This window comes from Gouania willdenowi, chromosome 3, assembly GCF_900634775.1.
Source record: "Gouania willdenowi chromosome 3, fGouWil2.1, whole genome shotgun sequence".
Classification (NCBI taxonomy): Eukaryota; Metazoa; Chordata; class Actinopteri; order Blenniiformes; family Gobiesocidae; genus Gouania; species Gouania willdenowi.
In genome coordinates this window covers 12,211,312-12,355,490 of record NC_041046.1, presented here as the reverse complement: position 1 = coordinate 12,355,490, position 144,179 = coordinate 12,211,312, and the positions used below count along the sequence as shown (strand labels likewise).

Sequence of the window (144,179 nt, the reverse complement as noted above, 5' to 3'; positions counted from 1 at the left end):
TCCAGATTGGAGAATAGAGCCTTATATTCTTAACTTCCTTTAAATATCCATTGGCATTCTATATTATGCATTTGTATGTACTAATTCATTTATTTATTGACTTGGAGTATATTTTATTTATACAGATTGATGAAACTGTCATTTTGTTAATGACAGACAGTGACCTGGCAAAGTACATCCCAAAGTTGAAGATAGAGTCTCCACTGTGGCCTTTTGCAGACAAAAATCACCATCCTGGAAAGAATTCATACTTTCAAAGCTACGACAAAGACTGGAGCAGAGGGGATGCCTCCAAAAACAAAATCATCTCAGTGGGCAGGAAATACAAATGCCAAACAGAAATTGAGATGAATTTAGGTTGGCTGGATGGATTTTGATGAGGAAGAGGAAAGGTTCAAACAGGTGAAGGCTGTAAGTGGTGGAGGAACGAGGCATCTTTCTATTGACAAAGACGACACAGTGGCAAATATCAAAGATAAGGCTGAAAATCTTTTCTTCTCCAAAGGTCTTTCAAAAACAAACAAAAGTCTTTCACACTATTCAACTCATATTGAGAACTCACAGATACATGTTGATTTGTTCAATACAGTAGACGAGTTGTATAGCCAAAGCAAAGTCAGAATGCTGCGACTTTATCTGTGCACCAAAAAAACAACAGGACTGCAGCCCTCAGGAGTAGAGGCGGGTGATCACAAAATAAGCCAACCCTCAGTGGTAGATCTCACTGACAATGAACAGAGTCAGACCATTGAGGATCTGTTCAGATATTCAGAATCACCAAACCACTACGGAATTAATGATGGAGCTTCCACAAGTGAATATTTGGAATTGAACGACACATTACCATGGGATGGTCTGCTAATTCTGGGCGAAAGCAAAGATTCTGATGCAGTTATTATTATAAGTGGGGATTTAAGTTATGTAACAGTGGATTAATCAAACCTCGAAACACTTTTTTCAGAAAAAGAGGATGATGCACCTCATCAAACAGTGGCTCTGTCACCGGTGCTTGCAGGGGAGGCCAGTGTTCCAGCTCAAGCACTTCCTGAAACACAATCTTTTCTGTAACGCTTATCGTAAGAAGAGGTCACTGTCTCACTCACTTGATCAGTACCTTCAAGGACCCATAAATGATTGCATCTGAGGTCAACATCAAAATGCGTTGACCAAATGGAGAGCTTGAACAGGGGCAAGGAAATGGTGTTTTGCGAGACTGCCTGACAGAATTTTGGATGGATTTCTATGACAGCTGCACACTGGGAGTTGAGGTGAAAGTCCCCTTCATCAGACATGACTTTCAGTGTGAAGAATGGCAGGCTGTAGCTAGCGTATTTGTAGTAGGGTGGAAACAAGCCGGTTACTTCCCAGTACAACTTGCAATACCATTTCTCGAAGAAGTGCTGTATGGCTCGACAACCAGTAGTTTTAAGGATTCCTTATTGCTGTACATATCACAAGAAGGAAGATCTGTCCTTCTGAAGGCTTTGGAGGACTTTAATTCAGTGGACACAAAACATATTTTAGTCACCAAAAGTCCCACCTCAAAAGAGTACACCAGGTTACCTGTACACTATATTTGATTATTTTCATTGCTTCACCTGGTGGGAAAACAGCTGTTTCTTTTGACACTAAACTCCCGTACTCCTACACCTAAAGTACATCTGTGCCTGTTGCACCCTGTATTACACTGGTTAGTGCCACATGAAACGACTACTTTATGAGCAGGTGAAGAGCTGAAAATATTCTAAATATAGCGTACAGTTACAGTTCTACAAACTGGGAGAACGCTGAGCGCTGTCTACGGCAGGTACACTGACTAGGCATATGTACAGCTCCACTTCAAATACCAAAACCCAATTGATTAAGCATGTTTTATATTATTATTACAGTTTTTTGTAGCAACCCCAGTAGAAAAAAGGAAGTGAGCCTTGACTGATGATTTCATGGTATTTAAAAATAAGTTTGTTGTTTACATTAGTGGTTTACACTTACAAATAATAATTCTTATCCTGTACAAAATACAACCTGTTCTGTTTTTCAATGTGGTGTATTTTGAAAACAGACCAATGAAAAAACCATTCAAGTTTGTACAAAATGTTGATATTCTCTCGGTTACATTCAATACATCTTTACACTTGAACAATTCCAATGACACCACCCATAGTTATTTTACACATAACTTTCTAGCGTTATAAATGTGCTGTGACTGATAATGGAAGGCACAATTCCATTATGTTATGATAACACTCCGGATGTCATTTAATAACTCCTGTTGAAGAAACAATAATGATTAAGTCACAGCTGGTATAGTGTATTTTTAAACAGTGATTAGGGACTACAATAAGTGAAATATAGTGCTCTTTATTCTCTACATGCCTTTGCAGTAGGTAAGAAAATGTTTGTTAAGAAAATAAAAGTACCCTAAATTGCATTGTGATACAAACAGTATGAACATTAACACTGTGTTTAAATATAGGAAAATACAACACTTTTTTTTTTTGCATTTTTATTTAATAAGTGATTATTTGGCATGCCACTAGATGGAGCCTGCTGTGGTACGCATACCACAGTTTGAGAATTAGTGGTCTAAAGAATCAGTACATCACACATATTAAATAAACATAAACTCACAGTGGCTTAAATCTCTAAGATTACATAAGGGTAATGCAGAGTTGATGAGTTTCTGGGTTTCTTGCTGTGATCACAATATTGGCTATTTACCTGAATGAATGGCATGAAGCAGAACTGTGACAAAGCTTTGTCAACAAAATCCCCAGCGAAGAATCCCTCATCCTTCAGTACTGCTAGAAGCGTGATCCAGGGTTCGATTACTTCTTTTCTCATTACTCCCCACCAGCTCTCAATTCTCTGGTTCGCAGTACTTGCCCCTGTGATGTAGCTTCTCTCCGCTGCTCTGTCATCCACGTCATTTCTCCATAAATACTGCTGAATGTCTCTGACCACTACGTTCTCAGTGCCCATGTCAGTTTATACGAGCCTGGGGCAGCCCCCACATCGCTCCACTGCTTCCACAAATACCCCCCGATAACTTTTGGGTCACTGTTAGTGAGGGTGGCCCGCAGCCAAATGATGTTGCGCGAGAACCCGTCAATGCAGCCATTATGCATATCACAGATGGCTTCAGTTTGTCGTATGAGTCTATGTGGCACACAAAGTTAGGTCCCTGAGCAAATTATTGCCTCCCTCTGAAACGTCTGGTCCGGCGAACGTGAGAACTGATGGGGTCCAGTAGGGTGAGGAGGATCCTCATGTCTTCTTTTCTGATAGAAATGACCAAATTAACAAACATTGACAAAATACAGCATTAAAATACATTTTAATAACTGTGTTGCACTGTTAAGAGTGTACTGTGAAGTGCAGCTCGTACACCTGCCATGACTGCGGGCTCGATCTCTGCCGCCGGGAGAGAACCAGCCATACATATCACCCAGGCAGGCATCGGTGAAGGGGCGTGTGGGAGCGGCTGTGTGCGTCTCTGCTTGTGTATTGGTTGAGGTTACAAGGGGCGGGGTCAATTACCATATGTGCGAAACATCAACACTTAGATTTAGATTTAACATTTAGATTTAAACATTTAGATATAATATTTAGATTTAACATTTATCATTTAGATATAAGATTAAGCATTTAGATATGATATGTAACATTTAGATTTAACATATAATATTTACATTTAGATTTAGGTTTAATATTTAGATATAATATTAAGCATTTAGATATATGTAACATTTAGATTTAGGTTTAATATTTAGATTTAGATATAATATTTAGCATTTAGATATGTTATATAACATTTAGATTTAACATTTAGATATAAGATTAAACATTTAGATATGCTATATAACATTTAGATTTAAACATTTAGATTTAGATTTAATATTTAGATTTAGATATGATATATAACATTTAGATTTAAACATTTAGATTTAGATTTAAATTTAGATTTAGATTTAAAATTTAGATTTAGATATGATATATAACATTTACAATAAACATTTAGATTTAACATTTATCATTTAGATATAAGATTAAACATTTAAATATGATATATAACATTTATATTTAACATATAATATTTACATTTAGAATTAAACATTTAGATTTAGATTTGATATTTAGATTTACATTTAAAATTTAGATTTAGATTAAATATTTAGATATAGATTCAACATTTAGATATAACATATGTCGCGTCTTCTACTCTTTGGAGGAACGCAAACAAGAGTCGGACAGCGTGTCATCACTTTGATACTTTATTTTTACACTTCCCACACCGTCACTCGGCTGCGACCCAACATGTGACTCAACACACACACTCCATTGGCTGATCCCAACAACAGCTCTAGGTAACGTTCAATATCAACAACTGTAAAACAATTACAGCACATCGCCCTTTTTTTCAAACAAAGACAAAGCATTTCGTTTTCACACAATAAAGAAGATCTTAGTCCTGAAAATGTAAACAAGGTTAGACACTTATTATACTTATCATCCAATCCTTATAACTGGATCCCATAAGCATACATTATTCAAACTTTTGAACAAACAATTTACCCAAGAACAAAACATCTGCATACACATTTTTTTTTCTTTTTTCTTCTCCCTTCAACCTTTTGAGGTTCACAGGTTAAGCCTGGTAGGTCTTACTACAGCCCTCCCACATCTTGTTGTGAGAGTTGGGGTGTTTCCAGGTGAAACCTGAACTAGCGATTCCCCAGCAGGTGTCACCAGCGGCTCATCTGGCTATGGATCTGGGACCAGTTGCTGTGGGGCACTTTTGTCCTGCAGAGGTATGAGATGCAATCTGTTCTGCCTCACAGTCCCTTGAGGTAGACCAACGAGATAGGATCTCGGAGTGGAGTGGTTCTGAATCATGGTACCAGATGCTTTTACATCAGTGACATCAGTGAGTAATGACATCATCAGATTTAGTGTGACATAAATGAGCGATGAACCTGGAAAAATAATCCACAACCAAAAGATATGTATTCCCCTTAAGCTCAAAGAGATCTGTGGCCATTTTTGCCATGGCCTTTCTGGACATTCTGAAGGTAAGAGAGGGTCGTTGTGATTTTGGTGTTCATCCAGATATGCTCTGCACTTTAGAACCATCTCAGAAATTTGCTGACTGAGTCCAGGCCACCATACACTGTGTCGAACTCGTGCCTTGCATTTAACAACCCCCTGGTGTCCTTCGTGGATTTTAACAAGGACATCATTGCGCATTGACGCAGGGATCACAAGTCGAGTGTCTTCAAGCAGCAAATCTTCTTTTACTGTGAGCGTAGCTCGCTCTACCCAGTAATGTTTCAGCCAAGGTTCTTGTTTCACATATGTCGGCCATCCTTCAGTACACAGCCTCATTACCTTAGAACAAATGCTGTCTGCTTTCAGCTGCTCTTTCAGAGTTTCTATGTATGTAGCACTGACTGGTAAGGTTTCCATTATACAGGCTACATATATGTTTGTACTCTCCAACAGTTCTTGGTCTTCTGAGGTTATGCCTGCTTTTAAAGGTGCACGGGACAAAGTGTCTGCTGTCCAGAGTAGTTTTCCTGGCACATGCACTATGTCATACAAGTACCCCATAAGCCTCATCCTGAAATGCTGGATTCTCGGTGGTAAAGTATCCAAATGTTGTGCTCCCAATAGCGAAACAAGAGGCTTATGGTCTGTCTCCAGGCAAAATCTTTTGCCAATGAGGAAATCTCTGACGCGCTCACAGGCTTCAGCCAGGGACTCCTTTTCGATTTGCGAATAACGCTGTTCAGTTGGAGAGAGTGACCGCGATGCATAGGCTACAGGCCGCCATCCTCCCCCTTCTCTTTGGAGAAGAACACCACCTAAGCTATATGATGATGCATCCGCCGAAACCTTAGTGTCTCTGCTGGGATCGTACATGGCCAAAACAGGTGAAGAGGATAGAGCTTCTTTCAGCACTTTAAATGCCCTCTCCTGGTCTGCACCCCTCACCCAATAGTTCTTTTTGGAGAGGAAATCATGGAGTGCTTTATCATTTTCTGCCAGTTGAGGAATGAATTTACCAACTTGGTTTACCATACCCAGGAAACTCCTCAATTCACTAACATTTGTAGGCTCCTGCATCTCTGTAATGGCCTCCGTTTTCCTCGGGTCGGGGCTGATGCCAGAGTCAGAGAGGATGTGACCCAGGAAAGCCACCTTATTAGTTGTGACCTCACACTTCTCTACATTCTGGGTAATGCCTGCCTTTTCCAAACAACGTAGCACATCATGTAGACGTATGTCATGCTCAGCTTGGTCCTGACCCCATATCAGCAGGTCGTCAATGTGGCACACAACACCCTCAAGCCCCTCGATAATTTCAGCCATGGTGCTGGTGTTCAGGTGTTGAATTTATGCCGAAGGGTAGACGATTAAAATAAAATTGTCCAAAAGGTGTGATAAATGTAGTAAATTTTGCAGACTTTCTTGTCAGGGGAACCTGCCAGAACCCCATGTTAGTGTCCAGCTTGCTTAACACCTTTGCCCCCGTTAACATTCCAAGAGTCTGTTCGACTGAGGGTAAAATGTATTTCTCTCTGCATACATACTCATTTAACCCTGTGAAGTCCACACACACCCGCAGCTTTTCGCTGTCTTTCTTTGGCACGACCACCATGCCGGCACACCAGTCAGTCGGCCCTTTCACCCGGCTGATGACACCAAGCTTTTCCATCTGCTGGAGCTCCTCCTTAATTTTAATATTAGCCGTCCATGCAGTGTTATCATTTGTCACAGCGCCCAGGAAATATCCCATTTCCTGTTCTTCTTCTATTCTTTGAACCGCATTCACTGTGCAACAAACACAGTGGCATTTTTTTCCACATCATCTACATTTTGCATCATTCGCAGGACACTCTTCTTTGGAATGTCGTGGACCCCTGCATTTGTAACACTGAGAGCTTTGTGAACTTTTGCTTTTGTTGTAGAGAGGTGATTTCACTCCCATATGTTTATGCTTGTTATGTACATTTTCAGGCTGCTGCTTCCCTTTTAAAACTCTGTCCAAGGAGTTTGCATCCACCTGCATCAGAGTAGTAGCATCACTCCTCAACATGCTTTGTTGTTTCTTTATTTCTTCTGAATGTCTTGCCATATTTATAGCTTTCTCAAGGTCCAAATCCTTCTCCATTTGCATACGTTCTGAAAGTCTCTTAGCCAGCCCAACGACTATCCTGTCTCGGATCAGCTCCTCATGCAATTGTCCATAATTACAATGTTCTGCTAGTGCATGCAGGGCAGTGACAAATGCATCTACAGTCTCATTTGCCTCATGTTTCCTCATGTTGAAGCGTAACTACAAAAAAGTTTTGAAAGCCCTCCTTCACTTTAGCGTATACATGTTGATCGGCATCGTTTAGCTTCAACCCTCTTAAGATGTAATCTGCTTCGTCTCCCATGCAGTAAATTAAGGTATTTACCTGGTTTTCTTGTGAGCTTTGTAGGAGGTCATGTCTATGACAGATACCACGGCACACTTCTTGACCACTTTGGTCAGAGAACAGTTTCCTCCTTTTTCCCTTTCAAACAGAGACAAAGGGGCTGAGTACAGGAATTTCTTTCTTCCCCCACTGCTCCTTGAAGCACATGGCAGAATCTTTTTCCTTTGTGCTCTACTTTTTCCAAGAATTAACAATGAAACATCCTAAATCAAGGACATCCTTAGAATAAGATTATAGAATTGTTTTTACAGTAAAAGTGTTCCTACTTTGCATAAAGTATATCATGTTTGGTGCCAGAATAACCGGGAAAATATTATCTCTGCTTTCGTCTCATTTTGGAAGTTATAATCTAACTGGTTTCTGAGTTATATTCATATTTCTTGTCCCAAAATGTTTCTCATTCATTCTTCTCATCACACATACATGATAGCCACAACCCACAAAACATCCAAAGCAATCTAATTGGCTCCCGAAAACACGTCGACCAATAGAATCGCTTAGACCGTGATAAAATCGAAGCGCAAAATTCAAATCATTGGATTTTGATGCTGGCCGCTAAGATTCCCACTGCAGTGTTATTTACGTCTTCTTTAATCTTTTATTTTCTTTGTAACAAAGTGTTTTCTTTCATTAGACCTTTTAAACAAGCTTGAGCGTCCAGAGATAAAACCTCCTGTTCCAACTGAAGATCCTGAACACTGAACCAAGAACTTAGAACCTAGCCTGAAGGAGCTGAACACTGAACCACAAGAACAAAGCCTGCACACACTGAACAAATGCCAGACAGGTCTAACACAACTCAGAACCAGTGGAAACCTGCTGACTGAAAGAGCTGTGAAACGTGCTGAACAAGGAACAGAACCGACCAGCTTAACACAGGCCAGAACCAGGTCCAGAAAAGGACCCTTTCGGGGCAAAGCGGTCCAGAGCCACGCTTTGCTGCTTCAGACCCATCAGAACCGAGGTACTCTGGATCTCAAATTCTAATTGGGCCTAAAATAATTGCAGCCACATGATTCCAAACTGATCTTATCATAGCTCACACACACACACACACACACACACACACACACACACACACACACACACTGAATTCATGCTACTTTTCTTTTTTCTTTCCTTCTTTCTCTACTAAGCTTTTACCTTTAAAGTGTATATACATTTATCCTTAGTTTAGTGAGCGTAGCACTCTTTTATCTTTATTGTGTTAGTATGTTTTAACTTGTTTTGATTAATAAATGTTTATACTTTGAGAAGTTGTCTGTGGTTTATGAAAATATTACAATCATAAGGTTTGTTATATGGAGAGTAGACAGTCTTGACAAGAGTTCACAACCCTGGATGACAAGGTATTAATAACGAAGTAAGTGATCTGAAACACTTTAACTCATTTTCAGATGGCACCTCTTGGCAAATTACTGTAATATTAATAATAATTAATATTATAATTTTTATCACTCCTTGTCCAAGGTCATCCTCCTACAGCTTGAAGACAGATTGCTTGCTTGCCTGAACCTTTCAAACCTCCGGATCCACGAATCCACCGGATTCATCCACTGGTTGGATGCTAAATGTAGCACTGGGTGCGCTAGCCCTCCTGCTAACTCTGACCTGGCCCTGCTCGTCCTCACTGTCACTTGCCATAGCAATGCTTTCCCCTCTCTATCCGCGGAAGACCATGATGGAACCTCGGTTTAGGTGCATCCCACTTCTGACACGCGTCATCACTTTGATAGTTTATTTTTACATTTCCCACACCGTCACTCGGCTGCGACCCAACACGTGACTCAACACACACTCCATTGGCTGATCCCAACAACAGCTCTAGGTAACGTTCAATATCAACAACTGTAAAACAGTTACAGCACAACATATACCATTTAGATTTAATGCTTTTTTTTACCTCTATATATGTTGTTAAATGTTGTGTTAAATGTAGGAAAATGTGCTAAATATGAGAAAAATGAGATAAATAATGAAAATGTGTTAGCTACAGCTTTTATACTATAGTGTTGGTGTTGGACAGCTGTACTTTATTAACTACCTGCACTGTAAACATAAACCTCGCTACCTGTCACGGTCACCGTAATGGACTGAACCCAGGTCTTAACACATACACACACTGCTCCACTGACACGCAATCACGCGCATGCACCCGCTCCCTCACTCAAAATGAAGTAAGTAAGTAAGTAATGTTTATTTCTATAGCACCTTTCACAGACAGAGGTCACAAAGTGCTTTACATATCTACCCATTCACACACCACAGGAACAGAGCTGCCATACATTCAAGCCAGACACATCTCACTGCACTTTTCTTGCTTTATTTCTTTTTCATTATTAATAATACTTTTATTTATATTCCCTCCCATTGCTACCACTGTGTCGGTCAAAAAACGGCCGTGACCAATGTCCAGGAAAACGAATCGATCTTAAACGATCAAGTCGAGGTCCAACCCACTAGCTTTGATTGACATTCTGCTGAAAAATGACATTATGAAATGAAAAGGTCATTGTGAAAAAGGACATTATGAAATAAAAAAGACCATTGTGGAAATATCTATTTCCACAATGGTCATTGGCCATTCTATCCGTACGCAGTGCCCCTATTTGGCCAGTCTAGGTAGCGCGACTAAGACTAAACCTAAACCTAACCCTAACCCTAAAAATTGTTGCGATATTGGGTTATAACCTAAATCTAATCCTAAACCTAACCTAAATCTGGTCTATTATATTTGAGTGGTTTATTGAATATATATATATATATATATATATATATATATAAAAACTCTTCCTCTTTTTTCCTCCAAGCTCGGGTCCTCTACCAGAGGCCTGGGAGCTTGAGGGTTCTGCGCAGTATCTTTGCTGTTCCTAGAACTGCACTTTTCTGGACCGAAATGTCTGATGTATTTCCTGGGATCTGCTGGAGCCACTCCTCCAGTTTGGGGGTCACTGCCCCGAGTGCCCCAATGACCACGGGCACCACTGATGCCTTCACCCTCCAGGTTTTCTCCAAATCTTCTCTGAGCCCCTGGTATTTCTCTAGTTTCTCGTGTTCCTTTTTCCTGATGTTGAAGTCGCTTGGTATTGCTATGTCAACCACAACAGCTTTCCTCTGCTCTTTGTCCACCACCACAATGTCTGGTTGGTTCGCCATTACCATTCTGTCCGTCTGTATCTGGAAGTCCCACAGGATCTTGGCTTGGTCATTCTCTACCACCTTTGGAGGTGTTTCCCACTTTGACCTTGGGGTTTCCAGCCCATACTCTGCACAGATGTTCCTGTACACTATACCAGTGACTTGGTTATGGCGCTCCATGTAAGCTTTCCCTGCCAGCATCTTACACCCTGCAGTTATGTGCTGGATTGTCTCATTGGCCTCCAGCACCTCCAGCACCTCATCTTCTGTTCCCCATTGTCTGAGACATTCACTGAGCAAGTCATCTGTCTCGCAGCCACGTCGAGGTTAGCTACAGTCCTGTGGACCTTACATTTCTGAATAACATGTTCAACTGCAGTCACAGGCAGGGCTAACCCACAGGGCCAACACGCCAATTGCGGGTAAAAATTAACTTTGGCGGGTAACATTGTTGCGTTACTAGCCATTTTGGCTGGTGAAGAACAAAACAAATTCCACTGAATCTGAAACAATGCGACAAGTCATTGTTGCCAGATTGGGCTGTTTTTCGCCAAGATGTTTGAGGGTTTTTCTGTGTCTTTGGATTTTAAAACGTAATGTATATCTGGCAACACCGCTGGTTGTACTAATCCTACATTTTTCATGAATACTACGTCATGATGTGTCATATAACAATTGGCTACATGCTTACTTTAGCGTGATTGTTATGGTTACGTGATTACATTGTACATCTTCACGTCACGCCGTCACGTGACAGAGCCATACCTGTCAAGTATCCCGTTTTGGCCGGGAAACTCGCGTATTTTACCACTCTTTCCCGCTATCTTTCCGTATTAGTATTTTCCCGTAAATATCCCGTATTTTAATGTAGCAATAATTAAAAGATGCCTCACTAAACTGAACGCCGTCACCAGCCTCGTGAGAACTTCCACCTGAAATGGCCTGGGTGGCAGTTCTTGCGAAATTAGTGCCGACAGCAGCAACAAACCCAGAAACAACTCAGAAAAGAGATGATGGATGAAGACGTTTCGGCGAAAAAACAAAGAACTCATGTAAATACGTTGTGAAATGTGACAGAGCGTTTACCTTCCGAAAGAGCAGCAGGATGTGACACAGTTACACGTTCTGTTAGATTAATAACTGAGATTTTAACGTCTCCCACAGCAGAAATAATGCAATTGAGATTTCCTGAAGTCAAACAGTTTATTAAAACAAATCAAACAACAGCACTAGGTATAAAACAAATGTGGGTCAATAAGGTGTCATGGGTTGTTGATCATTAATAACAGCACTAACACAAGTTGAACAGCATGATGAAGAGGACACAAACATATGTTTATTTAAATACAACAGCATCCCTTCAGTCACACACACAGTGAGTCCTTGGTACAAATATAGATAGATGGAATGACATCAGGACACATGTAAATTTGACACAAACTTGCGCTGATATTCTGGTCCTATTGACTCCCACCAGCAGCACGATCACGGATGTGCACAGAGAGTCAGCCTTAAGAACATCTATAATAATAATCAAAATCAACTTATTGCTATTATCTGCTGTACTTATGCAAGCGTAGTCGAAGCATAAGTAGCTTAGCAAAGGCTAAAACTAACACAGTCATTGTTGAGAAATAAAACGTCTTTGATAATTACCTGTCCAAACGTTGTCACAGATTCCTATGACTCCAATGAAGACGGGTAGAGGTGTTTAGGACAAACAGTCGTAAATTCCTGCTCTCAGCTCTTTGTTTGAAAGGGAAAAAGGAGGAAACTGTTCTCTGACCCAAGTGGTCAAGAAGTGTGCCGTGGTATCTGTCAGACATGACCTCCTCCACCTATCAGTATGATTTTTGTTAAAAGGCTATACATAATATGCCTATTTATATTACCTAATCCTACTGTAATAATAAATAAATGATCTTTCATTTAACTTTAAATCCTCTACATCCTAAACATTAAATCAAATCCCAGTAGTCTATTAAATCAGTCCAACCATGTTGTGTCTTACTGTATCATCCTCAGGAGATGATGGATGATTGTTCATATCTACAGTGTTGTTCTCCTGAGGCTGTTTGACCGTGTGACACTGAAAACTCTCTAAAATTGGACATGTTTAGGGTTAGAGCAGTGCTGGTGTGTGTCGTCTCTCTACTCTCCAACAGTCCCTGAAAGCACCACACACTCACATCCATGCACACACAGGACCCACCATGAAGAGCGGGGGTCCTACGTAGATCCCACCACAACGATGATACTGGCCTTGGCATTTTCTGCGTTTTTGTGTGTGACGGGCTGACGGACATGTCTAGTGTTCTCGTTATTTATGCAAATACAGAACAAACAGCGTTCCGTTTTCGCCAACGTCGCCGCCAGCGCCGGCTCCCCGCACCAGGCCGCCAATGTCAAGCTTTCCAGAGCCCTCTTCGCCTGGCTCGCCGGAGGTGTCACCGGCTGTCTCGCCTGTGCCCTCTCATGGGAGGCCGCTCGAATCCTGCTCCTCGGCCTCGTCCGCGCCACCTCATGGGAGGCCGCCGGACTCCTGCTCCTCGGCCTCGTCCGCGCCACCTCATGGGAGGCCGCCGGACTCCTGCTCCTCTGCCTCGCCCGGGCCTCCTCATGGGAGGCCGCCGGACTCCTGCTCCTCTGCCTCGCCCGCGCCGCCTCATGGGAGGCCGCCGGACTCCTGCTCCTCTGCCTCGCACGCGCCGCCTCATGGAAGGCCGCCGGACTCCTGCTCCTCTTCCTCACCCGTGCCGCCTCATGGGAGGCCGCCGGAACTGTTTCAACCCTCCTCCAGGTCCCCCACCACCCTCCCTGTCTTGGTGTTTTGATTTGGAGTGTTTAGAACCCGCTCCTTAAGGGGGGGGTTATGTCAGGTTCTGTTTATTTAGCCCTTGGGGTCCTTTTTAAGTTATTAGGTGTCTTTGTTTATTCGGTTTGAGTCTAATCATCTAGTCTTGTCTGTGTTTCAGGTGTTCCTACTTGTGGCTCCACCCTCAGTGATGTCTGTGTGCTTGGTTGGTGCCTGATTAGCTCCCTCATGTTTTCTCCCAGGTGTGGGCCATTCCCAATCAAGCTTCCCTAACTATTTAGCTGAGTGCTTGGACACAGTATGACTGGGGAATCATTGTGATTGTGTATGTTGTCTTCCCTCCTCGTGTCCTGCTGCGTCTGGTCTTTGCTCCCTGTACCTCCTGTCTTTTTGGATTTAAGTTTTGTTTTGATAATAAAAGGATGGACTGGTTCCAAGAACGCTATGCATTGATCCTGCCTCCTTTTTCTGCATTTGGGTCCACACCCACACCGGACCGTAACAAAAGGATCAGAGTTATCAATAAATAACTCAGATGACCCCCTCCTGAGACGCCGGATAGTGGTCCAGAATCTCTTCGAAGCCGTCCGGAAGTCGTTCTCCATGGCCTCACCAAACTCCTCCCATGTCCGGGCTTTTGCCTCGGCGACCGCCGTGGCTGCACTTCGCTTGGCCCGTCGGTACCTGTCTGCTGCCTCCGGAGTCCCACAGGCCAAAAAGGCCCGGTAGGACTCCTTCTTCAGCTTGACGGCATCCCTCACCCCCGGTGTCCACCAACGGGTTTGGGTATTGTCGCCACGACAGGCACCGACTACCTTGCGACCACAGCACTGATCAGCCGCCTCAGCAACAGAGGCACAGAACATGGCCCACTCGGACTCAATGTCCCCCGCCTCCTCCAAGACATGGTTGAAGTTTTCCCGGAGGTGGGAGTTGAAGCTCCTTCTGACGGGAGACTCTGCCAGGCGTTCCCAGCAGACCCTCACTATACGTTTGGGTCTGCCAGGTCTAACTGGCATCCTCCCCCGCCATCGGAGCCAACTCACCACCAGGTGGTGATTAGTTGACAGCTCCGCCCCTCTCTTTACCCGAGTGTCCAAGACATGCGGCCGCAAGTCCGATGACACGACTACGAAGTCGATCATTGAACTGCGGCCTAGGGTGTCCTGGTGCCAAGTGCACATATGGACACCCTTATGCTTGAACATGGTGTTTGTTATGGACAATCTGTGATGAGCACAGAAGTCCAACAACAAAACACCGCTCGGGTTCCGATCAGGGGGGCCGTTCCTCCCAATCAGGCCCCTCCAGGTCTCACTGTCGCTGCCAACGTGAGCGTTGAAGTCCCCCAGCAGAACGAGGGAATCCCCAGAAGGAGCACTCTCCAGTACTCCCTCTAAGGAATCCAAGAAAGGTGGATACTCTGAGCTGCTGTTTGGCCCATAGGCACAAACAACAGTCATGATCCGTCCCCCCACCCGAAGGCGGAGGGAGGCTACCCTCTCATCTACCGGGGTAAACTCCACTAAGTCGGGGGGCAAGAAGTATAGCCACCCCGGCCCGGCGCCTCTCACCATTGGCGACTCCAGAGTAGAAGAGAGTCCAACCCCTGTCGAGAAGGCTGGTTCCAGAGCCCTTGTTATGGGTCGAGGTGAGACCGACTATATCTAGTCCGAACTTCTCCACCTCGCACACAAGCTCAGGCTCCTTCCCCGCCAGAGAGGTGACATTCCACGTCCCTAACGCTAGCTTCTGTAGCCGGGGATCAGATCGCCAAGGCCCCCGCCCTGGACGACTGCCCGATCCACACTGCACCGGCCTCATATGATCCCTCCTGCGGGTGGTGGGCCTACGGGAGGGCGGGCCCACGTCGTCCTTTCGGGCTCTGCCCGGCCGGGGCCCGTGGGCAAAGCCCCGGCCACAAGGCGCTCGCACTCGAGCCCCAACCCCGGGCCTGGCTCCAAGGTGGGGCCCCGGTAGCGCCAATCCGGGCGACGTGAACTGCCTTTGTTTTTTAATATACATATATGGCTATTGAACCGCTCTTAGTCGGACCCGTCACCTGGGACCTGTTTGCCTTGGGAGACACTACCAGGGACATTAAGCCCCCGATAACATAGCTCCCAGGATCATTCGGGTACTCAAACCCCTCCACCACGTTAAGGTGGCGGTTCATGGAGGAGCAGCGTCAGAAGCAAAGTTATGACAAAGCTTCAAGGAGGAAGGTTTTCCGGGAAGGCCAAAAGGTTCTCCTTTTGCAACTGACATCCGAAAGTGGGCTTCTTGCAAAGTGGCAGGGGCCATATAAAATTAATAAAAAGATTGGCCCAGTCACGTACCAGATCGCCATAGAAAGCATGAAGTGTTTCATGTGAACCTTCTGAAAGAGTGGCTAGACCAACCAGAACAGGCAACCTCCTTGTGGGCATGCACAGTGGTTGATGAGGAAGACCCACAGGAGCAGTATTTTCCTTCTTCATCTGAGACTCTAGTGTTTCCAGATCTAAGTCACCTTACAGCAGGGAAAGATGAGGAGCTACAAATCTACATGGCGAAAGAGCTGTTTAGTCTGAAGCCAGGCCGTGCAGACCTCATTGAACATCAGATCCGTCTGTATTCACAAGAACAGCAACCGATCAGGGACACTACATGCCGAATTCCAGCCAAACTGGTTCCTGAACTGAAGAAAGCGGTTGAGGATATGCTGGCTACAGGAATCATCTCACAGTGAGTGGTGTAGTCCTGTTGTGTTGGTTCCAAAGAAAGATGACACTGCTTTGAGATTTTGTGTGAACTTTTCAAAACTGAATGCTGTGTTGGCCTTTGACCCCTATCCTATGCCCAGGGTTGATGATCTCATTGAATGCTTGGGAAATGCCAACTTTCTGACGACCCTTGACCTCTGCAAAGGGTACTGGCAAGTACCTTTAGCAGAAGCTTCAAAGGACTTGACAAAATTCAGAGTTCCCAGTGGCCTGTTCAGATTCAGAGTGATGCCCTTTGGTTTACATGGAGCCCCAGCAACGTTTCAGAGATTGGTGGATGCAGTATTGAGAGGAGCGGATGACTATGCAGCGACCTACATTGATGACATTGTTATCTTTAGCCAGACCTGGGAGGAGCATGTGCAACATCTCGCTGATGTCTTTCACCGTATCCAGGCTGCTGGTGTTGTCATCAATGCTAAGAAGTGTCACATTGCCAAGTCTGAGGTTCAGTACCTGGGTTATGTGATTGGGGGCGGAGGCATTCGCCCACAGGTAGGGAAAATTGCAACTTCACCACTGCCTAACACAAAGAGGAGGTTACGGTCATTCTTGGGGTTAGTTGGCTGGTATCGCCGGCTCATCCCCGACTTCTCTTCAAGATCTGCTGTACTAACGGACAGGATTCGCAAAACCAGCCTAGTAAGGGTTAAGTGGACACAAGAAAGTGAGAATGCGTTCAATGAGTTGAAAAACTGTCTGTGTCAAGACCCTGTTGTGCAATGTCCAGATTTCAATCTGCCCTTTACGGTACAAACAGATGCATCTGGAGTGGGTCTTGGAGCCGTTTTACTGCAAGAAAAGGATGGGACCCAGTTTCCTGTGCAGCCTAAAACTCTTCCCAAGGGAAATTAGGTACTCAACAGTGTAAAAGGAAGTTCTGGCCATTAAATGGACTTTAGACACCTTAAAGTATTATCTCATTGGCAAAGAGTTTGTACTTGAGACTGATCATAGAGCATTGCAGTGGATTTACACAATGAAAGACACTAATGCCAGAATTACCAGATGGTCTTTGTCTCTTCAGCCTTATCGGTTTCAGGTCCAGTATAGGCCGGGGAACAAGAATAACATTGCTGACTTCCTGTCCCGTGACTCCGAGGAGTCACGGCCGTAAGGGGGAGGGAGTGTGACAAAGTGGGTGAGAACACACCATTTGTACCATCATTTTCATATTGTGTACTAGTTTAGCATTACTGTTTAATTACTGAGTGTTCTTTGTTACTTACCTGCACCACCATGTGTTCCAGGGACAAAGGGAAAGTGGATACCACCATTTCCTGCATTTATACACTGGGTGACATCTCCAGTGATGTCACTGATGATGTCACTGGGTGAGACCAAGTGAGGTAAAATTATGTTTATTTGATTAAGTGATACATGTTATTTAAATAAGCGTTGTTATAGAGAAACAGTATTTGGCACTTCATGTAGCATTTATGTACGAAGTGGACGTTGGGAATGACCGTGTTCTTTACCTGATTTAAGGGGAAAGTACTTGGAGCTACCTATGTTGATGGAGCTGCCTTGATTGACTCCTGCTGACAGGAGTCTCTTTAAGCAGTTGGTCTTGGACTATTGGGGAGGTTGGATTTCAGTGTAGCTGGGTACACTACAGGCTAAGACAATGATTACATCTGGATTAAGTCTCCCTCGTCTGCCTCCTACCACATCCCAGCCGCTTTGGTACCACTTCCTAACAAGATTCTTCAATTATATCATTCAGTACATTTTAAAATGTAGTTGCTAAGCAGATAACATTTCGTAATCGTTATTAAGTAGGGTGATAGGACGCCAATTATCTAAAACTAAAGGTTTTGGAATTAAGGTGATTAATCCTTGACACATTGTATGAGGAAGCTGTTCTTTTTCAATACTCTCTAGAAACACTTTTAAAAGCTGAATAGGTTCCGTTTTTCGCAGTCCTCGGGCATCAGATCTTCCTTGAAGTGCAGGTTCTGTTGTTTCGGATAGTTGCAGTTTTTGGACATTTTCTAAATGGTATCTTTAAAATCAATCCTGACAAGGGCTCCAAAGTAGAGCACCATGAAAAGAAGAAAAGCAGTGAATGCGAAAGTCCTGACCATTATCAACCGCATTGCAGAGTTTGAATGGAGTACTTAATAGGTAAGTTGCTCATGATCACTTTGCATGTATTAAAGGTCCTGTGTGCAGACAAGTGTGTTCAGTGCAGTGTCTGCATCGTTGAAAGTCTTGGTTTTTATTTCAGCGCCAGTGTTGAGGTGAGAGCAGTCACACAAATGTGAGCAGAACATCAAGAGATTTTGAGTTTCACCTTTTTTCACAAGTGCACCATTCTCAGTGGACGTGGACAGTTCTACAGTTTCAGTATCTCCAAATATGCAGAATATATTATAATAAAAATGTGTTATAAATATGGAGCCCAATTTTCCCTGTTCTGCTGTTGCAGATGGTGTGTCTTCTGGAGAGCCATAAGAATCAGAATCAGAATCAGAAATGTTTTTAATGGCCATGTACAGTTTTAAGGACAGTACAAGGAATATGTCTTGGTAGTTGGTGCACAAAAACAAACAACAAAAAAAATAAAAAAAATAAATAAATAAAAAAACAAAGAACAACCCAGCAACAACAATAATAATAATGATAAATATAAAGGATGAGGGATAAATAAAGGATAGATAGAGAATAAAGAATAAATAGGATAAATATATATATATGTATATATATATATATATATATATATATACAGTGCAGCAGATAATGTCATCATGGAGGTGGTGATCGGGGGGGGTTCAGTGGGTGACTTGGGGTGTATTCATGTGGATGGTGGCAGAGGGAAAGAAGCTGTTTTTGTGTATGGAGGTTCTGGTCCTGATGGACCGAAACCTCCTTCCAGAAGGGAGAGATTGAAATAGTTTATGAACGGGGTGGGAGGGGTCGACCACAATCTTTCCTGCACGCCTCAAAATCCTGGAGGCGTACAGGTCCTGGAGGGAGGGCAGATTGCAGCCGATGACCTTCTCTGCAGAGTGGATGATACGCTGCAGTCTGACCTTGTCCTTGGCAGTAGCTGCAGCGTACCAAATGGTGATGGAGGAGCAGAAGATGGACTGGATGATGGAGCTGTAGAAGTTCACCATCATCTTTGTTGCCAGACTGAACTTCTTCAGCTGCTGCAGGAAGTACATCCTCTGCTGAGCTTTTTTGATAAGGGAGCTGAACATTGAGGTCCTGAGTGATGATGGTCCCCAGGAAGCAGAAGTACTCCACAGAGCTCACTGTAGAGTCTCCCAGGGTGAGGGGGGTGAGGTTAGAGTAGCTTCTCTTTGTTAGCAACATTAGATCTTGTGAAGTCTTCCTGACATAAGATTTCTTTTCAAGTGGGGAAGTTTTGCACATCTTGCAACAGTGAGTGGACATGAAAGACTGTCCAAATAGTTTTAGCCACAAGCTTGATAGCAGGCCTGCTCATATGGAAACACTGATGTCAGTTTGAATTAATGAATTAATTCAAGACATCTTTATTTTACTATATAAATGTTAACAAGTACTTGTAATTCTTTAAATTACTGCTAGTTACTGTTAATTTACACTTATTACATTGTCTAAAAGGAAATGGTCATAACCCTGTAAAAAAAAATATACAGAAAATTGTATGTAAAATTACAGTTAAAGATGTACAAATACAATAAAAAACATTAACCATAATGTAAGATTGCATTAATACAATTAACTGTAATTTAAAAAATAAAACTGAAAATGTTTGTAAATCTACATTCTGTACCTGACAGATTTCACTTTGCATAATTTTCAAAATAAAATAAAGTAAAAAGATTAATTTGTGTCACTGTTCATTATGCCCAACTGACTGATTCAGAGACAGTCAGATTTATGCATGTGTGGTGCCCAATAAGAGCCCATTATGCAGATGATAATTCATTTGGTCACACATGTAAACCTGTCAGGTGTAATCTGACAGAGAAGTGCTGCTGCTGCCTAAACTCTCATGTTAACTCTATGAAGACATGCAGCTCCATCAGCTCCAGTGTACTCAGAACCATCAGAAATGGCGTTAGTGCAGGCAAATCACATTAATCCAGGAGCTCATTTGTTGCTGCAGGCACCAACCCAGTTGCCATTAGTTAAACAGATCCATAACTTATCAAAAGCTGATTAACACATCAATTCTCCAGTCCCATCATCCACTCAGGGGCTCCAAGCTGCATGGTTGTCAGGATTACTTAAGTGTGAACCAAAGTCTGAGGCTTCCAGACGGAAGAGCCGTGCATTAACTCTCACTTCTGTCATCATCAGTTCCTGTCAATCTGAGGCGCCATGTATGGCTTTGCTTCATATTAAATCCTCCTAGTTAATCTTCATTTCTTTCCTGTACTGGAAGTGGAAAATAGTGACTGAGAGGAATATGGACATGTTCGGCTTCCCTATATGAAAAATCAAATGTCATTAATGGATGCAATGATAATGGACCCCCAGGTGTCTCTCTGTCTTTCACCAACACAAATCTGCCTCTCCAATTTAGCTTGATGTAAATCACACACGCCCCCCCAGTGGTGACCTTTGGTACTCAGAATTAAAACATGTCTCCCTAAATGGCCAGACAATCAGCCTAGGGCCTAAACCTATTGACAAATCATAAAGTGTGTAAGGGATCTCTCTCTGACTTTTTGAGCCCTTTCTGTGAGTGAGCTTCTCTGCAAACTTTGCATGTGGAAATTACCCATAGTTCATTGCACTGTGATGTGTGGCATGAATCTCCAGGGTAACCAGCTGGAGCCGCTTTAAAAGCCAACTGAAACAAGCGAATCAGTAAACAAAAACATTGTAACAGTGATAATTGTGGGCAAATAATTATTACCGTTCCTATTCACTAATTTACAAGGTGAAATCACTTTTTCTGTCTTTGTCGCTCCTATGTGACACAGGAGTTATAATGTGGAGCTATGTCTTAGTGTTTTAAAAGAAGAAAGAAAAAATTGTAAATCTATGCTTACATTTGTGTAATTGTGGATATGTAATTATAGATATATTTTGTATAGTCCAAGACAGTTGTTGTGCTAAGCCTTACATGCTGATGTGACGTGTGAATGGCCTTGTTTTGTAGTTTGTACGTTTGTAATTTTCTTTTTTTGCTGTTTAGTGTATATTTGTATATATGTTTGATGCTGTTTTTACGACTCAACTAAAATGCAGTTTGGGTAACTCTTAGAATCCTGATGAACTACGGCCGGGCCTGCGTAACGTTTCCGCACTGAATAGCACGTACCACGTTCCAGAGAATTCAGTGAAATGACTCGGTTCCACCAAGTAACACAAATGAATTTGTGTGATGTAAAATTGTAATCTATGTTGAATTACATTTGAAATGATATATCACACAACTATGTTCCCATAAATTTGGAAATGCGGGCCCCCTACCTTATTTTAGAGAAAAGGCTATGAGTGTCTCATCATATTCATTCATAAAGTATTCATACCAAACTGCATTCTGATCTAACGAGAACTAACAGAGGAGTAGTCATTTGAAAAATGGGGCTCCTGGGGTCCCCCTGGTTTCCCGTGACACGTACAGGGTAATGGTCCTCATTTATATATTGGTATGTGCCAATGATTCGGTACCAACAACCGTTGTAATATTTTACTTGCAAATAAATGAAAAATCGACTTCAGTTTTTTTTTTCTTTTGTGGCCCCAAATCAAAAATTAGGCTCCGAGCACCAATGCGCACACATCCATAGATTATACCTACCAAATTTCAGCTCGATTTGTTCACAAATAACACAGGAGTAGCGATTTTAATGAGTGTACACAAGAAAAAGAACAAAGTGAGTAGCGTTTTTGAGTTTGGTAGTCCAGCCTAAAAATAAGTGAGATGGTATATTACTCAAATTGTAGCAGTACTGCACTAGCTACCTCATACAGCCTATAGGGAGGGAAATAAACAGGAATCCAACAGTTCAGCTGAGAACAAAACACGCACATCTATTTATTGAACACAAAAATAACTCACTTTAAGGTTTTGAGTATTTAACATTCATACTTGACTTTAAATGTTGGCCAAGCAGTATACACAGAGACTGTTATATAGCCCAAAGTCCCAAAAAACGAAGGGCTGTCCCATTTCTAGTTAGTGTTTCAAGCCATTGCAGCCTCGCTCACTCAATCACTTTTCAGGTGCAGTTAGTTTAGTCAATGAGGGACAAGGGTTTAGGGAGGAAATTGAGATTCAACACAGACTGTCTGGAACAGGAGTAGGCAACTCCAGTACCAGATTCCTGAGACTTTAAAATGTGTCATGGGCTCCAACACACCTGAATCAAATGAATGGCTCGTTATCTTGCTTCTGCAGAGCTTGACGACAACATTGGTTTTAACTAGGTGTGTTGGAGCAAGGACACATCTAAAATTCTCAGGAATTCATTCCTCAAGGACTGGAGTTGTTCACCCCTGGTCTGGAATGTTGTGTGTGTGTGTGAGGGAGAGAGCGAGCTGGAAACTAGCTGCAGGCCAATGGGTAGCCTAATTCAGAGTTGCTGTGATAAGTCCTGACAGCCACACAGTCATGGCCACAAGCCTTGGTTATGTAAGTCACCATTGTGACCGACCCATTGAAATTCATTGGATTCATGTGGAAAAAAAAAAATTCAAACAACAGCTGCCACAGAAAATACAAGATGGTGAAATGCCGTTCAGAGATGTCTGACTGGATTCTTATGGTTTGGGTCTAAACAGGATTTAAATAATGGAATAAATAGTATCCAATGTCAAACTAGATAAAACAATTGTCTAAATTAGATATTTTTGTCTTTCCTCAATTCAAAAATTGAAGTTGGTGGCAAAACATGACAAATTAGTAAAATGATCTAACGTTTTCCTCTGACATTTCACGCGCAAAAAAAATAAAGTACAGTTCATTCTGATATATTAAGTTAAACATGGGCTTTTATCAGTTGGAGTTCAGGGAGGATACAGGGGACACAAAAAGGGGAAATCAACTTGTCTTCATTTTATTTGGAGTGTATACTGTAACTGTGATGTCCATTTAAACAAATGGGTTAGAAACAGATTTGGGAATAAACCACTGAGATGTTGACATAAATTATCAGCCACTTCTATTGTACAATTTCCTTAGTGTAAAATATACACTACTGGTCAAAAGTTTTAGAACACCACACTTCTTCCAGTTTTTTTTATTGAAAATTATTCAGTTTATTGTCATTGCACTGAAATGATAACAGAACAAATAAGCAATTTGAGTTGAAAAAGAAATGATGGAATCCATGAACAATACTGTTCACCTGATGCTCATGAGGGTCTGGTACCACAGTGTGTTCCAACACTGCTTTTATGCAGACAGAGAAGGTGGAAGTAACCAAGAAAAGTTGAAACACCTGTAGGAATCAGTAGCACCAGCTTTCAAGGCTGATTCAACCTTCATAACTGCAGAACAGCTTTAAATTGTTAACCCACTTCCTGTTCTCTGAAAAAGGCCTATTTGTATCATTTTGAAATGTACATTATTTTTTACTTTTGGGTAACCAACCCATTTTTTTAACCTCTGGCTGTTCAGTACTTACCTTTGTACCATTTCAAGCTATTCATTGGACTTGCATAACTTCAATTGCAAAAAATAACTGGAAAAATTAGGGTGTTCTAAAACTTTTGACCGGTAGTGTATATGACAAATAATTCACTATGCTTACAATTCAATAAAATGCCTTAATACCTTCTGATCTCTATGAATTATAGCAGTGGTTCCCAACCATGGATATGTGCACCCTTAAGGGTCCTTGAACATTTTGAACAGGGTACTTGTATAAATGCCATCCATTCATCCATTTTCATACCCGCTTATTCCCGTTTAACAGGGTCGTGTGGGTCTGCCGGTGCCAATCTCCAGCTCTCATAGGGCGCTGGGCGGGGGTACACCCTGGACAGGGCGCCAGTCCATCACAGGGCAACAGACACAGACAACCATTCACTCTCTCATTCACTCCTATGGGCAATTTAGAGACTCCAATCAACCTTAGCCATGTTTTTTTTGGATGGTGGGAGGAAGCCGGAGTACCCGGAGGAAACCCACGCAGCATGGGGAGAACATGCAAACTCCACACAGAAAGGACCCAAGTCCACCCCAGGACCCAGGACCTTCTTGCTGTGAGGCGGACGTGCTAACCACTAAGCCACCGTGCGCCCCTACTTGTATAAATGTTGGAATCGAATTCCTAAACGTATCCATTTATTTTTTACGTCTTATTTCACACATTAAAAATCTAGTCACAGGTTTCTAGTCTGTGTGGAGATGATCCATCGAGTTAATATCTGAAATTATTTTTCAGCTGATCTGGTTTCTCTTCACTTCACTGAGTCACATCCCTATGCTTTAAATAAGTGGCCAACAAGCAAATATGTAAGCATAATGGTCCTATTAGAAAATGAGCTAACAGAGCGTGGGTGTATGAAAACAATATCTTTTATATTTAAGACTGTTCTTTGGTAGCCTGTCTGCCAATCTGCAGCCATCCCCAAAATCCTAAACTAGAACCATATAAACACCAAAAGTCATCCTCTCGCACTTGGAACCTTGTTTACAGGCCTACAATAGTGTCAATATTGACTTTCAACTTGAGTGCACTACTGCCACCACCTGTTAAAGTGCAGAATTGTGCTGATGTTGGGATGAGGTGATTCCTGTTAAGTTATGGTGGAGGGATGTGTTAAACTCACAGGGGAGTAAAGACCATAGCAGGACTTTTTGCTCTGTTTAGACGGAATGATTTATTCATAATCATGATAGCATAAAACAATGAACATTGAAAGCACTGACAGTTGAACCAGATCCTCTCACACAGCATGCACCACCCCAACCCCAGCGTCCAGACACTGAATGTCCCTAAAGTGGACACTGCAGGTTTGTAAATATCCTTGTTAAACTCTCAGTCCCAGTTCCTATCTCCTTGTTCTTTTTAAAATCCGTTAAATATATTTTGATATTAAAAAACAAGTCCATGAATGATGAACCAACCATGTGTGAACGGCCTCTACCCAGTCTTCTCCTGTAACCATGCACAGACAAACCCTCTTCTCCATTTGTCCCGTCTCCGCGCTCTTTACAGTCACCAAATTAAACAAACAAAAAGCAAACATCCTGACTGATGATGGGAGAATGGAGATGAGGGAGATGGTAGCTTTGTACAAAAAATGGTTTAATAACCTCCCTGAAAACAAAATAAAACAAAGCATTTAAAAAAAAAAAGTCTAACTACAAATGTCCTATTTATAAAAATATGTTAGTGAGATGTTGGCATGAAGCTCTAAAGACTGGAGGCACTTTGGCACAGAGCGAAGGCCCCACAACTGACATTGTGACAGGGCTGACTGATGGTGGAATGTTGGTGGAGCTGAGGAACATGCAGAGCCAGGGGATGGTGAGGAGATGCAGGAATGATCAACAACAAAAGGCTGTTTAGGGGGAGAGAAGAAAAGCACCTGACAAACATGGAGGGAAAAGGCCAGCCTCCCATCCAGGTTATGTCATGTTTAGAAGAGAGAGGAGAGAAAAGGAGCAAAGACAAAGGAGGTGGAGAAGTAGAGAGTGACTGAGCAGTGGCAGGTGGAAAAGTCACTGTGGCCTGACGATGAGCAGGAACCTGTCAGGTGAAAGCTATACAACACAAACAGGGAGAACAGTCCGAGGGTGGGAGAACTCCTCCTCGTGCCCCCTCTCCCCTCCTGTTCACAGGTAGAGCTCCTTGGCTCTGATATGTTGCAGCTTTTCTCTCAGCATGCGGAAGGAGGGCCGCACTACGGAGTCCAGGGTCCAGCACTGCTTCATCAGGTCGTACACTACCGGCGGGCAGCCGTCAGGGGCGTCCATCTTGTACCCCTTCTCTACCCGAGGCACCACCTCTTTTAACGGCTGCAGGAGACACAAACAAAGGGACAACTTCATACCAAATTTACACCTCAAACACACTCGCATCCAATAATCCAACCAATGATAGTGTTTGGTAGTGAGACACATTTTATTCTTGTTCTTACAGTTTAGCTACTAATATCTGACCTTATTAAGACCAAAATAACAAAATAAATGCCTTAGCATCTCTAACTTTATCGTAACAGAAATCCTCTGCAAGTACTTACAATTCTTGGGTAAGGTACACGGCCAAAGGAGTAAATCTCCCAGAGTAGGATTCCATAACTCCAAACGTCTGACTTGGTGGAAAACCTCTGGAGGACAGAGAGAACAGGATTACATTTACAATGCAGTTGTGATCATACTGAGCCAATCAGCAGTTAGTCTCTGAGAAGCAGAGCTTTGACATTGTATTGAAGCATCGTCCATGTGTGAGCAGTTTACAAGAATAAACAGTTAATTTTGTTAGTTGTAATTTCCCATTTCCTGACTTCAATTACAAATGTTATATTAATTTTAGATATTTTTCTCACATCCGTGCATTTGAATAGCTAATGCGCTCTCTATGACACTCTAGAAAGTTGGGGATAACTCACATACCAGAGTAAAAAGCAATTGAGTAAAGGAGGAAATTCAATACATTTCGCAACATTTTTTTTCCTCCTTCATAAAAACTTTAGCCATTCAGGTCTTTCAGATCAGTCTAAATCTGAGTAAATGCTGAGTCACTGTGTAATGATGGTTGATTCTCAGCCCTACATTAAATAATAAAACAAATGTCTCCTCTGCCAGGTGGAATCGGTCACATTTTCAATTCCTGTGAATCCCACACACATTTCAGTTAATCGCTTAATGACTTTATCGTTCATCTATAAGTTGTATAATTACATTGAAAAACATTGTTTTCAGAAATGAAAAGCATCAGTGAATGATGGGTGATCACAAATAAATGCTCTCCCTCTTTGCGAATATAGCACAGATCTACTAACATTCAGATCAGGGCTCTTCTAGGACTTCCTGCTTTTTCTTTGTATGACAGACCTGACTGTTCTAACTTATTTTATAAGTTAGATATTGTTAGATATAAGATACATATTATCAACGCAATATGTATAATGTGATTTTCAGTCATTGCATTGCTAATGTTGATTCTTAAAGGAGGCTATCGTGTAAAAATCACGTTTTCAAGCTTTATATCATGTTAGTGTGACATTCACTCCTGAAAAACATACCTTCAGTGTTGATTTACGTATTTGAGTAATCTTTAAATCTCTCGCCAGCAAGCATTGTGTTCCTCACTTTGATAACCATTGTAATATATTGTAGCAAGCTTACACTGTACAATTTTATAATATAATATTCTTTGTTTGAAGGGGGAGTGGACTGTTCGAGGGTGTGTAAGACAAGCTAGGACTTTCTTAAAGAGACAGAGTCAGAATGGAAGCATCATGAACAGAGGGAAATTTATTTTAACTTTTTTCTTTCTTTTTTTGGGTAGCATAGTTGTTTGAGTATGCTATAAAATGGTTCTATGTGCCTGGAAAAAAACATGATATTACCCTTTAACTCAGTGCCCCCGACGAGATATCTCGTCATTTCAAATCCAAATGCTCCATTGACGAGAAACTCGTCATTTGCGTTTTTTCACGGGGTTTAGAAAACACCCTGGCGGAGGTCCCTCATCAATATCTAAGCTGTGGGGTGATGTAGTGACCAACTGTGGCCTGACGATGACAGCAGTACACCTTTTGATGAGCGATTAGCTACTGATGCTACCATTACCTGGGGAGGAGAAACAGGAACGAGTGAGAATATGGCGCTACAAAGTGATATTGTGAAGTATCCAGCAGCTCACAGCACCACATACTAACACAGAACATGTGTGGACCTGAGTGGATTATTGATAATGTTGTGATCGTGAGATAAAACCATCAACTAACCGGGCTAAACGGGTCATTGCTGCGTGTCGGGAGGAAGAGGAAGTTACGTCTGTGTGCAGACTGACGGGAGGGAAAGTTGGAGGAACGCCATAATACAGTAAGAAATCCATTCAACTTTGACAGACAGCAAAATAATAATAATTTTGCCAACAAGAGCCCAGTCTCAGTGTTTTTTTTTATGTTTTATATAAGGAAACAATGTTCAGATGTTAGAGTTGTCACTAAAGCAAAAAAACAAAACTTTAAAGTCACTGACAGGGTTTTTTTTTTTTTTTTACAAAACTTTTTCTCAACTTTTTGCTCTGAAACTGAAGATTTGTGTAAAACTTGCTCAATTCAATGTCTGATTATAAAAGAATGGAACAAGCCAGAAACAGATGGTTGGCATGAAAATAACACCAGTGTGTTAGTTCTACATATCCAAAGCTGACAAGTATGAAACACAAAACCACAAACAGAAGAGTGGTTATATATTTTTTTATCACTCTGTGATTGTCTCACAATGAGGACCTAGCCTGAGGCTCATCTCTGATTCTCTGTCACTTTTAGTAAAACTAGTACAGTGCCCGTCGGAAGTATGCATTCATGTGGGAGCATAAGGGGTATAATTGCGGGTGCAAATTGTGGGTGCAATTTTCCTGGTTTAATTCTATGGGACATGTGCATGATAAATGTGTTTGTTGTTTTTTATACTCATTTTTATTTTTTTTTGCTTGGTGTATTTTTCTGTAATGTATGTTTTTTGGAGTCATGTGTATTTTAGTATCTTTGTTGTGTTTTTGTGCATTTTTTGTAGAATTATTGTTTTTGTTGCCATTGTAGTGTGATTCAGGAGTCATTTTGTGTATTTTTGTGTAAATATTTAGTTTTGTGTATTTTTTGTATAAATATTTAGTTTTGTGCATTTTGAGCCATTTCATATTTTTGTTGTATTTTACTGTAATGTATGTTTTTGAAGTCATCATTGTTTTTTTTATCTTTCAGTTGTCTTTTTGTGCATTTTTTGTGTAATTATTGTTTTTTGTTGCCATTGTAGTGTTATTCTAGAGTCATTTTTGTATTAATATTGTTTAGTTTTTTGTTTTATTTTACTCATTTAGTATATTTTTATTATAAATACTGTGTGTGAGTGTCTCTACATCCATCTCCTCCGTGCGTTATATTCACACACAGGCGTCTTGCTAAGAGAGACATGGAAGTACCACGAAAAATAAACGTTTTGCAAATGGTTTAATTTTATGGGACATGTGCATGATAGATGTGTTTTTTTTATACTCATTTTTATTTTTTGTTTGACGTATTTTTCTGTAATGTATGTTTTTTGGAGTAATTTTGTGTGTTTTTGGAGCATTTTTGTATATTTTTATGCATTTCTGTTGTCATTTTGTGTACTTTTTGTATAAATATTTAGTTTTTTGTTTTATTTTACTCATTTAGTATATTTTTATTATAAATACTGTGTGTGTGTGTGTCTACATCCATCTCCTCCGTGCGTTATCTTCACACACACACGCGCCTTGCTAAGTGAGACACGGAAGTACCGTGAAAAATAAACATTTTGCAACACCAAAGTCGCAACTCTCTCTAAACGGCTCTGTCTGATCCGCATCAGCCGTGTGTGTTTACATTGTAGCTGCTAGCATCCTATCTTAGCACATAGAATAATGTAAGAACACTTACCCTTGTGCAAAACAAACAATAATCAAAGTAGAGCCGTGTTGTGGACCCACAGAAACGTTACATTCCTTTGTCTGAATAACCAGATAGTTTGTCGACTAACGTCCGTCAGCACAGCCACTGCTCACAGTCATGAGACGAAGGAGGAAGTGAAGTCCATGACCGGAGATTTAAAGGAAGTTTGGAATCACGGGAATAATATTAAATAACCATGAAATATTAACTTTAATGACTTAGCGGTACAAAAACGTTTTTAATATTGACTTTTTTTTTTTTTTTTAACCCAAACAACCTGCGACATGGTGACGTCATAAAACCGGAAGTAGCGCGCTGTTACCGAGGGAGCCGTAATTATAAAATTAATGTTTTGACCGTTTTGCTTCACCAAATGACTCCAAAATAACAGATGCACACACTCGGGGTATTTGGAACGTGGATGAATAGCAGTTGATTCACAGTTCATCTGTTTCGCCAAGATGGATGCCGGAAGTCGTCTCTCAACAGATGGTGCGCTAGGGCCCCCTCCCACCCTGTGGTCAAAAGCTGAATAGGTTTCATTTCGGGGCCGTCCAGAAGTGACAAAATTAAAATGAACATTTTGAAATGACCAAATTACTCCAAAATCAGCACAGGGCAGCTGATCCTTGTCATCTCACCTTCTCCCTCAGTGCCTCGGGGGAGGTCCACTTGACAGGCAGCTTGGCCGTGTCCTGTATGGAGGACGCCTCCTTGGTGAGGCCGAAGTCGCTAACCTTGGCAATGTTGTCATCGGACACCAGCACGTTGCGTGCTGCCAGATCTCTGTGGACGAAGTTGTTGGCTTCCAGATACTCCATGGCCTCACACACGTCACTGACCGAAGATGACAAGGTAAGAACTGGGAGATTGAATCTTTGACATTGATTTGGATCATTAAGAAAAGGTAAAATATCTGGCTTATTTTGCTGGTCTGAAATAGGTAATGCCTGAAATAACTTAAAACATCAGGAAATCTGGCAGTTATTTCAGAGTCTAAATCTTGCTTTGGAATTGTTCAATAATTGGGTAAAAAACCAATGCCCGTATTCACAAAGTTTCTTAGAGTCTTATCAGAGAGCTTGTAACTTAACCTAAAACTTCTTAGTAAGGAATCTTAGCTTAACTCACTCAGTGCCATTGACGAGAAAACTCATCAATTGCGTTTTTTCAAGGAAGTTGCTAGGATACACTGTGACGGACTTCTACTGTGAATATATGACTTCTCTGTTGATGTTGTGACCAACTGGTGCCCTAAGGGGGGCTGATAGATTAGCCACTGATGCTACCATTAGCTAAGAGGGATAAGCAGGGACGAGGGAGATTATGGCGCTATGAAGTGATATTAGGAAGTATCCAGCAGCATACAGCACCACATACTAACAGAACATGTGTGGACCTGAGTGGATTATTGACAATGTTGTGATCATGAGATAAAATCATCAACTAACCGGGCCTAACGGGTCATCTCTGCATGTTGGGAGGAAGAGGAAGTTACGTCTGTGTGATTGACGGGGGAGCAGATACAAAACACAGTAAGCAAAACATTCAACTGTGAGCCAGATAGCAAAATAATAATAATTTTGGAATCAAAAGTCTTGTCTCAGTGTTTTTTCTTTTTTTTTTTTTTTTTAGAAGGAAACCAATGTTCAGATGTTATAGTTTTCAATAAAGCTTTTTGCTCTGAAACAGAGCAAGTTAATACAAATTGCCAATTCAACTGCTGCTTACGGAAGAACAAAACAAACTACAAACATTTCTTTTTGTGTGGGTCTTAAAAAATATGTCAGAATGCTCTGAAATGGCTGGCACTGAGGGGGGGTAAAAATTCTGAAAATGGCTGGCACTGAATGAGTTAAAAGTGATTCAGGAAGTTTCTGTGAGCAACTCTGAGGAAGGAGGGACAGAAATGTTCATCTTACTGAGGTGGTGTGGTTGACCTGTTACCAAGTATGATGCTGTCTGCTAAAAGATGTGATTGTTAGAAAGAAAAAAGAAAAGAAAAAAGCGCTCCGTGCTACTTATAATGAATGGAAAATAAAATCAACTGATCATACTTGGACTGCATTAACAAATGTGTATTCATGAAATTAATTTAATTCAGCAAAATTAAATCAATTTGTACACAGCTTAAAAATGTTTGAACCTCATTTACATGCTGATTGTCTTGATTTACTTGTTAACTCTCCACGTTGGTAATTTTTCCACTTTATGTATTTGATATTAATGGTGGAGCAGACGCAGCTGTCAGTGATTACTGTGATTGGTGGAGCACTTTTAAAATGGGGAAATAAAAAAGTATTAAAAAGGAAAGTGGGTCCGAATCAATGAATAAGGAAAGAGGCAGAGCTGGGAGCTCATTGCCCTGATAATCAATGTGGTGTTCCCTCTCTGTGTGCACAAGATACGAGTGTGAAGCACTGTTACCTGCTGCAATCAAAGCGAGGATGGATATAAGAGCAAACAAACAAGGAAGCGAACAAATTGCACAACAATACAAGGCTGTGAAAACACTGTAATGGTCTGACTGAGCACTCTGCTATTATGTTACTATTTTGAGTGAGAAAAATACATGTACAGTGGGGCAAAAAAGTATTTAGTCAGCTACCAATTGTGCAAGTTCTCCCACTTAAAAAGATGAGAGGCCTGTAATTTTTATTATTGGTATACCTCAACTATGAGAGACCAAATGTGAAAAAAAAGTCCAGAAAATCACATTGTAGGATTTTTAATGAATTTATTTGCAAATTATGGTGGAAAATAAGTAATTGGTCATAAACAAAAGTTAATCTCAATACTTTGTAATGTACCCTTTGTTGGCAATGACAGAAGTCAAATGTTTTCTATAAGTATTCACAAGGTTTTCACACACTGTTGCTGGTATTTTGGCCCATTCCTCCATGCAGATCTCCTCTAGAGCAGTGATGTTTAGGGGCTGTCACTGGGCAACACGAACTTTCAACTCCCTCCAAAGATTTTCTATGGGGTTGAGATCTGGAGACTGGCTAGGCCACTCCAGGACCTTGAAATGCTTCTTACCAAGCCACTTCTTTGTTGCCTGGGCGGTGTGTTTGGGATCATTGTCGTGCTGAAAGACCCAGCCACGTTTCATCTTCATTGCCCTTGCTGATGGAAGGAGGTTTTCACTCAAAATCTCACGATACATGGCCCCATTCATTCTTTCCTTTACACAGATCAGTCATCCTGGTCTTTTTGCAGAGAAACAGCCCCAAAGCATGATGTTACCACCCCATACTTTACAGTAGGTATGGTGTTCTTTGGATGCAACTCAGCATTCTTTCTCCTCCAAACATGACGAGTTGAGTTTTTACCAAAAAGTTTTAGTTTGGTTTGATCTGACCATATGACATTCACCCAATCCTTTTCTGGATCAACCAAATGCTCTCTAGCAAACTTCACAGGGGCCCGGACATGTACTGGCTTAAGCAGGGGGACACATCCGGCACTGCAGTATTTGAGACCCTGGCGGCATAGTGTGTTACTGATGGTAGCCTTTGTTACTTTGGTCCCAGCTCTCTGCAGGTCATTCACTTGGTCCCCCCGTGTGGTTCTGGGATTTTTGCTCACCGTTCTTGTGATCATTTTGACCCCATGGGGTGAGATCTTGCGTGGAGCCCCAGATTGAGGGAGATCATCAGTGGTCTTGTATGTCTTCTATTTTCTAATAATTGCTCCCACAATTGATTTCTTCACACCAAGATTCTTACCTATTGCAGATTCAGTCTTCCCAGCCTGGTGCAGGTCTACAATCTTATTTCTGGTGTCCTTTGACAGCTCTTTGGTCTTGGCCATAGTAGAGTTTGGAGTGTGACTGTTTGAGGTTGTGGACAGGTGTCTTTTATACTTTTAACGACTTCAAACAGGTGCCATTAACACAGGTAACGAGTGGAGGACAGAGGAGACTCTTAAAGAAGAAGTAACAGGTCTGTGAGAGCCAGAAATCTTGCTTAATTGTAGGTCACCAAATACTTATTTTACCGAGGGCTTTACCAATTAATTCATTAAAAATCCTACGATGTGATTTTCTTGATCTTTTGTCTCCTCATTTTGTCTCTCATAGTTGAGGTATACTGATGATGAAAATTACAGGACTCTCATCTTTTTAAGTGGGAGTACTTGCACAATTGGTGGCTGACTAAATACTTTTTTGCCCCACTGTAGCCCCGATAAAGTCAACCACAAACATTATCTCTCCACGATCAATCAGAATCAGAATAGTTTTATTGCCAAGAAGAGTTAGAAACAATAAAAGGTATGTGACCTGGTGGATGGTGCGAAAAAACAAAAACAAACCAGAAACACTATAATAAATAATAATAAATATAAGCCAGTAGCGTCTTATTAAATCACAATGTTAAACATACAAAGAATATTTCTCCGTCGTCTGTCTTTTTGTCTGTTTAAGACACTTTTAGGCTTTTTAGAAGTCCTCCTCACTCCTCCTAACAGCTTTGCACCTTAGCAGCTCTCTTAAGGGCTAAGATGATTTGTGAATTACTTTTATCCTGACAAGGGAAATTTCGAGGCAAAATCTTAAAATTCAAGGAATTCTACAATTTTTCTAAGAATGATGCCACTAAGAGCTACTTTTAGCCTTAGAATGCTTTGTGAATATGGGCACAAATCTTTATTGCTGAGTGTTTGTTGATTATTTTACAATTAATATTTTTTTGACAACATGGCATCAGCTCTAGGCGTTGTGCTAAGCAGTAATACAGAAACCAAAAGGACTCACAGCGAGAACTTGAGTAGGCAATCCCCACCAAGGACAGTTCGACCTCGAGAGCGCAGGTAGTCCACCAGGCTGCCCTGTGGCACATGACAAGGTAAAATTCAGGACCATACCTTGGACTGCTGTTGCACAATTAGTATGCATGTTACCAAGTATGGCTTGCTAAAAAAAGCTACTAAACTACCAACTGAAATGTGGTGGAGAATGATGATGTTTTATTTATGAATGTATATGTATATTTATGAAGAACAGACAGATTATTGATGTGCAGCCTTCTACCTGGGACAGACAAAGGATACTGTATTATAAGTCACTACTATTTCTCTAGTTTACTATGACGGACCTTAGCCATGTACTCTGTGACGATGTACAGACTGCCCCTCTCCTCTACGATCACCCCAAGCAACTGCACCAGGTTATTGTGCCTCAGCTGCCTGTGAAACACACAAACACACAGAACATGATGGTGAGAATGAGATTATTACAGCAGAATTTGCAGGTTATTTTTTGGATGATGTGGAGGAAAAAAAGGAACGGTTCGAGCTTACGTCATGACAGAGGCTTCAGCAATGAATGCCTGTGCTGTGGCATCGTTTTTGATGCACTTGACTGCCACCTTGGTCCCTCTGTAGTCTCCCACCATCACGTCTGACAAGGACACACAGACACTGGTTTTATTATACAGATTCCAGCACATCTAGATTAAAAGTGTCTGTGGTGACCGTGTATATGCCCGGTGATAAAAAAGAGAAAATTATGTGAACATTCTCACCTCCAAACTCCCCTTTGCCGATAGTCTGCAGGAGTGTCAGCTCCTTTCTGTTCAAGGCCCAGCCACCTGTAAGCAAAAAAGTCAACATCAACATCACACACATTTTGGAATCAGAGGAATGATTACAATTTTCAAATGTTTAATCTATTTTCTTTTACCAAGCGGCCATCTTCCTACTTAAACCGATAACCTCAACGAAACACAGGAATGCACTTTATAATTCAATTTGAATTGAGAATCAGTTTAATTGATGAATGGCTCATTTTGGATGATTCTGCCTGTCCACATGATCCTTTTTGCAGCCGGTAAACAAAAAGCAGAATGAAAACTGTGGCTGACCTCGCAGCCAGTAAAACTGGGTTTTCCCTTCCAGACACAGAATATTGCCTTAATGGAGACAGATGCTGCAAAACACTGCAGTAATAGCACAAGATACAGGCATGGCATGTGTCCGTGTGTGTGTGTGTGTGTGGGACATGATACTTTATTCTTCTAAGCTAAACTCAGCTGTGCATCACTGGTGGCAGATTTCGGTGCAAAAAGCTGCATGTGCTCTTACTTCTGGAGAACTCATCTTGCGCTGCCACCGTCCCTTCCATCAGCTTGGGTTTAATCAGCTTTGTGCAAAGGCCATCAGCATCTTTGGTGTAGTGCTGGAGAAGAACAGAAAGTTAGAATCAATTTTACAAAAGGCACCAGAGCCAAAGTGTCTTTTTAATCTGTTTTTCAACAGCAAAGTCACCCAATGTACACAACAGATGTGTTAAACCCATTTTTGATGAGGGCCGTACTAAGCCTGGTTTGATTTAAAGTGGACCAAACCAGAATAACATACATATTTATGTGAAAGAAGTAGGTCGGATGTTAACAAGGTTTCACCATTAATTTGTTCTGACAGAAAAGAGTTGCTGTTGCTGGAGCTTATACCAGTTGTCAATAGGCGATGATCAAGATCAGGACCTCCAGTGTGACCTCTACATTGTGCATTGCAGGACGTAAGAAGCTAATTTCCACAAACTTTATAAAAGCTTTAAATGTTATTTTTCGGTGGGCGTCTTTCTTTTTATCTATATTTTCTATACTTGGTGTGTTCCTTTAATTCTTTTGAACATGGAAGCCCAAAATGCACTATTTCTTTTGCTGCTTGTGTCTACAATTTTTGCGATCATATCGGTAGACACTGCTTGGAGCCACGGCCCCATTATTTACACCCGCGGTCAGCTGTTGCTAATGCTGCGCCAGGTAACGCAGCGACACCCGACCATTGTCTTCTATGGAGTGGTCTGCTGGGTTGGAGGAGTCACTGCCTGGGACAGAAAGAGGTTGGACAAACTGATGAGGAGGGCCAGCTCTGTTCTGTGCTGCTCCCTGGACTCCATACACTCAGTGGGGGTTAAACTGTCATCCATGCTGGACAACCCTGACATCCCCTCCAGGACATTGACAGCACTGCACAGCTCCTCCAGTGACAGACTTTCACACCCGCACTGTGTGAAGAAGAGATTCCGCTACTCTTCCCCGTCTGCAGCTGTCAGAGTGTATAACCTGAACATTGGCAGCCAATCCACTGACAGTCAGCTAGTTTACTGTGTTTATGTATATATTCTGTTGTGCAATGTCCTTCTTTGCAACATGCCTTTCCTCTTTCCCTCTGTACTGTCAACAGGCCCGTGTGTGTGTGTGTGTGTGTATATATGTATATATATATATATATATATATATATATTTTTTATTATGCCGTTTTTATTTTATTTTATTTATTTATTTCTATTTTTTGCTGCTGAAACTGTGCAAATTTCCCCTTGTGCGACTAATAAAGGTCATCTTTATCTTTAATGTTTTTACATTGTTTATATAGATATACTGTATAGGATATATATTTATATATGGTATGTTATATGGAAGGGTGGTAACTGTGGTGAGGAACAACATTATTCCTGCATCAGCTTCACACAAATATGGAAGAAAAGAAATAGTTAAAGCCCATCATTGCAGGACTAAATAAAATAGGAATGCTTTCATCAAATCCTTTTCATTAACTTTTACTTTAAAAGGAGGAGAATTGAGAGAACCTGGAAGTTACGGTTTCAAGCAAATCGTAAAGATTTGTGTAATATTTGAGTGCCAAAAAATTGTCGGCAAACAAGTGCTTATAGTAATCAAAGATGCATTCTCCTGACAAACACAAACTAATCTTTTTAACCTCAAAGACAGCCTTTGTATTGTCAAAGTACATGCTGTGTGACTGTATGATGAACTGAAATCATGTTGATGCAAGTAAACAAAAGAGTAATATCACTAAAATATAAAGCTTCTGCTGTTACAAAAAATAGTGTAACACTGGAGAATTTTACATCAATTCTGTGCAAATTTCCAAAGTGTGGTTTGGAGGGGAATTAGGGACCATGAACCGTAAGAAGCACCAACTGAGTGTGTGGGTGTGAGAGGTAAACAAAAACACACTGCATTTGATCTCTCCTCTTCCTAAACATCAGGATGTGAATGCAGATTCCATACAGCAACTTCCATACAACAGCGTGAATGGAAATGTCTCCCTGTGCACTGCTGAGCTAGCCTTGGATCAAACATCATAATGAAGAAGCTGGTAAATAAGCACACAATGCTAAGTGGATGCGGCAAGGCAGAGATAAAACCACTAGGGGGCAGTATGGAAAAGGACAGGAATGGTTTTGTTACATTATTGTGGATGTGACCACATGCAAAATAAATGCACGCGTTCAGACTTTACACTGCTTGTATGAATGACAAAAAACAATATATTAGTATTTCAGTGCAGCCTAGATTATGTTTGTGTGCAATAAATACAAACTTTTAATAATTCCTTAGTAAAAATTTTCTCATGTAAAACAATGCATTACAAAGAATATTAAACAGAATGGATAGAACCCACAGCCTCAATGTAAATGTTAATATGCATCAAGCTGCATCCTTTCGGGTGAGACAATGACATACTGCATGTCCATATATGTAAAGGCTGTTATAAGCAATGAACACTGTGCATGCAGGCGTCACCAAAACAGGAAAACCACAGTGTGTGAGGAATCTGCTGCCGGCTATTACTCAGAGTGAAAAGGGCTCCGGGGATTGAGACATGTTATAATAAAGAAATGAAATGAGGCAAGTAAAAGAGTTGAATTATAAGCCGAAGATGACAGAAGGATGCCAGATATCCACGAGGAAAAGAGGTAAAGAAAGGACGTGAAGGCAGATCGTTGCCCTCAGGGTGTGAAAAAGAGGGGAAGCAGGAGAGGGTTGGAGAGAAAAGGACCCACTTATTCCTGTTTGTCAGGGAAGCGGGGGTCTGCCGGTGCCAATCTCCGGCTCTCATTGGGCGCTGGGCGGGGGTACACCCTGGACAGGGCGCCAGTCCATCGCAGGGCAATTTCCAGCCACCCACAAGGCAAAAAGATGATGCCCAATTAAAAGTGTGATAACTGCCAATCCTGCTCGGCCCCACCCTCTTCACTATTTACATGCTTCCCCTCGGGTGTGTCGTCGGCAGGCACGGAATTAACTTCCACTGCTACGCTGACGACACACAACTCTACCTCAAGGTCTCCCCCTCTGGGTCCCCCTCTGCCACCCTCACTCGTCTCAGCTCCTGCCTGGAGGAGATAAACGCATGGATGAGACAAAACTTCTTGCAGCTGAATGGCTCAAAAACAGAAGCCATCCAAACTGGTACTCCTCAACAACTCCGTACCTCCCCCATCGCCTCAGTTTCAATTTTTGGCCACAGCATTCCCCTCTCTCCCTCCATTACCAACCTTGGGGTGAAGTTTGACCCCCACCTCTCCTTCGACAACCATGTCACCCACATATGCAAAACCTCTTTTTTTCACCTCCGTAACATCTCAAAACTCCGTCCTTTCCTCTCCCTTTCGGCTGCAGAGAGGCTCGTCCATGCGTTTGTCTCCTCCAGGTTGGACTACTGTAACGCTCTCCTCATCGGGATCCCTGGCAGGAACATCCAAAAACTCCAGTTTGTCCAAAACAGCGCTGCCAGGGTCCTGATGAGGGTGCGGAAATACGATCACATCACCCCCATACTCCGCACTCTCCACTGGCTCCCCATCTCCGCCCGCATAGAGTACAAGGTCCTCCTACACACCCACCACTGTCTGCACGGTGATGCCCCCACCTACCTCACTGACCTCCTCACACCACACACCTCAACCAGGACCCGGTCAGGCCAACAGCACCGTCTGCTCGCGCCCAGGACGCGGCTCATGACCATGGGGGACAGGGCTTTCGAAGCTGCCGCTCCTCGTCTGTGGAACGCCCTTCCTGACCACCTTAGGTCTCCACAGACGGTGGATGCTTTTAAAAAAGGACTAAAGACCTTCCTTTTTAAAAAAGCCTATAGCTAATTTTAACTTGTCTTGCTTTTATTGTTGTATTGTATTGTATTTTTATCCTGTTTACCATGTAGCACTTTGAGATTTTATTTGAAATGTAAAGTGCATTATAAATAAAATTAATTATTATTATTATTATTAGAATGAAAGGCCCTCTAAAACCAAAAACAACTTGTGGAGACTGAAGACCAGGTGGTGGTTTAGGAGGTCCACAGGGGGATTCTTATATAATCATACCTGATACATGAACAATGACTTTGGCTCAGGTGGTAAAAAGGTCTTCTTTATCCATCCATGTACTCAAGGAAGAACCCTGCCCAGATGGCAGACTAGTGTAGAGCATAGCTGTGTCACTATTGGTTTGTAAATGTGAGTGTTAACGACAGAATGGAATAATCTTATTCAGCCAAGGTCAACATCAGCACAACATATATTAGGTTTAAAGGGAGGGCTATTAGTGTTCTTGTCTCACCTCCACCAACTGCATTAAGTTCTCAAAGTACTCCTCCTCATCAATGGTGAGTTTGCCGTTGTGGTAGATGATGCGGTAGTGCTCCACCTTGCCATCGCAGCTGACGCAGAGGGTGTAATCACCGGGATAGTTGGTGCTCTCCCTCACCAGGAACAATCCCGTCTCAGGAGGGTAAAGGAGTCGCTCTGCCTGTTCTCGAGTTATTTTCCCGTGAAACCAGCTGAGGGGAGGAAGTAAAACAAAAGGGGATCAGATTGACATTTGCAAAAAAAGTAAAAATAGTGATGATTATATACAATGTATAAGGAAAGTATTCACAACGCTTCGTTTTTCCTACATTTCACCATGTTACAGCCTTATTCCAAAAGAGATTCACTTCATTTTTTTCCTCAAAATTCTACACACAATACCCCATAATGACAACATGAAAAACATTTTTTTAAAATGTTTGGAAATTTATTAGAAAAAAGAATTAAATATAACATGTACATAAGTATTCAGAGCCTTTGCTCAGTATTTTGTTGGGGCACCTTTGGCAGTAATTACGGCCTCAAGTCTTTTGGAATATGAAGCCACAAGCTTGGCACATCTATCTGTGGCCATTTTGGCCCATTCCTCTTTACAGAACCTCTTGAACTCCATCAGGTTGGATGGGGAGTGTCGGTGCACAGCCATTTTCAGATCCCTCCAGAGATGTTCAATAGGATTCAAGTCTGGGCTCTGGCTGGGCCACTCTAGGACATTCACAGAGCTGTCCTGAAGCCACTCCTTCAATATCTTGGCTACGTGCTTAGGGTTGTTGTCCTGTTGAAAGATAAACCATCGTCCCAGTCTGAGGTCAAGAGCGCTCTGGACCAGGTTTTCTTCCAGGATGTTTCAATACATTACTGCATTAATTTTTCCCTCAATCTTGACTAGTCTACCGGGTTCCTGCTGCTGAAAAACATCTCCACAGCATGATGCTGCCACCACCATGCTTCACTGTGGGGATGGTATTGGCCAGGTGATGAGCGGTGCCTGGTGTCCTTCAAACATAACACTTTGCATTCACGCCAAAGAGTTCAATCTTTGTCTCATCAGACCAGAGAATTTTGTTTCTCATGGTCTGAGAGTCTTTCAGGTGCTTTTTGGCAAACTCCAGGTGGGCTGCCATGTGCCTTTTACTAAAGAGTGGCTTCCGTCTGGCCACTCTACCATACAGGCCTGATTGGTGTAGTGCTGCAGTTATGGTCGTCATTGTGGAAGGTTCTCCTCTCTCCACAAAGGAACCCTGGAGCTCTGTCAGAGAGACCATCGTGTTGTTAGTCACCTCCCTCACTAAAGCCCTTCTTCCCCAATCACTCAGTTTTGAGGGACGGCCAGCTCTAGGGTGGTTCCAAACTTCTTCCATTTACGGATGATGGAGGCCACTGTGCTCATTGGGACCTTTAAAGCAGCAGAAATGTTTCTGTACCCTTCCCCAGACCTGTGCCTTGAGGCAATCCTGTCTCGGAGGTCTACAGACAATTCCTTTGACTTCATGCTTGTTTTGTGGTCTGACATACACTGTTAAATGTGGGACCTTATATAGACAGGTGTGTGCCTTTCCAAATAATGTCCAATCAACTGAATTTACCACAGGTGGACTCCAATTAGGCTGTAGAAACATCTCAAGGATAATCAGTGGAAACAGAATGCACCTCAGCTCAATTTTGAGCTTGATCTCAAAGGCTGTGAATACTTATGTACAAGTGATTTCTTCGTTAAACTTTTTTTTTTTTTTCTCAAACGTTTTTAAGTTGTCATTATGGGGGTATTATGTGTAGAATTTTGAGGAAAAAAGTGAATTTAATCCCTTTTGGAATAAGGCTGTAAAAAGATTAAATGTGGGAAAAGCGAAGCGCTGTGAATATTTTCCATATGCACTACACACACACACACACTTAAAGCGTTCATTGCGATTATTACAAAAAAAAAAATCATGTATTAAAAAATAACGCTGTTGATCTTTTTTTTTTTTTGGATTCCAAACAGCTTGGAACCTTTTACATTCAAGAGTTCCCATACCCATAATACTGATGCACAGACTACAAGACTGGAGACCGCAGCTGCTCAGCTTCATTTGCAATAATTATGGCTTTTAAAGACAACGGATGGAAAACTAAAGCCTAGTTGTGTGCAAATTGTGCAAGAAAGAGTTTGCCTTATCACCAGAGCCTTGCAGCCTCCGCTACCACCTCAATGTAGTAGCTAGCACGGACAGTGCAATTGCAACATGTCTGACAAATGAACAAAACTCACTGGATAAATATCATCTGAAGTGGAGAGAAAAAGAAAAGTGTTCTTACTGTTAATGATGTACTAACTTATAGCACTACATATGCCATTTTATTTAATTTGTATTTTCTATTATATGGAGATTGACACAAGATCACAGGAATATGACAGGTAGCCCTTGGCACTAGTCTCACATACAGAGGAATGTCTGCATCTGTTCAAGTCTGTTAAAACAAACAATAACTGACTTTATAAATCCACTTTGTTATATATCAATGTTCAAATCTGCCACAATGTAATTTAAATGAAACTACCTCAAGTTGAGGGTTTTTCTCAGCAATTTTTAGGTGCGATTAAAAAAGAGATTAATTGCACAATTTTTTAAATCTCTTGACAGCACTTATATATATAAATCTTATATGAAATGCATCAGTGAAACAAATATTTCACTTGCTGAAACAGTCACTTTGAGGGTTCATGAGCTCATGGAAATAAACTGGGTCAGTGGCGCTAACCAATTATGTTTCTTTGTGCCATCATGATTTTTTTTTTTAGCGAGGGCGGGGCCACCTCATATCAACATAGGCTCTCTAAAAGTATCTTGACCTAAACAGGAAATGTGTTGCTTGCAAACACAAACACACACAGCTTGGTGGAAGAGGCGGAAATTGACATTCAGCTGCTGCAATAACAGGAAAATGGAAACAAAAAAGAAAAAGAGGAGGCGTGTCAGAACTAAGTTAGCCATTTTTTGATTGGGGTTTGAATTGGACAGACCAAACTTCAAAAGCAAAAAAAAAAAACAAAAAACCGAGTAGCTCTTACTAAAGCTCTAACCTACTTAATTCGTTGCATTCTGCAGAGGCCTGCACCACCCTCACCGTATGATGCTTAGGACAGATCTATAGGCTGCTAATGGATAGATTAGACAGCTGCAACACTGTCATCTCGTGGGTTGTGATCCCATAGAAGTGTATGTGCATTATTTATAGATTGGGAACAACTAAATCGCTCCTTCTCTCCTTCCTTTCCTCTAATCCCAGCCAGTGGAAGCAGATGGTGCACAGCCTTAAGTCTGGTTCTTCCTGTTAAAAGGGAGTGTTCCACTGCATTGTCACTTTTTACTATGATCAATGCTATGGGGTTTCTGCGTTGCATTTGGTGCTTTATAGATAAAATGACACAAACTTCTTTTAGAGAAACTGTGTGTGGACCTCTGTGAATGTCTTTCCAAAATTGTATGCTTCAGTATGGATTGACAGTCTATCCATGATGCACCCTAACCAGTGATCACACAGGCTGGGGAGGTTGGTCTCTCTATTATCTTTGCTCATCAGTCATGACCTTCTACAGATGTGTGGTGAAGTGTCCTGTGTTCCTGCATCACCGCGTGTTATAAAAGCTGATCTGTGGCAGGGAAGAAGTCTCTGCAGAGAGTGGTGAGGATTGTAGGAGGCAGCCTCCCCACCACCTCGAACATCTACTCCTCCAGATGCAGGAAGAGGGCCTCCTGCATTATGAAGGACCCCACCCCCCCTCCCCTCAGAAAAGATAGCTGAGGAGCATCAAAAGCAGGACCACCAGAATAAGGAACAGCTTTGCTAAGAGACAGTTTAACTCTGATGGAGCTCTGTGCACATTTACACTCGTTTCACTATCTGCTGGTGTGAAACTTGTTTTGTACATACGCATTTTTCTCCATTTTATTTTTCACGTTTTTTTTTTAAGGGTTTAACGGGGGATTCAGGTATTTTATTCTGTCCATGTACTCGTGAACATGAATGACAATGACCTTAATTCAAGTGACTCCATTCAACAGTATTCAGTTTGTAATTAATACAATTTTGAGAGTAGTAAAAACTCAGGTTTTACCTAAAGCCACACAGATGGAATAATGTATGCAAGATTGAATATGAAATAATCTTTCAAAGAATGCTCAGTTTATAATGATAGAAGCAGAGATTCAAAGTACCAGCAATTTGCAACAATCTTTCCATTAAAAGGTAATTTCAAATGCCGGTCTTGATGACATTAGAATCAGAAATACTTTATTGATCCCAGGAGGAAATTACTTTGTTACAGAGGCACCTTCAAGCCTGGGGTGGCGCCTGGGTTTACAGAAGCGGTTTTTGCACAAACAATGGTCGTGGATGTACTGGCCTTGGGCTGTGGGATAAACTTGTATTGGGCTAAACCTTAAATACATTGATACCAAATACCAGTTTTAGGTATTACCACTCACTCCTTCCTTCTGTACACAGCCACCACCATTATACCTAAGCTTTACACTTGTCACCAGACTGGCTTGATTACACAACACAATATGCACAACTACAACTTCACATACTGTATAACCACTTACTCCTTCCCTCTGTTCACAGCACCCAGCTTAAATATAATGGTGGGGGCTGTGTCATCCGCTTCAATTTCTCCACACTTGTCACCAGACTAGCTGAACTAACAACATAACACAATATGCACAACTCACATTGCACTCTCAATTTAAAACAGTTGACTCTTCCCTACTACTTCCATTTTCTACTCCTGTTCTCTCATTGCTGATACATACAACTACTGTCATCAGAGAACATCTGGCGATAACAGGTGTCAGTACAATAGTTGAAGTCTGTCGTGTAGATGGTGAAGGAAGGGGAAAGAAGACAGTCCAGAGTGAGAGAGAGCCTCATCATGGTTTCCCTCTTTGTATAGGCAAAGGGTGGGAATTATTGGCTAAAACTGATTTGGACCATTTTCCCATGGCTGCCTCGTCACTCCCTCTTGTACGGAGCATCCAGCTCAGACAGCAGTAGGCCAACTTAATACAGGGTGAAGTTGTTCAGATCAGCTTCTCTGATGAACAACAGCTCTCCTAACTTCCCCTAATCTGGTACCCTATGCCAAGTAGGCCTGCAACTAACGACTATTTTAATAGTCGACTAGTCATTGATTATTGAAACAATTAATCGACTAATCGGATGACAAATCGTACAATTATATGCTCTATGTTGCTACAATCTTTTAAATTTGGCTTGTGTCAAATTACAAAAAAAAAAAAAAAAAAAAACAATAAATAAATATAACAATTCCCAACTTAAAGTGTAAACAGGTTCCTTGCAAACAAATTAAATTGAGTACATCATCACTAGAATGTGCATCAGTATTAGCATTTACACATTTAAAAAAGCTACAATAGCTGCTGACTCAAAGACCTCATAGGATGATATTTTATGAAACATGTTTGTACATAAGGGTCACTCCATTTGTGTTATTGTATATAATTTATTTCCTCATTTATAATAAAATTATTTTCCAAAAAAAAAAAAAAGCACATGAAAAGCAAAAATAACCGCACAATATTGTTTTTACTGTTTAATATAAACCACTGCTGCTGAATCTAGTTCATTGTATATCTGATAATGAGTTACATAAAGTTGTGGTTGATATATATCTCACTGATTTACTATAAATAAACCAGATCAAGCTTGTCGATTTAATCATTAATATAATGAGAGCATTACTAATGGGATATTCTGGTGTAATAATCACAATATTCACATTGCTGTCTAATGGGTCCAGCTTTGTCTGTGAAAACGTGAAATATAATGAAAAATGTTGCGTTTCACAAGTTGGAACGGATAAATATTGTAATGATAGTTTTATGCTAAAATTTATTTCACACGACGTGTGACATGTTAGCCTTTATCTTCCCATAAAAGTATTAAATCTGACCATTAATAAATATGTGGCCCTTTGTGATTTAATGACAGTAAGCTGTGTACTTTTTACTAATCTCTACCTTTCAATAAGTGGCTAGCATTAGCTCTTAGCCCAGTCTTATGTGTCGGTGGGTTAGCTTAGCTTAGTTAACTTTAGTCCTCTTTCCAGTTGATAAGTGTTGCTGCAGGTTCATCTCTGTCACCGTAATTGTGGGAACTTTGAATTGATTTGATGGAGGATATTAGACTGGTTCACTTTGTTACGTGGGTGTCTGGTGGTGCGTGATGTGTCGCTGCTCATCACAGCTTCAGGTAGACTGTGAGCAGAGCTATGTGTGTGAGCGGCGTTGACAGCATCAAGCTTGCGGTAACTACGACATACTGTATTCTTACCAATGGGAATGTTTTTGATGATAAATGTCCCTCTTATCATGACCGTAACGTGCATACAGCTCTGAGCACAGATAGACGGTGGGATGAGCCACTCCTCAAGAAAAAACAATGTTCAGCTCCATCCGCAACTTGAAGACGGTGACGACATAACCGACAATTGTCGAAAAATACATTTACAGAGCTGCCAAGCCTCACCCTTTGAGCATGACAGTCACGCAATTTGACACATTCTCACACCACACATCAGACTTGAAATTTCTAAAGCTTATATTTCCCCATTCAATACTCTATTTTTTTCATGATAATAAACTTTAGTCCTTGTGGCTTGCTGTAGCTCGAGTAAATCTGATTGGCTGACCAATCCCAGACCAATCCATGTGTCCTTGTGCCTAAATTTAACCAACCACGGCATGACAGGTGTGCCTAAATTTAAATTTAACCAACCACGGCATGACAGTCACGCAATTTGACACATTCTCACACCACACATCAGACTTGAAATTTCTAAAGCTTATATTTCCCCATTCAATACTCTATTTTTTTCATGATAATAAACTTTAGTCCTTGTGGCTTGCTGTAGCTCGAGTAAATCTGATTGACTGACCAATCCCAGACCAATCCATGTGTCCTTGTGCCTAAATTTAACCAACCACGGCAGGCATCACGCAATAATAAACCAATCAGAAGCAACATAAGGCGGAGCTTGACGAGCCGTCTCTAACGACACCTCACACAACACGCACCGAATCGTCGACATGCTCTCAGAAAGAAAGTTCCTAGAGGACAGACGCCGTCTGAGATGGTATGTAACTACCCAATTTTGTTCACTGTTTATATTGCTGTGTGTGTTATAGTATTTAGTTTACTCGTCTTAAAAATGGACTTGGACTTGATTTTATATAGCGCTTTATCCCCACACTGAAGCAGTCTCAAAGCGCTTTACATATCAGCTCATTCACCCAATCACTCTCACATTCACACACCAGTGGGACAGGACTGCCATGCAAGGCGCTAGTTGACCACTGGGAGCAACTTAGGGTTCAGTGTCTTGCCCAAGGACACTTCGACACAGTCAGGTACTGGGATCGAACCCCCAACCTCTCGATCAGAAGACGACCCACTACCACCTGATTGCGTCATATGTCTGTGGTCCATACACAGCCCATCCAATGGCTTTTTTTCTCTGCCAAATCACAACATTTGCTAGTCAGCATGTCAGACACTGAAGAATTATTAAGCGCTTAAAGAGTGCAGAAGTATGCTCTGCTCCCCCTCCCCCCCAGTGCACAGACACACAGAGTTAGCTATGCTGCTTCCTCCATGTTTGCAGCTGTCTGTCTGTTAAACTCCATCAGTTCTGAGTGTTGAAGCACTGAGAGATGTTTGAAGAAACACTGTGTGTTTTTCTTCTCTAACTAACTCTCTGTTGCTGCGCTGTAGAAGAGTTGCTGCTGAGGCATTCTTAAAGAGACAATGTCCTGAATGTGATTTACTTTAAAAACGACTTTCAGCAACTCAGAGCTGCCCTGAAAGAAGCAACACTACATCATTTAATCACATTTCAGCCTTAATGAAGAAGAAACTCAAAAGTGACACAAAATATTGTTATTGTGCTACTAGTGATTAATAAGTCTTTTTTGGCTCCACTGACTTTGACCCATTATTGTTTTTCTTGTAAAACTATTGAAAAAATTAATGGTTTATATCGCCTATTGCCAATTGGAGGAAAAATATTGAGATATGGTCCATATCACCCAGGACTAATGTAACCAAAATAGTAACGTTTTATCTTGTAAAGGATGTGATTGTCCAAAATGTGTGAAATGAGGGGTTCAAACACTGTTTAAAGTAAGATTTTATTAACATGTGTGTTACCTCAAAAAGAAATGGAAATCACTAGACAGTAGGGTACACAAAAAAATCACGGTTTGATACCTACCTCGGTTTTGAGGTCACGATTCGGTTCATTTTCGGTACAGTATGGAACAAAATGCATAAAAAACAACATAAATTTGCTTGTTCAAAATTTTAGTAAACCAACAATGTACAGTATTTAACATTATACAGAATATGAAAATAAAGTAAAAAAAATACAATACTTGTAAAGTACGGCCTGGTAATAATATTCTCAAACAAAAAATACATTAAATATTATAGAAATAAGCTCACAGCTTGTTAACAGCTTTTAACAAACAAAAAGTACAGCACAGTTCCAGCATGTAGCCCTTGGTTTAGACCTTCATATTTTTGGCCAAAAAAATGTACTTGTCCACATTGTTTGCAGTAAGTGCAGATCTGCTGGCAGTAACAAATGCAAAACATAAATTTGCTTGTTCATCAAAAACTTTAGTAATACAGTAATACAGAATATGAAAATAAAGTTAAAAGAAAATACTATATACTGTTGTAAGGTGCTGCCTGGAAATAATATTCTCAAACAAAAAATACATAAAACATTATAAAAAAAATAATTAAAAAAAGCTCCTCACAGCTTGTTAACAGCTTTTATCCGCTGCTAGTATAAAGTTGTTATAGCTTTGGCCAGATCTGAATTGCTAGGTAGACAGAGGCTGCTTGAATGCCGAAGTCAGATGCGTTTGCACTAAGGACATTTTCTTTCTTGTTGCAGTGATATTCACACTCAGGTGATGCCGTTTCAAGTGAGTTGGCATGTTCGTCGTGTTCCCAGAAACACACCCAATCTCAGCTGAACAATGTCAGCACACTGCCCTCGTTTTTATCCACTTGTCTTTCTCCGTTGCAGTATTTGACCCGGAAGCCGAAGTGTTCCCAAACAGACTTTAGCTAGTTCCGGGAACTCAACCGTGCACAACCCTATACCCGAACCGAAAGTTCTGTACCGAAACGGTTCAACACAAACACATGTATTGTTACACTCTTACTAGACATATATGCTGCCTTGTTATGTAGCAAGTGTTGCTAATGCTAATGCTACACCTCTTTAGTTAAACAAAGTAAAACGACCGTGTGTGACTATAACAGGGGTCTGCAACCTGCGGCTCTGGAGCCTCATGTGGCTCTTTGACTCTTTTGCAATGGCTCCCTAAAGCTTTCAAAAAATATTGAAATCAATAATTATTGTCTTACAGAGGGTATTAATGATTAATGATTTTGAAACCAAATAAAATCAAGATATAACGATTTGTCAACCTGCAATAACTCACTTCACGTCCTGAAACATCTACAGACCATTAACTTTTTCCTGCACCTGTGGTTAACTTTAAGTTTTAAATCCCTAATCTACTAAAAGTCTATCCTGGAAGCAAATATACATTTGAATTGTGTGAGGACAGATTCATTTAACTGCCAACATGCTGGCTAAATATGCATGCTTGATATGTGGCAAGAAATTAGTAATCAGCAGGTGTTGACTGACATGTGTTGTCAAATTCAAGTTATTTTTTGTAGCCCTTGAAATACATTATCTAAAAAAAAATTTGTTTTCAAAACATTATTCGATATAATTTTAACTGTATAGAAATGTATACACTATGTTGTGTTCATTAGAAAGGTTTTTTTTTTCGGCTCTGGAAGGACTTTAATCCAGGTGAGATATGACAAAATGGCTCTTTTGAGAGTAAAGGTTGCAGACCCCTGGACTATAAGAACATATCAGTCCTTTTGTTTGATGTTAATTGTACTTAAAACCAGTTTGATAAATTGCTTACATACAATTTAAAAAAATATTTTAAAATTACCTTGTCTTAAATGATCTTTTATTCTTTTTTTCTTTTTCAGGCGATGATTTTAAGTAGATGAATTGGTTTAACTTTAAAATAGTCTAAATGATTTAAATGAAAAAAAATTGTGATGTGATTTTTTTTTTTTCCCCCATATTGCCCACCTCTACGTGTGTGTCTGTCCTAGACATTAACTTAAATTAATTAAAACTCTTATTCAGCTACTAGCAGTGTTATGAACACTGCTAGTAGCTGAATTGCACTTGTAGGTTATATCAGCATAAATACATAGTAAATGAAACAAATGCCTCGTCTAATCTTAATGTTCATTTGAACTGTTCTTATTTGATTATTTTTTTGTATGCAACAGTGTCTTTCTATGGACATTGAGTCTGCTGCTAAGACATTCACTCAATCAAAAATCTTTTAATGTTTTTTTTTTACATGATTTGCTTTTTAATGACCTCCTTTCTGTTGCAGATAAGGACAGCTGAGGTAAAGGTAGCACTGCTTTGGGCCACAGTGTTTTAAGTGGGAGCCCCCAGCCTTTGTCATCAAGGCACCAAAATCTGTGATAAACACCTACAACATGAGACATGTCCCCAGCTAAATGATGGAGAGTTGGTTGAAACAAAATATTGACAAACAAATGTATTTTGTTAGTATTCATTTCTAATTTCTGGTTAATTAAAACTAGCATTAGGAGGCCACATTGCAGGGAGAGCCGCTGGCAATGAGGTGAGGACATCAGTCTTAAAGGGGACATATCATGCTAAATGCACTTTTTTAGCCCTTAAATGCATTTTGATGTATATTTAGAGTGTTTAGAAGTACAGAAAAGTTCAAATTAGTCTCTTCAGGTGCACCATTAATATCTTTAGGGTGTACTCATACTGCCAGCTTGAGCCGTTCCAAGCTTACAGCAGGAATCCCCCTCCTCCCTGTCTCTTTTCTGGCACGGTAGAACGGACCTGATCACCAGCTCAGCTCGGTTCCCACAGACAAACACGTCATCACGTTAATTCATGAAACACGTATTGCATTACGTCATCATTAAGCGTCTCTGGGTTTATAGTTGACATTAGATTCTGTTAATTTCATATTTTATGTTGCGTAGTGTAACTATAAGTCAAGGTTTACCCAGACACGTGCTCTTTTCATGGCTGGATTATAGGAATGGACTGGGTTTCGCAGGGCCCCTGAACGCCACACGTCAATTTAAATGACCGCAACTCTGCTCATATTTGTTCTATCGGAGAAATTCCACCAGTTTATGAAAGATAAGTAGTTGCTCTTTACAGCCAGTGTCGGTACATTGCGGTAATTTTACTCACACGTAACGGAAACATTAAATATGCCGCTTTGTTTTGACGAAATCGACACGAGGAACAGAGAGAACCAAGTGAGTGAGAAAGAAAGAGAGATTAAAACAGACCAAATAACAGTTTATTTATTGAAAATGAATAACTCTGACAATATAAACCACCATGAATGGAGGTTCAAATGGATTTAAAAACAAAGGAGGGAACTGAGCTTATAAAGGTAAGATCAGTTTAATTTCTGGATCAATAAATGTCGTTGTGCTTTTGTGGAGCTAGTCTGTGTACATTAATGTAAGTGTAAATAGATGCTTTTAATGTGAGACAGTTTAGGACAGAGTATTTGTGTGTTTGTTTAAACTTCGTGTGTGTGTCTGTGTCCATCTGATCATATTTATCTCCATCACTTTCAGTTTTCCTTTTGATGAACATGACATTATCAAACTGTTCTTTTATTTCTTCTTCTTTAAGTCCATGCAGAGTGGACACACCCCTCCCTGGACATTAAAACCATGAGCTGATCCTAGTTTCCATCATCTGGTCAAGACCCATCGCTTCCACAGACAACAAACAGAATAAAGCTCAGTCAACATGGGACCATGGGATGCACTTATTTATTGAAATGTATATTAAATGATTCTTTAATTTTCTGTCATTTTATTTTCTAGGAGAGGTTTTTCATTGTTTCAATAATTTAGAAATTTAAGGAAGCTTTATATGATATGTTTCAAGGACAAATCTTTAAAATACATAATAAAGGTGATTTACTTGAGTCACCACAAATTTCAGATTGTTTTTAAGTCTTTGTATCTAGATACTTTAACAGGACAACAATGATGTGCAGAGCTGCAGTAATGTTGGCTTCATACAATAATAATAATAATAACCACTGCACACACCACCAGAAAAGCTTCCAGTGAATATTTTACAAGTAAAAAAAAAAGTTCACTGATGGGGACTTTGAGATCTCAATGTCACCATCAGTGAACTTTTTTTTTTAATTTGTAAATTATTCACTGGAAGCTTAGATATTGTGTTACAAAGATATCAAAGGTTGTTATTTATCATTTTAAAAATATTTATGATTAAAAGTTATGATTGTATTATATTCTAAAGTTTAGAATTATCTGGCTCGTCTTCCTTTCTTTCTGTTCACAGCATAACCTTATATTTAGTTCTAAAAAAACGTGTTTACAGCTAATTTTACCGATTGTTACACATCATCCTGCATATGCATTAAATACAGTATAAATGTGTAGATTTAACTGTTGGGGAAACCATTTTATTAAATATAAAGCTAACAACATGCAAACAGAAAAACAAAAATAGAAATAGTGTATTTAAATTATGAAATTAGTGAGTTGTTAAAGTGCTGAGGTGCAGCGGAGGGTCTTCTTCTGCAGAGACGTGATGATGAGGGGTTCGAGTAAAACCCAGAATTCCAAGGTAATTTTGAGGGTATAAACATGCATATAAACAGAACACTGGTATATTAACCCATATAAACCAAAAAATATAGAAATGGGACATTTTACTGCTGCAAATGTATAACATATTACTGGTATTTTGAGAACAGGACACATGTAGATTTCTGACCAATTCATTATAGTTGTTTGGCAAATTATTACCCTTTCTTTCAGACGTTTCATTTATTTGGGCTTGTATTTGTGATGTGTGTTCTGTTTTTGGTTACATTTGGATAAATACATTAATACGCTACACTTTGCTCCCCAAAACGTAATTCTACAGAGTTTGTGAGTATGTGTCCCAGAACACTGAAACACCATATAGATATACCTACTGTGTATATATATATATATAGACATTATTTATATATTAGCAGCAGTACAATGTTCAGTTTCCATTTTTTTCTGGGTTATATAATAGCCAACCACATGTGTCCTGTCCACAAAATACCAGTAATATGTTACACATTTGCAGCAGTTTATATGGGTTATTATACCAGTAATGTGTGTTTATATGTGTATTTATATCCTCGGAAATACCCGGACCTGATGATGATCTGCTACACTCCTTTACTGTCCCACTGTCGGCTGATCAAAGAGAAGTCCTCACGGTCACGTTGTCCTCTGCCTCCATGAGTTCTCTGTGGTGTCGTTCATATATCCTCAGGTAATTCCATCTCTGACCTTTTCATCGGCCAACGAGCACTTCTGACACCGCTATCATTGCGGAATGCGGATGTTTATGTGCCGTGAAGCATCGTGCGGTACCAACGTCATCACATTTTGCGTGCGGGTCGAGTTGTGTGTGGGCATGCGCGGCCCACCGTGCCAATCTGGCACGGTGTTTGGACCACCTCTTCCAGCAAGACCATCGGGCCATTATCCCCCCTGCGGTGCAGTTCACACCTACGCAGGCCACTCAATGGCCCCCCAATGGTTTCACACATGCACAGAGCTGGTTAGGAGCGGCCCTGGTTGCCAGTGTGAGTACACCCTTATATTCTGTTTTGGTCATATTTTGCAATCTGTTTCAATTTTTCTATTCTCTATTACGTTTTTTGAACAACAACGTCACAGTATTTGCAGCGGAACTGCCAAATTAGAACATCGACTCCAGGCCCAACACTTCGAGCAATCCGCCATTTTTATTTCTCACTTATATTTTGTAGTCCAAGCTCAAGGATGCCGAAGTTACGAGAGGATAAGTCAAAATGTTCGGTTGTTGGATGTAGTAACTCACACGCTTCATTACACCGTCTCCCAGCATCAGAACCTTTTCGAAGTGCCTGGTTGAGTTTTATTTTTTACGGAAATGTACCCACATCTGTGGGTAAGGTCATTTTTGTGTGCGCGAAGCACTTCAAGGATGACTGCTTCAGCAACCTACGCCAGTATAAAGAAGGATTTGCCGAAAGACTTTGTCTGATTGAGGGTTCAATTCCTTCTATCTTTGGAGACAACGAACAGAGCACTTCGGTAAGCTGTAAATAATGCTAAAAAGTGTGATGATAAGACGTCCCGGTCATTGTTTTGTTAGCATTAGCAGTTGCACCGTCTTCATATGTTAGCGCTGTGTGCTCGTTTTAGATCCTTGATGATATGGCCTACGTGATTTAATTTAAGTCTAAAGTTTTCATTAGTCACTTCATTTTGCTGTTTTTGTCTCCGAAATGTATTAAAATGCATTTCGTGATGTTAGCTTGGCGATAGCGTTAGCTCAGAGCTTGTGTTTGCTCACTTGTTAACAAACTACAAAAATGGCCAAACCGGGTGGAGTTGAACCGAGTGTCACCTCTGCAACCTGGAGAGGGGGCAGGGTATGAAGTGTCATTTGCATTTAAAGAGGCAGCACCAAATTGAGTTGCTCTCAGAAGCACATCAGAAAAGGGGCCTGTGGAGCTATAATGAGGAATTCAGACACAAGCATTGCAGTTCCGCTTTATATAGACCACAACTGTATGATTTATATGTAAAAAGGAAGGATTTAAAGGCATGATATGTCTCCTTTAAGGTATAGATCAACATTAAAACAGGCCAAAACGATATTAAAAAAAGCCACTTTTTTTTTTTTTGCCGGAACGCATCAGGTCACTAAAGTCTCACTCATTTTCTGAAACTTGGCAGCCCTGCATTCGTAGGTGACTAATTCTATTATCGATTTTTGTCGACAATGTGGACTAAGCGTTGCACCCTTAATGCCAAGTGCAAATCGCACGCACACACACACACACACACACACACCTTTGTCCAAGATAAACTACTGCAGTTTTCAGTTATGCAGTCCCTCCAGGATTAAGCGATGTTGCGATCGCAGCTATTAACACAAAATGAAGCAAACTCCATGAAATCAGTGCGGTAATGCAATTTTTCCAAAAGCCCACAACTTTCCCGCAACTTCGCTGAAAAAAAAAGCAAATACACTGCCGCTTATCATTATTTTTGGCATTTTAGCGCTTGTAGTTGCTACGGAAGTAGCGAAGGATGTACTATGGGCTTTGCGCCATAGAAATGTATACATAGACGGCGCATCGATTGCTGCCGCCCACTGAAGCTGTGCATCTATGTATATTATGTCTATGCTTGGCGCTACTTACAAGGAACCAACGAAGAAGAAAATGCCTATGTCACAGTGTTTTCAATCAGTCCAGGGAGAAATACCTTGCATTTGCTTACAAAAATATCGGCTAAGGACCGTGCAAAACAGTACCCAACTTTGCTTCATAAGAGTGGAGGTAAACTTCTTTGTTCAAAATGCAATGTTATCATTGAGCAAAAACGGAAGTCATCTATGGACAAGCACTTTGCTTCTGCAAAACAGGTCAAGAGAATGCAAACCAGTGCAAAACCCCATGTGGGAGAACACACAAGAAGCACACAAAATCATTACATACAGTATGTTCGTTAATGCTTTGTATTATTTTATTTTTTTTGTAGCTATGCTTAAAGAAAAATGTCTTCATGACAGGTTCATGTCATGCATTTTAAGATTCCTTAAGTTCAAAATTGTATTGAGTTGTTATTTTCCAACAGAGGCTATTATTGATTAATGACAAATAAAATCAAGATATAACAATTTGTTAACCTAAAAATAAATCACATTGTGCAACGACTCAGCACCTTCCTACTTCACTTCCTGCAACATCTACAGACCATCAACTTTCCTGCACCTGTGGCTAACCTTAAGTTTTAAATCAATGGTAAATAACTAAACCAACAAAAACACTATTCTGGAAGAAAATAGAGATTTTAATTGTGTGGGGACAGATTCATTTAACCACCAATGTGCAGGTTATGTGTGGCAAGAAATGAGAAATTAGCATGTGTTGATCACATGATCATGTGTTATCAAACTTCAAGTTACTTTTTGTAGCCCTTTAAACACATGAACTAAAAATAATCTTCTTTATATAACATTGTGTTCATGTAAACTGAGATGTGTAAGAATTTGAAGATGCAAGATACTGTTGTCATTTCTTGATGTTAATTTATTTCATTTTATTTTAATCTGTTTTTAAGTTGCCATTTACATGATCAATATAAATCAAACATTATTCTATGTCATTTTAACTGTATAGAATTTCATTCACTGTATTGAAGGTTTTTTCCGGCTCCAGGAGGACTTTAATCCAGGTGAGATGAGGCAAAATGGCTCCTTTGAGAGTAAAGGTTGCAGATCCCTGGTCTAGAGTAATGCCCAGAATCAAAGCATTTTTTGAATTTTGCCCCTAGTGGCAGGTAAGCAGAAAGCAGGGGTTAAGTTACACTTTAATGTGTTCTCTGATCCAAATTATTTGCAAATCTTCAGCAATAAGAGCAATGCTTCACATTTCGATGTTGGGTTGAAGCCCTGAAGCTTCTGCTTGTTCAGTACAGCATTTTGCATGTTCTCCCTGTGTGTGAGTAGAGTAGCCAGCTTTTCTCCATTAGACCAAAATCACGCATAACAGAGCCATTGTAGTAATTGTGAAAGTATGTGTGTTTGTGTGTGTATCTATGAAGAAGAAGTTCCCTTCTACCACGGGAGATCACAGCTGTTGTTGCGACAGCAAACAACGATCCCGCCACAAGCCAACACGGACCTTGCTCTCAAAGAACTGTATGTGACAATCAGTAGAATAGAGAACAGGTACCCAGAGGCTGCTTTCATTGTTGTTGGGGACTTTCACAAAGCATCTCTGAGGAAAGTATTACCAAAATACTTCCAACACATTCATGTAAACACAGGGAAATAGTTTACTATATCACTGCTACTCTCCTTTTTGCAATGCCTTCAAACCCCTTCTCCGTCCACCGTTTGGCAAATTGGATCACTCCTCCATCCTGCTTCTGCCCGCCTACACACAGAGGCTGAAAGCAGCACAGACGTTGAGGACTATTCACTGCTGGTCTGATCAATCGGATGCTGCATTACAAGACTGTTTTGATTACACATACAGGGAGATGTTCCATGAATCATCAGACAGTGACATCGACGACTACACGGAAGCAGACATCTATACTATAATTCAAGGGAGGTCTGTGTGGATGTGTGTGAGTGTGTGAGTGTGTGTGTGGAGCAAATATCCCCCCCACGCGGTGCCAGTTCGACCTGAAACTCGCTCGACGGGTTCCAAATACCCCGAGTGTGTGTATCTGTTATTTTGGAGTAATTTGGTCATTTCAAAATGTTTATTTTAATTTTATTTCACTTCTGAACGGCCCCGAAATGAAACCTATTCAGCTTTTGACCTCAGGGTGTGAGGGGGTGCTAGCGCACCATCTTCACTGCACAGCTCAAGAGGAAGAGCAAGAGTCACGTGTGTGGCCAGCGCCAATCGCTGCGCACACAGCTAAGCAGCTGTAAACACACAAGCGATAGAGAAGAAGATAGTTTAGACCGAGACACGGAACTCTCTGAATAGAACGTTTGAAACCGTCAGCCACTGGTGAGTCTTTTAGAGACACATTCCCAACCCGTTCAATACTCCATCTGGAAAACTGCGGATTCTCTGTGGTGCCGTGCATTGAAGCTAAGCTCTGACCACTCAGTTCAAAGGTAAAAAATATTTTTGTTTTTTAAAAAAAAAAAAGACGGCCGAATTGTAGAGAATACTTTAATTTACTTACTCACTCATGTAGTTTGGAGCTTTACGTTTTGTTTTGTGCAGTTTTGTTACTTTTCTGATTGGCGCCACAGTGTCTATGGAGATTTGTTATCAGCGTCTCAAACATTCACGGGAACACACACACAAGGTATTTATTTATTTGATGCGCGTGCACGGAGGAGATGGATGTAGACACACACGGAGGAAATGGATGTTGACACACAGTATTTATAATAAAAATATACTAAATGAGTAAAATAAAACAAAAACTAAACAATATTTATACAAAAAATAAACAAAATGATTCCAGAATCACTACAATGGCAACAAAAACAATAATTATACAAATAATGCACAAAAACACAACAGAAAGACACAAAAATACACATAATGACTCCAAAAAACAAACAATACAGAAAAATACACCAAACAAAAAAATATAAAAGTGAGTAAAAAAAAACAAAAACAACAAACACATTTATCATGCTCATATCCCATAGAATTAAACCAGGAAAATTACACCCACATTTTGCACCCGCAAATATAGCCCTTATGCTCCCACATGAATGCATACGTCCGACGGGCACTGTACTAGTAGGATTCATTTGGAAGTGCATAAAGGTTGTTGCCCCCACAAAAATAATCCGGGTGTATCCAAACCACGGATCAACAGCACCGTGCGTGCGGCTCTCACAGCACGAAATTTGGCCTTCGCCTCAGAAGACAAGGGGGGTGAAAAAACAAGCCCGCTATGATCTCTACAGAGCAATCAGAGCAGCTAAACGGGAACGCAAAGACAAGATTGAGACGCGGCTGAGCAACGAGTATGTGGCAGGGAGCGCATGCCATTTTGGACTTCAAAGAGAGACTCAGCTGCATAGGGACACATTTTAAGACATTTATTTAATCCATACTAGTACAGTGCCCGTTGTAAGTATGTATTCATATAGTAGGAGCTTAAGTAGAGTTGACAATTATGGCCAAATGAGTAAGTGTTTGAAGGTTGGATGTACAAAAAGGTGTACAAACTCTGTAGTGTTATAAAGGGGTATATTTGCGAGAGCAAAGTAATATAGTGTGTGTGATTTCCCTGGTTAATTTCTATGGGACATACACAATAAAGTTTGTGCCAATGCAGCGGTTTAGGTAGAATCTGAATAAACGCATACATTCGTACAAATAAAACTATTTATTTAGCATTGAACATTTCTTAATGCGTGCGTGTGCGTGTCGCTACCTGTCCATCTATCCTCCGTGGGCGCAGTCACACACGTGCACCCACTCCTCACATCAGGTCTCTCACACCCAATGAGTGAGACTTGAGAGCTTTGCTAGTATATCATTGCGAGTGCGGCTGCTCAGGCGGCCGTCCCCCCTCTCCGGTCTAACCCTCCGTCCAGTGTAACCCGCGTTGATTTTGCTGTGATTTCAAAATAAAATGAAAATAAACATTTTGAAAGTTAATCACCAAATAAGTCCAAAATAACAGATGCACAAGCTTGTAAAAAAGTTTCAGGTCGAACAGACACTGCGTCCCGGAGATATTTGCTCCACACACAGACAGACGGTCCTTGCTTTAATAGAAAGGATATGCTTGCCTGTCGATTCCGCTTATTGGTTCTTCTTACATCGCAAATAAGTAATGATAAACTCCTCCAGGTCTAGTATAATTGTGTTTATGTTAACACCAAGTGAAGCTTAGTTGTTTGCTGTCCACCGCAGAGAATCCACCTCCTCCACTCGCAGCTGTGCTGTCCTCCGTGCTGTGTTTGTAGCGTCTCTGTTGCTACGCTATTCACTTCCGGGCTCTGTACACTCACGCAAAAGTTGCTTCTTGCACGGACTTTTCTTCTGAAAACAACAAACTTCAGCAAGAACATACACCTCGTCGCCAGTTTATGTCCTCATAACAAGTAATCAGACACGGGAAAAGGACTGGTGCTGATCGTTGTCTTTAGTTTGCTCTTTCACACTGGTTCACACACATGGCTGATGATGTCACATGTAACAACGGGGACGGCGTTTCTGAAGGTTCATTTATAGAAATGGAAACAAAGCTTTACCGTTTAAATACATAATATAAATTAAAGAGACAAAGATAATATAATAAAGAGTTAAAGCAAACAAATCCATTTGTATTATTTAATTCCCTCACCCAATGAGAATTGATAAGAGAATCGAATAGATAAGCCGTGTCGATAATGGAATCGGAATCGCTAAATTCTTATCAATTCCCATCCCTATTCATCAGGCAATCAGGCTTATGAATAATGCAAATCTGAACAGCTTCTGATCCCAGTGTGGCGTCAGGGGCAGTCACCTGGTGTCAAGGACACCTTACACACTTATTTGTACATTTTTATGCATATATATATATATATTCAGATGCTCCTCCGCATCGAGAAGAGCCAGATGAGGTGACTCGGGCACCTAATTAGGATGCCCCCTGAACGCCTCCCTAGTGTGGCCTCCCTAGTGAGGCGTTCAGGGCACGTCCCTCCGGAAGGAGACCCCGGGGGAAGACCCAGGACACGCTGGAGAGACTATGTCTCTCGGCTGGCCTGGGAACGCCTCGGGGTCCCCCCGGAAGAGATGGAGGAAGTGGCCGGGGAGAGGGAAGTCTGGGCCTCCCTACTGAGGATGCTGCCCCCGCGACCCGGAAACGGCTAAGCGGGAGAAGATAGATGGATGGATGGATACAGATATATATATATATATATATATATATATATACAGTATATATACATATACATATATCAGTGACGTGCAGTCAGGGTAGGGAAGGCAGGCAGTGCCTACCCAAGGGTGAATTGATATTTTGATTATTTGTTTTAATTATAATATAATTATAAATTATTTATTTTTCAATTTCCGATAGTCTACAGTACCTATAAGTTTGAAAATGTCAGCATTTTGTGCTTTTCATAGCCCAAATTGCTAAACATCGCTATTTCCGAACCGCTGTAAGGCAGGAGGAGGCCACACCCCCTCCCAAAAGCATGTTGCTGCTCTACCTCTGTTCTCATAGCTTGTTTTTGTGTGTTTGCGCATGCGCAGTCAGTTCCAAAAGATGACAACCATTTACGCAAAAAAGCAGCTCTCTACGCTGCCTTTGGACGTAACTGTGCTATGCTAAATGCAATACTAAGTTCACAGTGCATTAGTGAATTGATACCACGTGACCGCTGCTGCTACATTCTCTAGCTCGTGGGCGGGATAACACTACAGTCAGGATGACAGCGCTAGAGAGACGATAAAGAAACTTTTTTTTGAGGAAAAACAACAGCTTTTAAAAGATGGGAGACCAAACCTTCAGCAAATGTAAGGTCAGAAAATTGTTCGTATTTTCTACAGTGAATGGCACAAAAGGAAGGATTGGCTTTGTGGATGCGCCTCACTGAGGCTGTTCTGAGTTGCTGCTGTTGTTGTCATTTTCTCCGTGTTTCTGTGTTTCCAACACAAACAACGGATGTGCTGCCGTGTCACGAGATATATCTTGTTGGGAGAGTATGAAGGCTATATTAAATAATTGTTTATGTTTCTTTAATGGTGTTTTAAGATGTTGATTTTGTTAGATGGCTAAAAGCTTGTTCATGTGGATCTTGTTGGATTTTTTTATTTCTTATTATGAATTTTATATTTTGATAAACGCATTGAGATGACTGTTGTAAATTGTGCTATACAAATAAAGTTGAATTGAACTGAATTAACACTTGCCAGCAGAAACATATGAAATTGTCATTGGTGGTCTCGATTTGGAACGCCCTGCCTATCCAACCCTAGTGCTCACGGCACGTCACTGATATATATATATATATATATATCAGCATGACAATTAAAAGAAAAACAGCACAGGATATACATATATATATATATATATATATATCCTGTACCTCTGTACCCCTAAAACATGCCAACTCAAATCAGATTAATTTATAGTCACATCATCATTGTCACAATGTTAAATCTCAAACACAGTCAGACACAGCAGTGCCAGGTTGTAAACAACCCCCCACTTCTGTCCCTCTTTGCATAACCCATCATACTACTCACACTGCTTCACATCATTTACACTGATGTCCACCCTATATATCAATACGTGCCAGTACAAAACGAAACCTTGTCTGTAGTGGTAGCATTTCCGAGCATGGAGGATGCTGCAAGATGTTTAATGTTAACCTAACCGCTAGGAACGAGTGTATGATAGTTTATCATGTTTTTCCTGCAGTCTGTGCCTTCTCCTCGACCTCCGAGGGCTCTCTTTTCTGTTTCAGGTGTCTTGATGCTGGAGCTGGCGGTTCCTGATCGATGGCTCATGGCTTAACTAGTCTGGAACACTCGGATGGTCTGATCAATGATTCCCGGCTCAACTAGTCTGGGACACTTGGATGGACAACCCTTTATCCTATTCTGTTGGCCCTTCTGTTCACTAACCCCAACCAGTCGAAAAGGATGGCTGCCACCTCTGAACCTGGTTCCGCTAGAGATTTCTTCCCACTGTCGCTAAATGCTTGTTCATGTGGATCTTGTTGGGTTTTTTCTTTATTACTATGGACTCTATATTTTGTTCAGCGCTTTAAAATGACTGTTGTATTTTGCGCTAAATAAATAAAGTTCAATTGAATTGATTTGATTTGAAATCTCCACTTAAACATCAGCCCACAAACCTAAACTACAATGAAATATCTTGAGGATGTGCCCAGCAGTTTAGCATTTAACCAGTGTAGCAGTCTGGTACTCACGGCATAAGACTGAGTTTTCCTCCTGACTTGACTCCTTCCCTTTTTTGGACATAGTTGGCGGGGATGGTGCCTTCTCTGCCCACCGTGTTTCTTGCTCTATACCAGTTTGGATCCTGGAATGACCACAACAAAGACCGACATTAGAGACAGTTGTCTCACCATCTATGGATGTTATTATAACGTTTTCATGGAACATTTAGTCGAGATGAAAGATCAATATACACAATGAAGAAAATTTACATTAAAGTACTGTAGCCTAAAAGGTTGACATCTATTTATAACAGGGTTTCTGAAATGGGGGTACGTAATGGCACTACAGGGGGTACTTGAGAGAGAGAGTGAAAAACAAACACATGAAAGTACAAAAAAATATGGAGATTGTTCATTTTTAGTTAAACATGTTAATTATAATAAAGTTGATGGAAATTATCTTGATTAAAACATGAACTGAAAATATAAGGGACAGTCTCAGTCTCACACCAGGCAAGAGATGACCAGAAACTATAGAAGTATTGTTAAAAAGATGCTTTTATTCCACTACAGTTTCTTTCAAATGTTTATTACTTTCATTCATTCATCATTATGGTCTATAGTTGTTTTTACATAGTATTTTGAGCAAAGTGTAGTAGTTGAACAATGGGGGTACTTGGATTCGGAAATAAGAGAATAGGGGTACCACTTTTCTGTAGTATAAACATCATAATGATGGAATGAATGAGTGATAACACATTTTAGAGAATCTCATTTTGTGAATAAGTGGAATGAAACAGTGCCTCCTGAAAAGATTTATGTTTATAGTTTTTATCATTTACGGTAATCCCCCTCCTGATGTGGGAACAAGACTGATCCTTGTGTTTTTAGTTCATGTTTTAATCGAGATCATTTCTATCAACGTTTTGCGTGTTAATTGTGTCACTTGGTTTGTTTTTGGTGTCATTTTGTGTATTTTGTTGATGTTTGCAAGTTCTTCTCCATTTTGTGTGTTTTTGTTGTTATTTGTGTGTGTTGTTGGTATTATTTAAATTATAATATCTCCGTGTGTGTGTTTTCGGTGTCGTTTGGTTGTTTCTCATTAATTTTGTATGTTTCTCTGTCATTTTTGTGAGTTTTGTCATGATCTTGTATGTATTTTTCTCTCTTTTAGTGCGTCTTTGTTGTCGTTTTACGTGTTGCAGGTAATAGTAATTCTTTTTCTGTCTTAGTGTATTTAATGTGTTTCTGTGTCATTTTGTGTATTTTGTTGTTGTTTGTCGGTTCTTTTCATTATTGAGTACGGTATATTAAATGGTACATGGACTTGATTTATATAGCGCTTTATCCCCACACTGAAGCAGTCTCAAAGCGCTTTACATATCAGCTCATTCACCCAATCACTCTCACATTCACACACCAGTGGGACAGGACTGCCATGCAAGGCGCTAGTCGACCACTGGGAGCAACTTAGGGTTCAGTGTCTTGCCCAAGGACATTTCGACACATACTGTAGGTACTGGGATCGAATCCCCAACCTCTCGATCAGAAGACGACCCACTACCACCTGAGCCACGGTCTCTTATTTTGTGTGTTTTTGTTTTCATTATGTGAGTTGCAAGTTGGTAATATTCAATATGATTATACATTTTTTAACAAAAAATAAACAAAACCCCATATTTTTAAATTTTTCATCAGTTAATTTTGAATCAAGTACCCCCTGTACTGCCAATGCGTACCCCGAGAGGTACACATACTCCCATTTGAGAAACACTAGCTCTAAGCTACAACACCAAAGGCATGTTTCTCCTCAACACACACACCTGTATTTTTAACATCTGAAAAATGTGGTGTTGATGCCATGTCTTTACTTAACATTTTCATAACAGACTAATTGTCAGCTAAAATCAGGTTTTCCCATCTGTACCCATTAGGACTGAAGCTGGCAATAATAAATCAACCTAATGTTATCACTTTCCCCCTGAATAATGTTGTCAAACATTTTTAAACCAACAAGGTTGGTTAATTTGTTGATCATTATTAAAAACTGGATTTTTCCTCGACCAACTGCTGACTTACCCTGGTGACTCCTATGATGGTGAGCACGTCTCCTTTACAGAAAGGTAGGTCCTGTTCATTGGTGGTTTGAAAGTTGTACTTGGCTACACACTCTGTGCCAGTTGTCCACGGTGCCTGAAGTGCACAAACAAAAAAAGAAAAAGAACCTTAGACAATGTTATTACATTAGAGGTTATTTATCCTTGAGGATTAATTTTCAGAGATATCCATCCATCCTTTTTAAAGTGAGTGTGGACAGCAGGCATGACATCAAAATTCCAGGCAATAATTAATTACAGCAGAGAAGTGGATGCAAACACCCCCACTTCAAAGGTAGACATAACACTGTGCAAAAGAATGCAATTTAATAAAAAATAAATCTTAAATTAAATAAATAATGAAGTAGTACAAATGAAGAAGAAGCCTATTCATTTAAATTCTGGCTCTACAGTAAACTATGCAAAACTGCACAATAGTTCCTTTTCTTTTTAAAAGTGCAACTGGAAATGTATTTTGTGCCTTAACAATTGGACTTTACAACAAATAATAATATAAATAAACAGACTATGGCTTTCATTCTCTCTCTTGTTTCTCCCTTTCCTCTCTGTGCCCCCCTTGGATGTTCTTTCTTTCTCACTTCTTTCATATGGTCTTGGGGAAGCGAAAATTGAAATGCTTCTGATTTAAAACACGGTGGTGCATAATAAATTTTATTTTAAATAGATAGTGCCCTTTGCTGTAAAAAAAAAAAAAATATATATATATATATATATATATATATATATATATATATATATATATATTATTTTAAAGTACTGCAATTTCAATTTCAGAGTATCATTATGAACCATGACACCTTTGAATCAATTTTTAACTGCCTCATGATTAATCTTTACATCCCTAAAATCAAGCATGTTCAATTTTGCACAATACAAAACACTTTTTGCACGTGATGTGTCTTTGCTCCAGGTGTTCATCAAACAAAAAGTGTTCCCATATAAGAGAATTTGACTTGCCTTGCTTGCTTACCAAGCGTTTTTGCTGCATTTCTCCTGCCATGTTTCAAGACCACTAGCAACAATCGTGTTGGCCTGCAGGCTGGCTTTGGCGAGAGGGGCGGGGCATGTGTGTGGATTAAACAACTCAAAGTTAGTAAAAATGTGTGTGCCAAGCATAATTATTTGTAGATGTCCGAAATAGTGGGTTTGTTTAATTTAGCAAATAAAACATATTTATTATGTTATTTTTGTAATCGTTGGGTGTAATAATCGAAATTGTAATCGAATTTCGATTAATTGAGCAGCCCTACCGCAAGGTCCCAATAACAAACTTTGCAGAAACTTGAAGAGCTGTCACTGCCCTTCAAAACCAAAGCTGCAAGTATTGAGAAGTTTTAACTGTTTAAACTCGGATATTGAATTGTTATACTGTAGGTGCATTTTTGTTTTGTTTTTTCAAATTAGTTTTAATGTGGATAATCCATGCTAGTCAAACTCACACGTAGGAATGTGCAATATTTTATCGTTTATGATTTATCGTCAAAAACATTCTCACCGGTAAGAATTTGTCATCCCACGACAAACGATAAATTCCCATGTCGGAAATTAGCGAGGGCCACGGGCCATTTGTACCTCAATTTAACTAAGAATGTCCCAATGGGGGTTGGGGTCGGTGGCAGGATGCGCTGGGTGCTCGGCTGCTTGGGGCTTCCTCGTATGCGTGTGTGGGGGGCGGTGGCTGCCTCTCGGCCTGGGATCTTGGAGGCGTCTGGGGGGCTGCTCGGCCGTGGGGGGTGGCCTGGGGCTCTTTTGCCCCCGCTCTTTCTGCTGGCCTGGCTGCATCTGCGGGCCTGGGGCAGTTCCTGGGATTGCGGTAGCAGTTTTTGCACAAATACTGGTCTACGATGCACTGGCACGCCTTGGGATGTGGGATAAAACTTATACTGGGCTTAACTTTAGACACGTTAATCTCAAATACCTGCTTTAGGTAAAAAAAATAAATAAGAATGCCCCAAAAAAACCATGTTCCACGGACCAAAACTGCCAGTTTGTTGTCAACTTAGTATTCTCTGGAGCAGAACGTTGTTTACGGAAGCTCTGACGTGCACCGCCACCGCCCCCTTCAAGCACCGCCGTCTGTGTGTGAGGTGCTCGTCTCAGCTACCTGAAGCTGCCGTGCTGCGATACATCATGGACCGCTACTTGGTTAGAACCAGACAACCATCCAACAAAGGGAACCGATTCAAGTTCCTCCGTCAGATCCACCCAAAGTTCCACAAACACAGGGACAGAGATGAACCTGTAGCAATGATTATGAACTGGAAACTCAACTAAGGCTAACTATGCTAAGCTAACCCACCGACACACAGACTGGTCTAAGAGCTAATGCTAACCACTCCAAATAAGGAACAGACCAAATAAAAAGAACACGTCTTAATCCGTCCCAATTTGTGAAACGCAATATTTTTTGATTATATTTCACGTATTAGACTAATGTAACTATTGAGATTATTAAACCTAAATATACTGAATGATTAAATCATCAGCTTGATCTGGTTTAATCATAGGAAATGAGAGTTTTTTTATCAATCATAACTTTATGTAACTCATTATCAGATAAATGAAACAAGATTCAGCAAAAGTAAAAACACTAATGGAGATATTTTTGCTTTTCATGTGCTATTTTTTAGAAAACAATTTTATTTCAAATGAGGAAATGAATAAATTACATACAATAACACTAATAGACTGACCCATATGCAAAAATATATTCCATAAAATATCAGCTCATGAACTCTTTGAGTCAGCAGCTATTGTAGCTTTTTTAAATGTGTCTAATGTTGATGTATTCACATTTATTTGTGTTTGTAAAGAACCTGTTTACACTAAGTTGTGCATTTTTTAAATTTTATTTATTGTTTTTATTTATCTTGGTTTTTATCTTTATTGTAATAAACACCAGAAATTATTGGGATAATTTTTTTTGTCAATATCGCCCATCCCTACTCACACTCTATTGCTGAGATTGGATATCTCATTATTGAAGAAGATTCAAAGATCACATTATGATTGTCAGTTTAGATAAGAAATAGCTAATTTTGAACATTCTGAGCTCTTGTTTTAACATTTATCAGTTTTTGGATTTGTTTCTTCTGACAAGGTCAGAGTGACCTTTAACCACAGAAAAACAACAAAACAACATCAGCCTTGCAGTCAGAAAACCAACATTAGTAAAATACATCCTCACTGCTTTACAGAGACAGCGCTGACTGAACACTGATGATCTCTGGCAGATAAAGTCAATAACAGTCATTATCTTTCCATTGTAACACCAGCAGGTGAAAAAGGCAATCGTTGATGGGCAAGCATGAAATATTGAATCAATGTAACAAGGGCTGAAAAGTGAAGGCAAGATGACCAAGTCCAAACACCCACAACACAGTTTATTGACGAGTGAAGGAGGATATAGAGGTGGGTGATGTTGCATTGACATGGGTCACTTGCTGATGACTGGGTCAAAGAGTTCACAACCCTGCAGCTAAAAACTTTCAAAAATGGCTTGAGGAACAACAAACTCTTGTCACAATTTTCGGGACTTACTTGAATAGCTCTCTGAAAACTCGACTTGACCTTGGACTTGCTCCTAACGACTTTAGACTTGACTCGGACTTGAGGTTAAATAGTTAAAATGACTTAAGGAAAACTTTTTTTTATACTTAAGAAATAACTATAAATGTTTTAAAAAGTCGGCAAAACCAGGCGCTAATTTTTCCTGATGCAAGGAACGCCTATGGGCACCATTGTGTCCAGATGTAGTGTTCCACATTGTCGTCGCTCAGAGCTAAACACGTTGTTGGTTGTTCAACGCACCTCCACGGTGAACATACACTGCAGTGTGTGCACAATTTGTTCTAGCGGAGGAGTACTCCGCTCTTGTGGTTTGGCGCATTCGTGCAGTGATATGTGTTCAGGCACTTTTGTGTAACCTGAAACACAGACCCTGAAGCACTGGGCCAGACAATAGCTGCTTAAAGGTAGGGTAGGCAATTTTCAAAAGCTAGCATGATTTTGAATGTAGCCTCCCTGATGGCTCCGCCTTTATCCCCCTCGCCCCTCCCCTCTGTGCTCCGTCTTACTCACGTGCACGCGCAGTGCTGCTGGAGAAGCAGAGATAAGCTCATCGCTTGTATTGTGTAGAAACTTTGTTATCTCATGTCTCATTCAACAGTAAGTAAACAATAAACTATACCATCATATATGTTACAAAATGTGACCAAAAACTCTGTTTTAACTCTGTCAGCGGTGACACACTTTCAGTGTGAGCTTGTGCATGCGAGGGAAGAACGAGCAGGGAGACAGGCAGATGTGACTGGTTAAAAAAACTGTTAGTTTTTTCCATTGGTCGAAGTTATTACAGACTGACAGCTGCTACAGTTGACAGATTTTCTTCGTTCCTTTTTCAGAGCACATAAGATCTTAATTTCTGTCAGGACATAAAGACAATTTCAACCAAAAACTTAAAAAGTGTATCTGGAGGAAATCACCAACCCTAGCTTTAAATATCCATGTGTTTTAATGTAATGTGCAGTTTTTTGGCTGAAAACAATAAGTGTGTGAACAGCAAAATAAATTTGCATTGGTGATCACTGATCCCCTCGTAACAGAGCGAGACATGCAGGGAAGTCAGCGTTTATAAACACGCCCACTCATGAATATGCATAAGTTGGCCCCTAAACCGCCCGTTTATAGAACTGCTCAGAAAGGGATTTTTCAGAATATAAAACTCTGGAAAACAGGAGTTTGGGAAAATAAACCTTAAACACTATGTTTTTGGGGTTCTTAGAACAAATGGAGATGGGTAAAAAATAGCATATTATGGGACCTGTAAAGTAAAGATAATTTTATTTATTACATTTCGATTAATTTATTTACTTTTGTAACCCATAACCTCTTTGTGTGGCACAATTTTGTATTTAAATAAGTAATAAAAGTCCCACAGAAAAAATTTGTAAAACAAATTTGATCACTTAGACGTGACTTGACAAAGAGCATGACTTGACCTTTACAATGGAATGACTCGACTTTGACTTGCAACGTTAAGACTTGGACTTGACTCAAGACTTGCATTTAGTGACTTACTCCCACCTCTGCTATTTACTGATTACTACAGATTAGTTAAGGGAAGCAAACTTACATGTATCCCAGACATGATGGCGGGATTTGGGCAGCAGATGTCCTCAGGCAGGTGGCACTCACGGTTCAGCTTGTACCATCAGAGCTGTAACACACCCAAAACAAAGCATAAGATAACACCAACATGTTTTATTAAAAATCCAATTTGTTAAAAAAAGCACACACGGAGTTGTAACCTTGATCAAATAAATATTATCTATAGTGACATCTAAGTGTTCCATTAATGTTCCCAAATTTTTTTTGTTTGCATCGTTTGTGTCAGCTTCGTATTTTACCTTAACCAAATAGAAGCACCCTTGAGAGAAGTGAGAGGTGCAGGAGATTGTGGGAGGTGTAGTTCAGAGGTTAATGTATCGCAAACCACCGACTGGTTCTTCAAACCTGTCCTCCTGAGGATGATACACTATTGATTAAACAATTTGTTGTTGAAAGAACGGTGTTAGCAGATTTGTAAATATATTTGTGTTTATGCACACTAGGGATGTAATGGTATGAAAATTTCACACCAAGGTTATAGTGACCAAAATTATCACGGTTATCGGTATACCATAGTATTTTTAAAATGTCTTCAAAATGTGGGAAAAAAATGATAAATTGAAATAATTTCACCAAAAGTTATATTTAAATAGATTTGTTATACATCAAAGTCTTAACAATAACAACCTGAACAAAACACTGCAAAGTTAACATTAAATTAATTAATTAATTAAGTATAAAAAACTGTGCAAGATGAACATTAAATACAGTAAATAAAAGACTTCTCAAAACTGTGCAACATTAACAAATGTCACAGCAAAAATGTATCAAAAATGCAACATTAACAACCACAGTAAAAAAAAAAAATTATATAAAAATGGTTAAAAATAAACATTATAGTAAAAATAAATAAAAAAAAAATCTGAAAACTACAACAATGCAATAACGACCACAGTAAAAAAAAAAAACAAATCAAAAAAGTGCAGGTGTAATTTCACATAAAGTAAACTTGAATACGTTTATACACTACAACCTTTGTTTATTAATGAAATACAGCAAGAAAGTGTCAGACACTCAGTGAAGTTGCTGACGGTTAAAAAAGAAAAGAAAAAAACATCTCCGACACGCTCTCTACCAAGCACCACATCTAAACGAACCCATTTACACCAGAACTCTGGTTAATAAGTAAGTACAAAGTAAACCGAATTAAAAACAAACCTGAAACTGAAGAAACCCTAAACGTTTGTTGACATGTCTCTCTCTGAAAGACAGAGAGAGCTGTTCTGTGTGTGAGTGAGCAGAGCGCGCGCGTGCGTGTAGGGGAGAAACGCTGTGAGGATTTTTATTCAAACCTCTTTGAAATTGGAAAAATGCCTTGAGGGCCGCTAGTATCACGTTCTCCCTTTGCCACGTCGTCTTCACAATATAAGAAGCGCATGCGTAGGGAGACTGATAAAACTATCTCACTGTCTTTCTGGCCGCCTACTACTCTTAAACATGATTCCTTACCCCTTTAGCACTGAAAGATTATCTGTAATGTTACGTGAATATCTGTAAAAGTCACATTTTTCTATTAGCTCTGTCTGCTAGGGGCGTAGCATCTCTTCTTCACTGCAAGAATATCTGCATGTGAACCGACCACTGGGTTACCAGCGCCCTCTGTTGGTCCAAACAAATATCTGATGTAAATACAGTGCAATTTTTTTTAAATCCAATTGTTAAGGCACAAAATACATTTTCAGTTGCACTTTTAAAAAGAAAAATAACTATTATGCAGTTTTGCATTGTTTACTATAGAACCAGAATTTAAATAGGCTTCTTCTTCATTTGTATTCCTTTATTTATTTCATTCAAGATTTATTTTTAGTTAAATTGCATTGTTTTGAATAGTTTATCAAGGGATTCTTTTGACATCGAAAAATAAAAGGAAAATAGTACAGTATTTTCTAGTTTTTTTTCCCAAAAAAATAAAGATTTTTCAGTCATCATTTGTCTACAGTCCCATTTTGTAAACTAAATCGTGAGAGAATCGTATCGTGAACTCAGTATCGTGAATTGAATCGTATTGGGAGTTGAGTGAATTGTTACATCCCTAATTTTAAAACAAAAGAAAAGATGTAAATGATGATGAAGCATGAATCATAAACTACCTTAACACTGTTCCTGTAGAAAGAACAAAAACATATTACTCCTATTGTTTTTTTTTCCCCAAAATATTCAGTACAAATTGATCTTTAGTTATTCAATAACAAACTAGAATCTGATCCTTCAGAATAAGCTACCAAAGCTTTTAGACATCTATTCTGTATTGCCAACACACTATGTTTACGACTACTACTATTTAGTTCAAGACAACTTACACTTTAAGTTTGTGATATTTCATGTATTCATGATTTTATTGTAATTTCAATGATAATTTATGTGTTAAATATAACTAACTACACTAAAAATACATGTTTCACAGAGAGGAATTAAAACAATGACACTAAGCATGTCACAGTGCAACCGACACTTTCACAGGTGAAAGGATTTAAGCAGGTGCACTAAAAAAGCAGTCCAAAATACTGTATGTGATTCAAAACAGAAGAATAATTGTAACTAGTCCACTAATTGGAAAAATAATTGATAAATTAATCGACTACCAAAAAAATTGTTAGTTGTAGCTCTAAATTGAATATGTATTTTGTTTGAACATTTATGATAAATCATGAATTAAAAGTCCTTCATCCAGGGTACTGGGTTATGAAAATCACAAATGTAAGGGTATATGCAAGATATATTATGAATATTATTTATGGATGCACCGAAATGAAAATTTGTGGCCGAAGCCGAATAAAATATAAATGCATGGCCGAATACCGAATTCAGTTGTTTTTCACTATTTTTTTTCAATAGTGCATAAATAACCTACAATACATTTTTAGACATGTTTTTTTAAAGAAAGTAAATGTTTATTGAATATTCTGACATTTTTCAAACATTCCAGTAACCTTTGCTTTTCAAAAAAGCACAACAAAGTTTTTCATTTATGTAAGGCCTTCAAATAAAACAAAACATGCATTTAAAAAAACAAAACAAAAAAAACTGAAGTGCATTAAAGGGGAGGTATGATGAAAAAAAAATCACTTTATAATGGTTATGTTACGGTGATACACATCCCTTTCACCTCATTCAGAGGGCCAAAGTTGAAAAAGTTCCATTTCCTCCCTCCTTTTCAATTCCACATTTTGTAAAAAGTCAGCTCCAAATGGGCAAGTAGGATTTTGCCCATGTTGGCAGTGACGTCACCCAACACACCTCCTAAAATGTAAGCTCCTCCCTCTCCAACTATTTATTCTAACAACTAACACAAACACTGTGGTTTAAAATAGAATATATATTATACTTTATTGCCATATATGCAAATGCGAACTGCACTACTAGATGACCAAACTACACTACTTTTTCTGCTGCCAATCGTGTTGGGAGTCACTGCTTGGAGCCAGGGCCATTGTTCACACACATCAGCTGTTAGCACTGCATGCTAATGCTACATGAACCTATGCACTGCATGTTGTTTGACTGCGTCATACGCTACTATTCGGCCTTGCTGTTAACTCACTCCACCGACGGCCAAATGTGGATATTCGCCATTGTAGTCTAGCGCGTCTTGTTCTTGTTTGAACACTGCGCATGCGTAGTACGCGTGCATTTCAGAATTTATATTACAAGTTTGCATAGAATACACAATTGCAAAACAGATTGTGTCCATTTGTGAATTTCAAATACAACTGCGAAAGAAACATATTTGTGAACCAGTGTGCGTGCATTTGCGAAACAGATCGTGTGCATTTGTGAATTTGAAATTCAACTGTGAAACAAAGCATGTGCATTCGTGAAAAACCCTGCAAGAGTTCATGCATTATGATACTGTTCTGATTCCATAAAAGAAAAGCCACATATAGCATCATTTTACAAAATTTTCTGGGGGGATAATGACCCCCCTCCTAGTTGTTACGCGCCGGTGGCGCAGTGGCGGCGTTGCCGCAGTGATTTCTCGCTGAGAGTGTTAGCCTTCTACTTTTTTTTTAATCAGCCTACATCTTTTTTTTTTCGGGACATCACCGTTTGGGCTTGTGTGTGTGGGAAGTATGTCCCTAAAAATAGAGTGAAAATCTGAAATTCCCTTCAGGGATTATTAAGTATTTCAAATAAAAAGAATAAAAATCAAATGCTGGGCCAATAGATGACAGTATGATTTTGCAATAAACCAAAATAAGCGCATGAGCAGAGACACGTCCGCCAAACAAAAGTAAGAGTAGAGCTTGAATCAGACCTACAAAGTCAGACCTGACCTGGTCCGTAGCCATCAGAATACGACCTGAATGAGAATAAAGCCGATCTCTCTTTAAGCCTGAACCCACTGCTGCCGCACACATGTAGGTGAGTTTCTTTAATAACTCAGCCTAAATTAATAGCCACTTATTCTGCATATAACTGTAAACATGACAAGCAGCTTGTTACAAAGTGGGACTGAACCGGCAAGAAATGTGGTAGGAGGCAGACGAGGGAGACTTGATCCAGATGCAAAAAAGATGTTATTTACAAAAAAGGTGACTCCAAGTTTCACATGCAATGTAAATTCAACTAGCATGTGGATGGACTAGTATTAATCATTGCAGTTAACTTTGCTGCAATGATTAGAGACAGAACTTTAGCATCAAGTGTACACAGCTACGCTGTCCATCCTTCCCAACAGTCACAGACCAACTGCTTAAATAAACTCCTGCTAGCAGGAGCCAATCAAGGCAGCTCCAACAGTACAGGTAGCTTCAAGTACTTCCCCCAAAAATCAGGTAACTAACAGTCATTCCCAACAACACTTGCAACAAATGCTTCTGAAGTCCCAAATAATACCTCTCTATAACCACACTTGAATCACTTTTTATCAATTAATCATTTAAATTGAATTTTACCTCCTACTTGGTCCTTTTCCTATCAGAACACTTTGAATTACAATATGCTCATATGATTATGGATTTCTGACCAAATTATACCAACTGCAGCTTTAAACTTCTTAATCAAGAACCCATGTCAACACCTCAAAGCAAACTGTTTACTTTCTACTGACCTCATAAACAAGATTGAAGATTAAAGTGTAATTTAGAATCAGAGAGCTGAAACATGTCCACAAAGTGGCAGCAACAGCTGTTCCTTACTGCTAAACAACAGCGAGAGTGCTGTGACCCAAAACTGAATTAATTAAATTGTAAGCCTTTATTCGTCAGAAATATATGTTTGTCCCCTGCAATTTAACCCATCCCTGGGGAGCAGTCGGCAGCCATTTTGCGGCGCCTGGGGAGCTGTTCGGGGTTAAGGGACTTGCTCAACATCCCACAGTGATGGACCAGGTGAGGCTTGAACCGGGAACCTTACAAGGCCAGCGTCCTTAACCACTAGGCCACCAGTCCCATTGTTATGTCCAATACTTAGATTATTCATTGAAAAGCTGAATACTTTATTTTGTGCACTTAGTTTTATCATTCCTAAACACAAAGACTAAACAACTACTTGTGTGTGACAGATCTCTTTATTAACAATGTCAACAAGTGTCTAGATTCACTGCCAAAATCAAAAGAAAGACTGAGCGCTAATCCATCAAAAACCAACACAAAAGTGTAATCAATAACACCAATTGAGGCCAACTTGGAAGAGAGGTTTAGCTTCTGATTGGAATGTTGGCAGTTCAATTCCATGCATTCCCTGTCCATGCAAGTGCCATTGAGCAAGACACTGAACCACTGTTTGCTCCTGATGGAGTGCTAGTACCTTGCATGCCATCTGTGAATGGGTGAAGGTGACTATTAGTGCAGAGCACTTTGGGACTACATGCGTGGTATCAAGCACCACTTGCATAGCACAATACGAGGTAGAAAAATGTGTTTCTAACTTTGAAGCTCAATAATGTGCTGTGCAAACCACTGCATCTCACTGTAAATTTGGTATTGGGCTGAAAAAATAATGGTGAAAGAATACATATTTCAAATGAAGCCCTCTAAGTATTGCAAGCATTAGGGATGTAACGATTCACTCAACTCCCGATACGATTCGATTCACGATACGATTCTCTCACAATTTATTTTACAAAATGGGACTGCAGACAAATTTTTTTTTTGGGAAAAAAACTAGAAAATACTGTATTATTTTCCTTTTATTTTTCATTGTCAAAAGAATTCCTTGATAAACTATTCAAAACAATGCAATTTAACTAAAAATAAATCTTGAATGAAATAAATAAAGGAATAATACAAATGAAAATGAAGCCTGTTAATTTAAATTGTGGTTCTATAAATAAACAATGCAAAACTGCATAATAGTTCTTTTTCTTTTAAAAGTGCAACTGAAAATGTATTTTGTGCCTTAACAATTGGACTTTAAAAATAAAACCGTAATTGCACTGATTTACGTCATATTTGTTTGGACCAGCAGAGGGCGCTGGTAACACAGTGGTCGGTTGGCATGCAGATATCTTGCAGTGAAGAAGAGAAGCTATGCTAGCAGACAGAGCTAATAGAAAAACGTGACTTTTACAGATATTCAAGTAATATTACAGATATTCTTTCGGTGCTAAAGGGGTAATGAATCATTTATTAACATATTTAAGAGTAGAAGGCGGCCAAAAAGAATATATTAGCAGACTCCGCCCGCCGCCTACACTTGTGGATAGAGCCCTCTGCTGGTTAAAAAAAAGTACTGCGATCCATTTTTTTCAGAAAATCAATATCAACCGTGATACCAATGAATCGATTTTTAACTGCCTTACGAGTAATCGTTACATCCCTAGCAAGCATGCATCCATCCATCCATCCATCCATCTTCTTCCGCTTTATCTGGGGCCGGGTCGCGGAGGCAGCAGTCTCAGCAGAGATGCCCAGACCTCCCGATCCACGCACACCTCCTCCAGCCGTTCCGGGGGGACCCCGAGGCGACACCAGGCCAGCTCAGAGACATAGTCCCTCCAACGTGGCCTCTTCCCAATAGGACATGCCTGAAACGCCTCCCGAGGGAGGCGACCAGGAGGCATCTAAAACAGATGCCCGAGCCACCTCAGCTGGCTCCTTTCGACGTGAAGGAGCAGCGACTCTACTCCGAGCTCCTCCCGGGTGACTGAGCTTCTCACCGTATCTCGAAGGGTGCGCCCAGCCACCCTGCAAAGGAAACTCATTTCGGCCGCCTCTATCCGCGATCTTGTCCTTTTGGTCATTACCCAAATCTCATGACCATAGGTGAGGACAAGAACGTAGATCGATCGGTAAATTGAAAGCTTTGCCCCCCGACTCAGCACCCTCTTCACCACAACAGTCCGATACAGCGACCGCATCACTGCTGACGCCGCACCGATCCGTCTATCGATCTCACGCTCCATCCTACCCTCACTCGTGAACAAGACCCCGAGATACTTGAACTCCTCCACTTGAGGCAAGGACTCTCCACCGACCCAGAGAGGGGAAGCCACCTTTTTCCGGGGGAGTTCTGCAAGCACATATCGGTAAACTGATTAAACCCTCAGCATTGTTTGTCTTTAACGCAGTCTTGCTTAGCCACTATCAAGGCCTGATTGAGTACAAAACTGGCATTGTAGTGTTCTGGCAGCCAAAAATAAGGAAAATAAGAAAATGTGAATGACTGGATATGCAAATACATTAAATAAGCAAGCAAAGAGTGGACAAGAGGGAACCGTCAACAACATATGACTCATGATAGCATCACATTTGCAGTTATGTCGAGCATTTGATAGCATAGCTGTTTGCAGCAAACACATGTACATGTCTTAGAGCGTCTTTATGGTGTACTCTGCACTAAACAATATTATATTGTTTTTGCACTCCAAGCACTTATAGAAAAATACAAACTTGAGTCCCATTTATAAATCTGTCTTTCGTTTATAGCATAGCCACTAGGGATGTAACGATTAATCATAAGGCAGTTAAAAAATCGATTCATAGGTATCACGATTCACATCGATACTGTGAAAATTTAATCGCAGTACTTTCCAGAAGTGTTGGCGGCAGGCGGAATCTGCTACTACTTTCTTTCTGGCCACCTTCTACTCTTAAATATGTTCATAAATTATTCCTTACCCCTTTAGCACCGAAAAATTATCTGTAACATTACCTGAATATCTGTAAAAGTCACGTTTTTCTATTAGCTTTGTCTGCTAGCATAGCATCTCTGCTTCACTGCAAGAATAGCTGCATGCCAACCGACCACTGGGTTACAGATATCTGACCTACATACAGTGAAATTAATTTTTTTTGTTTTTTTTTTGTCCAATTGTTAAGGCATAAAATACATTTTCAATTGCACTTTTAAAAAGAAAAATAACTATTATGCTGTTTTGCATTGTTTACTATAGAACCAGAATTTTAATTAATAGGCTTCTTCTTCATTTGTATTATTCCTTCATTTATTTCATTCAAGATTTATTTTTAGTTAAATTGCATTGTTTTGAACAGTTTATCAAGGGATTCCTTTGACAATGAAAAATAAAAGGAAAACAGTATAGTTTTTTATAGTTTTTTTTCCCCGTCATCATTTTTCTACAGTCCCATTTTGTAAAATAAATCGTATCGTGAACCCAATATCGTGAATGGAATTGTATCGGGAATTGAGTGAATCGCTACATCCCTAATAGCTACGCATGCTAATGAATAGTTGACTTAACTGGCGTACCGTAGTTTTGTATGAAGATAAGATTGACAATAGGGATGGGCGATTGACAAAAAAAATGTATCCCGATAATGTCTGATATTTATCACGATAACGATGAAAAGCATGATAAATAAAAACTACAAATAAAAAACTATAGAAAAATTCACAAATTAGTTTAAACAGGTTCTTTACAAACAAAAATGTGAATACATCAACATTAGACACATTTAAAAAGGCTACAATAGCTGCTGACTCAAAGAAATCATGAGCTGATATTTTATGGAATATATATGTGCATGTGGGTCACTCTATTTGTGTTATTGTATGTAATTTATTTATTTCCTCATTTGAAATAGAATTATTTTCTAAAAAAAAGCACATGAAAAGCAAAAATAACTCCATTAGTGTTTTTACTGTTGCTGAATCTTGTTTCATTTATCTGATAATGAGTTACATAAAGTTATGATTGATAAATAACTCTGATTTCCTATGATTAAACCAGATCAAGCTGATGATTTAATCATTCAGTATATTTAGGTGTACAAATCTCATTAGTTACATTAGTCTAATGGGACCAGCTTTGTCTGTGAACACGTGAAATATAATTGAAAAATATTGCGTTTCACAAATTGGGACGGATAAATAGTGCTAACTTTTATTTCACACATGTGACATGTTTAGATTTTATCCTTTGATACAAGTGTTAAATCTGACAAACAAATTGGTGGCTCTCTGTGGCTTTATGACAGTAAGACGTGTTCTTTTTATTTGGTCTGTTCCTTATTTGGAGTGGTTAGCATTAGCTCTTAGGCCAGTCTGTGTGTCGGTGGGTTAGCGTAGCATAGTTAGCTTTAGTTGAGTTTCCAGTTCATAATCGTTGCTACAGGTTCATCTCTGTCCCTGTGTTTGTGGAACTTTGGGTGGATCTGACGGAGGAACTTGAATCGGTTCCCTTTGTTGGATGGTTATCTGGTTTTAACCAAGTAGCGGTCCATGATGTATCGCAGCACAGCAGCTTCTGGTAGCTGAGACGAGCACCTCACACAGACAGCGGTGTGTGAAGGGGGACGGTCGCGGTGCGCGTCAGAGCTTCTGTAAACAGCGCTCCGCTCCAGAGAATACTAAGTTGACAACAAACAGGGGCAGTTTTGGCCCATGGAACATGTTTTTTTTGGGGCATTCTTAGTGAAATTGAGGGACAAATGGCCTGTGGCCCTCGCTAATTTCAACATGGGAATTTATCATTTATATCGTGGAATGACAAATTCTTACCGGTGAGAATGTTTTTGACGATAAATCAAGCGATAAAATATCGCACATTCCTAATTGAAAATGACTTGAGATATTTGCAAAATGTTTTCAGGTTTTAGTGACAATATTAAGTTTTTCTGCAACAAGCAGTGGCTGAAATAGCAGGTCATTTATTTTATATAATTTTAAAAGACGGCGTAACAATTTCTTTTAAATAATAGCAAAGCATAACAGGTTACATGTATTCTGTTTTTTTATTTTTGCAGAAAGGCTGTACTTGAATTAACTTAACAGTAGCATAACCAACTTAGCATCTGCATTGCTTCATCCCATGGAATTAAATTCAGAGGGTCCAGCTCTTATAGAGGGGTCTCCTCACCCTCTTCCCCTGGTCAGGGGTCTGCAACCTTTACTCTCAAAGGAACCATTTTGCCTCATCTCACCTGGATTAAAGTCCTCCTGGAGCCAAAAAATTACCTTCTCAACCTTATTCATGAGCGACTGTGCAATGTTAAAGAGCAGGACATCCTTGGTGGGGGTAAATATGAACAAATGACTAATGTTTGGCTTAGCCTGTTGAAAATCTGCATCCCAAAAATAAATGCAACACAGATTCCTACACGCATGCAGTCCTATATTTTCTATTCTTCAAGTTACAATTGCAATGCTAACTTTATTGATTAGCTGCTTAAACAAGGCAGAAATATACTTCTTGTAGCCATCAGTGTGGAAGTAACAAACCCCTCATTTTATTGCAATAAATGGCCTTAACTGTGAAATTTGGCTTCCATCAATCATTTATCCGGCTTAAGCCCACTAAGTGTAAACACAATCCAGACAACCATCGAAAGCAAGACTAGAAGACAATATCTTAACGAAAAAAGCATTGAACATAACCAAAAGCCTTCCAACTCAACAGAATATCTTCATAGGCACCTTGATCAGAGGAAACTAGAGGTGTCCTAGCCGATACGCAAGGTTGCAATATCGGTATCATATCGGAAGTGAGAAAGCTGTATCGGGACATCCTAGAGGAAACAGAGGCATCGTTTTTTTTTATTTTGAGGAAGGTGGTCACTGAGTATATTGCGCATGGAAAGCATAAGGAAGCTATGCAAATCAACAATTGTGTTTTTGACTAATGTTCTGTGTACGTAAATAAGCATAGAAATAAAAGGAAACTATACAACAGAACCAGGAAGTTGGGATTAATTTAGGCAGAAGCATTGATACACACAGCTTCCCCAGAAATTTAAAAGTCTCCATATTCAACATGCTGTTCATTCTGTGAACTGCTGGGCCTTCACTGGTCAAATGATTCTAATACACAGAAATCAGCACAGTGCTAAAGGCAGAAACCCCCACAACACAGTTTAAAGTGCAGAAAGCAAGAACAGAGAATGAAAAAACTGGAAAGGACAATGTTCGACTGACCTGTCTCGAGAGGATAGAAAAAGCACATGAATCTGACTATACAGCATCCTCCTGCACTGGGTCATCTAGCCTATCTTTGGTCTACAAACCTACAAATAATATAACAAAAAACAAGTATTTTCAACTTTTAAAAATAAATATTCTGACACTGTACCATAACTGGTTGGGGAATCAATTTGCTCACTCTGACTTTATGAGCTAGAATTAATTATACTGCAAGTAAATATACAGTTCTTTATGTTATTAAGCAAAATTTTTCATTTAAAACATGTTTTTTTTCGTTGTAGATTAAAGGTATCATGTGCGACTCTTGTTTTAATCCAAATTGATCAAAACAGAGCAATGAGACAGAAAGACAGACAGGTGGGGTAGATGGGACACGGCCATACTACCCATTTGACGTCACCAGTGGTGAGCCTTGTGCTCACCACTGATGACAAATTACAAAAGCAGAGAAAGCAGGAAAGGGAAGAAAGAAAGGAAGTGGAGACAAGGAGCCCCCACCTCCCTGAGCAGAGATGGGAGGACGGGGTAACGCTGACTGCTTATTGTTGGAGCTCTGTGTGCTGCAGTTCCAGTCTCTTTACACGCACTCAACCAGGCCAGGCTATTTATATCCTCAATATCCATGCAGGCGCAGGAAGGCAGGCTGTAGCCCTTATTCATCTGTGCATACATTATGGAGAAAAACCATTGAGGACTGGGAGTGCGCTGCTTTTATTAAAGGATTTCCCAAATTATAGCTTCAAAATGTTTTTCTATCAAAAAAACCACATGGTTGAAAAAGTAAATATGGGAGAACTGAAGAATAAAATTTCAACCCTGTTCTTCATGCTCAATTGCATTTTCATGGAAATGTAAGTTGGTACTAGTTGGCTAAAGAATCCCTGTATGTTTTTCAATAAAGTTCTTACATTTTGGCACAAAAATCAGGTCTTAAGTGCTAATATTCACAAGCCTAGTTGATACTCAGTTTTATCTGTGTAAAATTAACTGAATACTTATCGAGTAAGTACAAAATAGGCCTACAAGATAGGGCTTAAAAGTACCAATATCTCTAAAATATTGTTAGGCTAAATAACGATGTATGAGATATATCTCGATATTATAAATTCTCTTCTCAATCATTGCATGCATGTAAAATTTGGTGCATTAAAAGACTTTTAAGCACCAAAGGGTTGAATTTAACATACATGCAATGATGCATGTTAAATTGATAATGTGGATTCGAATTCACTCTTATATTAGGGGTTTGCCATCTAAGGAACCTCACAATTCAATTCGATTATGATTGAGGGTGCTACAATTCATTTATTCAATGATTATCATTATCAACTTTCGATGCGCCTTCCCCAAATTCAGGGTTCTTTTTCCTCCTAATTATATCTCTATAAAAGCAAGGAATCTCTGTCCGTCTGTGTGTTCCTCAAATACCTCTGCGGATCAGGCTGACCTGAGAGTTTCAACATGGCTGCTGCTTGGTTCAAGGGTGTGCAACGTCAGATTTGTTTAGACGCCCCAGCCCCACCTCCGGAGTCAAGAGACTCATTGATGTCATCAGTCCTACCTCTACAGTGATGATGTCATCAGTCCTACCTCTACAGTGATGATGTCACAACCAGATGTGTTGGAGCAGGGAGATAACGAAAAGTCTCAGGAGGTCTGCCCTCGAGGAGTGGAGTTCGCCACCCCTGAGTTAGAACATATGTCCTACCTCTACAGTCAGACGTTGCACACCCTACCTCTTTTCTGAAAAAGAAACTTACCCTCCCACTTTTCTATAGCAATACATACTTACTATGGGCACTGCACTAGTTGCAATTCGCAATATCGATATTACGTCACATTCATAGTAAAGAGACAAGATGACTTTTCACCAAGACCTCACAACCTTCGAGTTGTGAATGCATATTGCTAGTCACCAATTACAATGGAATGAATATGAATAAATCAGGCTACAAAATGCATTGCTAATGTCCTGAGTGGCTGAGTGCATTTAGCTTAGCTTTACAGGTAGTATGTAATTAAAAGCTATAGGGGCTAAAATGATAAGGAGAACTCCTCGGTGGCAGCATGTGGGCCTATGTGCCAAACCTTAAGGAGGAACAAACAGAGGTAGCTGAAGACGACTCCAGCCAGAGTGCCCATCTGCATGTAAGGGTAAGCAACAGCAGGGTTCTACACAGGTGGGGAGAGTTTAGAATGACTGGAAATTTGCAAGAATCGGGACACCTTAAAACCACAAGTGATAACTTTTCTAAAAATACTTCAATACTCATGGCCAAATACACTTGTCTCTAAAAGACTAGCACATACTCCAAAGACAGCTTTAGGATGCTTTCACACATATAGTCCGGTGGACTCGGTGTGGTTCAGGCGGTGAATCTGCAACAATGTTGCATTTTAATTTGGTCCTGTCCGCTTTCACACATTCTATTTGCCAAGCACACCAAACTTTCTGAACAATGTCATGCAAAACGGTCGGTCGCGGATTGGACAGAATACTTCAACCCCCAATGCAGTGACGATGTGGCGCTGTCCTGTCACTACTGACAGTTGCGCCGTCATGTCCTATATTTGGTCTCTCCTCCTATGTTTTCCGAAGGAAATCCTAAAACAATCCCAGCAGAAAGGTCATTGATAATTCAAAATGACCCATAATCAAACCACAATGCCACAACCTGCGCTAATGCTCTACATAAACAGATGACTCCGCTCCGTCTCCATCTGTCAGCGCTCAGAGCAGTCTTGTCACCGGTAACTTACTGGTAAGGATGTGTAATATGTGAAGATATGAGAATATATACGCAGATAAAACAGAGCAGTCAAATGTGCAGCCATCGCTGATCATGTGAACAGTTTGGGAAAACAGGGAGTGAGGAAATGTTTTTTTTGTGTTGACACAAATGGATGAATGGATGGATGGATATTTTTGTGTATTGCTGCTGGAGCACTGGATTGTGAATGTGTGCTCGTGCCTGTTACCGTGACGGCAGGCACGCAGCAGCAGCGGCAGAGCTGTCCTGCCACTGATGGAGTTGCTCCGTTACAACTGCGCTTCAATGTAAAGTCCTATATTTAGTCCTGGTTGCTTTCTCACATGATTAAAGACCGCACCATGCTTCGCTTGAGTCGAACCGAAACCTACATTTTTCAGAGGACCAGAGTTCGCTTGTTTGCTCCGCACCAGAGTTCCAGTGACTTTTCACATATCGCAAAAAGACCGGAGTGTCCAAGGAAGGGAAGCATGGTGCGGAGCAAAGAGGTATGTGTGAAAGCACCCTCAGAGAGTCCAGCAAGGTTTAAGGATGTTACCTGATGTAACCTCATTTCCCCTTTTTGATGGCAAAGCCTGACAACTCCTCCATTCAGAGCAGAGGAAGATGAGACAAAGCACAAAACGGAAACACAAAGGCTCCTGTTAGATACAGCCACAGCAGGGTGCCGATACAATACGGCAGAGTCATAAGTGGCAGCAGCAGCAGATCTCACTCTCTGAAATAAAAGGGGCATTGAATGGCACCAACAATGACACCATCAAGAAAAGATCAGACTCTAAAATGGAAAGAGAGAAAGAAGATGGAGGTAGATAGAAACACCAGAGGACGCAATTAATTCTGAAATTTGTACCAGTAGGGCCTTCGATTTTCCGTGATTCATTTAAAATTGGACCCTAACATAACACAAAAATGCCTTGGATGTAAGGCTGCAATGATTACTCGACATAATCGATAATATCAACTACAAATTTTAGTCAATGCGAATTTTGTCATTTAATCTTGTAAATTAATGACAAAATCCAGCTCACGGCCACTTCCTGCTTTCTTTCTTTCTTTCTTACATTGACTGCGAGGAGTAGTTTTGCACCACTAACTTTGCGCAAGTAAACCGTGAAGAAGAATAGAGGAGAGAGGAAAACACTGAAGAAGCTTAACGCGACCTAACGTTTCTAAAGCTTCAGAACTTTTCACCCTAAACTATCAGGTGAAAATTTTAAGTGTAAACTCTATAGTTCAGCTCTTAGTCATTAAAGCATGGTGGAGATGCACGGACGGAGGGAGGGAGGAAGGGAGGGAGGGAGGGACACCCCAAACAGAAACACAGCGGAGCCCTGGTTTATACACGGATCGAGAAGAGTATCATCACTAACGCTGATATTTACCGAATCTTTCATTTCTAATCACATGTGAATGTGTTTGTTAGCAAACAGTCTGATTCAAATTAGGTCTAAAAGCATGTTTAACACGACACTCATCATTGAGTTAGTGACGTACCTGCTTTGAAATATTTTTTGCTTTCTGCTGATACTAGTGGTTATTTTGAACAGTAAACATCTTTAATTTATTGTCAGCTATGTGATTTGAATAACATTAATCAGACTTTGTTTTAAACCTCATTATCTCCACAACTTGCAAGTTAGCTCCAGCTTTTTAAAGTTACTTATTTACACTGTTTACTACTACTACTTTGTTCAAGACAACTTATACTTCAAGCTTGTGGTATTTAATGTATTCATGATTCTATTGTGATTTCAATGATACTTTATGTGTTAAATATAACAACTACACTACAAATACATGTTTTATGTCATTGTTTTATTTCCTCCCGGTAAAACATGCTGTCAGTTCAACAGGGACATGTTCACAAGTGGAAAAATTTAAGCAAGTGCACTAATAAAGCAGTCCAAAATATGTGCTTCAAAACAGAAAAATAATCATGACTAGTTGACTAATCGAAAAAAATAATCAACAGATTAGTCGACTACAAAAATAATCGTTAGTTGCAGCTCTACTCGGATGCATGTTTTGTGACAATATCACGTTTACATTATATTTTTTGATCAGAAAAGGGTTTTTTTAAATATCTAGAAAATTGGAAAAATGTGTCCAATTGCACAATCACGTTCAATCAAAATCTTGTTATCCTGTGATTAACCTTCACTTAAAGTGTGTTTTTAACGTGTTGTGATTACATATGGTTCAAAATGTACTAGGCATCCAATATGACAATCTTAGATCATGAAGGATTAGAATGTAATAACCTGCCAAAGCACAGAGATGGCAGACCCGGCTGTAGTGCAGTGTCTATCCATCAGTGCTGTGTCTGCACCATATGTCGGAGTGCCCAAACACAAACATCAACAATCTGGAGAAGCGGTTCCGCACCCCTGATACCAAAACAGAAGCTAGCAAGCAGGACCTAGCCGGTGCGGACCGTGCTAGCTCTAGCTTAGCCTCTCCCCCGGCCAGCAATGAGTGGGTTACTGTCCGTGGTAAGCATAGTCGAAGGTCAAAAAGCCGCTCGGGACACCACCATGTTCACGTCTCAAACAGGTTCTCCCCCCTCTGTGAGGACAACACACTCACCGGGGAACAAACTCTGATAATTGGCGACTCCATAGTGAGAAACGTGAAGCTAGCGAAGTCAGCGGGCATCGTGAGGTGCATCCCAGGGGCCAGAGCGGGCGACATAGAATCAAATCTAAAGTTGCTGGCAAAGAGTAATCGTAAGTTTGATAGGATAGTCCTCCATGTCGGCACTAATGACTCCCGACGTCGCCAGTCGGAAGCAACCAAAGTGAACATTGAATCAGTTTGTGCTTATGCTAAAACAATGTCGGACTCCGTAATTTTCTCTGGTCCCTTACCAAATCTGACCAGTGATGACATGTATAGCCGCATGTCATCATTTAACCGCTGGCTATCGAGGTGGTGTCCAGAAAACGAGGTGGGCTTCATTGATAATTGGAGATCCTTCTGGGGAAAACCGAACCTGATAGGAAGAGATGGAATCCATCCTACTTTGGAGGGAGCATCTCTACTATCAGAAAACATGGCACATTTATGACATCTCATGAATGAGACCATGTTACAGAGGCGGAGTCCTCCACGCCCCTCTGCGCTTGCCTTAGGACAGTTTCCCTCCCATTGCTATCAGGATAGCTGTGTTCATCGCCATGACAACTGTTGTGATGGTGATGAATATTATTTTATGGAGACGGTGTCAGTCCCCCGACCCATATTTCACAATGATTTTAACATAAAATCAAATAAAAGAGCTATCAATTATAAAAATCTGAAAAAAATTAAAATCTCAAATCTAGAAACACCAAAACATAAAACCATTAGATGTGCTCTATTAAATATTAGATCACTGAGATCCAAATCTCTACTAGTAAATGACCTTATCTCAGAAAATAACTTTGATTTATTCTGTTTAACTGAAACATGGCTGTATCAAGATGAATATGTTAGTTTAAATGAAGCCACTCCTCCCAGTCATTTAAATACTCATATGCCACGAGACATAGGCCGTGGAGGTGGTGTAGCAGCTATTTATCATTCCTCTCTCCTAATCTATCCTAAACCAAAGGCCAGTTACACTTCCTTTGAAAGCCTGGTTCTAAATTTATCTCATATCGAATCAAAAACTTGCCAGCCAGTCTTATTTGCGATAATTTACCGTCCTCCAGGCCCTTATTCTGAATTTCTATCAGAATTCTCTGAGTTTATATCAAACTTAGTCCTCAGTTCTGATAAAATACTGATAGTAGGAGATTTTAATATCCATGTGGACAAAGATAGTGATAGCCTGAGCTCAGCCTTTATGTCCCTAATAGACTCAGTTGGCTTTTTTCAAACTATTAATGAAGCTACTCATCGTTTAAATCATACTCTTGATCTTGTTCTAACATATGGCCTTGATATTAATGAACTAAAAGTCTACCCTGAAAATCCTCTGCTATCAGATCACTTTTTAATATCTTTTAACATTATCCTAGAGGATCTCGCACTGTGCAATAAAATAGTTACGAGTAGAAATCTGTCCAATAGTGCTGTGGCTAAATTTAAAGAGGCCATTCCTGCTGCCTTAAACTCAGTGCACCATCCAATAAATAACTATGATATTAATTATAACCCCTCTCAACTGGATCTGCTTGTCGATAGCTCTGCTAGTCTACTAAAATCCACCTTGGACTCAATTGCCCCATTGAGGGAAAAAACTATTAAATGTCAGAGGAAAGCTCCGTGGTTTAGCTCTGAAACTCACACACTCAAACAGACAACCCGTAAATTAGAGAGAATGTGGCGCTCCAATAAAACAGAGGAGTCACGAATACTTTGGCAAGAAAGCCATAGTAAATACATGACAGCCTTACGACATAGTCGATCTACATACTACTCCTCACTAATTGAAGAAAATAAAAATAATCCGAGGTACCTTTTCAGCACTGTAGCCAGGCTAACACAAAGTCAGAGCTCTATTGAGCCCATGATTCCTCTAGCCCTCAGCTGTGAGGACTTTATGACATTTTTTAACGATAAAATTCACAAGATTAGAGATAAAATTAGCCACTCCCTGCCTTCACCTGGGCCTGCTGTACCATTAAATGTAAATAGGCCTAACCTAAACTGTTTCACACATATAGGACTTCAGGAACTTAACTCTATTATTTCATCCTCCAAACCATCGACCTGCCTTTCAGATCCGATCCCAACTAAGCTGTTTAAAGAAGTTGTTCCCCTAGTCTGCCCATCTTTGTTGGAGACAATAAATATATCCCTATCAATAGGCTACGTGCCACAGTCCTTTAAAGTAGCTGTAATCAAACCCCTTCTCAAAAAACCTACTCTTGATTCCAGCACTTTAGCAAACTACAGGCCTATATCTAATCTTCCTTTTATTTCAAAGATTCTTGAGAAAGTTGTGGCAGCTCAGCTCTGTGAATTTCTTCAAAACAACAGCCTGTTCGAGGACTTCCAGTCAGGCTTTAGAGCTCAACACAGCACAGAGACTGCTTTAGTTAAAGTAACTAATGATCTACTCTGGGCTTCAGATGAAGGACGACTCTCAGTGCTGGTTTTATTAGATCTTAGTGCAGCTTTTGACACTATAGATCACTATATTCTACTAGAGAGATTAGAGAAATTACTTGGAATCACAGGGACTGCCCTAAACTGGTTTAAGTCCTACCTATCTGATAGGTACCAGTTTGTACACGTGAATAATAAGTCTTCTGTGTACACTAAAGTAAGCTACGGGGTTCCTCAGGGCTCTGTGCTAGGTCCAATCCTCTTCTGTATCTATATGATCCCCCTTGGTAATGTTATGAGAAAATACTCTGTTAACTTCCACTGCTATGCTGATGATACCCAACTGTATGTATCAATGAAGTCAGGTGAGACAAATCAGCTATCTAAACTTGAGGCCTGTCTAAAGGACATTAGGGCCTGGATGGACCAAAATTTTCTTCTTCTCAACTCAGACAAGACTGAGGTCATTGTACTGGGCCCACGACACCTTAGAGAAACCTATGCTAGCCTAACTGCCCTAGATGGCATTACTCTGGCACAAAGCACAACTGTTAGAAACCTTGGGGTTCTATTTGATCAGGACTTATCCTTCAACTCTCACATAAAACAAACTTCAAGAACTGCCTTCTTTCATCTCCGTAACATTGCTAAAATCAGATCTATCCTGTCTCAGGGCGACGCCGAAAAACTAGTCCATGCTTTTGTTACCTCTAGACTGGATTATTGTAATTCTCTTTTAGCAGGCTGCCCGAGCAAGTCGCTTAAGACACTTCAGCTGGTTCAAAATGCTGCAGCACGTGTACTGACTAAAACTAGGAGAAGAGATCACATTACTCCTGTATTAGCCTCTCTGCATTGGCTTCCCATAAAATATAGAATAGAATTCAAGATTCTTCTTCTCACTTATAAAGCCCTAAATGGACAGGCACCAGTCTATCTCAAGGAGCTTGTAGTGCCATACAATCCCCCCAGAACACTACGCTCTCAAAATGCTGGACTACTCGTTGTTCCATTCATCTCTAAAAGTAGTATAGGAGGAAGAGCTTTCAGTTATCAGGCCCCACTTCTCTGGAACCATCTACCAACCACGGTTCGGGGGGCAGACACCCTCTCTACCTTTAAGGTTAGGCTCAAAACATTCCTCTTTGATAAAGCTTTTAGTTAGGAACCAGCTCATAGCTCATAATTAAGATGCAATAGGCATAGACTGCCGGGGGGGGGGGGTCTGGCATGCTCGGTTGGAGAGAGGTTGGAGAGGGCGTTAAGAGAGAGGTCATTTAGGTTAGAGAGGGACCGGAGAGGGTCCCATTCCTCTTTCAAACACTCCCTCTATGTCTGCTTACTCCCTTGTGTGTTTGCTCCTGTACTCCTTCTGGCTTTTGTCTTGCAGGTCCGTGGGATCCTCAGTGTGGAGTTACAGAGTCTCAACAACTCTGTCTCCACCCTTTCCTCTGCACACACCCAACACAGCATAACGTGGATGGCTGTTCATCATAGGAATGGGATCCACACAAGGTTCCTGCTGCTTAACAGAAGGTTTTCCTTGCCGCCATGATGAATTCATGTTGGGTGTGGGATACATATGTATGTGTATATACGTATATATGCATATGTGTGTATCCATAAAATGAAGAGTCCGTCCTTAAGACTGCTCTACTGTAAAGTGCCTTGAGATACCATTGGTTATGATTTGGCGCTATACAAATAAAGATTGATTGATTGATTGATTGACATCTGCATCCAAAGTGTTCTTTCTTTGCTAAATCTAAACGATTCTCGATTTCGATTCTTTGCGTTGTTTTGGTCAACAGATCACAGATTTTACAGGATAATTGTTTTATTTGAAAAAGCCTTTACAAAGGCCATTTTATTAATTCGTTTAGTTGATACAGTTTAATTTGGTTGCTGTACTGTAACTAGGGTATTCAATGACAAAAGTCCCAAACTGTAACTGTAAAAGTTAAACTTGCTGAAATAACACTACACACAAGTTGGCAGCAGTGTAAAAAACAAAGAGCTGCAGCCCAGGTAGATGTGAAACATAATAAAACTTTATCGTCAAAAACATTCTCACCGGTAAGAATGTCATCTAACGATATAAACAAATTCCCATGTCGTAAATTAGCGAGGGCCATCGGCCATTTGTCCCTCAATTTAGCCAAGAATGCCCATAAAATCCTTGTTCCACAGGCCAAAACTGTATAGAACGCTGTTTACGGGACCTCCGCAGCTAAGCCTCATAATATGAATGAAACAAGATTCAGCAACAGTAAAAACTCTGATGGAGTTATTTGTGCTTTTCATGTGCTTTATTTTTTTTTAAGAAAATAATTTCATTTTAAGTGAGGAAATAAATTAATTTTGTACAATACCACTAATAGAGTGATCCACATGCACTGATTTTTATCATGTTGATGTATTTGTAAGGAACCTGTTTACACTTTAAGTTGGGAATTGTTTTATTTATTTATAGTTTTTTATTTATCGTGATGTTTATCGTTATCGTGATAAATACCAGAAATTAGCGAGATCATTTTTTTTAGTCCATATCGCCCATCCCTACTATTTAATAAGAGCCTTAAAAGACATGGATATAATGAAAATAGTGGATGGACGGACACACACAGACTTATAAAACACACACAAACCTCGGTAAACGGAACAGGCTTCACCGGACGCTGGCACTAGGACCCAGAAGCGACAATGCGTCCCCATACTGCATGTACAGGCTGTCATTTTACCAGTTGTTAGAGCTACTATCTTTACCAGGGAGCTAATATGTATTTATGGTGTTTGTTTTCCAGAGTTTTACTGGGCTTTATTTACCGGTGACTAGCTCCCATCTCTCTTCCGCTCCGCGGTCCAAACTGAAACTGTAGCCAGACACACACATACACACTCTGCAATCGCGTTCTGAATGCATCTTATACAAACCCAGCATAAACAAACAGAGCAAGCCACGAAAACAAACTAGTGCAGGCATTTAGGAATCAAAAAAAAGAATCGAAATGCAAACATCTCCTTAACGGTTCTGGAACCGGACGTTAAGAACCGGTTCTCGGTGCCCAACCCTACTCTGGAGACACCTATTCTGGGAGATAAGGCCTGCTTTATAATTGTCTTTATCTATAAACATTGATAAAAAAAATATTAATCAGAATAAATTATTTATTTACAATTGTTAATTTTTGTCCTCTAGATACACCTATTCTGAGATAAGGCCTGCTTTATTACTGTATATCTATAAAGATAATATTCATAATTAAAATGTTAATCGTCATCATAGATTATTTACTATTGTTAATGTTTGTCCTCTGGAGACACCTATCCTGGGAGATAAGGCCTGCTTCATTAATAATATTATTTGTTTATAATTCATATAGTATTAAGTAAATTCATAAATTATTATTAATACTATTGTTAATTATTGCCTTCTAGCGACAGATATTCTATATATCTAGAGATATATTCGGCCGAATAATGCAAAAAACCCCAGGTTCGGCCTTTAGTGAGTTAAAAGCAGGGCCGAACAGTAGTGTGTGACGCAATGACGCAATCAAACAACGTGCAGTGATTTTGAGTCGGAAAAGTGTATGTGTTGCTGCAGGAGCAGCAGCAGCAGCTCCTCCTTTCCACACAAACAGCCAAACTCTCTCCTTTCTGCTTACCGTCACTGCGTAAAAGTTGGAAGCCGTCCAATTCCACAACCGAGTCCGTTGTTAGCGCTGTGAGCCATGAATCAGTATACATCCCCATCGTTTCCTCCTTACACTACACCAGGTCTCGCTGCATAGGCTGGTGTCGCATTAGCATGGAGTGCTAACAGCTGATGTGTGTAAACAATGGGTCCGTGGCTCCAAGCAGTGACTCCCAACATGATCGGCAGCAGAAAAGTAGTGCAGTTTGGGCATACAGTAGTGCAATATGCATTTACATAAATGGCAATAAAGTATAATATATATTTTATATTAAACCGCAGAGTTTGTTTTAGCTGTAAGATAGTTGGAAAGGGAGCTCACATTCTCGGAGGCGTGTTAGGTTACGTCACCTGCCAACATGAGCAAAATCCAACTAGCCCGTTTAAAGTTGACTTTTTATTAAATGTGAAGTAGCAAGGGAGGGAGGAAACATAACTTTGGCCCTCTGAATGAGGCTAAAGGGATGTATATCACTGTAGCAAAACCATTAGAAAGTGATTTTTTCATCATACCTCCCCTTTAATGCACTTTTGTTTTTGTTTTTTAAAACTAGTACAGTGCCCGTCGGAAGTATGTAATCATATAGTGGGAGCTTAAGTAGAGTTGTCAATTATAGGCATAATAATAACAACATACTCTGTAGCATTATAAAGGGGTATGTTTTAAGGTGCAAAGTAAAATAGCGTGTGCAATTTCCCTGGTTTAATTCTACTAGTACAGTGCCTGTCGAAAGTATGCATTCATATAGTGGGAGCTTAAGTAGAGTTGTCAATTATAGCCAAATGAGTATGTGTTTGAAGGTTCGATGTACAAAGAGGTGTACATACTCTGTACTCTGTGTTATAAAGGTGTATATTTGTGGGTGCAAAGAAAAAGTGTGTGATTTCCATGGTTTAATTCTATGAGACATGAACATGAGAAATGTGTTTGTTGTTTTTTTTTTACTCACTTTTATAATTTTTTGTTTTGTGTATTTTTCTGTAATTTATGTTTTTTGGAGTCATTTTGTGTGTTTTTTCATCTTTCAGTTGTCTTTTTGTGTAAGTGTTTTCTGGAGTCAATTTGTGTACTTTTTGTATAAATATTGTTTTGTTTTTTGTTTTATTTTACTGATTTAGTATATTTTTATTATAAATAAATACCTTGTGTGTGTGTTCCTGGGAAATGTTTGAGACGCTGATAACCAAACTCCATAGACATTGTAGCGCCAATCAGAAAAGTAACAAAACTGCGCAAAACAAAGTGTTCGCAGCGATTGGTTCTGGCCGCACATGTGACTCTTGCTTGGGTGAGGAGCGGTGTAGTGAAATATAGATGGTGCGCTAGCGCCCCCTCACACCATGAGGTCAAAAGCTGAATGGGTTTCATTTCTGGGCCGTCCAGAAGTGAAATAAAATTAAAATAAACATTTTGAAATGACCAAATTACTCCAAAATAACAGATACACACACTTGGGGTATTTGGAACCCGTTGACTAAGTTTCAGGTCGAACTCGCACCGCATCGGGAAGATATTTGAGTGAATCGTTACATCCCTAGTATTCAGCCAAGCGTTTAAATTTTATTCGGCTTCTGCCACAAATTTTCATTTCAGTGCATCCCTATATATAGATCAATCCATTTAACCTTTTCTGTGTTGTTCACTGGCCATAGGCGACTCCTTCAGGTCCATAGTTAACAAAAAGCCAGTGTGATGACTTAGCAGCTAATGCTATCGCCCAGACACACCCACTCATTAGCCCATAGATAGCACTATCACGAGGGGCCACCCAACCCTGCATCAACCCAGGCACAGACACCAAGGCCTCCACTTACTGTACATAAAGACTTCTTTGATAAAAGAGCATACCCAATGACAAGACTACAGAAAATCTCCAAAGCCACCAAGGAACAAAAAGCTCCACGACACACCTTCATGACATCAAAGATCAAAGTTGCCAAAAGACGCCTTTGTTCGGCCAACTGGAAAAAAACAAATCAACTAGGAAGAAAAAAACGGCAGACAGCCCGTTTGAAGCACAGAGACATTTCCTGGTGGTGACTTTGTTCTGCTGTGAACAGTCAACTTGACCAGAGATAACACAGCAACAGGAAGGAGGTGGTATGGCACCAAAACGTGGCATGTGTTTAGCAGAGGATCAGAAATATAGGTTTTAGGTTGTGTTTCCACAGTAACCCTCGTTTGGACTGCTGTGCAGAAGGTACAATAATCAATACTATAATGACAGAAAGGTATGTGCGTGTGTGTGAGAGTATGGAGCAAATATCTCCCTGACGTGGTGCGAGTTCGACCTGAAACTTAGTCAACGGCTTCCAAATACCCCCAGTGTGCGTATCTGTTATTTTGGAGTAATTCAGTCATTTCAAATTGTTTAGTTTTAATTTTAATTCACTTCTGGATGGCAGCTTTTGACCTCAGAGTGTGAGGAGGCGCTAGCGCACCATCTATATCTATTTCACTGCACAGCTCACTTCCGGTGTGTGCCAGAGCTCCTGAGGGCTTCTCCTTTGAGGAAAAATACTTTTTCTTTTTACTTTTTCTTATTTGGTGATGACGTTTCGAAACGTTCATTTTCATGTTAGTTTGACCGTACGCTATTTAGACCGGACAGACGTCACCCGGGAGTTATTGAGCAATGGCTGCAGTGTTGAAAGCTACACATTTCTCAGGAGTGTGTGAGAGGAGATTAGAGTCCCAGGTCGAGAGAGAGAGACAGACACAGACACACACACACACGTCGATCAGGTGGGCTTCACTATCGATCACCGTCTGCGTGCAGGTATGAGTGTGTGTGTGTATAACTGGCCACCATTTAGTCCGGTTACAGCCTGTGTCACAACACCTGTCCATTGGGTGGTAGTGACTGTCGTGTTACGCTCTGAGTCAGATCAGAGTTTCACCCCCCCCCTCCCCCACAAAACACACACACCAAACGACAACAAAAATATGAAAATGACTCAAATACACAAAACTAAATATTTATACAAAAAATACACAAAACACAACAGAAATGCAAAAAACTATGCTAACCAAAGATACAAAATGACTCCAGAATCACACTACAAACACAACAAAAAATCAATAATTATGCAAAAAATGCACAAAAAGACAACAGAAAGATACAAAATACACATGACTCCAAAAAACATACATTACAGAAAAATACACCAAACGAAAAAAAATATAAAAATGAGTTAAAAAAAAAACAACACATTTATCATGCGCATGTCCCGTAGAATTAAACCAGGGAAATTGCACACACTATTTTACTTTGCAATTGCAAATATACCCTTTTATAATGCTACAGAGTATGTTGTTATTATGCCCATAATTGACAACTTTACTTAAGCGCCCACTATATGAATACATACTTCCTACGGGCACTTTACTAGTCTAAAGTCAATGTCAAAAACTTTTTCTCTGCAAAAAACCAAATTTTATGACATACCTAACTTACGCATATCATCCTACAGATAGTATTCTTTTGAATTGACAGATATCTTAAAATATAATTGATGTAAATCAATGAAATTAGATGCTATTATAGCTCCCTTTAGGTTTATTGAAAAGTGCTACAGAGTTGTTTAAAATCGCGCAGCTAGATGAAAAAATTGTGTAAATAATTAAGGTTTTCATAGCTTTTGTAAAATGACTACTGCCTACAGTGCAAATGTTAACATCTTTAAGATAAAAAAAATCAATTTAAATTAAGTTTTATGTGTAAAAACAAAAAGTAATTTAAAGATCGCATTATTAAGATTGTGAGTTTACCCCAAGTCATAAGTGAAAAGGAAACCAACTGTATTAACATCTCCAAGATGAAAACTTGATGTGATCAATAGTAGATCAATACAACCATACATTTTTTTAAATAGATTTAAATAGCATAGTTATGAAAATGTTTTTTTTTTGCATGAGATTGTCCTAGGTCGTTCCCCGACTCATAATTTACAACATTTTACACTACTTAAACTACTTTTCCTGTTCTTAGCGTTTGACAGCTTGTCTTGTAGGAATCAGACTTTAGTTTTATTTAATTTTTTATTTGTTTCATAAAAAGCCTGCGGGTATAGGAAATGACAATACTACAAATTGAGAAGGGAATGAAAGCTTAAAGATTAAGAGGATATATAAAAAGAGGCGGCCCTCAATTTGTAGCAAGAACTGGCACAAGATTTGAGACGTAAAAGTGTTGAAGACTTCCCAGTCAACCTGCCAGTTCCTTAATATTAACTCCAATGCTAAGCATGAATAATGACGGTTCCACTCAGCCATGCCAGCACTCTGAATTATTAATTCATGGTCACAAACTTGCATTAGAGCACACAGTGGGGGTGCTCTGCAGGGTGTGAATACATTTGCCAGCAATGAACTGCAATGTGTGCATCTGTGCTCACAGGCACCAAGTGTGTGCGCAATCGCACACTCCATAACAGGAAGTGAAATAATGAAGGGTCTGACAGGTTCTTCCTTAGAAAGTTCATCTTCCTTAGATGAGTTGCACAAAAGCAACAAACTAAACATGTTTGCCTGGGTAAATATAATCACCATCAAAGCTATGAAGAAATTCTTAACATGAACAATATATCAAACTAATGGTATTTGTGTTTCAGCTACAACAGTAGAAACACAGGAGAATAGGGATGTAATGATTAATCGTAAGGCAGTTAAAAATCGATTCATAGGTATCACGGTTCACATCGATTCCCTGAAAATTGAATCGCAGTACTTTTTTTAAACAGCAGAGGGCTGTATATTATCCTTCTCTTGACCAAATGCTGAGGCTGCGGGCAGAGTCTGCTACTACTTTCTTTCTGGCCGCCTTCTACTCTTAAATATGTTCATAAATGATTCCTTACCCCTTTAGCACCGAAAGAATATCTGTAATATTACGTGAATATCTGCAAAAGTCACATTTTTCTATTAGCTCTGTCTGCTAGCATAGCATCTCTTCTTCACTGCACAGAATATCTGCATGGCAACCGACCACTGGGTTACCAGCGTCCTCTGCTGGTCCAAACAAATATCTGACGTAAATACAGTGCAATGACTTTTTTTTTTTTTTTTTTTTTTTTTTTTTAAATCCAATTGTTAAGATACAAAATACATTTGCAGTTGCACTTTTAAAAAGAAAAAAAACTAATATGCAGTTTTGCATTGTTTATTATAGAACCAGAATTTAAATTAATAGGCTTCTTCTTCATTTGTATTATTCCTTTATTTATTTCATTCAAGATTTATTTTTAGTTAAATTGCATTGTTTTGAATAGTTTATCAAGTGATTCTTTTGACAATGAAAAATAAAAGGAAAATACAGTATTTTATAGTTTTTTTCCCAAAAAAAAAATAAAGGAATATTTTTCAATCATCATTTGTCTACAGTCCCATTTTGTAAAACAAATCGTGAGAGAATCGTATCGTGAACCCAGTATCGTGAATCGAATTGTATCGGGAGTTGAGTGAATCGTTACATCCCTACAGGAGAATCCAATTTTTAGGTCAAGGCTATCTTTTAATAGGCCGTGTTGGGGAAAAAGGGTTAACCTAATTACAGTAGCTTTAAGGGAAATGCAAATCCCCACTACACCACATCTGCAGCATACATTGTGCAACAGTTTGAGGGCTGTGTGTCTGCATCTGTGTTATTTGTGCAGGCCGCCAAAAATAAATTAGGCCCACCACAAATAGATTTTGGTGCTGTTCGTCCTCGCTTTGTGTATGGAGCATGTTATTATAGCTGTACATTTGGTGACAGTATGCATCGCCTCTGCCAATAAAACCAAAAAAAAGATGATGTTGCAGAAGCAGGAGACGAGGCTTAAAAGTGCATTTTTGGTTTTCGACTAAAACACCTTTCCCACCGAAGCAACGCAGCAGAAACAGGATGTTTCAGCATGCACGTGTCTGGAAGCAGACCAACGTGTTTGTGTAGGCTGTAGATGGAAACAGAGCGAAAACAATGAAAGTTACTCTCCAGTGCCATTTATGTATCCGTCACGTCAATGTCTGAGTGTTCATCAGCAGGATGAATTCAGCTTTAGCCTGTCAGTGCACCTTTCAGAGATTCTCTGCACTTCTTTACAAGTGATTTAATTTTCTAGGCCTGTACAATATTATTTTTATGTATACATGCCATGAATGGGTCAAGTTTAACATTTAGTATTTTATTTTACATTATATTGTACATTGTTGAATTGTAACTGCTAAATAAAAGTTTTTTTTCACATTTCTTTCTTTTTTGAAGCATCACAATCAATTTATTCAAATGTAATGCTCTACTTTTAGTGAGGTTAGTGACATTCAGAGCTATGAATGCAACTACAATAAATGGAATAATCATTTCTTTCGATTTTCAGCCTTTGTTTTCTCATTTTTGGCCAAAAATTTTTAATTTTGTGCTTACTTACTTATCACAAATAGATGGGAAAATAAGTCCAGAAGTCTCAAACTCATGTTATATGAACCTGTCTATATAAATGTAGCTGAAAACTCAAGATGTACATAAACATTAACTCATGCTGTTTGTAGTGTTAACCAATAGGCTAACTTAAGTGACCTAATTATAATGTATTTATTGAACCTTATTTTACTGAAGTTTTTTTATTTAATTTGAGTATATTTGATTGTATTTATTTTAATTCAAGTTTATAAACTCTGTTTTTTTTTTCCTTTTTCTGTGCGTGCGTGCGGATGCACACCACACCCCCCACCCCTCCCAGGAAACCCACCACCATAAATTAACTCAGAACCTGTGGGAAACACTGAAGCAGCGCATCTTTTTTAAGCCTTTTCACTTCCTTGTGTATTTAGAGCACCAACTAAACCACTGTATCTCTGCAAACAAAGCCAAAGCTAGCAATCGCAAGCAGTGGGGTGAGGAGACATTATTACAAAAAAAAAAAAATAAATAAATCCGAAAAAGTCATTCGGTGCACTGACCGCCCTGCTCCCGTCCTGGGTCACCCGGAACACTGTCCAAGACTGCCAAAAAGCTACGATTCTCATGACTCATTCCTAAATACACAGCTGACCATTTCCGGTGAAACTTTTGTGTCTGTGAAGCTCCACCCATTTCTCGTGAAGCACTGCAAACAGCAGCCTTCATCAGCTTCACCTGCTCAAAGTGTTTGAGCTACACATCTCATCACTGATTCAAGATTCAAAGTGTTTATTGTCATCCGCACAATAAGGAAACGTGTTTCCCTGCACAATGAAACTCCTACTTTGCCACACTGGATGCTGCAAAAAAATTGAAACAAAGAACAAAACCAAAAAAATAAAAAAAGTATAACAATTATAAATATAGCCGCAAGCCCTCGCCTTTGCCGTGCCGCCTCAAGTTCATACAAAAACATAATATAACAGTGAATTTTATACTATCAATACATTATTATTGATTTGTTTAGACAGAAATGTACTATTGAGATATAAATTTAGACATATTTATGATTTTTGTTGCTGTACTAACATATCCAAGAACATTGCTGGAGTTGTTGTAGTAGCAGTAGCTACTTCAGGATAGGAGTGTGACAATGTCGCAAGATATCGTCATTTTTTCGCATGATCGATTATCGATATGCTCGCGCTAAGAATCAATTTTTTTTTCTTATTTTCAAAACCTCTGCTTTCTCACTAAAATGTGCAGGTATGTCTTCACAGAAATGTTGTCACTGTTTGTTGAAGGAACCAATATGTTGTTTACTGGAATATTGCACTATAACTATAATATGTCACTGGTAAGAAAGACCCTATTTTTTGTTTACAGAAAGCACTATTGGAGATACTTATTCATTTACATTGGTATGTTGACACTTATTTAAAGAAATGTTGCACTAAAATAGTGTCACTGTTCATAGGACACTTTTTCAATTTATTGTCTTTCAGAGATATAAAATAAAAATTGTATTTTTGACTTAATCTTTTTTTATGTCATGTCAGAATATTGTAGATTAATTTCTGACCAATATATCGATAATCGCAGCATTGTTGTATCATGAGATAATCGTTGTCGTGAGCTTTGTATCGTGTATCGTATCGTATGGTACAGTATAGTGCAATATTCCAGTAAACAATATATTGGTTACTTCAACAAACAGTGACAAAATTTCTGTGAAGACGTACCTGCACATTTTAGTGAAAAAGCAGAAAAGGTTTTGGAAAATAAATGAATGAATGAATAAAAAAAAAAAAAAAAAATCAGGAAAAAAAATTGATACTTAGCGTGAGCGTATCGATAATCGATCGTGCAGAAAAATATCGCGATATATCGCCGTATCGAGATATTGTCACACTCCTAACACACAGTGTGAGGAAGTTTTGTGCCCAGAACCGTAATTATTAATTTATAGTTTAAATAGTCTTTGCAGACATTATTTACAGTTAAAAAGCAGTCATCTTTGTTCACTAAATTGCTGGAAACCATTGCTCTCGTACAGTAGTTCCCAAACTTTTGACAGTCCCGTACCCATTCAAACATTTAACCTGAGGCCATGTACCCCTTACTTCAGCACACTTCAAAAATATAATGAAATGCAGTGTTTTTCAACCTTGGGGTCATGGCCCCATGTGTGGTCGCCTGGAATTCAAATAGAGTCCCCTGAAATGTCTAATAATTTATGATAAAAAAGAAAAAAAAATACTGAATAAAAATGTATTTTTAAAATGTTTTCATTATTCTTTTTTAAATTTTAACATCATACACACAATCTTAAAAAACGATATTCTATACCAGCGATTCTCAACTGGTGGGTCGGGACCCAAAAGTGGGTCGTGGACCAATACTGGGTGGGTCGCAGACAGCTGGTGAAAAATAAATACAGGCACGCTGTGAAATGCCTGTTGCACAGTAAAATATATACATGTTTTTAAAAAGATTGTGTGTTTTCTACAGGTAGTTTTGAAAAACTAAATTTGGTTGGTTGAATTTTTAAAAAAAATTGCAATTTAATGACCGTGGCAAAATGTGGGTCCCAGGGTGAGAACAGTTGAGAAACCCTGTTCTATACTTTCACTTTCTGAAATATAAATCTAGTTCATATAAAGTGCAGAATAAAAATATCTGAGCTGGTGCATCTTGTCACTTTGTCACTAATCCTAGCAACAACAAACATTGTCAAAAGCTAATTCTAAAAAGAAAGAACAAAAGTCTCTGGAGACACTAAAAATATGTGATATTAAAATGGGGTCAGGACCCAAAAAAATTGGGAACCACTGATGTAATGTCATATATAATGCAGCCCTAGAGTTAAATTTGTCTCTGAATTGTACCTATCCTGTTGAGGAATAATATATAATAGTTATAATTAAAAAAATAAAATAATCTGTAACCATGGGAAGGGATGTAACGATTGATCGTAAGGCAGTTAAAAATTGATTCATAGGTATCACGGTTCACATCGATTTTTTTTTTAAACAGCAGAGGGCGCTATATATTTATCCTTCTCTTGCCCAAGTGCTGAGGCGGCGGGCGGAATCTGCTACTACTTTGTTTCTGGCCGCCTTCTAATCTAAACATGTTCATAAATGATTCCTTACCCTTTAGCACTGAAAGAATATCTGTAATATTACGTGAATATCTGTCAAAGTCACATTTTTTTATTAGTTCTGTCTGCTAGCGCATAGCATCTCTTCTTCACTGTTAGAATAACTGTATGCCAACCGACCACTGGTTACCAGTGCCCTCTGCTGGTCCTGACAAATATCTGACGTAAAGACAGTGCAGACTGGTTTTTTTAAAAGTCCAATGAAGGAACCAATATAACCAAAATACATTTTCAGTTGCACTTTTAAAAGAAAAAAAACTATTATGCTGTTTTGCATTTTTACTATAGAACCAGAATTTAAATTAATAGGCTTCTTCCTAATTTGTATTATTCCTTTATTTATTTCATTCAAGATTTATTTTTAGTTAACATGCATCATTTTGCATAGTTTATCAAGGGATTCTTTTGACAATGAAAATTAAAAGGAAAATAGTATAGTATTTTCCCCCAAAAAATAAAGGAATATTTTTCAGTCATTTGTCAACATTCCCATTGTGTAAAATAAATCGTGAGAAAATCGTATCGTGAACCCAGTATCGTGAATCGAATCGTATCGGGAGTTGAGTGAATCGTTACATCCCTAAAAAATATTGAGTTTCACAAGTTGGGACGAATGAATAGTGACATTAATATTATGCTAACATTTATTTCACACAATGTGTGACATGTTTAGCTTCTATCCTTTGATTACAAGTGTTAAATCTGACCATAAACAAATCTGTGGCTTTATGACAGTAAGACGTGTACTTTTTACTTGGTCTTATTAAATAATAGACATGTAAATATATGGCGTGGTTAGCATTAGCTCTTAGCCCAGTCTGTGTGTCGGTGGGTTAGCTTAGCATAGTTAGCTTTAGTTGAGTTTTCAGTTCATAATCGTTGCTGCGGGTTCATCTCTGTCCCCGTGTTTGTGGAACTTTGGGTGGATCTGACGGAGGAACGAGGACTGGTTCACTTTGTTGGATGGTTACCTGGTCTTAACCTAACAGCGGTCCATGATGTATTGCAGCTCGGCAGATTCAGGTAGCTGTGACGTGTTCAGTGGATGTGTGACTGAAAAATATTCCTTTATTTTTTTGGGGGGAAAAACTAGTAAATACTGTACTATTTTCTTTTTATTTTTCATTATCAAAAGAATTCCTTGATAAACTATTTAAAACAAAGCAATTTAACTAAAAAAAAATCTTGAATGAAATAAAGGAATAATACACAAAACTGCATAATAGTTCTTTTTCTTTTTAAAAGTGCAACTGAAAATGTATTTTGTGCCTTAACAATTGGACTTAAAGTCATTTAACTGATTTACGTCAGATATTTGTTTGGACCAGCAGAGGGCGCTGGTAACCCAGTGGTCGGTTGGCATGCAGATTCTTGCAGAAGAGATGCTATGCTATGCTAGATTATGACAGATATTCACGTAATATTACAAATATTCTTTCGGTGCTAAAGGGGTAAGGAATCATTTATGAACATGTTTAAGAGTAGAAGGCGGCCAGAAAGAGAGTAGTAGCAAATTCTGCCCGCCGCGTACATTGCTGGACAAGAGAAGTGATAAATATATATAGCGTAACTGGCGTAAGTATCGATGTCAACCGTGATACCTATGAATCGATTTTTAACTGCCTTACGATTAATCATTACAGCCCTAGTTTACAGTGAGAAACTTGGAAATGGTGCAAAAAAATGCATCGAATCGCAGTCCCTATAATGGTTATCAAATCAAATTGTGAGGTGCCTAAAGTTCCCCACCCCTAGATCAAACTACTCCAAAGGGGTACCAGCAGAAGCAACCAGCCTAAAATGAACAGAGCTTTCTTTAACAAGTCGTGGAGCAGAATGTTTGTATTTATCAAATGATACCCTCTAGGGATGTAACGATTCACTCAACTCCCGATACGATTCGATTCACGATACAATTTTCTCACGATTTATTTTACAAAATGGGAATGTTGACAAATGACTGAAAAATATTCCTTTATTTTTTTGGGGAAAAAACTATACTATTTTCCTTTTATTTTTCATTGTCAAAAGAATCCCTTGATAAACTATTCAAAATGATGCAATTTAACTAAAAATAAATCTTGAATGAAATAAATAAAGGAATAATACAAATGAAGAAGTCTATTAATTTAAATTCTGGTTCTATAATAAACAATTCAAAACTGCGTAATAGTTCTTTTTCTTTTTAAAAGTGCAACTGAAAATGTATTTTGTGCCTTAACAATTGGACTTTAAAAAAAAAAAAAAACAGTCATTTTACTGTATTTACGTCCGATATTTGTTTAGACCAGCAGAGGGCGCTGGTAACCCAGTGGTCGGTTGGCATGCAGTTATTCCACCAGTGAAGAAGAGAAGCTAATTAATAGAAAAATCTGACTTTTACAGATATTCACGTAATATTACAGATATTCTTTCGGTGCTAAAGGAGTAAAGAATCATTTATGAGCATGTTTAACAGTAAATGGCAGCCAGAAAGAAAATAGTAGAAGATTCCGCCCGTCACGTCCGCTTCTGGAAGGATTAATATATAGCGCACTCTGCTGGTTAAAAAAAGTACTGCGATTCAATTTTCAGAGCATCGATGTGAACCGTGGTACCTATGAATCGATTTTTAACTGCCTTACGATTAATCATTACATCCCTAATACCCTCCATATTGACTCTAATATGGTCTGCAGCAGGATGTGAAAACATGTTATAATGTAACTACTTCAGGCTCATATCCTCTCACCAGTACTAATAGTCACCACCACCACAACGCAACACCACAAGTGACTCTGCTTTCTAAAAGTGCCTATGCAGTTGTTATCCAGTCTTCATTGATGCGTGGTTAGGTTCAAATGCAGACAACGCTGGTCAGCAACTATATGAACTAGTAGAATGATGTATATATACAGCAAACATTTTGAATGGAGAAAAATGCACTGCCAGAGAAAAAGAGATAAATCTTTAGCTGGAATCCCTTAGAAACAGTGGGATGTGTGTCAAAGCGTTTTCACTGAGTGACTACATCTACCTTCTATCTATAAAGCAAGGAATATCTGTGTGTGTGTTCCTCAAATATCTCTGGCTCAGATTGACCTGAGACTTTCAACATGGCTGCTACTTGGTTCAAAGGTGTGCAACGCCAGATTTATTTAGACTGCAATGATATAGTTAATGAATTATTTAATAAAACTGTCTTTAATGCAGCTTTGCAGAAGCAAAGGACCGAGTTTTAAGGGTGTGCTCACACTGGCAATCAGGGCCGTTCCAAGCTCACAGAAGGAATCCCCCTCCCTGTCCCTTTTCTGGCACGGTAGAACGGACGTGATCACCAGCTCAACTGGTTCCCACAGAGAAACACGTCATCACGTTAATTTATAACACGTATGGCATTACGTCACAATTAAGCGACTCTGGGTTTGTTGTTGACAGTACATTAGGGCTGGGCGATATGGCCTTTTATAAATACCGCGATATTTTTAGGCCATGTCACGATACACGATATATATCTCGATATTTTGCATTACCCTTGAATTAACACTTTGATGCACAAAATCACACCAGTATGATGATTCTAAATGTCTACATTAAAACATTCTTGATCATACTGCATTAATATATGCCAATTTTAAACTTTCATGCAAAAAAGGGGATATCACAACTAAGTCAAAGTTGACATAACTGTATTTATTAAACAGTGAGTGGCTCAAACATAAAATTGTCAACAGAAAGTGCACGTTCTGTGCAAAATTGTCACAGAGACATTTCAAAACAAGACATTAGTGCAGGATGCAACTCACATGGCATTTCAAAACACAAAATTAAAGTGCACTTTTTGTACATAATGCCACTACAATATTTTAAAAACAAATAGTGCCCTGTTGTGCATGTTGTCATTAAGATGACATTTCAAAACAACACTAAATTTAAGTGCACCTTTTGTGCATAATGGCCACTAAGATATTAAAAAAAAAAAAAAAAAAAAAAAAAGTCCGCGAGTTTAACGGTATGGTCATTTTCAACACCGCACAGACTACAAGCTGCGATATATCGAGTATATTCGATATATCGCCCAGCTCTACAGTACATGCTGTTAATTTTATATTTTCTGTTGCGTAGGGTAACTTGTTCGGAGAAATTGCACCAGTTTATGAAAGATAAGTAGTTGCTCTTTACAGCCAGTGTAGGTACATTGCGGTAATTTTACTCACACGTAACGGAAACATTAAAGATGCCGCTTTGTTCTGAAGAAATCCACTCGATGAACATAGAGAGAACCAAGTGAGTGAGAAAGAGAAAGATTAAAACAGACCAAATAGCAGTGGATTTATTGAAAATGAAAAACTGACGATAAAAACCACGATGAATGGAGGTTCAAAGGGATTTAAAAACAAAGGATGAAACTGAGCTTATAAAGGTAAGATCAGTTAAATTTCTGGATCAATAAATGTCGTTCTGCTTTTGTGGAGCTAGTCTTTGTGTACATTAATGTAAGTGTAAATAGATGCTTTTAATGTGTGAGACAGTTTAGGACAGATTATTTGTGTGTTTGTTTAAACTATTGGTGTGTGTGTCTGTGTCCATCTGAGCATATTTATCTCCATCACTTTCAGTTTCCCTTTTGATGAACATGACAATATCCTCTTCTTTAAGTCCATGCAGAGTGGACACGCCCTTCCCTGGACATTAAGGGTGTACTCACACTGGCAACTGGGGCCGTTCCAAGCTCACAGCAGGAATCCCCCCCCTCCCTGTCCCTTTTCTGGCACGGTTGAACGGACGTGATCACCAGCTCAACTCGGTTCCCACAGAGAAACACATCATCACGTTAATTTATGACACGTATGGCGTTACGTCACCATTAAGCGACTCTGGGTTTTTTGTTGACAGTACATTCTGTTAATTTCATATTTTCTGTTGCGTAGGGTAACTATAAACCAAGATTTACCCAGACACGTGCTCTTTTCACGGACTGGATTTCCCAGGGCCCCTGAACGCATCACGTTAATTTAAATGACCGTAACTCTGCTCATATTTGTTCTATTGGAGAAATTCCACCAGTTTATGGAAGATAATAAGTTGCTCTTTACAGCCAGTGTCGGTACATTGCGGTAATTTTACTCACACGTAACAAAAACATTAAAGATGCCGCTTTGTTTTGACGAAATCGACACGAGAGAACCAAGTGAGTGAGAAAGAAAGAGATTAAAACAGACCAAATAACGGTGGATTTATTGAAAATGAAAGACTCTCTGATGATAAAAACCACCATGAATGGAGGTTCAAATGGATTTGAAAACAAAAGAGGAAACTGAGCCTATAAAGGTAAGATTAGTTTAATTTCTGGATCAACAAATGTCATTCTGATTTTGTGGAGCTAGTCTTTGTGTACATTAATATAAGTGTAAATAGATGCTTTTAATGTGTGAGACAATTTAGGACAGAGTATTTGTGTGTTTGTTTAAACTTTGTGTGTCTGTGTCCATCTGAGCATATTTATCTCCATCACTTTGAGTTTTCCTTTTGATGAACATGACATCATCTAACTGTTCTTTTATTTCTTCTTCTTTAAGTCCATGCAGAGTGGACACGCCCCTCCCTGGACATTAAAACCATGAGCTGATCCAAGTTTCCATCATCTGGTCTAGACCCATCGCTTCCACAGACAACAGACAGAATAAAGCTCAGAGTCAACATGGGACCATGGGATGCACTTATTTATTGAAATGTATATTAAATGATTATTTAATTTTCTGTAATTTTATTTTTTAGATGTTTTTAATTGTTTCAATAATTTAGAGACTTAAGGAACAGATTGTTATAATGCATAATAAAGGTGATTTACTTGAGTCAGCACTAATTTCAGATTGTTTTTAAGTCTGTGTATAAAAATACTTTAACAGGACAACAATGATGTGCAGAGCTGCAGTAATGTTGGCTTCATACAATAATAATAATAACAACCACTGCACACACCACCAGAGAAGCTTCCAGTGAATAATTTACAAATAAAAAAAAAAGTTCACTGTGAACTTTTTTTTTTAATTTGTAAATTATTCACTGGAAGCTTAGATATTGTGTGACAAAGTTATCAAAGTTTGTTGTTTTGAGAAGAGTCATATTTATGATTAAAAGTTATGATTGTATTATATTCTAAAGTTTAGAATTATCTGGCTCGTCTTCCTTTCTTTCTGTTCACAGCATAACCTTATATTTAGTTCTACAAAATGTGTTTACAGCTAATTTTACTGTTTATTGTTACACATCATCCTGCATGTGCATTATATACAGTATAAATGTGTAGATTTAACCAACTGTTGGAGAAACCATTTTATTAAATACAAAGCAAACGACATGCAAACAGAAAAACAAAGATAGAAATAGTGTATTTAAATTATGAAATTAGTGAGTTGTTAAAGTGCTGAGGTGCAGCGGAGGGTCTTCTTCTGCAGAGACGTGATGATGAGGGGTCTGAGTAAAACCCAAAATTCCATGGTAATTTTGAGGGTATAAACATGCATATAAACACATTACTGGTATATTAACCCATATAAACCAAAAAATATAGAAATGGGACATTTTACGGCTGCAAATGTGTAACATATTACTGGTATTTTGAGAACAGGACACATGTAGATTTCTGAGCAATTCATTATAGTTGTGCAGGACTAACAGGAAATCCACATATTGAAAATTGGTATTGCCACATGTGCACTAACACGACACGACCTAAGAAGAGAACTAAAATAAGATTAAAAATAAATAGTTGCAACAATTTGCAGTCTTGTTCCAGGTTCTGCTGTCATAATTTTCCCATCCTTGTACTTCCAATGTTTAAATGTTTTGTTTTTAAGGTTCATGTTACATTTTGCAAAAGGTTGCACTTTATTTCTGGCTTACTGATTTTTGTTTGGAAAATAATTACCCTTTCTTTCAGACATTTCATTTATTTGGGCTTGTATTTGCGATGTTCTGTTTTTGGTTACATTTAAATGAATAAATTAATACACTACACTTTGGTCCTGAAGACACTGTTTGTTTTCATTCTACAGAGTTTGTGAGTATGTGTCCCAGAACACTGAAACACCATATATATATATTTATATATATTATTTATACATTAGCAGCAGTACAATGTCCAATTTCCATTTTTTTCTGGGTTATATAATAGCCAACCACATGTGTCCTGTCCACAAAATACCAGTAATATGTTACACATTTGCAGCAGTAAAATGTCCCATTTCCATATTTTCTGGTTTATATGGGTTAATATACCAGTAATATGTGTTTATATGTATATTTATGCCGTCGGAAATACCCGGACCTGATGATGAGCTGCTACACTCCGTTACTGTCCCGCTGTCGGCTGAACAAAGACAAGTCCTGATGGTCATGTTGTCCTCTTCCTCCATGAGTTCTCTGTGGTGTTTTTCATATATATCAGGTAACGCCAACTCTGAACTTTTCATCGGCTAACGAGCACTTCTGACACCGCTATCATTGCTGAATGCGGATGTTTATGTGCCGTTGAGCGTCGCGCGGTACCAACGTCATCACATGTTGCGCGCGGGTCGAGTTGTGCGTGCGCATGCGCGGCCAACCGTGCCAGTCTGGCACGCCGTTTGGACCACCTCTTCCAGCAGGAACATCGGGCCGTTAACACCCCTGCGGTGCAGTTCACACCTACGCAGGCCAGACAATGGCCCCCCATAATTTCACACATGCACAGAGCTGGTTAGGAATGGCCCAGGTTGCCAGTGTGAGTACACCCTAAAACCATGAGCTGATCCTAGTTTCCATCATCTGGTCTCGACCCATCACTTCCACAGACAACAGACAGAATAAAGCTCAGAGTCAACATGGGACCATGGGATGCACTTATTTATTGAAATGTATATTAAGTATATGTATATTAAATGATTTAATATTTAATATGAAATATTTTTCATTGTTTCAATAATTTAGCGACTTAAGGAAGGTTTATATGATATATTTCAAGAACAGATACCTACTGTGTGTGTGTGTGTGTATATATATATATATATATATATTTACACACATTAGGAGCAGTACAATGTCCAATTTCCATTTTTTTCTGGGTTATATAATAGCCAACCATATGTGTCCTGTCCACAAAATACCAGTAATATGTTATACATTTGCAGGAGTAAAATTCCCCATTTCCATATTTTTTGGTTTATATATACCAGTAACGTGTTTATACGTATATTTCTACCCTCGGAAATACCCGGACCAGATGATGAGCTGCTACACTCCGTTACTGTCCCGCTGTAGGCTGAGCAAAGAAGTCCTGACGATCTTGTTGTCCTCTGCCTCCATGAGTTCTCTGTGGTGTCGTTCATGTATCTGACCTTTTCATCGGCTAACGAGCACTTCTGACACCGCTATCATTGCGGAATGCGAATGTTTATGTGACGTAAAGCATCGCGCAGTACCGACGTCGTCACAATTTGCGCGCGGGTAGAGTCGAGTTGTGAGTGCGCATGCGCGGTCCACCGTGCCAGTCTGGCACGCTGTTTGGCCCACCTCTTCCAGCAGGACCATCGGGCCATTACCCCCCCTGCGATGGAGTTCACACCTACGCAGGCCAGACAATGGCCCCCCATGGTTTAACACATGCACAGAGCTGGTTAGGAACGGCCCTGGTTGCCAGTGTGAGCACACCCGAACAGACACGTTAAAGTTAAGCGGGCACTTGCTCGGCTCTATCGCATTGTAAATTCCTCCAGTCAATCATCCTCTGGTGTATTAGAAGCAAGCCCAAACATATCTGTACATTGCACAAATCTTCCAGCTTAATATCTCATTTGAAAACCACTTGCACAAAACAAAAATTAATTACAAAGATAGCCTGACATCATCTTAAAAAAAAAAAGGGGGAAAAAAAGCTCCTGTATGAAAGTAGACATAATTTAAGTCACTTAACGTTGTACCGCTGGATGTGATGTTATGAAAGCAGAAGTGTTTACGATCTTTGAAGGGCATCTTATGCACACACTACCGCCGGGTGTCTTTGAGAGGGCAGTCTAAAGAGGAAGTACTGGAACTTCCCTGCTCAGATGAGATTCGTTGCCACTGTCATTATCATCGGTCCATCCTATATTCTCTGACAGCATTCTTTTTACTGTCTGTAAATGGAGACAAATATACTTCCTGCTACTTAATCATAACATAAGAGGCCACTCAGTGAATAAGTACATAAAAGCATCGATCAAGTGGTGAAAGGTAAACAGGGAAGTCCAGACAAATCTTGTATCGGCACAATTGTTAGATGTTACATCTTACAGAGTAGAGGTACTTGTGTCACAACACAAAATGTACACTTTATTTTAAACAGATCATCAACAAGGCCACACTTTTTTTACAAAAAAAAAAAAAAAAAACATTTTAACATGATCACTCATCACCTCATCTATTTACATTCTTTATCTGCTTATTCCGAACCATCACACCAAGTACTGAGGCCTTTCCCATCCATGTCAGAGGTTTACCAAAAGTCAGTATATTTACATAAATTGTGTATTGGGTATACTGTACACGACCAAGTAGCATAGTAGTATCAATGTGCAACTTACCATATGACACTACAAAATGAATTTAAAATGTACTGTCACTCTTGAGGTTTATGGGATTGATGGTATCTTAACTTCAAACAGATCACCTGTTTCTAAGACCTGATGTCAAGGGTTGGACCCCATCACTGCCTAAAGGCTAGATTATTTGTATAGCGCATTTCATACAAAAGGCATCTCAATGTGCTTTACATGATTAAAAAGTAGGAATGTAACAATTAATCATAAGGCAGTTAAAAATCGATTCATAGGTATCACGGTATCTATTTTCTGAAAATTGAATCGCAGTACTTTTTTTTTTTTTAAACAGCAGCTTTCTGGCTGCCTTATACTCTTAAACATGTTCATAAGTGATTCTTTACCCCTTTAGCACCGAAAGAATATCTGCAATATTACGTGAATATCTGTAAAAGTCACGTTTTTCTATTAGCTCTGTCTGCTACCATAGCATCTCTTCTTCACTGCACAGAATAGCTGCATGCCAACCGACCACTGGGTTACCAGCGCCCTCTGCTGGTCCAAACAAATATCTGATGTAAATACAGTGCAGACTGGTTTTTTTTTAGTCTTATTGTTAAGGCACAAAATACATTTTCAGTTGCACTTTTAAAAAGAAAAATAACTGTTATGCAGTTTTGCATTGTTTACTATAGAACTTTTTTTTTTAATTAATAGGCTTCTTCTTCATTTGTATTATTCCTTTATTTATTTCATTTAAGATTTTTTTTTAGTTAAATTGCATTGTTTTGAATAGTTCATCAAGGGATTCTTTTGACAATTAAAAATAAAAGGAAAATAGTACAGTATTTTCTAGTTTTTTTCACAAAAAAAAAAGGAATATTTTTCAATCATCATTTGTCTACAGTCCCATTTTGTAAAAAAAAGTCATGAGAGAATCGTATCATACACTTATCTTTGGTAAGTGAGATTCTACGTCAAAATTTCATGATGAAGATCATTACGCCAACAGTGTACTGTACCATTTTGCATATTTCCACTGTAAGAGGAAATGACCCATTCATCTCACACTTCTCCCTCTACTCATTAATTTAAACCAAATCCAACATGGATCTATGCCACCAAGTTTGCTGCTCACTTAAATATGAAACCACAAGCTTGTGCTGAGCTGCTATAGGAGCATAAACTAAGTAACAGAAGTCAGATTCAGCAATTTTCTTTTTGTACAGTTTACAAACAAAAACTCTAGTTGCATAATAAGGACTAGTGTTTTTTTTTTTATTTTTTTTTTTTACCTCATACCTGTTTAAAGTTATGCCACAGTAACAAGATAAAAAGCTGCAGAAGTGTTTCTATTACTCCTTTGTCAAGCTCCGTGGAGCCCATGAGGTATCAAAAAGGATTGAGGCATGTGTCAAGCCTGCAGCTCTACTCATTGCCTATATTGTGAAACTTGAAGCAGGCGTTGTGACAGATGCCTCAAAGTCGTCAAAGAGCTGCCCAGCCACTGGCCAGATGGAAAGGCCTTGCTGAGTATATACACAAAACAGCAGCCACAATCCCACTATTCTGCTGGGCAGTGGAATCGCTGTGAGGGATGGGGTGAAGGGGCACCGCTATCACAGCTCAGCAGGTGGAAGATATAGGAGCGACTGGTCAGATGATAGACCTTCCGCTCATAAAGACTTTTTTTCTTGTTTCAATTTTCCAACCCTAGTATTTTTCTCCAAAAAAGGCTAAGGCTGAAAAATAAAACATATTTTGCCATTAAACATAACTAATAAATGGCCATTTAATGAAACTAACATTCTGCCTTTTAATTAAAACACGTACATTTAAATCAGGGGCGCCAGGGTGAAATTGGTCAGGGGGCCAAAAATTTTTCAAGTGATACTTCAGGAGGCCAAATTACACTCTCAGCCTGAAAGACCAAACACTGACTCAAAACATGGATATGCTGCTTGAAATTATTCATTAAGGCCTACACATTAAAAAGAAATTGCATTGACACCACAATAGCCTCATAATGAGACCTACAATTACATAGCAGCCTAAAGCAAGTTACCCACTAAAGTTTACATTGTCCTATCCATGCAAGTAGCCTACATTTATAAATTAGAAATGCAAACAAAATAGACAAAACACATTTCCTATAAATAACACAAGTACAAACTTGTAAACTTACTTTGATCATATTTATTGAAGGTTTGCACATGAAAACATGCCAATGCATAATTAGGCCAATTAAGGGTGTACTCACACTGGCAACAAGGGCCGTTCCTAACCAGCTCTGTGCATGTGTGAATCCATGGGGGACCATTGTCTGGCCTGCGTAGGTGTGAACTGCACGGCAGGGGGGGGGTAACCGCCCGATGGTCCTGCTGGAAGAGGTGGGCCAGACTGGCATGGTGGGCCGCGCATGCGCACACAACTCGACGCTTTACGACACATAAACATCCACATTCCGTAATGATAGCGGAGTCAGAAGTGCTCGTTAGCCGATGAAAAGGTCAGAGTTGGCGTTACCTGATGATATATGAAGGGCACCACAGAGAACTAATGGAGACAGTCATGACCGTCAGGACTTCTCTTTGATCAGCCGACAGCGGGACAGACAATAGCAACAAAGTGTAGCAGCTCATCATCAGGATATAAATACATATTACTGGTATATTAACTCATATAAACCAAAAAGCGTGTCCTGTTCTCAAAATACCAATAATATATTACACATTTGCAGCAGTAAAATGTCCCATTTCCATATTTTTTGGTTTATACGGGTTAATATACCAGCAATATGCGTTTATATGCATATTTGTACCCTCGGAAATACCTTGGAATTTTGGGTTTTACTCGAACCCCTCATCGTCACGTCTCTGCAGAAGAAGACCCTCTGCTGCACCTCAGCACTTTTCAACAACTCACTAATTTCACAATTTCTACCTTTGTTTTTCTGTTTTCATGTGGTTTTCTTTGTATTTAATAAAATGGTTTCACTAACAGTTGGTTAAATCTACACATTTATACTGTATATAATGCACATGCAGGATGTTGTGTAACAATAATCTGTAAAATTAGCTGTAAACACATATTAGAACTAAATATAAGGTTATGCTGTGAACAGAAAGAAAGGAAGACGAGCCAGATAATTCTAAACTTTAGAATATAATACAATCATAACTTTTAATCAGAAATACAATTCCTCAAAATAACTTTTGATATCTTTGTCACACAATATCACCATCAGTGAACTTTTTTTTTTTATTTGTAAAATATTCACTGGACGTTTCTCTGATGGCGTGTGCAGTGGTTGTTGTTAATATTGTATGAGGACAACATTACTGCAGCCCTGCACATCATTGTTGTCCTGTTAAAGTCTCTTTATACTAAGACTTAAATCAATCTGAAATTATTGGTGACTCAAGTCAATCAGCTTTATTATGCATTACAACAATCTGTCCTTGAAACATCAAATAATTATTCTCTAAGTTTATAAATAAGTGAAACAATGAAAAACATCTCCTAGAAAATAAAATTGCAGAACATTAAATAATCATTTAATATACATTTCAATAACTAAGTGCATCCCATGGTCTCATGTTGACTCTGAGCTTTATTCTGTCTGTTGTCTGTGGAAGTGATGGGTCTAGACCAGATGATGGAAAGTAGGATCAGCTCATGGTTTTAATGTCCAGGGAGGGGTGTGTCCACTTTGCATGGACTTAGAGGCAGCCGCTATGTAGCAGAAACTGGCACCAGTAGTATCGTACCGCGGGGTACCGTGGATATCGTGCAACTATAGTTTGTGGAGGTTTCAGATGAGTTTAATGCAGCCAAAACATGAGAAGGAAGGGTGGTGCACCTATTAAGCGGTCCCGGAAACAATTCCCCATAAAAAAAAACGTTCTTTGCCCCACAGTGACGGGGTTTGATGCCAATTTCCGTGTTTAACCGTTTTAGGTTGATTCCGTGATTCCGGCCGCGATTCCGTTAATGCGGATTTTATAGGGTCCTACATCATGGCTTCTTGTAAAAGGAAGGACTTGACCAGACTCAGGATTTCACTCGTTCTTACTTTTATTAAATTAAAGCAGGTAAGTAATCTGTAAAATTAGGCATTAACCAAAGGCCTACTTTTATAGCCTGAAACCTTTTTATGTTTATATCAAATATAGATATTACAATTTCAATTTAACAATTTTTCAACAAAAATATTTTTATATTATACTATTTTCGTACATAAATGAAATATTTTCACTCCAAATTTTATTAAAGACAAATTTGTTATATTTTTAATTAGAAATGTGCGATATTTTCTTTATGATTTATCGTCAAAAACATTCTCACCGGTAACAATTTGTCATTCCACGATATAAACGATAAATTTGCATGTCGGAAATTAGCGAGGGCCACGGGCCATTTGTCCCTCAATTTAGCTAAGAATGCCCCAAAAAAACGTGTTCCACGGGCAAAAACTGCCCCCTTTTTTTTCTCAACTTAGTATTCTATGGAGAGTACCGCTGTTTACGGAAGCTCTGACATGCACCGCCCCCTTCACACACCGCCGCCTGTGTGTGAGGTGCTCGTCTCAGCTACCAGAAGCTGCTGTGCTGCGATACATCATGGACCGCTACTTGGTTAAAACCAGATAACCATCCAACAAAGGGAACCGTTTGAAGTTCCTCCGTCAGATCCACCCAAAGTTCCACAAACACAGGGACAGAGATGAGCCCACAGCATCGAATATGAACTGGAAACTCAACTAAAGCTAACTATGCTAAGCTAACACACAGACTGGGCTAAGAGCTAATGCTATCCACTCCAAATAAGGGGCAAACCAAGTAAAAAGAACACTTCTTACTGTCATAAAGCCACAGAGAGCCACCAATTTGTTTATGTCAGATTTAACACTTGTATGGAAGAATAAAAGCTATGTTCACTTTTATTCTTGTGAAATAAATGTTAACATAAATACTAATGTCACTACTAATCCGTCCCAATTTGCGAAACGCAATATTTTTTAATTATATTTCATGTGTTCACAGACAAAACTGGTCCCATTAGACTAATGTAACTATTGAGATTATTACACCTAAATATACTGAATGATTAAATCATCAGCTTGATCTGGTTTAATTATAGGAAATAAGAGAAATATTTATCAACCATAACTTTATGTAACTCATTATCAGATAAATTAAACAAGATTAAGCAAGAGTAAAAACACTAATGGAGTTATTTTTGCTTTTCTTGTGCTTTTTTTAAAGAAAATAATTATATGTTAAATGAGGAAATAAATGAATTACATACAACAACACTAATAGTGACCCACATGCACAAATATATTCCATAAAATATCAGCTCATGAACTCTGGGTCAGCAGCTATTGTAGCCTTTTTAAATGTGTCTAATGTTGATGTATTCACATTTATTTGTGTTTGTAAAGAACCTGTTTACACTAAGTTGTAAATTTTTTTATGGTTTTTTTTTTTATTTTAATTTATCATGATTTTTATCGTGATAATTACCAGAAATTCTATTTTTGTCATTATCGCCCATCCCTATTAACATCCAAACAAAAAAACACAACCCCATATGGAATGGTAATGCTTGAAATTTCAGTTTTCTCCTATTTGAGGTACAGTGGAGAATTTTGGTCATAGCAGCTGTCATCCTCTCTTGGACTTGAATTGAAGCTTATAAAAATGCAATATGGAAAATTTTAGGGTTATATGAGCATTTACAGTACATAACTGCAGTACCTTAATATTCACAATTACATAATTTCACCAGAAGCTTTTCCCAAAAAAGGGTGTTTTTTGGCCCCTGAGACCAAACGAGGCTGAGTTGGGTTGGGTGGTCGTTATCAACTTTGGCCAAAGGTATAAGATAACAGGACATAATAGTGAGAAGAAAGGTAGCAAAAACATTCTGAGGAGTCACCCTGGCTCCCGGCCTACTAGAACTAGTACAGTTAATCCTGCTTAGTTGTGTTTAAGCAAGTGATTGGAGTAGCACTGCTTCTAAACAAAACCTCTGCTGAGATAATCAGTTTTCTTATCATATACACATGCAACAGCAGAAGTATTGATAGCCATTTGTTGCCACTAGAGGAATAGGACAATTCTTCACCAATATTACTGTATCTGGACTGGCAATATTCATAACATTAAGACCAACATGCTGCACAGTGTAAGGCCCAGAGACGCCTAATTTCAAAGCATGATCAGTGAGGATATACAGATTACTGACCTATAAACCTCAGTCCCTGAATGCTACAAAATGAGTTCATGGTCACATCATCATCTACATTTCCCCACAGAAAAAATGACGATTACTAGCGCATCGTAATAGAGTCATTGTATTTATTGTATAATAAAAACAATAAAAACACGTACACATCGTAACCACACTGTGCCCACGAAGAAGTTAAAGTAAATGGCAAATGTCGGGGCTATAATTTACTGCTCAAAATCACCTTGTCCGATATTTAGAAATAAACTACAATCAGGGTTTTGGGCAAAGCCGCGAAATCAGCCACGACACTATTCAACACAAGACAGCGGAACTAACAGCCTAAAACATACCCTACGGTTTAGCTTTTACATAGATATCGGTATGAAGTGTGATAATTAAGCAAGGCCCTGTTAATGAATTGTGATGTACTGTAGACAGTGAGCTTGACCGATGATGGAAACAAAACCATGTTTAGCAGTGTCCGATAATGGACTCCGTGACGTTTCACGGCACGTTAAGTAAGCGGCTAACGCAAACGCACTGAGTGAATTAGCAATAGCTCAGCACGGCGACAGCCACTCATAACAAATATGTTTCTACAATGTAATAAACGCCAAAGCCACAAACAGCCTCTTGTTTCTGCTCCTCTTGGAGAGAGAGAGAGAGCTTGTAGCTACATGGGTGCCGCTGCGGCAGCAACACAAGTGGACAAAAACCTACAGACGGCGGTGGCCAACTCACCCTAAACGCACCACTGCGGGCTCGACCGGATGCTGCTGCTGCTGCAAGTCAGCGATGAAGGCCCATTGGGGTGACTGCTTCATCCAGGTATTTGCGCTGGGACGGATAGACAACCACAAGCGGGGCTCTGCTTTGACGGCGGTGTGCGCTCTGTCCGCGTCCGTGTGTATGCATGCATGTGTGTTGGCTCTGGGAGGCCCGCTGCTGCTTGGAAGGAAATGGTCTCCCTGCTCTCGGCGCGCATGCGCAGAGCACGGTCTGAGTTATCCGGGCGCACGGCGTATGAGCACAGCCACGTGGTCAACAAGGCAAGGCAAAGCATTGCGCTTTGCACATGATTGAAAAGTGCAACAGACAACATTAAAACTGAGTTCAAAACTCAATTCAAAAACGTTAAACAGAGTTGGAAATAAACAATAACAACCTTAAATCAACGATAAAATGATCACTAATCTCCCTCTATGTCTACGTCATAGGCACTAGAGAAAAGGAGAAATCAGTTTGGCTGCATCCTAATAGTCTCCCCATCCCCTTTTCAATACACCTTTTCACTTGACGTCAGCACTTGACCTAGCAACACGTGCCGCTATTTTAAGAGAGATATGCTTTGGCTTGACAACTGCCATTGACCGCTGACAACACGGTGGCGATCTTGCAGTCTGGCAGATTTTTATCGGAGAATGCCCAAATCCTTCATAGTATTTGGCTGTCATAACCACGCCTGGCTGAACGAAAATATATAATTTTACAGAATACCTACTAAAAAAAGGCCAGAAATGGAAATTATGGTTCCAAGCACTGAGGCGAACGAACGACGACGGAACTACAAGGAGCCCAAAATCAAAGTAATTGTATGTTTGCAGTAGACATTTCGTTAATGGTAGGTTGTGTATTTTGGTGATCTAATTTTTTCCTGACTGAATTTATGACATTGATTAAGAATGAGCTTACATTTAAATGGTCATTTATTCAGTACTGACTGAAAAGTTTATGGCTAGTTAGCGAGCTAGGGCGAGGCCTAATTAGAGGGCTTTCATGCCGGGTTTACACCTAACTATGATGCTTTACGAATATAATTTTTTCTGTTATTCATGACATTCTTAACGTCACTTAAGGAATCGAAATAGAGTTCTGAACAGAGCGTGTCGGTTGTTGGCATTTGCGTGAGTCGTGCCATTAATCTTAACGCATGGTAACAGGAAAGGGCAAACTGGCGTACAGGGACACGGGGATTCCCCCGGTGGGCCGGGCCGCTGGTGAGCCGTTGGGTCGGGCCATGAGAAAGAGAAAAGAAGGGAGAATAAACATACATGTCAAGTATCCCATTCTGGCTGGGAAACTCCCGCATTTTACCCCTCTTTCCCGCCATCGTCCCGTATTAGTATTTTCTCGTAAATATCCCATATTTTAATGTAATAATAATTAAAAGATAAATAAATAAAAACATTCCTCTGCCTTACTAAACTGAACACTGTAACTAGCTGCGCGAGAATTGCCACCTGAAATGGCCTGAGTGGCAGTCCTCGTGAGATTAGTGCAGCGGAACAAACCAGGAAACAACTCAGAAGAGAGATGGATGTAAGAAGACGTTCCGGCAAAAAAAAGAAGTTGTGTAAATGGAGTTGATTTTATATAGCGCTTTATCACCACACTGAAGCAGTCTCAAAGCGCTTTACATATCAGCTCGTTCACCCATTCACTCACCAGTGGGACAGGACTGCCATGCAAGGCGCTAGTCGACCACTGGGAGCAACTTAGGGTTCAGTGTCTTGCCCAAGGACACTTCGACACATAGTCAGGTACTGGGATCGAACCCCCAACCTCTCGATCAGAAGACAACCCACTACCACCTGAGCCACGGTCGCCCTAATCTGCTGACATATTTGTAAGACATTGAGTAAAGCATTTGTGTTGTCCGCGGTAAATATCGTAAATAGCGGTTGTCGAAAAAAAGCATACCCCTCTTAAAATGGCAGCGGGCGTTGCTAGGTCAAGTCCCCGATGCTGATGTCACCGCGAAAAGGTGTATTCACTGTTCATTTATGTGGTTGCCATGATAAAAAGCGTTCAAGTTCTCTTTAAGCTGAGGAAAGGAGACTCATTAACCTCCTTTAGCCGAGGAAACATTGATGCTACCTTTACCAAAGGAAACGAGATAATGCTGACCCTCAATTCCTTGCGGCAACAACATTTAAAGGAACATGCACACCTGAGAGCTCACTGAAACTGACGATGACCGACAAGGGACAGAGTCGGCAATCATGTAAGTTGCCAATGCAATAATATGCTTTGAACAACTTTAAATAATCTAAAACCCATATCTTATTATTTGTAAGCCATATTATCAGATTATAACTGACATAAAACAGAGAACTCTGTCATTCAAGAAAAAGGGATTAGAGACGCACATAGTTTTATTCAACATAATTCATATTTCTGAGTGGAAGGTGAGTGTGAGCAACCATTCTCAATGTGACGTTCTTTTAGTTTCACTTTTGTTCCTCGTAGCCTGGTAGCCTCTTTTCTTTTGATTTACATTCAAACCTTTTGATATTTGAGATTATATCATGGGAAAGTGTTATAAATGTGTTTTAGAAGTCAATTTTTGGAAATTTGTAGTTTTTTCACCACGGCAGACGTCTCTATAACATTCGCGGCCGTCTGATTATTACATCACCTAGAGGATGTGCGTCTGATTGTGATAAGAAATGTGATCGCCTTCCCCTAACTCCTCTGTTAAAGGGGACATATCATGCTAAATCCACTTTTTTAGCCCTTAAATGCATTTTATTATATATTTAGAGTGTTTAGAAGTACAGAAAAGTTCAAATTAGTCTCTTCAGGTGCTCCGTTGATATCTTTATATTCTGTTTTGGTAATATTTTTCAATCTGTTTCGATTTTTCTATTCTCTATTACGTTTTTTGAACAATGACGTCACAGAATTTGCAGCGGAACTGCCAAATTAGGACATCGACTCCAGGCCCAACACTTTGAGCAATCCGTCATTTTTATTTCTCACTTTTATTTTGTAGTCCAAGCTCAAGGATGTTCCCAGAGGCTAAGTCAAAATGTTCGGTTGTTGGATGTAGTAACCCACACGCTTCATTACACCGTTTCCCAGCATCAGAACCTTTTCAAAGTGCCTGGTTGAGTTTTATTTTTTACGGAAATGTACCCACATCTGTGGGTAAGGTCATTTTTGTGTGTGCGAAGCACTTCAAGGATGACTGCTTCTGCAACCTCCGCCAGTATAAAGAAGGATTTGCTGAAAGACTTTGTCTGATTGAGGGTTCAATTCCTTCTATCTTTGGAGACGATGAACAGAGCACTTCCTATGTTAGCGCTGTGTGCTCGTTTTAGATCCTTGATGATATGGCCTACGTGATTTAATTTAAGTCTAAAGTTTTCATTAGTCATTTCATTTTGCAGTTTTTGTCTCCGAAAAGACTAGCGTTAGCGTTAGCTCGCCGCTTGTGTTAGCTCACTTGTTAACATCCATATGAAGACGTTGTTCTGCAGGTTCACCATCTTCATTTTCATCTAACTCCGCAGGGTCAGACTCTGGCTCGAACATGTAAGGTTGGATGGACAAGTCTTCCGTTGTTGACATTTTGTAAATAACGTGTGAATAAAAAGTTTATGCGCCGCTAGATAATCGTATCTCTTCTATCAAACTACAAAAATGGCCGAACAGGGTGGAGTTGAACGGAGTGTCACCTCTGCAATTTGGAGAGGGGGCGGGGTATGGAGTGTCTCATTTGCATTTAAAGAGACCGCACCAAAGCGAGTTGCTCTCAGAAGCACATCAGAAAAGGGGTAGAAAAGGGGCCTGTGGAGCTATAATAATGAGGAATTCAGACCCAAGTATTGCAGTTCCTCTTTATATAGACCACAACTGTATGATTTATATGTAAAAAGGAGGGATTTAAAAGCATGATATGTCTCCTTTAACACCTTACCTTAACCCTGTGACATCATCCACGGGGTTATGGAAAAGTGGATAGGAAAGGAGATTGGCGGGAATATTCGGACGCAGCCTTTAAAAAATATTCACATTGGGGATGCTCACTTTTTTGCAGTGTTAGAGTTTTGTGCACAGATTTGACAGAGGTGAAACTCAGTAATTTACCAGGCCTCCCTACCACAATTCTGACACAACTTTGTATTGCTCGAAAAGTGTTCTTTCTGTTTTTTTTGTGCATATATGCATATATGAATTACAGAGCATGATTTATTAATCACTCAATTTTTTAAATGTCTTGACAGCATTAGTTTGATTTACTGTATTTTCTGGGCTATTGAATGCACCGCTGTATTATTTTTTTGGTTTAGGGCTTTGTTCCTAATGGTTAGGTTAACGCTATTATATGGTATATGCTTTAGCAAATAAGTAGGTTTTGAGTTTAGCCTTAAAGGTGGAGAGAGTAGCGGCCTCCCGTACTAAGACTGGGAGCTGGTTCCAAAGGTGAGGAACCTGGTAGCTGAATGCTCTGCTTCCAGTTCTACTTCTAGACACCTTAGGAACTTCCAGAAGACCAGCAAACTGAGAGTGGGGTGTTCTGCCCAGACAATAGGGCACTAAAAGGTCTCTAAAATACACAGGAGCTTGATCATGTAGAGCTTTGTAGGCTAACAGGAGGATTTTAAACTCTATTCTTGATTTTACAGGAAGTCAATGAAGGGAAGCCAGGACTGGAGAAATATGCTCTCTCCTGTTAGTACCTGTTAGTTTTCTTGCTGCAGCATTCTGAATTAACTGGAGACTTTTTAGTGAGTTACTAGGACATCCTGACAGTGGAGAGTTACAATAATCTAATCTAGATAAACAAGTGCATGGTTTAGTTTTTCAGTATCAATCTGGGTGAAGATATTCCTGATTTTAGAGATATTACAGAGAAGCCTGTCCTTGAGATTTGTTTAATGTGAGAGTTAAAAGATAAGTCAGTACCAAAGATAACCCCCAAGTTTTTTACTGTGTTGCTGGGTGACAAAGTAATGCCATCTAGAGACCCTATCTGCTCTGATAATTTTTTCTAAGGTGTTTTGGACCAAATAAAATCACTTCAGTTTTATCCTGGTTAAGAAGGAGAAAGTTACAGCTCCTCCAGGATGAGATATCTTTAAGACAGGCCTGGAGTTTTATTAACTGATTAGTTTCATCTGATTTCATTGAGAGATAAAGCTGTGTATCGCTGCATAGCAATGAAAACATATTATGTTCTCTGATAATGTTACTTAGTGGAAGCATATATAATGTAAAGAGTATTGGTCCCAAAATGAACCTTGTGGAACTCTGTGATTAACTCTGCTCTGCTCGCGCTAAGGAGAGATTATTAACACGAACAAAGTGGGTTCTGTCTGATAGGTAGGATTAAAACCAACCCAGCGCTGTTTCTTTAATCCCAAAAACACTTTCCAATCTCTGCAGCAATAAATAATGATCCACTGTATCAAATGCTGCACTGATATCTAAGAGCGACAGAACTGGGACCAGCTCTCTGTCTGAGGCTAATGGATATTGGCCTATTATTGGACAAGTCACTTGGATCAAAGGTAGTTTTTTTAAGGAGAGGTTTGATTACAGCGGTTTTAAAGGCCTGTGGTACATAATCTGGGATTGTATCTAAAAGACAGGTTGTTGGTTTAGAAGCACTAACTATTGAGGTCAGTTCAGATAGACCATTTGGAGTGAAACTATGTAAATAAAAGCTGCATGTTGGAGATTATTCAAGAGCTGCTTTGTTTAAGAAATAATTGAGCACTCCTGCAGGAGGGACATTAGCTTTGTTTCTAATTGTTAGAATTTTATCAGTATGAAGTCATCACTGCTCAGGTTGACAGCAATAAAGGGTTCAACAGAGCTGTGGCTTTTGGTGAGCCTGGCTACAGTGTTGAATAGAAACTGAGGATTATTCTTGTCTTCCTCTAATCAAGTTGAATAATAAGAGGTTCTTTTATAAGGTAACAAACTTTCTCTCCAGGCAGTATGAATTTCTACCATGTTTGAGGAGAGGCACTTTAGTGGAGCGGATAAAAGCAGAATTTGAGTGGAATTGTGCAAATTATGGTACAAGCATGAAATTTGGTGTATTTGTTCTCCAAAGGCTTCTGATGAAATCTGTCCGATTAGACATTTGAAAATCCAAAATGGTGGCCATTTTTCAAGATAGCGGCTAAATCAGCCTCCAAAATCGCCTCTTTTATATGTGTCTATTCCTATGTTTTCAAATATGGTGAGTTGGATTTTGTGACTTTAAAATGGGTCGAACACAAAAATGTATTTTGTAAAACATAAATACAAAGATTTTTTTGCCCAATAAAAAAAATACATTAAACTCATGATATCCATCCAATGTTCAAATAAAATCTTAAATTAGGCTACATAGAAACAAGTTTAGCAAACAATGATTCAAAGTTGTTGTTCTTTTAAGCATTTCATGAAGTAATTCTTGATAGTTGACAGTAGTTCATAGTTGACTCGACGGTAGCTTATGTGTGTGTGTGTGTGTGTGTGTGTGTGTGTGTGTGTGCGAGCGTGTTCCTCAAATATCTTTGTGAATTGGGACCAGACTGACCTGAGCGTTTCAACATGGCTGCTGCTTGGTGGAAGGATGAACAACTTTTGATTTGTTTGGACGCCCCACCCCCACGCCCCACCTCCTGATGTCATCAGTTAGAACATTAGAACATTGGAAAACTAGTCCGACCTCTACAGTGATGATGTCATCAGTCCTACCTCTTCAGTTGATGACGACAAAATTTCTCGGTTTCAATCACTTCATCAACTACAGTACTAATCAATATAGACTCTGCAAGACTTGATGAAAATGGGGGGATAGAGGAAACCTTGAGATGAAACAAGGCACACTATCATGAGACGTGTAGGCTCCTGTTTAACAAAACAAATTTACAAAGATCTGGAGAAAGATCAAGAAATATTGGTAGAAGCAATATCCAAAGAAAGGCCCAAGAGAGAGAGAAAAAAAATAGTGTTTTCTATGTGAGACTCAAGGAGGTGAGCTAAGAGAAGCAATGACAATAAAAGTGAATATCAGAATTAATGAATGTGCAAGAACACTCAATGATGGGAAACTACTTGCCAAACTAAGTGGCGGAAATTTCATAGCGCAGGGCCCCTGAACGCAACACGTTAATTTAAATTTGCTGTATCTGAGAAATTCCACCAGTTTATGAAAGATAAGTAGTTGCTCTTTACAGCCTGTGTTGGTAAATTTAATTTTACTCACACGTGATTGAAACATTAAAGGTGCCGCTTTGTTTTGTTGAAATCGACACGAGGAAAAGAGAGAGAAACAAGTGAGTGAGAAAGAAAGAGAAATTAAAAGAGACCAAATAACGGTGGATTTAATTGAAAATGAAGACTCTTTGATGATAAAAACCACCATGGTTGTTATTTTGAGAAGAGTCATATTTATGATTAAAAGTTATGATTGTATTATATTCTAAAGTTTAGAATTATTTGGCTCATCTTCCTTTCTTTCTGTTCACAGCAAAACCTTGTCCTATCCATGAAAGTAGCCTACATTTATAAATTAGAAATGCAACGAAATAGACAAAATCATTTTCTATAAATAACACAAGTTTAAACTGTAAATCACTCTGATCATATTTATTGAAACTTGCACATGAAAACATGCCACTGCATAATTAGGCCAGTTAAAAGAAGGCCAGGCCAAGTAGGCCTAAATGAGTCACAGAAAGTAAGTGCCAGAATAAAGTAATCCAACAATAGGCCAAGTGACTGAATATCCAGTAGGAATTTGTTAAACAGAAAGGTTCTTGAAAAAATTGCCAAATATGACCTATCTTAAAACATTACATTGGCTCAATAAAAGATGGCACATTAACTTTGCCAGTCATCACCAGTAAATTCCACCCACATTTCCACACACCCATGCCTATGGCACTAGCCTACTGTACAGCCTACATCAATCAACCCCAACCCCTTTTATTACCTCCCACCCATATCACACAGGATTATGATAAATGGGAAGAGAAGCCTTCTCCAGCTACATTTTACTTGTTGAAGCCAGACACCTTTTAACTTTTACCAGCTTAGCTCAGCTGCAGCAACAGCAGCAACAGATCAAGTGACAGATTCCACCAAAATTAAAGGTCCCATATTATGCTATTTTTCACCCATCTCCATTTGTTCTAAGAACCCCAACAACATAGTATTTGAGGTTTATTTTCCCAAACCCACCTGTTTTCTGGTGTTTTAGCCTCTCAAAAGTGACTTTCTGACCAATTCTAAAACTGGGCTGTGTGAGTGGGTGTGTCTATAGACGTGGACTCCACCTATGACTCCACACAATAGTTGATCACTAGCGACTTTCTTTTGCTATTCACACACTTCTTGTTCTTTTCAGCCAGGAAACTGCATAATACAGTAAAACACATGGATATTTAAGTGGATATTGTGATTGTGAGTCAGAAAAACACTGTTTTATAAAGTGTATGCGCCGTGCAGCAACAGCAGCTGAGACCTGCTTCAAACACTTACCGGAGCTGCTACGTTGCTTTATTGTCATCATCTCATTTAGAAATTACAGGAATAGTCCATTCAAGGTGATAGTCCAAACCGCTGTGTCACAAACAGTGTTGCCAGACAAGATGTCTAAGGTTGGGCTGGAAAGTGTCCATCTCATTTGGCAACACTGATTCTCGATTTTCACGTGTGAAACGGGGAAATTTTCTCTGTGTTAGACTAACACAGACCACAAACAAACAACTGGATAAATAAAAACCAACAAAGACAAACACGAGTTGTGAAATTTGTGTGACGCTTGGCTTAGCCTTTTTGGAGGGCTAAACCCAAAGATCCGAACACAGACTGATAAACATCGCCTCAGGAACGATCACGTTCAGTCCGGACAGAGTCAGAATCCGTACATGATTGCTTCTGAACAAACCCGCGGTTATTAGGCAACTTTATGCTGTTCATTGTTTCATTTTTATCATTAACCGGCTGATTTTTAGTTTATCTGGAGTGTTTCAGTGTGTGTGTGTGTCACATCAGCTGCCTAACCCCCTCACATCATCAGTAGGGTAAAGCTAACCTGTCTCACGACGGTCTAAACCCAGCTCACATTCCCAAACCCTAACCCTTTAACTACTATTAAAAACTGGCTGAGGTATCTTACATTTCATTATACTTTTTATTCGCTCTTTCCACCGTAAATGTATACAATCCAACACCGCTCCCCCTCCACAAACTTCCATTTATTACTGGTATTTTATTTTTATTTAAACAATCAGCAATCTTATTTTATATCTAAATAAAAACAACTACTCAACAGATGTATGCCTTCTGCTGTCACCCGCTCCCATGCAATTTCCCTCCTTGATCGGACACCGTCTTACATACGGAGCACATCTCATCCGTCCTGTTATTAAAACAGTGAGAGCTTTACCTTTTCCCACATTATCTGATGCTGATTTCTGAACGTTCAGTTCACCATGAGTTCACTGTCAGTAATATTCTGCATCCTGAAACCCGCTTTCACTGGACACGTGTGACTGACTGAACAATTTACACATAAAGCGCACTGCCGCATTCAGAATCAGAATCAGAATCAGAAATGTTTATTTGCCATGTACAGTTTTGAGGACAGTACAAGGAATTTGACTTGGTGGTTGGTGCACAAAACAAGCAACAAAAAGAAATAAAAGAAATAAAAACAACACAACAAAGAACAACCCAGCAACAATAATAATAATAATAATGATAAATATAAAGGATGAGGGATAAATAAAGGATAGATAGAGAATAAAGGATAAATAGGATAAATATAAATATATATATACAGTGCAGCATGGTATCAAGCTGGTGGAGGTGGTGATCGGGTGGGGGGGTTCAGTGGGTGACTTGGGGTGTGTTCATGTGGATGGTGGCAGAGGGAAAGAAGCTGTTTTTGTGTCTGGAGGTTCTGGTCCTGATGGACCGAAACCTCCTACCAGAAGGGAGAGATTGAAACAGTTTATGACCGGGGTGGGAGGGGTCGGCCACAATCTTTCCTGCACGCCTCAAAATCCTGGAGGCGTACAGGTCCTGGAGGGAGGGCAGATTGCAGCCGATGACCTTCTCTGCAGAGTGGATGATACGCTGCAGTCTGGCCTTGTCCTTGGCCGTAGCTGCAGCGTACCAGATGGTGATGGAGGAGCAGAGGATGGACTGGATGATGGAGCTGTAGAAGTTCACCATCATCTTTGTTGGCAGACTGAACTTCTTCAGCTGCCGCAGAAAGTACATCCTCTGCTGAGCTTTTTTGATAAGGGAGCTGATGTTCAGCTCCCACTTGAGGTCCTGAGTGATGATGGTCCCCAGGAAGCAGAAGTACTCTACAGAGCTCACTGTAGAGTCTCCCAGGGTGAGGGGGGTGAGGGGGGCTGGGTTCTTCCTGAAGTCTGCTATCATCTCCACTGTCTTTAAAGCATTGAGCTCCAGGTTGTTCTGGCTGCACCAGGACACCAGCCGGTCTGTCTCCCACCTGTAGTCGGACTCGTCTCCATCAGCGATGAGACCGATGATGGTCGTGTCGTCTGCAAACTTCAGGAGTTTGACCGACTGGTGAGAGGAGGTGCAGCTGTTGGTGTACAGGGAGAAGAGCAGAGGAGAAAGAACACAGCCCTGAGGAGATCCAGTGCTGATGGTCCGGGGAGCAGAGATGGTTTTTCCCAGCTTCACGTGCTGCTTCCTGTCAGACAGGAAGTCTGTGATCCACCTGCAGGTGGAGTCTGGCACGTTCAGCTGGGAAAGCTTGTCCTGAAGGAGAGCTGGGATTATTGTATTAAAAGCAGAGCTGAAGTCCACAAACAGGATCCTGGCGTAGGAGCCTGGGGAGTCCAGGTGCTGGAGGATGAAGTGGAGAGCCAGGTTTACAGCATCGTCTACTGACCTGTTGGATCTATAGGCAAACTGCAGGGGGTCCAGGTGGGGGTCGGTGATGTCCTTGATGTGGGAGAGCATGAGGCGTTCAAAGGACTTCATGACCACAGATGTCAGAGCGATGGGTCTGTAGTCATTAAGTCCTGTGATCCTCAACTTTTTAGGGACAGGAACGATGGTGGAGGCCTTAAAACAGGCTGGTACGGTGCATGTCTCCAGTGAGGTGTTAAAAATGTCTGTGAACACTGGAGACAGCTGATCAGCACAGTGCTTCAAGGTAGAGGGAGAGACAGAGTCCGGTCCACAAGCCTTACGGGGGTTTTGTCTCCTGAAAAGTCTATTTACATCTCTCTCTTTGATGGAGAAAGGTGTCTCTGTAGGAGGGGGGGAGGAGGGGGGGAAGATAGGGGAGAGAGCCTCTGTAGGCAGCTGGGGTGAAACTGTAGCTTTGATGTGGGGGGTGAAGGTGTTGGAGTGAGGCTGGTCAGAGGTGTGAGGGGGGTTGGAGTCAGGTCTGTCCCATTGTCTGTCAAATCTACAATAGAACTCATTCAGACTGTTGGCCAGGCAGAGGTCGTTAGCAGCAGCAGGGGCTCTGGGCTTGTAGTTTGTAATTTGCCTGAGCCCTCTCCAGACAGAAGCTGAGTCATTTGCAGAGAACTGATATTGTAGCTTCTCTGAGTACAAACGTTTGGCTTTTCTCACCTCCTTTTCAAACGTGTACTTCGACTCTCTGGCCACACCCTCAACTTTAAAGGAAAAAAATAGCGTCATACACGCCGCAAAATACGGTATACTGTATATGATATGGCTGTTTTAGATTGTGGTCCTAAAAAAAACAGATTGTGGCATATTTTTGTGGATTTAATTTTCTTGCTAAGTGGTCCTTGTTTGTTTTAGATGCTAATCCTTGGTTTAAACAGGTTGAGAAGAGTGTGTGGCATTAATGATAAATAATAATAATACAGGTGCTGGTCATATAATTAGAATATTATGAAAAAGTTGATTTATTTCAGTAATTCCATTCAAAAAGTTAATACATTCATTTCACACAGACTGACATATTTCAAGTGTTTGTTTATTTTCATGTTGATGATTATAACTGACAACTAATGAAAGAGCCCAAATTGAGTATCTCAGAAAATTAGAATATTGTGGAGAGGTTCAATATTGAAGACACCTGGTGCCCTGCAAAGGCCTTTAAATGGTCTCTCAGTCTAGTTCTGTAGGCTGCACAATCATGGGGAAGACTACTGACCTGACAGTTGTCCAAAAGATGACCATTGACACCTTGCACAAAGGAGGGCAAGACACAAATGCTCATCGCTAAAGAGGCTGGCTGTTCACAGAGCTCTATGTCCAAGCACATTAATACAGAGGCAAAGGGAAGTAAAACATGTGGTAGAAAAAAGTGTACAAGCAATAGGGATAAGCACGCCCTGGAGAGGATTGTAAAACAAAACCCATTCAAAAATGTTGGGGAGATTCACAAAGAGTGGACTGCAGCTGGAGTCAGTTCTTGAAGAACCACCACGCACAGACGTATGCAAGACATGGGTTTCAGCTGTCGCATTCCTTGTGTCAAGCCAGTCTTGAACAAGAGACAGCGTTAGAAGCGTCTCGCCTGGGCTAAAGACAAAAAGGACTGGACTGCTGCTGTGTGGTCCAAAGTTATGTTCTCTGATGAAAGTAAATTTTGCATGTCCTTTGGAAATCAAGGTCCCAGAAGAGAGAGGAGAGACACAGAATCCATGTTGCTTGAGGTCAAGTGTAAAGTTTCCACAGTCAGTGATGGTTTGGGGTGCCATGTCATGTGCTGGTGTTGGTCCACTATGTTTCCTTAGGTCCAAGGTCAACGCAGCCGTCTACCAGGAAGTTTTAGAGCACTTCATGCTTCCTGCTGCTGACCAACTTTATGGAGATGCAGATTTCATTTTCCAACAGGACTTGGCACCTGCGCACAGTGACAAAGCTACCAGTACCTGATTTAAGGACCATGGTATCCCTGTTCTTGATTGGCCAGCAAACTCGCCTGACCTTAACCCCATAGAAAATCTATCTATGGAGTATTTTGAAGAGGAAGATGCGAGACGCCATTAATATTCAAATTTTCTGAGATATTGAATTTAGGATTTTCATTTATCATCAATCATCAAAATTCAAAGAAATAAACATTTGAAATATGTCAGTCTGTGTGTAATGAATTAATATGGTATACATTTCTCACTTTTTGAATGGAATTACTGAAATAAATCAACTTTTTCATGATATTCTAATTGTATGACCAGCACCTGTATATGATTAAAAGCAATATGTCTACATTTAAACATTTCAGAAAGGAGACCTAATGAAGATCTTCTGTCACAATCCAATAAGACAATCAGAAAAAAATAGGCAGAACAACTGATAATGTTTTATGGTTGAATAGGAACAACAAAGATGTGATGGCTGCAAAAAGTAAGGTTAAAGGTCAAGTGGTAAGAGACCAAAATGGGAGGAGCAGGAGAGTTTGTTGAGTTAATAGAGCTTCATGCAGGATAAGGTACAAACCAAAGTGAAGCAGATGAAGGGAAGGATGCAGCTTTATATTTAATATAGAACTGTTAGGAAGGCTCTGATTGGCCGGATTGTCTCAGAGTCACAAGGTTATGTTTGCTGTGTACAGTTCCATTGCTCAATACTTTTGGCGTTTCAACATCACCGTGAGGAAGTGATGGTATTTTTATTTTTTATTTTTTTAAGCTTTATTTAACCAGGAAAGTCCCATTGAGAATAAAAACCTCTTTTTCAAGGGAGTCCTGGCCAAGAGGCAGCAAAAGATACTGTTACATACAAATACATAGCAAACACGTTATGAAAAACAGTTACAATTTAAAAATGTCATCTCAAGTGCTCTCAGTCTGGTCTTAAAAGCGTTCAATGAAATAAGCTCAGTAATTTTCCAGTATTTTTGCAACCTGTTCCATGTAAAAGGAGCAGAGTAAACAAAAGCCTTTTTTCCCAGTTCTGTGCAAGCAAATGAAACAGTGAGCAAGAATTTATCATTTGAATGCAAACAGTAAGTCAACACTAAGTTACAAATGTAGGAGGGCAGCACGGCCTTATAAATAAAAGTATACCAATGACCAAGCCTCCTGGAGGACAAAGACGTCCATCACACTCGAGAATACAGTTCACAATGATGGGTCAAGGCCCTACAGTTAGTAATGAACCTCAGAGAAGCATGATATAGAGTGTCAATCTTATGGAGACATTGAGCAGAGGCATTCATGTACAACAGGTCTCCATAGTCTAAAATAAATAAGAATGTTGCAGTGACAAGACGCTTTTTTGCTTCAAAAGAAAAAACAAGAAGGAGTCCTACCGGGCCTTTTTGGCCTGTGGGACTCCGGAGGCAGCAGACAGGTACCGACGGGCCAAGCGGAGTGCAGCCACGGCGGTCGCCGAGGCAAAAGCCCGGACATGGGAGGAGTTTGGTGAGGCCATGGAGAACGACTTCCGGACGGCTTCGAAGAGATTCTGGACCACTATCCGGCGTCTCAGGAGGGGGAAGCAGTGCACCGTCAACACTATGTATGGTGCGGATGGTGCGCTGCTGACCTCGACTCGAGACGTTGTGGATCGGTGGGGGGAATACTTCGAAGACCTCCTCAATCCCACCGACACGCCTTCCAATCAGGAAGCAGGGCCCAGGGACCCGAGAGTGGGATCTCCTATCTCTGGGGCTGAAGTTGCCGAGGTGGTTAAAAAGCTCCTTGGTGGCAGGGCTCCGGGGGTGGATGAGATCCGCCCGGAGTTCCTCAAGGCCCTGGATGTTGTGGGGCTGTCATGGCTGACACGACTCTGCAACATCGCGTGGACATTGGGGCAGTGCCTCTGGATTGGCAGACCGGGGTGGTGGTCCCCCTTTTTAAGAAGGGGGACCGGAGGGTGTGTTCCAATTATAGAGGGATCACACTCCTCAGCCTCCCCGGTAAGGTCTATTCAGGGGTACTGGAGAGGAGGGTCCGCCGGATAGTTGAACCTCGGATTCAGGAGGAGCAATGTGGTTTTCGTCCTGGCCGTGGAACTGTGGACCAGCTCTACACCCTCAGCAGGGTCCTTGAGGGGTCATGGGAATTTGCCCAACCAGTCCACATGTGTTTTGTGGACTTGGAAAAGGCATTTGACCGTGTCCCTCGGGGATTCCTGTGGGGGGTCCTCCGGGAGTATGGGGTATCGAACCTCCTGATAGGAGCTGTTCGTTCCCTGTATGACCGGAGTCAGAGTCTGGTCCGCATTGCCGGCAGTAAGTCGAAATCGTTTCCGGTGAGGGTTGGACTCCGCCAGGGCTGCCCTTTGTCACCGATTCTGTTCATAACTTTTATGGACAGAATTTCTAGGCGCAGTCAGGGCGTTGAGGGGGTCCGGTTCGGGGGCCTTTGTATTGCATCACTGCTTTTTGCAGATGATGTGGTCCTGTTGGCTCCAACATACCGTGACCTTCAACTCTCACTGGATCGGTTCGCAGCCAAGTGTGAAGCGGCCGGAATGAGAATCAGCACCTCCAAATCCGAGTCCATGGTTCTCGACCGGAAAAAGGTGGAGTGCCTTCTCCGGGTTGGAGATGAGGTTCTGCCCCAGGTGGAGGAGTTTAAGTACCTCGGGGTCTTGTTCACGAGTGAGGGAAGGATGGAGCGAGAGATCGACAGGCGGATTGGTGCGGCGTCTGCAGTGATGCAGAGTCTGCACCAGTCCGTCATTGTAAAGAGGGAGCTGAGCCAAAAAGCAAAGCTCTCGATTTACAGGTCGGTCTACGTTCCAACCCTCACATATGGTCATGAACTTTGGGTCATGACCGAAAGAACAAGATCACGGGTACAAGCGGCCGAAATGAGTTTCCTCCGTAGGGTGGCTGGGCTCTCCCTTAGAGATAGGGTGAGAAGCTCAGTCATTCGGGGGGGCTCAAAGTAGAGTCGCTGCTCCTCCGCATCGAGAAGAGCCAGATGAGGTGGCTCGGGCACCTAATTAGGATGCCCCCTGAACGCCTCCCTAGTGAGGCGTTCAGGGGGCATCCTAATTGCCCTGAACGCCTCCCTAGTGAGGCGTTCAGGGCGAGAGAAGCGAGAGAAGATGGATGGATGGATGGAAGAAAAAACAAATTTATTAAAAAAATCCCAATTTAAGTTTAAGTTTTTTTTGCAAGATTGTCTATATGGGGCTTGAAAGTCAGGGTGTCATCGAGCAAGATATCAAGGTACTTGTATGTGTGAACCATCTCTATGCCATCTCCCTCAAGAGTGGACACTAGGGGGATAGTTTGAGGAACCTTCTTTGTGTTTGAAAACAACATTAGTTTTGTCTTTTCAGCATTGAGGACCAGTTTTAACTGCAGAAGTGTGTTCTGGACCACATCAAAAGCTTTCTGCAGAGATTCTACAGCTTTAGCAGGGTTCAAACTAAAACAGTAAATAATTGTGTCATCAGCGTAAAAATGCATATTAGCGTCAGACACATATTGTCCTAAATCATTAATATACATGATGAACAGGAGGGGTCCTAATATTGAACACCGTGGCACCCCGTTGTGGACATTCAGAAATTCAGAGACCAGACCGTCACTTTTAACACACTGGCTCCTGTCACTCAAATAATTTGTGAACCAGGAAACAGCACGATTAGATGACCATATGGTCAGCGCTACCTAGCAGTTCAAGGTAAAATAGCTAGATGGTTAAAATGAAGTTACAGGACCTATTAAAAATGCTGTTGTCTTTAATATGGATCCCCCAGGTCTGAAATAAAGATTAATATTATTCAATATCCTAAGTTACTAATGTAAAAATGCAGATGATGTGGTGTGAGTGAGTGTTGGCTGTGGTTGGAGGGGCAGCTGTGGCTACAATTATAGCTTACTACCACAGTGTGTGCAGGGAAAGGATAATGCAATGTAAAGCGCTTTGAGTGTCTATGAAAATCGTATGAAAACTATGAAACAGCCAATACATTCTCAGCTACAGTTTCTAAAATGCCTCATACTCTTTGGAGTGTGTCATATACTATGTATAAAGAAAAATACACCATCACAGAAATGTGCAACAGATCATTTCCAGTATGTTATGTAACATTTATTTAATTTCATTGTATTCCCCTAAATATATTTTTCCTTTGAGTTTTTAAAAAACAAAAACAAATGTAACCTCTGCCTGCTACATCCTTCACAGGACCAAACCCCCCAATATGAAACAATTTCATGATATTGACGGGGTCGCAGTGGTCAGGACTGACCTCCACAAGCAATCTACCAAAGGAAACGGGAAGTGTGTCTCTGCTTCTTTGACTCTTCATGAGGTCTGAGATAATCTTACTGTGGTGAGTGCTTCATAAACATGCTCAAATGGTCAGGAAGCCCTTATCAAAACACAGCAAGGATCAGGAAGCCTTTCCCTTTCCTAAAGGTTTCACACACAACCTGCAGCTAGAGCACAGTTCATTGCCCCCAATCAGAGAGTAGTGTACAGCTTGTAAGGATCTATTCTTGATTTTCAGAGGGAGTTTCCACATGCACAAGCGTTATTAAACTGGGAGCAGAGTGATGAAAATGAACATTCTCATGATAAGTGTCTAGTAGTGACTTGGTAATGGCTGTCAATGTCCAAGAGGTACACACACACACACACACACACACATACTTGAGTGCATCAGTTGTAGGAAGAAAAATATTTGGTATATAAATTTGCTTTAGTTTTTTTTATTCCTTTACTGCAGGGCACTTCAATGACAGCAAACAAATCAGGTGTCTTTGTATCTTTAGCCTGTGTCAGTGTAAGAAGGTATTTTACTTTGATTATGTAAGGTAAATTTATTTCTAAAAGTTTCTTAAATTTTACAGTTTTTCTTGGTTGTTTTGACCTGTTTACAGAAATTAGGAGCCATTCAGTTTTCATCATAATTGTCTCAGCAGAACACAAGACACTTTTCCCCCATCCTTTTGCAGAACAGTTAACATGGATGTCATACAAACAGTCCAAACTCCATTGTTTTAGCGATGATAACTAAACAAACATTAGAAACTACCTACATCAGTATGAAATCACCGAAGCACCTGTTTGACATTCCACACAAATCTTCAATTAGCAATCATTCTGCAGGTCTTAGCCTAAACCTTTAGGGAATCCGCCTCTGAGTAGAACATCGTGGCCCAGAATAATCATGGAAGACCAAAGACATCTTGCATTGGCTTTTTATATTTGCACATGGTAGCACACACCAGACAGGAAGGGGGTGACGTGAACAGTTCTTGCTCATATAAATAACTTACTGTCAGGCAACTCAAGATGGGGCCTAGAGCTCCCTCTAGATACATCTCAAGTCCCAGGATACTAGATCCCTCCCTTCAGGTCTGCAGACAACACTCACTGCTCGAGAACATAAGCAAAAAAAAAAAGTTGAAGTTACTTAACATTCTAAATGAACTCAACTTCACTTTAACTCTTTAATTGTAACTTAGATTTGGGTTCCAATTTTACATTTAACTAAATAGTGGATAGTTATAAATTGTGGACATTTTTTATACTCTATACATTTTTATAATTTATTGTAATTGATTTTATTTGTATTTTCTTAATTTATTATACTCTAAGAGATTTATTTAGATTTACATGTATTTTGTGTAATATTTATTTATCTATTTAGCATTTCAGTTTTCAGCCACAGAACATTTTTTGTAACTTTTACCTGCTACTACCACCTCCCCGCTGATTCTCTTCCATGCCAAATCCTTCCTAGTCCGGTCCCGGTTATAAAGGCCGTGTCACACAACTCCAGGTGGTCACACACAGCTTCCACTCATGGTTGAATGGGTGAAAAGACCGTCCGTGATGACGGCCTGACATCATCTTCAACAAAGACTCTGAATGTGTTCGGCATCAATGTCTGATCACTAGCAGTGTGACTCTGAAGTGCTGTATGTTTGAAAACAGGTTTATGTTTTAAAATCTACGAAGGTTTGAACTTTGAGAGTGTTTAAACAAAAGAGAAATGTTAATTCCTGTCTGAGAAAAGTGTATAAAGTGTGTGGTGAGGGGTTTTACAGCCTTAAAACGTATAATTGTAAAAACGACTTTGCGGATTTCGCCTATTGCGGGTTATTTTTAGAACGTAACCAGGGACGACTGTATTCATAATGGTCATTTGCAAGAGTTAAAGCGTATTTATCCTTATTTCCCTACATAATGCAAAATAAACCTAGAAGGTGTTGGAGAACATTGCCTCGGCATTTTCACTAATCAAATGTTTTCACATTGATTAACATTTTTATTTCACATTTTTGCATTACTGTGTGTCTAAATACTTCAACCTGATTGGTTGGCCTGTAAGGCAGACAGAGCACGTTTCTCCCTCAAAGTCTGGATTGTTTGGTTAGAGTGAGTGGAACCGTGTCATTGGCCAAGTCTTGCCTCCATGTGAGTGTGCACCACCCAGGTGTGCGCATGTTGTAGGAATTCACAGTTTCTATCGGTGCTTCTGTCTCTGCTCTCTGATTGGCTGTTGAACTGGTCTGCTCTGTTTCTTCTCAGCCTCAGACCAAACGAACATTTCAGACCATAGAAACATCTCAGCAGAACTTGGAGAAAATGTCACTTTACCATGTGATGTTCGTAGTAGAGGAAGCGTCAGAGCTGTAAAGTGGATCAGAACTGACCTGAAGGATAAATACGTTCTCCTGTACAAAAACAAACAACTTGTTCCAGATTATCAGATCCCGTCCTACAAAGACCGAGTGGATCTGAGGAGGACATACAGTAATAGTTTGATTCTGAAGAACGTGACAGCAGATGATGAAGGAACCTATGAGTGTCGAATCCATGAGAGGCAAAGAAAAAAGAGACTGAGTGTTGTTCCTCCAGGTGAATCTGTGTAATAATAATAATAATAATGTGGTTGTGGTTGTGTTTATTTTTGGTAAAAGGAAAAAGGGAAAAAAAACCCTTCACTTTTCAATGAAGAATCAGAATCAGCTTCATTTGTTACTGCAAATGTTACAAAGTAACACAGCAACGAAATTACATTTCAGTTTATCCTGTCCAAAGAAATGTGAAAAGACAATCACATATAACATGCGAGGACAAGGGCGAGAGAACTGTGAGTCGCCGCAAGAGGTGAGGGGAAAGGCAGGCTCTAAACTGAGTTCCCTATTGAGGAGGACAGTATAAAACTTGGAAAAAACCTCCTCTGCTTACATGCACCAAAATACAAAACACAGTCAACAAAAACTCAAAAACGTAGGACGTGGGCAGGGGGGTTGGGGGAAGGTGGGGATTGGGGGGTGCGCGTGCATGGTCATCCATTTACAGTTACAGTAACTAGTTACAGCTGTTCACCCACAGTTCGCCAGGTGTGCATGCCCATTTTCTACCGTAGGAAACTTTCACAGTAGATTTATTCTTCACTACACCGGAAACAACTCAGAAGAGAGGTGGATGAATGAAGACATTCTGGAGAAAAAAACAAAGAATTTGTGTAAATACAATGGAGTTTACCTTCCTAAAGAGCAGTAGGATGGGACACAGTTACTAGTATTTGTAACTGAGATTTTAGCATCTACCACGGAGGAAGGAACGACGTAAGGCAGCATGAAAAATCCACCAATCACAAGCTCCACAAATATACACTCCTTTCAAAAAGTGTTAAAGGATGTACAGTCTGCAATAAATGAGTATAATAAGTCATTAGTGAATGCCAGAGAACCACGAGTGAGCATGAGAAATTATAGGAAAATATGCAATGAAAATAAAATGTAAATGTTTATCTTAAAGACAAGCAACATGAAATTAACAGTGTTGACTTGTATATGAACTGTAAGTATATTAAATAAACAAATGTGCTTCATATACCCATTTATGTTTGCATTTAGGCTGTATTATAATTTAGGAATTAGTGCTGGGCAATATATCGAGATTCAAGATATATCGAGTTTTCTATTTTGGCGATATAGAAAACTACAATATCGCATATATCGATATACAGTATATCGTATTTTGTATAAAGATACTAGTTTTAGGAGTCGCTGTTTTTACTTCTCAGAACAACATGTAAAGTTCAATTAAATGGATTAATGAGTGCGTCCTAACCCAGACCTTCCCCATAACAAGCCACACTACAGAACTCACTCAGCCAGATTTTATTATATCAATGACAATGACAATGAATATTAATATCACTAGTACAGTGCCCGTCGGAAGTATGCATTCATATAGTGGGCTCTTAAGGAGAGTTGTCAATTACAGGCATAATAACAACATACTCTGTAGCATTATTAAAGGGTATATTTGCAGGTGCAAAGTAAAATAACGTGTGCAATTTCCCTGGTTTAATTCTATGAGACATGCGTATGATGAATGTAAAATTATCTGTGTAATGTAAAATTATCTGTGTTCAAATTAGGGGACGGATCTAGATAAGCATAATGCTTTTTTCCGTCGCCCTTTCCGGCATGAAAAAGGACAAAGAAAAAAAAAAAAAAAAAAAAAAAAAAAAAACAATGATGTGAATGTCAAATGAATTTCTGTGAATGCAACCATGTCGGAAATGAACTGAATAAATAAATAAATAAATAAATGTGTTGTTTTTTTTACTCATTTTTATATTTTTTGTTTTAATTGTTGTTTGTTGTTGCCATTGTAGTGTTATTCTGGAGTCATTTTGTGCTTTTTTTTTTTGATGTAGTTTTGTGCATTTCTGTTGTCATTTTAGTGTATTTTTGTATAAATATTTAGTTTTGTGTATATTGAGTCTTTCATATTTTTGTTGTGTTTGGTGTATTTTTCTGTAATATATGTTTTTTGGACTCATTTCGTGTGTTTTTGGAGCCTTTCGTTGTTGTTGTTGTTTTGTGTACTTAGTTTTTTTGTTTTACGTCATTTGTGCATTTTTTTGTATAATTATTGTTTTTTGTTGCATTTGTAGTGTGATTCTGGAGTCATTTTGTATCTTTTTTTAGTGTAGTTTTTTGCATTTCTGTTGTTCTGTTGCATTCCTCTCCCCTCTCCAGTATAAAACTATCTTCCTCTCTCTCACTCATGTGTTTACAGTCCGTGTCTGCTTGGCTGTGTGCGCACACGTGACTCTTGCTCGTGTGAGGAGCTGTGTAGTGAAATAGATATAGATGGTGCGCTAGCGCCCCTCACACCCTGAGGTCAAAAGTTGAATAGGTTTCATTTCGGGGCCAGAAGTGAAATAAAAATAAAATAAACATTTTGAAATGACCAAATTACTCCAAAATAACAGATACACACACTCGGGGTATTTGGAACCCGTCGACTGAGTTTCAGGTCGAACATTTGACAGCGTCGGGGAGATATTTGCTTTTGTTTTGTTTCATTATAATAGTTGTTAAAGTATATTCTCTGTTTTGTTTTACTTTATTGGAGGCTACTTTTCTGTTTTCTCTGTGGGAGAAGAGTGAGTTGGGCTTATAAAAAAAACAAAAACACAACGCACAGAGTATAGAGGTCCACCGGTTACATATGTCTGAACAAAATATCAATAAAAGACATATTTGTTTCTTCTTTGTGTTTAGTTTTTAAGAATGAAATTTGTCTGAATTTGTATACAATATTTAGTTTTCATTTTAAGTTGTTAGTAGGCCTTCACATACACATCCACAAGAGAGCAGCATTTGCATGTATTGCATCTGCCAAAGACAAGTGGAGCTCGTTACTGCACAGGTACTTGATCTCTGATGTTTTGCTCCTCTTGAATCGTTCTATTTGGAGCACATACTAATAAGACTGTGTATGTACTACAATGGCCTTTGCTGGCTGCATTTTCTCACTGGCAAGGGATTTCAGCATGTTGACAAAGTTGGTGATGTTGTTAGCCTGGAGATAAACTTTAAATGAACTGCATTCATATTTAATCCCCTGTCTTTACAAAACAGGACAGCAAAGTCTTTACTTACTAATAATCAGTTGGTTACCACTAACTGATTAATAAACTGAACCAAATAATTCTGTTTATCTGTAGATCTTTATTAAATTTTCACCCCAATTGTCGTGCCGAATATCTAGTCCTATTAAGAATCTTTGTTTTACTACATTGTGTTTTACTTTTTTTTTTCTAAAGACTGCACAATGTTAGGTAATGTTAACAAACACTGCTGAAATGTACTAAAATACCCTAAATCCCATACAACGTAAATTATAATCATCACAAATTCAAGGTTTACTGGCTTTCTGACTGCACCGTAAATGCACTCTGTGAGCTTGTTTTCACCTTTTAATTTTCTTTGAACATTTCCTCTTCAACATTGTTCAATTGTTTTGGTACTTGTTGCATTCAAGTCTGTCAAAACAATTGTCTGACTGTGGGCTCAACCCCTTAATGTTATGGTTTAATGACACTTTGTATCTAAAGTTCTCTACAACTTGCTGTTCATGTTTTGACAATGACTAAATTACTTATATGACTTAAATGATTAAATGAATTATTTGAAGTTAAGACAATATTGTAGGCCTCTGCTTAAAAGCCCTACTGTGATGTTAATCACTATAGCATCACTTTTAGATATTTTACATATATTAAATATTTTTCAAATATGCAAACTTTTTGTTTTTTAAATATTTATTTTTATTATCCTCTATTTTGCAAATTCTGTCAAAGCGTCTGATAATAATCTTTGTTAGACAGCTTTTATAAAACTTTTATTACATGGCTTTGCTTCAAGCTATAAGCCAAGGTAATAAACTTACTATAAAAACTTATATTGAATGCTGTTAAGAATAACAGTGATGAGTTTGGATAAAATCATCTAATATGTAAAGTCAATAGGTTAATGTTCATTGAAGCTTACAAGCACCAAATGTTTACTGCTTAGCAATGATGACATAATTTCATACAACCCAGTCTCGCAGCACAATGTGTAATAGCAACGTTTGTCCACAATCAATATTGTAAGCATTTTACTCATGAGGCTCTAAGATGCTTACAGTTTGTTTCACCCCAGTCTTAGGTCTTAAAGCCACACTGCAGACTTTGTGACCTGAAGAGGTGACGCAAATGAGTTATTTTAAGTGATTCCTCAGGCCAATACACAGCGCTGGACAGTATCAATGCTCCGAGTGGGGCTGCCCTCTTGAAATACAGCCCATGTAAGTTTGGAGAAGATGGACAGTCATTGGCCAGGTCATGACCTGGAGAATGTTTCACTTTACGGCAGTCACGTGACCACAGGCTCTGATATACTCATGGAGCTAAGTCTTTCGCTACTATTTTTCACTAAGTGGTGATTTTTGGGATCAGTGTGTGTGTGTGTGTGTGTGTGTGTGTGTAGAAGAGGCGACAGAGGAGAGAGAGAGAGGTCCGATCACTTCTTTTCCTTCTTCTCCGGCCGTACGTTTAAAGCACTAATCATAGACAGCTCCCCTTTTTCGGTTTAAATTATCAATTTACAGAGTTACTAAAGGATGAGCTCATTCAAGAACTTAACAGCTTTAATTTTGCTCCGATAAATTGATGAAGTGTAATACAGCCCTCCGCTGCAGCCATCTACACTGTAGCAGGAGGGAGCAGGAAGGGGCTGCTGCCACGGCTCTACAGACAGTGAAGGACGGGAGAGTTGTCACTTGAAGTTGCTTAAAAAGTTCAGATTTTTCAACTTTGAGCGACAAGGTTGTGCTTGCCCTAGTCACTCAAATCCCGCAAGACACGTCGCTTGAGGGGGGATAAATTGAGGTTTGCATCATTTAAACATTGATTTGAATGTAATCTAATTGCTTCAGTCGCTTTCGGTGTGAAATCATCATCAGGCATTTTGCACAAATGACAGATTCATACTTACATAAAAGGAACTTTACTTTTCTTTGATAGTGAGTCAATATCGCTTCAACCAACAGGTCAACTACTGTCTGGGTTAGGGTTACATTGCTACACAATCAAAAGACAAGGGAGGCTGGCCCGACTAACTGTTTGTTGATTTTTGCTAAAGTGCTGCGGCGCTTGTGGCCACTTGACATGAAAGTTACAGGTCTAGCGCCCCTAGTGGCCAAAAGTTACACAGTGTTGCTTTAACTTTCATAGTATTCATTCGGTTTATGTGTAGGATTTGTAGTTTGCTCGTGTCAACGTGCATTAATCATGCTTTATCCTGTTGCTATGCTATGGTTGCTAGCATGCTTAAAACGTTCCGGAAGTGACTTCTTTTTTTTTTTTTTTGTTAAATTACGTGTTTTTAAAACTATAGGTTATTTGCATAACCCCGGTTCTATGAGTGAGATGTCTCACTATGGGATTTATGCCTCCGCGTCATATCTCAGAAGCCCTACCTCATTACACCAATCCTGATTG

The 144,179-nt window shown here is 39.7% G+C and overlaps 1 protein-coding gene and 1 long non-coding RNA gene across 3 annotated transcripts in view; one reads left to right on the top strand and one right to left on the bottom strand.

Annotated features, from left to right (window-relative positions):
• Positions 1 to 11,524, top strand: part of LOC114454135 (uncharacterized) — a 13,060-nt gene extending 1,536 nt beyond the window's left edge. Inside the window, exons 2-3 of the long non-coding RNA XR_003672518.1 lie at positions 10,939 to 10,942; positions 11,382 to 11,524. This is a non-coding gene — a long non-coding RNA (uncharacterized LOC114454135). The remainder of the gene's footprint in view (positions 1 to 10,938; positions 10,943 to 11,381) is intronic.
• A 13,866-nt stretch (positions 11,525 to 25,390) lies between these two features.
• On the bottom strand, positions 25,391 to 119,187 carry cskl (c-src tyrosine kinase-like). 2 transcript variants are annotated; one of them, XM_028434337.1, is made up of 13 exons: positions 118,944 to 119,187; positions 70,025 to 70,108; positions 64,853 to 64,966; positions 62,804 to 62,916; positions 40,127 to 40,346; positions 35,835 to 35,928; positions 35,276 to 35,341; positions 35,052 to 35,151; positions 34,847 to 34,937; positions 34,507 to 34,580; positions 30,392 to 30,587; positions 26,346 to 26,432; positions 25,391 to 26,121 (listed from the first exon to the last, which is right to left on the bottom strand). In XM_028434337.1, the coding sequence occupies exons 2-13, from the start codon at positions 70,037 to 70,039 to the stop codon at positions 25,939 to 25,941; spliced, it is 1,353 nt and encodes a 450-aa protein (XP_028290138.1). In that variant the 5' UTR covers positions 70,040 to 70,108; positions 118,944 to 119,187; the 3' UTR covers positions 25,391 to 25,938. The 2 variants fall into 2 exon arrangements, with proteins under 2 accessions (XP_028290138.1, XP_028290148.1); XM_028434347.1 differs by lacking the exon at positions 118,944 to 119,187 and adding an exon at positions 77,410 to 77,457.
• Between the last annotated feature and the right edge of the window lie 24,992 nt (positions 119,188 to 144,179).

Bases quoted from the DNA above. Each gene is read 5' to 3' on its own strand.
- cskl (XM_028434337.1), bottom strand. The intron at 62,917-64,852 runs GTAAGTCAGCAG...TGGTCATTCCAG, and splicing joins CCATCATAGGAGTCACCAGG to GATCCAAACTGGTATAGAGC. The intron at 35,929-40,126 runs GTGAGACAAGAA...GTTCTTCTCCAG, and splicing joins ACTTAATGCAGTTGGTGGAG to CACTACACCAAAGATGCTGA.